Source organism: Physeter macrocephalus, chromosome 11, assembly GCF_002837175.3.
Source record: "Physeter macrocephalus isolate SW-GA chromosome 11, ASM283717v5, whole genome shotgun sequence".
Classification (NCBI taxonomy): domain Eukaryota; kingdom Metazoa; phylum Chordata; class Mammalia; order Artiodactyla; family Physeteridae; genus Physeter; species Physeter macrocephalus.
Window position 1 is genome coordinate 161,152,331 of NC_041224.1, and position 144,179 is coordinate 161,296,509.

At 41.1% G+C, this 144,179-nt stretch overlaps 2 protein-coding genes across 6 annotated transcripts in view; both read right to left on the bottom strand.

The window, feature by feature from the left end:
• Nucleotides 1-6,683, bottom strand: part of STON2 (stonin 2) — a 153,063-nt gene extending 146,380 nt beyond the window's left edge. For all 3 annotated transcript variants that reach the window (XM_024133173.3, XM_028496254.1, XM_028496255.1), the window contains exon 1: nt 6,577-6,683. The gene's annotated coding sequence lies outside the window, so the exon portion shown is untranslated. The remainder of the gene's footprint in view (nt 1-6,576) is intronic.
• A 29,145-nt stretch (nt 6,684-35,828) lies between these two features.
• On the bottom strand, nt 35,829-93,834 carry SEL1L (SEL1L adaptor subunit of SYVN1 ubiquitin ligase). 3 transcript variants are annotated; one of them, XM_028496261.2, is made up of 22 exons: nt 93,660-93,834; nt 92,619-92,666; nt 88,235-88,272; nt 87,136-87,367; nt 70,722-70,889; nt 69,235-69,340; nt 68,264-68,426; nt 65,450-65,503; nt 65,300-65,359; nt 62,940-63,021; nt 62,423-62,577; nt 59,188-59,244; nt 56,823-56,891; nt 54,058-54,135; nt 52,945-53,007; nt 51,345-51,432; nt 50,873-51,021; nt 49,868-50,033; nt 49,264-49,338; nt 47,749-47,921; nt 44,098-44,226; nt 35,829-40,928 (listed from the first exon to the last, which is right to left on the bottom strand). In XM_028496261.2, the coding sequence occupies exons 1-22, from the start codon at nt 93,727-93,729 to the stop codon at nt 40,719-40,721; spliced, it is 2,433 nt and encodes an 810-aa protein (XP_028352062.1). In that variant the 5' UTR covers nt 93,730-93,834; the 3' UTR covers nt 35,829-40,718. The 3 variants fall into 3 exon arrangements, with proteins under 3 accessions (XP_028352062.1, XP_028352063.1, XP_007117653.1); XM_028496262.2 differs by lacking the exon at nt 93,660-93,834 and adding an exon at nt 92,803-92,842; XM_007117591.4 differs by lacking the exon at nt 92,619-92,666 and having other exon boundaries at nt 93,660-93,833.
• Nucleotides 93,835-144,179: the final 50,345 nt, after the last annotated feature.

Genomic DNA, 144,179 nt, shown 5'->3' on the forward strand with positions numbered 1-144,179 from the left:
ATGGGCTACAATAATAGATGGAGAAAATCTTAACTAAATGTCAAGGACCCAAGTACTCAGAGCCACCATCCCTACGGAGATCTGCAAAGCAAATGACACTGGGCATCACCAAATGTCAAGGAGGTGGGATCTGGGGATGTGGACGTGCCAGGGTATTCCTGCATGACTTGAAACAAGTCACTTGACTTTCCCAAGTCATTTTGCAAGCGGAGAGAGACCAACCACCTGCCAGTTTGACAGAGTTTATGATAGGATTAGATTGTATTGATCAAGTGGTGTGTCCTCCTTAGCTCCAAAGTGCTTTCCTGTTAATAAAATGAAATGTTAAGAAGGTCAAATGAAAGTCCAGTGTTACTCATCTTCTAATGAATCAATGAATGGCTTCATTTGTCAGGAGGTGCAAGCCGTCAGAATATTTGGATTAGATGGTCAGATGGCGGTCAAGAAAGGAAGACCTCAAGAAGCTCAGGCTTCCCTTCTCCTCTCTTACTTGACCCCTTCACTCCAGATACAGAAGTCGCATCACGGTCCTAAACAAGCCTGTGCTGACCATCAGAGCCACAGATCACTTAGGTCCATTCCCTAAACCCCAATGCTCCACCCAAATGCGACTTCTACCTCCGATCCAGTGCGACTGCTCCTCCGTGAGCCTTCCCGTCCAGGACAACCTCAGAAAGATCCCGTCTCTGGATTCACAGCATGCGTACCCCCTTTTATTATATGGCTACTCTTGGCCTCACTGTTATGTACTTATTATTAATTTTGCATAAATATTATGCCTTTTCTCTCTCAGATTAGAGGCCGTGTCAGAGGACTAAGTATTACACTTTTCTGAATTCCTCATAATGTCTTCCTCGGAGCCTTGCACCTAGAAGGTGCTCAATGCCATTCACATGAAGCCACCTTCCAAAGATTTTACTGGGCCATTAGCAACCTGCCAAGTAGCTTCACACTCCTCATTGCGACTAAATGTTGCAAAGAACATTGACCATCTGTTACCTGTTGGTGAGGCCACCTCAGTGCACACTGGATTGGTGTAGGGCCAGCTGAAGTGACAGAGGTGTACACAATGGACAAAAGATTCACGGGACTTTGAGTTTTCAATCCTGCCCTTCTTTAATCTGTCTATAGAATTTTGGTTGTTTCTATCTATGTTATTGTATTTCAGAAAGACAACAATAGCACTGGAAATCCACCACCTGAAATTGCTAGACGCTGAATATATATATGGTATACATTATAGCATTTATTCAATATAAACATACAGAGAGTATACTAGTTATCTAGTTATTTAATATGTATGTTACTTAAACATCAAATTTCTGGATAAATGTTAAGCAACAGTGAATAGTAACACTTTCTAATGACTATGTTCAGTGTTTTTAAGTCCCTCCTGGCTAGTTTAAGTGTCCCTTTCCTCACTGGCTCTCACTCATGTCTAGGGTTTCGTTTGCTACATCTTTTGAAACTTTAGACCAAGTTTCCTGAAGACCTGAGATTGAGGGAACTGCAGGAGTTCACCGTAGAGTTGACCAAGAGAAGGTAGCACTAAGGCCAACCCTGCAGGAAGAGGGGAAACAGCTGGCCTTCCAAAATTACCTGGACAGGGAAAACAGACAGATCTGACCAACAGAGTTGGCCTCAGGCCTGCTGGACAGAGGTTATGGTTCCAAGCTTTCACATCCCCCCTCTGGAGGGAATCCTGGGGAGTTCTCCCGTCTCTAAGAGCACACCGTTAAGGTGTCATTTGTCTGTCAAATCTCTATTGGGGCTTCCCTGGTGGCGCAGTGGTTAAGAAACCGCCTGCCAATGCAAGGGACACGAGTTCGAGCCCTGGTCTGGGAAGATCCCACATGCCGCAGAGCAACTAAACCCGTGCGCCACAACTACCGAGCCTGCACTCTAGAGACCGCGAGCCACAACTACTGAGCCCGCGTGCTACAACTACTGAAGCCCGTGAGTCTAGAGCCTGTGCTCCGCAACAGGAGAAGCCACCGCAATAAGAAGCCCGCACACCTCAATGAAGAGTAGCCCTCACTCACCGCAACTAGAGAAAGCCCGCAGGCAGCAATGAAGACCCAATGCAGCCAAAAAATAAATAAATAAAATAAATAAATTTATTTTTTTTTAAATCTGTATTAGGAAAAGGATCTTTTCAAATCTCACTCACTTCGCATTATAGCTTAGGCCCACCATGACATTTCTTACCTTATACAAATTTAATAGGCATAGAATTTCCAGTATATTCAACACCCCAATGGACCATTTTACATTCATGCCACCTTGAAACAGATACTGTAACCTGCTAGCTAGCACTCAAAATGTTGACCCTGAAAGTATTTCATTCATTCACATGGTGTGTTGGGCAGGCATATCACTGATTATCTAGACCCCAGTAGAGTTCAAACTTTTGTCACATCCAAGATTGAGAAAAATACAGTAAAACGAAAACAAACCCTCACTATGCTTTATTTCTTGTGTCATGTTGTACATGCCAACATATTTTCTCCTTAACGTCTGATCTTGGAATGCTCTCTCATTACAGGAGCAGTGAGTCACAGCTAAGGGAACTGTCACAACTTGCTCCAACCATTAGTATAAGCCAAACCATGGATGACTTTGGGTTCTCAGGGGGTTATTTATCTAGGGGGGGTTGATCACAGTTTGCATGATCATATGATACAGATGTTTATTCATGAACGTGACCTCAAGAGAAGAGAGCAATTTCTTGGTCTGACTACTTTAAAATTCAGCCAAATGTCCACCCAGAGGGCCAACCCAGCTCCAAAAGATATCAAAACTGGGATGACAAGAAGTGTGATGGATCAGGATGGGAAATACATTGGCAGACTTGAGTGCAAGGTCTGGAACCAGGCAATGTGCTCGTTGACAGGAAGTCAGGGCAGAATTACAAGGGAGGGGATAAAGCAGCACTTGTACACTTCTTACCTCTCAGAATCTGAGCTTTTTTCGTTTCCTCACTGCGAGAATTGTATCTGCAATTCAATAGAAACCTAGAGACTCAGTCACTCTTACAGACCCCACTGTTTGTGGCCAGAGCCAGCCTTCAGCAAAACTGCCACAGGGATTATGCTGGGACCTTCCAGATTTTTTTCCTCCTTCCACTAGGCCCTTTTATTCTGGCCTTTCCCTCAACTATGTCTTAATTTCTCCCTTTAATTCAGTGGTTTTCAAAGTGTGGTCTCTGGACCAGCAGCATCAATATCACCTGAGCACCCCTCAGAAATGCTCGTTCCCAGGCCCACCAAGACCTACTGGTTCAGAGACTCTGAGGGTGGGGCCCAGAAATCTGTGTTTTTTCAAGCCCTTTAGGTGATTCTAATGCACCCTAAACTTTGAGAACAGCTGCTTTAGGTGACAATTATAAAATAAGGACTTTAAGATGAGAGAGACATCCATTTTAGGAGAAGACTTGTTAAGAAGACAAGCCACACAAGTGCCAAATGAGCCACTTCTAGGAGTGGACTCAAGTCATGTGACAGATAGTGAGAGATTTGAGGCTGCTGTGTTAGTCTGAGCCCTCATCATCTCTTACCTGTAAGTCTCACCTATTTCATTCTTCCCACTTTGCTACGAGAGATGTGTGCTCGGCCTGAACATTTGATCATACCAAACCCCAACTTAAAACCCTTCAGCATAACACAACATTGTAAATCTACTATACTTCAATTAAACAATTAAAAAAAAAAAAAAAAAAACCTTCAGCGGCTGTTCCCTGACCATAGGATAAAGTCCCAAACCCCTGGCACACAACCCAGGGCCCTGCATCATCTCCCTCTAGGACACCTTGCTGGCCTTGTTTCCTTCTGCACTTTCCCTCCTAATCAGCTCTGCCTCACGGGTTTGCAGGAGGCTTACGAGTCCCCATACCACTGACATCAATTTTGGCCACGTGACTTACCTTGGCCAACAGCATGAGAACTACTACTTCTAAGCAGACATTAAGTACTATGATAGTTTTGTTCTGTCATGTTCTCTTTTTCTCTCTTTCCCATAAACAAGATTAGTATTGTCCCAGAAACAGGCTGTTTCTTAAGCCTTAATAGACCCCCAAATGAAGACAGATGAGGAACAGAACCAAGATTGACCGACCCTGGACATGCAGCGTATGTGAGAAATAAACTTTGGTGGTTGTAAGCCACTGAGATTTGGGGGATATTTGTTTATTTTGCCTAAGATGACTATTATAGCACTTCTGATATCCCATATCCTCTCTATCTGGACTTCTCCCCTCTGCCCTACCCTTCCTTCTAATCCCACCTCAACTCTGTCTGCACAAGAGAACTGCTCATTCGTCTACACTCAGCTCAAGTGTATCCCCTCAGTAAAGTCCTTTCTTTTTTTTTTTCTTTCCCAGGTACAGCTGATCATTCTCACCTTGCGGACCTCCTCTGCATGCTACATATCTATAACTACATGCCTGGAACAGTGCTAGGAGCTTTCTATTCATTAGCATCATCCTTAGAACTCGTCCAAAAAAAATGTTTTTTTGAGTCCTCATTTTACAACGTGAGAGACTTTGGCTCAGATAAACAAAGCAACTTGTCCAAGTTTCCCAGCCATCAGCCACAGAGACAGAGTTCTCACCAGGGGTGGGTCTGGCTCTGAACTCGCAATCTTTCCCCTGCCCCACGGTCTCTCTCCCTCCTCCAGCACGGAGCTTTCAAACCCTCCCACTCAGGTGAAGAGAGTAGGTCTCCTCATCAACACCCGAAAAGGCTGGTGAATTAATTTGACACTTGAAAGATTTGCATCTGGAAGTGGGCTTCTTACCCTCTGAGAAGATAATCACTATCTCTAAGTGGATGTATTTATTCCAAGCCTGCTGGCAAATGCGCTGGAGACCCTAGGAGAACTGGGGCCCTTTGTCTGTGCCCTTCCCCCAGGTCCCCGGTTATGGTGGTAATGTGGTGGAAGAGACAGGTTCCCACTAACACCACCCTAGAGAATTTTTGGTAAGGTCCTTTTGGGTTTGTTAGAGGGTAGGAAGCAAGTAGCAGAGGGCTCAGAAATCCAGCAAGTCTGATACACATTGATACTTTAGTTTTTAAAAAGACAAATTCATGGAGTGAAACGTTTATTTGACTTTTCAAATTAAACAAGGAAAGTGACACAGTGGCAAAGAACTGAACCCGACCACCCAGGTAGGAAACAGGAAAAAAAAATCGCCTAACGTGGGAAGTGCAACTTTGGGTTTCTCTGAGCTGCTGGCATTTTGTTGTGTGGTTGGGCTGTTTGTTTGTTCTTTTCTTCTCTCTCTTTTTAAACTTTACTTGTTTAAGGGAGGAGTGGGAAGTATAAGAACCTTCACAGTTTCCCCCCAAATCAGCGATATTAATGAAAGATTAACAAAGTACCATGATATTCTTTTCACAGAACATTCATACCATTTATTTTCGAATGATACAAAGTTTTCTGTTACTAATTGGAATCCATTTATCTCTCTCACCATTCCAATGAAGCAGGGTTTTGGTTTTTTTTTTAATCCCTCAAAGGATACAGGACCTTTAAATGATACCATCCTTAACATTATTAACAGTATTTTTCCCCTTCAAGTGTAAAAAGCTGTTCGGAGCTCCAATAGTCACTGGGCCGGTTTGGACACGTCTGATTTACTCTTTAAAAGACCATCCACTCCGTGTAATAAATACTAAGAGCCAGCGTTTATTGAGTACTTAGCGCTGTCCTGAGTGTTTTTCAGCATTGGCTCATTTACTCCTCAAAACAACGCTATCAGGCAGGTAAAAGCACTGTCGTGCTTTACAGATTAGAAGAGTGAGGCACACAGAGCACGAAGGACCTGCCTAAGAGAAAAAGAGACAGGCAGAAGCCACTAGCTGCACAAGAGCACAGTTAATGATTCACTCACAGCCCTCGGGCAGCTCCTTTTAGTAGAGGCTGCAACACACGGACACACACACACACCACATCAACTCTCTTCATCTCAGCGAGAGGCGGGTGTCCTGCAAATTGCTTGGCAACGCGAGGAGGAAACTCCATCCAAAGCCCGGGTCCGCCAGGTCCAGGCCGCCTCTGGGCGCTGTCCAGCGGGCAGCGCGCCTGAGAGGCCAGGCTGGGGTCCTGTCTCCGGACAGCCCGAAGGTGGGGCAGAATGCCAAACCGGGATTTCTGGCGCAGGGGGGCGGGGTGGGGGGTTGGGGGAGAAAAGCACCGTCCGCAAGGACACCTGTTGTCGCCTCCCTTATACTCAAGCCAATGAAGACATCCCGGGGACCCAGATCCCGGGGAAGACGCCCACTGGCAAACAGCGTCTGTGTATGAGTGTGGGTGTCGCAGGTGTCTTGTCTTCCCCCACTCCACCCCCGCCCGCCTTAGGCCGACTCACCTCACTCCCTCTCACCCCTGGACGCCGGCGACTGGTGGAAACGCGTCTCCCGGGGGCTCCGGCCGAGGTAGGCGCCGGCGCGCTAGGGGCTCGGGCAGCGCCAGCGGCGCTAGGACCTAGCGGCCAGCTCGCCCCCCGCCCGCTCCACCTGCGGGGCCCCTCTCCCCGGGCACGCTCGCCCTCCCCGTGCGGGGCGCGGGCTCGGTTACCTGTGACGCCGCCCGCAGGGTCCAGAGAGTGGGCCGTGGGCTGGCCCGGGACTCCCGGTCCGCAGTGCTGCTCTCGCCGCCCTCCCTCCCAGGCAGCTCTGCCGCCCGCTCCGCAGTCGGAGCTCGCTCTGCGCCCGCCAGCTCCCGGCGCTGCTCCCGCCGCTCCTGATTGGCCGCAGCGCGCGCCCGAGCTGCGCCCTGATTGGGCATCCAGGAGCCGGGGCGGTGGGGCGGGCCGGGGCCTGACTGGACCTGCTCCCGGCGACCCTCGCACAGCTGCCTCGCGTCTCCGGTGCAGCCAGATACCCCAATCCAGACGCTGAAACCGGGATCCTTCCCCTCCACGCGAGTGGAGTCCAGGCACGGGGCGGAGCAGAAAGCGTTGTTGCGAAGTAGCAGGGGGATGGCAGGGAGTGGAGATCCCCTAGGAGTCTCTCCCACACCGTGTGTCAAGGCAGGACAGTAGGGATCATTGCTTCTCCGGTGTCGCTCCTACATGGGGTTTTGACTTCACGTTCATTTAATACTTTTACTATAAAAAAGGGCGTAGGACGCAGGGCAGTAGCTTATAAACAGTGGGCGCCAAATTATGTTCGTGGACTCACATCGTACTTGACACGCAATCTTTTGTGGTGCAACCAGAGCTTGCAAAGAGTAAGCGACTTGTCCAAGGTCCTAATCACGTTAACAAATTATTAAGGACGAGAAGGACGACTAGATCTTCCTTTACAAGGAATTTATACCTAGCTAGGGAGATGAGCCTGAATAATAATAATAATAACAACAACAACATCAACCCTAACGTTTCCGTGACGCATATTATTTGCCAGTCACTTTTCCAAGTATTTTACATATATTAATTCAGAAATACAGGAAACATCTGTCATAAGGATGTCCACATGTCCCGTGTGGATAAGTGACATCAGCTCTGAGTATGGAGAGATTTTCATCTGGAAGTCACACTCAGTAACTCCACGCTGCGATGGAGAGGCACAAGTTAGAATGGAGAGGGATTGTTGGGAATAAAATTATTCTCATCTTCATTTCTTCTTACATTTCATAGTCTTTAGTCCTCCCAACATTTTCTCCCACCTGCAATGGACCTTTCTAAAGACTAAAAACAACCACTGTAAATCAGGGTGCTCCCAGAACTTTGTTCTACCACTCATAAAAGGACGCCCCCCAAAACACCCAGATAGACAATGAGTAGAAACAAATAGTAGTTTCTGTTTCAGGAACTTTGACTTTGGTTGCAGTAATGTCTTCTTGACAGCAAGTATGTAACCATTTTCCTGCAGGTATTTCCCCCAGTTCTAGCTTCCTATGTTGCCAGAACCCTTGAGTGAGAAATTTAGTTTGACAAAGAAGATAAAAGACCCTAGTGAAAACCAGCTTGACCCATTCTAAACAGCCTGATTTTTGCCCTTGCGTGAGCTGAAAGACATTTACTTTGAGGAGTCGAAGACCCCTGGAGGAAATTAACTCCGTTTTCTCCAGTTTATATCAACGGACAATCAATTCACTTTATATTGAAAAGATGTACTGGGCATAGGTGAAGCCTAAGCCTCACGTGGTAAAAACCTGAGGGCACAACAGACTGTACGAGGAAGTTTCTTTCACCAGCATCCCTCCCCAAGCATCAGTTCCTCACTTTCCATGGCTGTGGTTTTTGCCAAAGCAGAAATTCCATTTGGATTGGTCATACTGTCACTCCAAAGAAGAAAGGCTACTTCAGGCAAAGAACTAGGCTGACCCAAGATGATTTCTTAAATGGATCAGCCCTGGTATCATCACACTAAACTCAGCCCTCTGGAAGGATAAGTGGAAGAAGAATCTGGATTCCATCACATTCACTCTGGAGTCTTCCTGTGGGCAGGAACTCTTTATGTATCCATCTATGCCCTGTGTCATCTAGCAGAATGCTTTGCTTAGTTCTAATTCCTGTGTGGCATTTCTTCCCTGGCGACTTCTACTTAGCACTCGAGACTCAACTAATGTAGCTCTTCCTCCATGAGGCCTTCGCTAACTCTCCCAGGCAAAGGTAGTCATCCCCTTACCTGTGTTATATCCTCACTACAGCATTCTAGTTCCCATGGCTGTCAGGCAATGGGAAGTAATAGGTATTCAATAAACATGAACTGATTGACTAAAATCCCTGACAGGTTAATAGGGTGGTATTAAGGAGACTGGGGCCACATCCCTATCCTCCAGTTCCAAACTGAATGGATATTTAGTGTGGGGTCAAAGTGATCATCCATCCAACCCAACAGTGAGTAGGGAGTTTCTGTATGTCAAGCACTATCAGGTAAAGAAAATAATAGTTCTCTCTTAAATGTATGCAAAATAAAATGGTGCAGCTGATTTAGAAAACAATTTGACAGTTCCTCAAAGAATTAAACACAGAGTTACCATATGACCCATTAATTTTGCTCCTAGGTATATACTCAAGAGAATTTAAAACATATGTGCACACAAAAATGTGTACACAGGGCTTCCTTGGTGGTGCAGTGGTTGAGAGTCTGCCTGCCAATGCAGGGGACACGAGTTTGTGCCCCGGTCCGGGAGGATCCCACATGCCGCAGAGCGGCTGGGCCCGTGAGCCATGGCCGCTGAGCCTGCGTGTCCGGAGCCTATGCTCCGCAACGGGAGAGGCCACAGCAGTGAGCAAAAAAAAAAAAAAAAAAAAAAAATGTGTACACAGATGTTCATGGCAGCATTATTCATAATAGCTGAAAAGTGCAAACACCCCAAAGTTTATAAACTGATGAATAGATAAACAAAATGTGGTGCATCCATATGATGGAATATTATACAGCTATAAAAAGGAATGACTACTGATACAGTACATGTTACAATATGGATGAACCTTGGAAACACTGTGCTAAGTGAAATAAGCCAGACACAAAAGCCCACATACTGTATGATCCCATTTAGATGACATTTCCAGAATGGGCAAATTTATAGAGACACAAAGCAGATTAGTTGTTGCCAAGGAGCCGGGGGAAGGAGAAATGAGGAGTGACTGCTTCATGGATCTGGGGTTTCCTTTTGTGGTGATGAAAATATTCTGGAATTAGATAATGGTTATGGTTGCACAACTTTGTGAATATACTAAAAATCACTGAATTGTTAATTTTTTTTTTTTTATGTTTGGCTGCGTTGGATCTTCGTTGCGGCGCACGGGCTTCTCATTGTGGTGGCTTCTCTTGTTGCAGAGCATGGACTCTAGGCGCGCGGGCTTCAGTAGTTGTGACACACGGGCTTAGTTGCTCCGCGGCATGTGGGATCTTCCCGGACCAGGGCTCGAACCCGTGTCCCCTGCATTGGCAGGAGGATTCTTAACCACTGCGCCACCAAAGAAGTCCCTGAATTGTTTTTTTTTTAAAAAGTCCACACCATGCATTCTGAGAGTGCAGGAACTGTCAGTGAAGGAAATGTCAGTCAAATCCTAAAGTGTAGTAGCTAAAAGTACAAAAGTGTGGAGAAACAGAAAAGCCTGTGAAAAACAGCTAAAAGTCAGATTGTCTTCTCCTCACGCTCTAGCTTTCCACAACCCAGGGGAGATTTACTCCTTAGATCCGTATTGTCCAACTGAACATTCTATGGTAATGGACATGTTCTCCATCTGAGCTATTTATTATGAAAGCCACTAGGCACATGTGGCTATTGGATACTTGCAATGTGGTTAGTGCGACTGAAGAACTGAATTTTAAATTGTGTTTACATAGCTACCTGTGTCTAGTGGCTACTTTACTGACAGGGTAGCGTTTGCTGGTTTAGAGGGCTAGAGCCATCTTCACTGGCAGTTTGGAACAACACTGGAAGGCATGGGAGGGGGAGAGTCTATGTCTTTATGTCCCAAAGCCCAGCTCAACACCATACCCACTAGAAATCCTTCTATACCATCTCACTCCTCCCAACCTCCTCCCTTCTATGAACTCAATGAACTTCAGTCAAAATACAGTGTTTAGTTTTGTCTTTATGGCAAGGTGCTTCCGTTCCATAAATATTTATGGACCAAGCGCCCTGTGGAATTCTGGGAAGAGAAAGGTATGTAGACAATGTCAGCCAAATTCCCAAGGGTTGGTCTTGACAAGGCTGAAAGGATGAAGGGATAAGAGAAATCCCTTACAAGGACCTGGTTCCTTTCCTCCTTCCCTCCAACATCTCCTACTCATACATACACATACTCTTCCAAGTGGGAAATCTTGCTATTAAGACGCTGAAGTGATGCTGAAGAATCTTTATTTAGATTTCCTGTTTCCCACTCAAGCCTTTCAACGTCCTTTACTCCCTCAATACACCTTCCAGATCATGTCGCTCTTTCCCTTCTGTGAACTTTCATTGAATTTGAAATCAATAGAACGTAATGACTTTCTAAGTGTTCTTCTGTAATGTGGTGTCCCCACCGCAAGATTCATTTGTTACACAAATGTTTATTGAACTCCTGCTTATTTCCGTGCCAGAATAGTCCTAGGGGCCACGGATGAAAAGAAAGACAGGGTCACTGGGCAGCTTAGAGCCTAGTGAAAAGACACGCAAAGAAACTGTTCTGCAGAGTTTGGCTTAGATGTGTAAGAAGGTTTACTGAAAGCACAGGGCAAGGAACAAATGAGTATACATAGAGAAATCAGGGAAAGTTTCTCAAAGGAGGTGACATTTGAACTGAAGGAATTTGAAAGATGAATAAGAGTTTTTAAAACATTTTTTTAAAGCAAGATGTTATTTTTTTTAATTGAGGTATAATTGACATATATTATATTAGTCTCAGGTGCACAACATAATGATCCAATGTTTGTATATATTGTGAAATGATTATCACTTTTTAAATGTAAGATGCTATTTTTTTCTTTACAACTTAAAAAAATTTTTAACTTATTTATACTGTCCACCTCTCAAAGTTGGATTTGAGGCAGTATGTCAAGGAAAGTTCTGGGGACCAATGTTTGAAAGAATGCATTAACATCAAAGTCCAGCTCAACATCTGTGACAACGGTTGGCATTGTTAACAAGGGTATTAACTGGACAGTCACTCTGGCTGCCCTCAAGGCTTAATCCTGAGAGCAAAACAAAATAAATATGTCTCTCTGATCTCAAGAAGTTTAAAATATCTCACCTGTACTATTGCAATACCCTTCTCTTTGGTCTCTTGTGTTTAATCCTATTTTCTTCTATTCCAATGTATCCTAAATTTCAGTCATCTGTGTCCCACTGTCTCTCACCATTCTTGCAGATGTACCTGATTCTCCATGTATCAGCTGCAATATTATATACTTAACTGTTTCTTTAAACTGGCTCTCATTTCGCTCAACTTTACTGAAAGGAAATTTTTATATCATTGTCATCAGTGGAATACCAGTATCAGTTGCCATAAATAGAACATTGACCACAAAAATAGTACAATGAAAATAAAACCATGTTATCTAATCTTAGCTGGATACTGTTGGCTGCTGAAAGTTCTGAGTTTGAGGCCCTGCTTTTTCTTTGCTAAACACTGCTCTGGGGGCTTCCCTGGTGGCACAGTGGTTGAGAATCTGCCTGCCAATGCAGGGGACACGGGTTCGAGCCCTGGTCTGGGAAGATCCCACATGCCGCAGAGCAACTGGGCCCGTGAGCCACAATTACTGAGCCTGCGCATCTGGAGCCTGTGCTCCGCAGCAAGAGAGGCCGCGATAGTGAGAGGCCCGCGCACCGCGATGAAGAGTGGGCCCCGCTTGCCACCACTGGAGAAAGCCCTCGCACAGAAACGAAGACCCAACACAGCCATAAATAAATAAATAAATAAATTTTAAAAACAAACAAACCAAAAAAAAAAAAAAAAACAAACAACACTGCTCTGATCCATTCCTCTCAGAGCTATCAGAATGATCTAACATGTAAATGCTATCATTTCTCTCTCTCTTATCCAAAATCCTTCAATGGCTCTTCATTGCCAGGTCTTCTCTTGAACTCCAGGTTCTAATCACTACATTCCTAGAATGCGATCTCTTTCAACGTCAACCACACCCCTGCCTGCCACATACTGCCCAGAGGGGAGGACAGAATGGATGAGAAGAAAAATCTCATTCACACGATGAATGTCCATCCCTCATCTATACAGCTGAAGATTGATCAGGGAGAGCACGATGTCACCACATTGATCAGAGACAAGAGAGGACCTCAACCAGAGAAGCCTGTTGGCATTGAGGAGCAATGGGCTGGAAAGCCCTGGAAGGAAATAGGGATGGTCACCCTGGAGGACTGGTGGGGAACCCATGGAGAGGAGGGGGTCACTGCCCTGGGTGCCCACACAGAGTAGAGATTGCCTCAGATAGACCAGAGGCAGCACCATAGTTGGAATATTGCCAGTCAAGACCAATGCAGGGGCCCACACATGCAGCTCAAGTCAAAATTCGGCAGTGAACTGTCAGGAGCCCAGAGCCCTGAACTTATCCTGCGTATGATTTGAATGAGACATCCAAAATCAGTAGGACCATTCTGGCCGCCCATCTTGGGCAATCCTGCAAAAGAAATAGTGCACAGGCCATTGAAGCAATCTGTGCTCCAGGCCAGCCTCCTGGATGGAGCATCCAGCCACAGCGTACCAAAAAATCCCAGCAGTATGAATCTAAAGCTCCTTGGGGCTCTGATCAATTCCATGTGCACGTAGGGAGTCCACGAGTGCTTACAAGGGGAGAAGTGGGAACAGGTGAGGACTGACCCAGGCTCAGGGTACCCCGCCCAAGATAGCACTTTCAGCCCCAACCAGTCTCGGGCACAAACCTGAAAAATTGTGAGGAAGGCATTCCAAAACACAGGACCCTGAGGCCTGGAGCCTAGGTCAGCACCCCATTTGCCTGGTCTAAGGATGGTACTGCCAGTAGTACACCTACATTTCACTGCTGAGGTTGAAAAAGTCATATACTGGACTAGTTTCTCCAGCCTCACCTGTAGCTAGGGATGGCCATGTGGCTTAGTTCTAGCCAATGAGATATAAGGGGAAGTTTACCAGATGGGGAGGAGGGAATGTTTGGAAAGATTTTCCTCCCTGATATAAATGAAAGCCTCTTTTTCAGCCCAGTCTACTTTCTTCCTTCTTTTACTATGCTTTTCTAAAGATGAGATACCTGGAGCTGTGGCAACCGCCTTGTGTTCACAAGGCAACAAACCTAAAATAAAGCCAAAAAGCCAAGGACTAAAAAGCAGAAAGAAAGAGCCTATCTCCTTTTGCTGTCATGGAGCATCATACCTTGGGACTTCCAAGACCTGGTTGGAAGATGTGTCATTCTACCATGATCAGGTTGCTGAGACTCAAATGAGACTATACACCTGGGAATCCTTCATAATCTACACGATTGCGTAGAGATATTAGTTATTTTTATTAGTCCCATTTGACAGATAGGAAAGCTAAAAAAGAGGAAAATTAAATGACCCCCCAAGATAAAGAGACACGATGGGATTTTCGTTGAGAGGGAGAACTGATTTCAGACAGCGTGACATCCAGTTCTGCCACGTCCTTGGTGTCATCCTGGGTTGGTTCCTGAGCCTCAGTTCCATATTTATAAAGTGGGGATAATAATATACCTACATCAGAGGGTTTAGGGGAACATTAAATGAGGAGATGCCTATAAAGAATTTAGCACTGTGCCTGGCACATAGTAGGTACTTGACAAATACTTAATCTTATTATTATTTTACTACACAGATACTTGTAGCAGAGCTACAGATCTCCTGGATCTCAGCCTTGCTCTGTATTAAAAGTGAGTTATGAGAAAACATTGTTAAAGGGAGATTGCCAGAGGCTGCAGTGGTCTGTCAGAATATCCGGCATTTGAGAGGCAATACAGCAGGTAGGCAAGAGCACAGAGTTGGGAGCCAGGAAGCTTGGGTGTGAATCTTGGCTAGGTCACTTAATAGTCATAAGACCCTTGACAAGTTATTTAGCCTCTCTGTGCCACAGTTTCTTCACCTCTAAAATGGGTTCTTGGGAGGAGTGAATGAGTTAATGTGTATCAAGTGTTTAGTGTGGTGGCTGGCACATAGTTTTAGGAATTACTGTATACTATTCATATTATTATTTTGAATGATTTTAAAAATTCAAAATAAAGTTTGTTCTTGAAAATCCCAATGGGCTTTTATTTCAAGACGATTGGGGGGGAGGAAAGAGCACAGAGATACATCTGATGTCTTTGTGGCTTTACCTGTGCTGGCCCCTTTGCCTAAAATCCTCCGTTTTTTTTTGTTTTTTTTTTTTGGCCCATAAAACCACTACATATTCTCCACTCCCCCAGGGCCAAGGCTTACTCTCTCATGCTTCTGTCCCTCAAATAGGACTCATCTCTCCTTTTTACTCATCTGTGTATTTCCCGATGTCCTCAGTAAATGTTTCTTCAATGGAAAAGTGAAAGAGAGTACGGGGGATGATTTTAAACTCTTGTAGTTTGCAGACAAATACAGAACCATAGTTCGTACTGGAACTCGTGTCTCCCTCTCAAAAGATGAAGGGATTGTCAGAGGACTTAGGCAGGTGGGCCCTCTCAACACTAGGAGGAAAAAACACCAAGAATAACAATCTAATCTTTAATGGGAAAGAGCTCCAGCCCCCATAGCCACATCCTCCAGGGTTGAGGAGAAGCCGTATGGTAGGGAGAGTGAGCCAGAGTGGGCTGTGGACCCCGGACAGCCTCTGTCTGAATCCCAATTTTGTCATTCAACAGCTATTTGACCTTCAAACCAAACATCTCTGAGCCTATTTTCTCACCTATAAAATGAGAGTAGTACCAGCCTCCAGGGGTAATTTTGATGATGAAATGAGACAATAGTGCAATGCCTGGAACTTAGAAAATGCTTACTGTGTGTTAAGCGAATGAAAAGGGCTATAAAAAGCCAGTACCATTGTTGGATGAAGCCGTGCTGTCTCTGAAAGCACAGCATTGCTTAATATTGTCCACTACTTGTCTTTATGATGTACCATTCCCCAAATCGTCCTGGAGGCCTTCACACAGCTTCTCATACTCTCCATCTGAGGTTGATCTGCTATTGAGAAGTCCAGGCAGGCGGAGATTTGGCAACCCCCTTCCCCAAACCCTTCTCCTCTCCAGCTGGCACAGAAACGCTCCACATTTGCAGCTTGCATGGCAATTACGAGAACCTACTCCCTTATATTGTTTTTCTTTTCTTAACGATGGAGCAATCACATGATTTCAACAGGAAAAACAACTCTGGAATTGGACACTGTCTGGATTGAACCATGGACTTTCTGGTCCCCATGTCTGAGCCCCTGGAAAGAAAAGACATTCAGTGCTGGTGGGATGGGGCAGAGCTGGACAAGAAGCATGGCCAGCACATGCTCATAGCAGGCTGGCCAACTGAGCAGGTTGCATTTCAGGACGAAAATCAGTATGATCCTAACAAACTCGGAGCTCATATTTACTGGTGCTAAGGACCAGCACTTTATAGGCATCGTCAAGCTTAATCATCACAACAATCCAAGAGGAACATTTCTTATCTTCATTGTATCCATAAGGAGAATGTGGCTCAGAGAGGTTAAGGAGGTCTCTCAGGGGCACACAGGAGGCAGGGGCTTTGCTAGTATTCCATTCCTTTTGCAAGGCCCCAGAGCCTGTTTATCTTTTAGCCCCTGCCTGCAGCAAAACTTCCAAACCCTCAGGTGCACACAAGTCTCCCGGGACCTTGTGGAAATGCAGATTCTGATTCACTAGGTCTGGGGTGAAGCCTGGGACTCTGCATTTCTAACAAAATTCCCAGGGATGCTGTAGATCCAGGGACTTTTGTTGCAAGCGTTAGACCAGTGGTCTCAACCTTGGCTGCATATTGGATCACCTGGGAGCCTTCAAAATGCTGATGCCCAGACCTCATGCTAGAGTTTCAGATTTTGTAGATCTGGGGTGCAGCCCTGGCAGAGGAGTTCTAAATCTTCGCAGTGAATGAATGTGTCACCAGGGCTGAGGCCGCAGCTCTGGAGGGAAGACGCCAGGTCACCCTGTGCTCCCCTTTCTCAACCGCAGAGGCGTCTAGGGCTGGGCTTTGAGGTCGCCCTTGAAGAGGCCTCTCACAGCAAACTCCCAGCCTAGGAAGAGGCCAGAGCCACCACCTGTTTCCTTGAAATAGTTCGCAGCTGTGCCGGGTGACCTCACAGGCTCGGCTCTGCCACGGGCCAAGCTGCGAACTGGAAAGGTCTCTTCCTAAGTCATTGATTCAAGTCCCCTTCGGGCTCCCCGCTGCGTCCGGGCAGCCGAGGGGGAAGAGCCGGGCGGAGCCCGGGCTGGGGATCCTGGGAAGGACCTGCCTCACCCAGGGACCCCACGAAGGGCCGCCCCCAGAGCTGCCTCGCCTGGGCTGTGAGCGCGCCTGACAGCCCCTGTCAGCCTCCCTCCCCAACGCTTGGGAACGATGATGAAATGACAAGTCCTCCTCCTCCCTTTAAATGATGTATAAACAAACAACTACTGAAGTATAAAAGTAAAAATGGAAAATCCATCTCTTCCTCTTCCGCTTCCCCGAGGCAACCACAGGTAACGGTCTGGGGGCTTATCCTTCCAAATCTTTTTCTATGCATAAATATGTCTTTGTACACACATACACACATGTAAATACTATTTTATAAACAAAAGTCATCATGTAATATTATTCCAAGCATTGTCATGGATATCTTTTCCATGTAGTTATATATACTTATAAATTATTTTAGTGTGTCTCAATGTTTCAAACATCTGAAGTCAGAATCTCTGGAGGGCATTATTTAAGCATAGAGATTGAGAGGTCTCACCCCAGACCAGCTGAATCAGAATAAGTGTCTCAGATGGCTTTTTTTTTTTAATTTTTGAAAAATTGAGATATAATTGCCATATAACATTGTGTTCATTTTAGGTATATATCTCCAGTGGTTCTTATGGAAAATGTCCTGCTTTTTAGCAGTCGCACATGTCTTATATAAGAATGTATCATCATTTATTAGCCAGACCCCAGTTACTGAACATCTAGGTTGTTTTCAGCTCTTTTCTTCATGTTATTAACAATACTACAAACATACACACATTGTACAGGTACCTACGTGTGTATTTCTGTAGGATAGTTTGTGGAAGAGCTAAGTCCCAGGTGTACTTGGAACTTCTTTTCCCTCTAAGAGGAAATGGAAATATAATGTGAGTCAGAGACATCATTTAAATTTTTCAGTAGTCAGATTCATTTTAGTAATATATTTTTATTCAAGCTGATATATCAAAAATATTATCATCTCAACATATAATAAAAAATTATTAATGAAATATTTTACAGCTTTTTAATGCTAAATCTTGAAAACTGGTGTAAAATTTTATACTTTACAGCACACCTCACCTCGGACTAGCCACATTTCAAGTGTTCAATAGTCACGTGGGGCAAATGGCATTATATTGGACAGCGCAGATCTAGAATCTTTCTTCTTTTCTTCCTCCCTCCCTCCCTCCCTCCCTTCCTCTCTCTCTCTCTCTTTCTCTCTTTCTTTCAAACTTTTCTTTTACTTGGAAGATATTTATAGGAGACAAGGAGAAAACAATTGTGGAGCAGTTACAATCTATTTGTACCTAAAGGAGCACTTAATATCCGTTATTGTTAACTGCTCACAAAGAAGCGCGGTGGAGAGAGAGGTGAGAGTTTTGCAGAGGATTAAGCTGAATGATACTTTAGGTTAAAGACATTTTCTCTTCAGAACAACTCTATGAGGAAGACAGGGTATGGGTTATTTCAATTTGAGGTTAATAATTTGCAAAAATCACACAACCAACAGACAGAAAGGCAGAACTAGAATCATGTCTTTTCTTTTATCCCACAGATGTCTCCAACACAGTTAAAGTCCATCCTTACATTAGTGGTGCATAGAGAGCTGTCAACAAATTAGTTGAATTATTAGAAGTCACATGGTCAGTCTAATCTAAACGGTTTGCCATTTTGTACTCTGGTTAAAAACATGTGCGCTGATGCCTCCTGGTGGAAATTAGAGTTATTGCAAGCTGCAGGTAAATGCATTTGTGCATTCCTAGTTCATTAACTGTATTTGTACACAAAAGTATGAGAATTACATGGAGGTCCTTGAAATTAAAAAAAAAAAAAATCATACTGAGAAAAAGCTGGAAACCACTGCAGGAGATTCTTGCATCTCAGACTGTCAGAGGGAGAGTCACAAACAGATCCTAGTTTCAGGTTCCGCTTCAGGTGTCTTTTTCTTAATTGAGGTATAGTTGAAATAACATTGTATATGTTTCAGGTGTACAAAATAGTGATTTGATATTTTTATATATTGTGAAATGATTACCACAATATGCCTAGTTAATATCCATCACCATATACAGTGATCCTTTTCTCTTTCTCCCCCAAACTACACAGCCTTAGTGAGGCTGTCAGTCAAGTGCCCTGCCCTACCCTGGCTGAGGGGTCAGCTTAGAGATCTGAATCATCTCCAACAGTTGTGCTAACAGTTTCAATCAGCTGGACTGCTAGAGCTGCCTGCATCTTCAGCTTTTGTGTGATTCTGAGACCTACCCCATACCCTCATGATAAATTCCTTATTTTTATTATTTCCAGAAAAAATCTAAAAGATAACATATACATTTTAATTTAATTCTGCTTCAGTTTGGAAATTTGAGCAAGTTCTCATAAGCATCAAAGGAATGGAAGACTTTCACTTGCTAAATGTACAACTAGCTCTTTTTCCCTGGAAGGCAAAATGACGACCAACAGCTAATCTGATCAAAATTGAGGTATAATTACCATATAATATCGTATTCATTTTAGGTATATGATATCTCCAGTAGTTCTTATGGCAAATGTCTTGCTTTTTAGTAGTCTCGCATGTCTCATATAAGAATGTATCATCATTTATTAGCCAGACTCCAGTTATTGAACAAAATTGTCTTTGGAAGAAGTTTGACTACACTTTGGTAATGTCTAAATGTTTGGGGCACCAGCTGTTAGGTGAGGATGTAGAGAGGCCCTTCGTGAAGAAAGTGAAACAGCTTCAAACTGGTGTCTGTTCAAGCTGGGAGACTAGAAGTTCAGCCTCCTGGTGGTGAAGCCCCACATCGAAAGCCCTTCAGTCATTAATCATGACTGCAGCAGGCTGGCCTGGGTGACTGGGTCCTCCATCACCCAAGAGAGACCCACAGAAGTCTGCTGCCCCTCTAACTCTGTAGGCCCTCAACACCGCTATGATCCCTCCCTTCTTATCAGCCCTATGCTTCTGACCCACCACAAAGCCCACTGACCCCAACACCTCAACAGGAAGGGCCACATCCCATCCTTCACCCACAGATCTTCAGATTTCATCCCCACTCTTGGCCAGGCTACATCAACCAGAGTGCTTTAACAAAACCTAAGGTGGCAGCGCTGAGTTATCACTGAAGATCATATTTGTAAGCATTGAAAAACTGAATATTGATGAACTAATGGTGAAAATATAATTATCAGCACAATGACATCACCACTGTTGACTGCTAACTGCTGTGAACATGCTACCATTCTCACAGTGCTTCCACAGCTGATGAAAAGTATGTCAGTGATCCTCCGTGGTTTTTTAATTTTTGTCGATGATTCAGTGCACGTTAATCATCACCAGAATGCCCTGGCAGTGACTTTTGGACTAAAGCCACGGGTTCTATCAGGAGTGGAACCGGTGCTGAGTCCATGAGTCCGTAGTGAGCGCTCACTTAACACTTGTCGGTGGCAACCTGATGACTAAATTTAGACAAGAGCTTAATGAAGCATCGTCCAACTGGGTAACAACCTTAATGATAGAAAGGGAAGGACCCAGGAAACTGAATATGTAAAGGGCTCCTTATTGGCATATGCTTCTCCATTTCCAGAAAATGAGTCATTGAAGGCAGGAATGTTTGGGGGAAGTTTTGGCCACAGGATATTCACCAAACTGGACAAGGACACTTTGCCCGAGGACAGAAGTTACTGTGGCAGGTGTGAAAAGGCATTACAGAAACCACAGTGGGGGTGATCAACCCATAGCTGTGCGGGAGTTACCTGAGTGCTTGAGTAGACAGACGAAAACGGGGAGTCTGGGAAGTTCCATTTTCGAGGTCCACCAGAATTTTCTTCCAATTATGGAGGTGTTATGGAAAACCCTGTGGTGATAAAACCTCAGTCCAATGTTGTCGAAACAGAACATGGAGGCAAAAGCCACTTGCTCGTCTATCGGGTGCTTAAATCCTGCTTCTGAGAGACTCCTTCAGTTGGTGATATGAAAGTGAAGCACGACTGATTTGACCAGCACCAATATTTTAAGAAGATGCACCAGAAAGCATAAGCACTAACTTTACAGTCAGATTTTTTTGCTCTTAATTTAACATTTGAACAGGCAACACGATGACATGGTTCAGGGTACACAGTCAAAAGTTTATCGCCCATCTCTGTCACTCAGTTTTCTTCCCTTTAAGCCCACCAGTGTCACTAGTGCAACATATATCTTTTCTGTCATAATTTAGGCGCATACAGATACGTATTCTTCCTCTCTGCTTTTAAAAGAATGACACCATTTTGTTAATGTTCTTCCGATCCTTGCATTTTTTCACTTAATATGTTTTGGAGATCTTATATTAGTACATAGAAGGACTCCTGTGTGTGTGTGTGTGTGTGTCTACATAGCATCATATTCTTTGGGTGTAGCATAATCCTTACTGATGGACATTAGGTGATTTCCAGTCTTCTGCTATGATTATCAACAGTGTTGAAATCCCTTCCGCTGTGCATTCTCAGTGAGAATCATATTGCCTTCAAAAGGGGTGAAAATGGGTTCTTGGCAGGGGCAAAGAAATCTTTCTCTTTTTATTTATAAAGCACAGCTATACATACAGTACATAAACACATATTCATTATACAGTCGGATATGGAGGGTGGGCCATGAAAGACTTGAGCATCCACAAATTTTGGTATCAGTGGTGGGTCCTGGAACCAATGTCGCGTAGATACCAAGGGATGACTGTATCAGTGGTATTAAAATTGCATGAGGGCAGGAGTGTGCAATTAGGGAAAAAATACCTAAAATGATTCCTTAGGAAGCCAGCAATGGAAAAAATGTGGAGAAACCCTAACACTGCATTAGTTCAATCCCCACTGTCAACAGGATACAGGATGCAAGACTGGCTCAGATCTGGCACTTCCCCTGGAAATGTGCACATTAATGTCAGAGCAAAGTCGTGATGCTGGGAGCAAGAGGAAAGGGTGACTGTCAGAGATCCCCCAGGGCTTGTCGTCTTGAGACTCCGGCTTCTGGTGGGGCGGTGGTGGGCATCTTACCAGGAGCATAGGGACCCTGAGAGCCTCCCTCAGACTCTGCTGTCCTCTGTGACCTAGGACAGAGGTTGAATGAGTGAACGTAGCCTTCCAGTGACGATCTTGCCTTTTTCTTGACTTACTCAGAAAGGCTTGAAATATTAACAAAGTTTTCTCTTGATTTTAGAGCCTCTATCTACATTTTAAAAAACCCTCCCAAACGTCTTCACTCAATAAAAGTCCATTCCTTCCTCCCCACTCATTTACTCGTTTGGCAGCAATGATGGTTTATTTTTATTTATTTATTTATTTATTTACTGGCCATGTCACGTGGCTTGTGGAAATCTCAGTTCCCCGACCAGGGATTGAACCCTGGACGTGGCAGTGAAAGCACCGAATTCTAACCACTAGAGGACCAGGAGACTCCCAGCAATGATGGTTATTCTAAATCATCGTTATTATTCTTCATTATTCATCATTATTACTCTTAACCTCCCTTGAATGTAAATAATTACAGTTGACAATCTTTAAGGAAAAGAGGCATGAGGGAGTAATGCATTTTCTAAGAGAGTAGAACCACATGCCCTCCACCACTACCCCACACCCCGCCCCGAAAAACAAAGATACATTTGTGAGGTGATGTGTGTGCTAAGTAACTCGGTGGGGGGGCGATCCTTTGCCCCTTGTGTACGTATAACAAATCATCATGATATACACTTTAAATATGTATTTATGTATGACTTTCCTTAATACATAAAAGCTCATAGACATCAGTAAGAATCAACAATCTGATAGGAAAAGTGAGCAAACAACGTGACTGACAGTTCACAGAAAAAGAACCGCACGTGACTTCTCGTACACGGAGGATAATCAACCGCACTCACAGAAGAAATGCAAACTAAAGCAACGCTGGAGGCTCCTGTTGGAAAAATGGGATCGCTGTATACGGCAGGTATTCCCGTGGCTCATTTCTGCAGCAGAGACTCTTCCTATGCACACCATCGGTTTCCCACATCAAGTGCCTGCTTCTCTCTGCTTTTCATGGGTGTGCAAGAGCGAGACTGCAAGATGAGAGACCAGGAGGTCTGGGGAAGCATCTCATGGATGGACCTATGGGGGCAGAGCTTTGTTTCTCAGGTCTTTGCACTCAACAACCCGGGAGACAGGATGACTTCTCAGGTTGCTGTCAGACAACCTCTGTCCTCCTCTCTCAGTGCTTTAAACAAACAGACAGACAGACAAACACTATGTACCAGCAGTGCACAGAGGCAGCATTGATGAGGCCCATAAATAGAGGCCCAGATGATAAACACAATGATTTTGGAGGCTGGAAAAATGACTGGGTTGGAGGGTCAAGGAACACTTTCAGTGTGCCCCAAGAACCAGATATATGGATGCAAGGGGGCCTCAGTTTGAGAACCTAAACTGGATTTACTGAGAATCAGCCTTGTCTCAGGATCTTCAGAGGAAAGACCGCACTGTGGGTTAGCGGTCAAAGTATAGAGATATGTCCCAAAGACAACAGGCTAGGGATGGACGAGGGGACAAGTTTAAGTACAGCCCTTGGGTCTGGACCTCAGTCTGTGTTCCTATGACGCAGCTTCCTGCAAGAGTTGAGGGGCCATGGTGAGGCGAAGCAGCTGCTCCATGAACATCTCTCTCCAGTGTGGGCTCACTGGCAAGGGGGATGCTTCTTTGGGACGAGGCGGAGGGACACATTCTCCACCGGGGCACCTCAAGGCTCGTCGGCACAGGGGCCCACGTCACACAAAAGAAATCTCACCCACGGGTGATGTTACTCTAGTTAGCAGAGGATCCTAAGGCCACGTCGGAGCCTGCTTGGGGACTCTAGGAACTAACTGGAAGGAATTTGAGATGGTCCAAGGTTCTCACAGAAAGGGTGGAGCTGGAGCCAAAGAAATAGCCTTTTTGTTACTGTCAACACGATCAAATTTTTAGCTCAAGTGTGACAGTGTCTGGGGAAACGCAGCACTCGCTAGATGAGAGAGAGGGAGAGAAGAAGAAAGAAGCGCCAGGTTGTGGAACTCCTGGGCAGCAAGCTTGGGGAAGGCTTTAGCCTGTAATGGGGAGCCATGGACGGTTCTTGATCATGTTTGTTGCAGATTGTTTAGGGAAGACTAGTTTGGGGTACAGGAGATCGTGGGGGAGGGGCGCAGAGATGGCATGGAGACTGCTACTGATGGGACTGGAAGATCTTAAGCAACGTGGTAACAGCAGAAATGAAGAGGCTGGATGACCTGAGACAGAGCACGGAGGAAGCGTCTGTTTTCATATGGGGGTATTCTCTCTGCCTCTAGCCCCTGCCTCTCCTTTCCTGGCCGAGTCCAACTTGTCCCATGCACTCCAACTCCTCTTTCAGGAAGTCCGCCCTGACTACTACCTCCCTTCCCCAGCCGGGAGGGTTGGGGTCCCTTGTGTGCCCCACCTGGCCTCCCCTCCACCATCCCCCTCAGCCATTGGGTTGTAAGTGTGGCCTGGTCCATCCCATCTCTAGGCTGTGTGTCTCTTAAGAGCAGTGAGCTTGAATATTTATTGGTATATTGGGTGCCCAGCACACAGGTTCTTTGTACTTATGGAGCTAGAAAAGAGGGAGGAGTCTAAAATGCATTTCTCTGAGGAAAAAACTTTCATCGTTTCCACTTGTCTTTTACTTCTGTCTTTTTTGTTACATCTTAATTTTTCCTCATGTCATCTTAAAATTTAAAGGTAGCACTGATGTGTATGCAGCATAAGTGTAGGGCAGTGATTCTCAACTTAAAAAAAAATGGCTATTCCCATAAGGAACCTTGTTTAGATTTTGTTTTTTCCTTGGTTGTCTTTTCCCTCCCTGCCCCTCCACGAATAAAAGTTTAGTACCACAGATATACTGCATCTCTCTTTATGTACTTGTGGTCTTTTGGAGGGTGACAAATCATTGCAGCATCTCAGATTTTTTCAGGAATTCCCTGCCCCCCTCTAAAAACCAATTTTGTCCTCCTTGGGGGCCATATAAGCCCCTTTGAGAATGTGTGGTATAGGCGGACTGTATTCATTTTCTAGGACTGTTGCAACAAATTAACACAGCTTGGTGGTTTAAAACAACAGAAATTTGGGGCTTCCCTGGTGGCGCAGTGGTTGAGAGTCCGCCTGCCGATGCAGGGGATGGCTGGTTATATTAAACCTTTCTACAAAATAAGGAAACAGTAACAATAATGACTAACAGTGACGGTGTGCTAACCATGCATCCTGTGAGGTAAGGCTGAGGAATAAGGCTTAAGAAGGGCTAAGAAGTGGATTCGAAGGCAAGCAGTCTGGCTTCAGAACTCACTCTCTTAATCGCAATACACTTAGTGCTTTTCCTTGAAAACTCTGCTAAATGGAAGATAAAACAGCTGACTTCAATGTTTTTGTAATATTATGACTCTCAACAGAGCAGGAGAGAAATTTCAATGGTTTTTATCATAGTTTTGTGTTTAACGGTGGACTTGGGACAAGATTATGAGGGAGCATATGTACCTAGAGACTCCTCCAAAAGGACCACGAACTTATGTGTTAGGAGGCCTTAACAAATAAATGCACGTCAAGTTTGGGGTTTTCTTTCGGCATATGTAGTCCTGATCTTTCTTCAGTCCCATTTTGGAATGTATCTAGTGCTTATAAATGAAGCCAGCTAGTTCCCACTTAGAAATATAAATTCCCTCTAGTTTTTCAAGCCCAGTGATCACCTCAGAGTACATACTCAGGTCTCAAATTCAAGTCTATGATTTTTATACCAGACTTGTGATTTCTATATTCTGAACAACAGTTTTTGGTAAATCATCATATTTTTATTGCCCAGTTAAATGACTTCCAATTCTCTGGAAAGTTTTATTTTCCTTGGCTACAAATTTTCAATTAAAAAAATGTCTAGGGCTTCCCTGTTGGCGCAGTGGTTGAGAATCCGCCTGCCGATGCAGGGAACACGGGTTCGTGCCCCGGTCCGGGAAGATCCCACATGCCGCGGAGAGGTTGGGTCCGTGAGCCATGGCCGCCGAGCCTGCGCGTCCGGAGCCTGTGCTCCGCAACGGAAGAGGCCACAACGGTGAGAGGCCCGCGTACTGCAAAAAAAATAAAAAATAAAAAAAAATATATAGAACAACAGAAATTTATTCTCTCACAGTCCTGGGGCCCAAGGTCCAAAATCAAGGGGTGCTCCCTCCAGAGGCTCTGGGGGAGAATCCTTCCTTGCCTCTTCCGGCCTCTGGCGGCACCAGATGTGCGTTGGCTTGTGGCTGCATCCTCACACGGACTCTTCTCTGTGTCTTCCCTCCTTCTGTCTGAGTCAAATTTCCCTCTACCTTTCTCTTACAAGGACAGCTGTCGTTGGATTTAGGGCCTGCCCCAGTAATCCAGAATATCTCATCTCAATAATCCAGAATATCTATCTCTTAACTTTTTCCAGACAAAGCCACATTCACAGGTGCCAGGGTTAAGACATGAAAATGTCGTTGGGGGCGCCACCATTGGACCCCCTACGATGACTAAAATATTTGGGGTGGCAGGGGACATCATTTGTGTCAGGGACACAACAAGAAAGCTTGGTGTGCATTTCACAACTCACACTGCTGGTCCAGTGTACTTATTAAAGTTCTGTGATGCTTCTAGCAGTTACAGTGATGTTACTGTGGAAAGCCAGGGAGCAGACCCCTCTCAGATCTGGCCTAGTCCCAGAAAAGACTTTTTTTCTCCTTCATCTTCCCTCAGATGTAGCTATTTGGCGCCCTCTAGTGGAATCTGTGGGAACTTGCGGTAACTACAAAGTTAATTTTCAGAGGAAACTATTCACAGATTCAAAATGGTTAGCTAGGTGAGACATATATGATAGAAGTGAAACAACAACAAACATAACTTGGAGCGTCTATATTATAACCCAGTACAATTTACCGTCCACCCTCGAGAGAAGTGATACCAGGCAGAGTCGGAGGAGATGCCTGCGTGTGGATTAGGGTTCGCCTCGGTCCTGCCGGGCCCTTCACGCAAAGAAAACGAATCGAGGGAGGCTACCTGCAGGAAGGAAATAGAATGAAAATGGCCGGGTATGTCCCCCGTCAATATCCCAAGAAAGGAGCGAGGCACTTTCAGTCATAAAGAGATATTTGAAAACATCTTCGTCCTCAGTTTTTCGTAACGATATTACTTGCAAAGACTTCTGCAAAAACCCTAAGTGAATCCCCTAGCTATACTCTTTGCCAGTTTTTCATCACAGTGTTCTCATGACGGTATCCATCTATTGGATGAAGAAAGATTTGTGTGGAAAGGCCCATTTCCCGGGTAACTGTATACACGCGGACACTTCGATACAGCACCAGCCGTCCAGGCATCCTCACGGCCCGGCCCCCTGCAGTCTGAGTGCTTCTCCTTCCCGGCACAGGGTCATGGACATAATAAGCATCCAGGCAGTACTGAGTGGAACTGCCACTCAGAGGTTTTCTTGGTTTCTTTTCAGTGGTGGCTCATGTACTAATGTTTCCTGCTTTTCGATCTGCAAAGGGTTTTGTCACTTCCGCGAGCTGCCTCTGGTGTAGAGCTTTCCTGCCCCCGTTTCTGGGGAACAGCCGCTCCTCTGTGGCGTGGGAGTTGTTATTCCCGGGCCCTCCGTGAGCCACGCACGAAAGCGACTTCCAGACGTACTTTCCTCTTGCTCGCCTTAGAGCTGTTTCCCAGCAGGGATTTCTCCTCCCTGCGTGGGGATAGGAAGAATAGGTCAGGGAGATCAGGGAGATCTTACACCAAGCGGGTATATCACACAGTAATAAACCCTTCAAGTACATCTGCATTTAGGCAGGTTTTCTCAAGAGCTGACTCTGGAGCTTAACTGTTTTTATAATGTTACTATTAAGTCCATCCACTAATTCAAACATCAATCAAATCGACTGGTGTGTCAGGCATCATGCCAAGCTCTGGGTGTACACTGGTGAATAGGACAGAAATGGTGTCTGTCCTCCAGGGATTTACCAACAGGGAGACCAAGATTAAACAAATAGTGTAAATAATCAATGATAAGAAGTGGTATAAAGGAAAAATACCGAGGGCTGCCTAACAGGTGCACCTGATTTAATGCAGGGACAGGCAAGTCTGAGCAGAGATGGGAGGAAGGTGGGCAGGGCCAAGGGGCAGAGGGGAGGCAGGAAGGCAGTTTGGAGACTTGAACAGAGCCGGTATGATGAATGCAGCACATGCACATAATCCTCCATTAGCTCTAATTAATCTTTTCACTAGCTCAGCTGTTTCAGGTAAATGGATGAGGGAGGTCTTGTTCTAAATTTATAGACAGATTGGGTTGGCAGCAGTTGGGGTTAACTTGGAAGCACTGAAATCATGGAGACAGCTTTGGTCTTCAAAAGCTCCTGGAGGGGCTTCCCTGGTGGCACAATGGTTAAGAATCTTCCTGCCAATGCAGGGGACACGTGTTCGAGCCCTGGTCCAGGAAGATCCCACATGCCGCAGAGCAACTAAGCCTGTGTGCCACAGCTACTGAGCCTGCACTCTAGAGCCCATGAGACACCACTGCTGAGCTCATGTGCCACAACTGCTGAAGCCCGTGAGCCTAGAGCCTGTGCTCCACAACAAGAGAAGCCACCACAATGAGAAGCCCGTGCACCACAAGAAAGAGTAGCCTCCGTTCTCAGCAACTAGAGAAAACCCGTGTGCAGCAGCAAAGACCCAATGCAGCCAAAAATTAAATCAATGAATAAATAAATTAATTTTTTTTAAAAAAGCTCCTGGAGGCCATTTTAAAATTTTTTTCTTTTTTTGTTGAGGCCTTTTTTCTTTTTTTTTTTTTTTGCGGTACGCGGGCCTCTCACTGTTGTGGCCTCTCCCGTTGCAGAACACAGGCTCCGGACGCGCAGGCTCAGCGGCCATGGTTCACGGGCCCAGCCGCTCCGCGGCACGCGGGACCCTCCCGGACCGGGGCACGAACCCGTGTCCCCTGCATCGGCAGGCAGACTCTCAACCACTGCGCCACCAGGGAAGCCCTAGGTCATTTTTTAATGAAGTCCTTGAGGATGGGGCTGATGTCTGATTCATTGTGTCGCCCTTGGATTCTCACAATTTATAGCAGCAGTTGTATACGGAGGAGTTATCTAGAAGCAAGTCAAACACTGATGATTTTCATAACCAATGGGCTGTTTATTAACTTCTGAGGTTGCTGATGCCAGAAGGAAAACGAACTGTGATTGTGGCAGCCTGTCTCCAAGATGGACACTGTTGGTTCCTTCCCTCCCAGTCTACCCATCCTATCCTCCACCGGAAGAATTCCTCTGCCCACACCGCTTGAATCTGGGCTGGCCTAAGTGACTTGGTGACTCATAGGAGGCAGTGCAGATGACGTTTGGGACTTCCAAGGCCAGGTCCCAAGAAGCCTTGCAGCAACACCAGGGCTCTTGGAATTCTTACTCTGGGGCAATTTTATGGACCCTGAGAGGGCGAGTGCCCAGCTGTTTTGGACATCTCAGCCCAGGCACCAGACATGAGTTGAAGGAGCTGTCTTGGATTTTCTGGCCCTGGAAGACATCAAACAGGAAAAGGCTTAGGCCCCAGCCATATGGCTTCTCAAGCCAGCCCAGCAGAGGCCCTAGACGTGGTGGAGCAGAGATGAGCCAACATTGGTGTGCTCTAGGTGGTCTTCATGCCTTTGTAAAAAGTTAATAAACCGAAGCCTCAATTAAATAGGAGACCAGAAGGGGACACTCTCATGGCCTGAAACAATAGGGGAGCCCAGTGGGAAGAAGAAAGACTTCTTTCCTGGCAAGGATTTTGCCAATGAAAAAACGATGGACTCTATGTTTACTATAGCCTCCCTGACTTCCTTTCCCCTCTATAGGAGAGTTCTCCTCCCCTCGCTGTTCAGGGGACTTGCACTTGCCTTGCCATGGTTGCAGAACCCCAAATTACAACTCTCTCCTGATCCCAAATAAACCCATTTTTGCTGCAGAAATAACTGGCAGTCATTTGTTTTAGGTTAACATTTTTTTTTTTTAAAGAAGATGTTGGGGGTAGGAGTTTATTAATTAATTTATTTATTTTTGCTGTGTTGGGTCTTCGTTTCTGTGCGAGGGCTTTCTCTAGCTGTGGCAAGCGGGGGCCACTCTTCATCGCGGTGCGCGGGCCTCTCATATCGCGGCCTCTCTTGTTGCGGAGCACAGGCTCCAGACGTGCAGGCTCAGTAGTTGTGGCTCACGGGCCTAGTTGCTCCGCGGCATGTGGGATCCTCCCAGACTAGGGCTCGAACCCGTGTCCCCTGCATTGGCAGGCAGATTCTCAACCACTGCGCCACCAGGGAAGCCCTAGGTTAACATTTTGGTGGCCCATATGGGGACCAGAGAAGACCCCTGAAGACCATATGGCCCCAGGGCTGGTGAGCGAACAGGTGTGGTACCCACAATTGAACCCATTGTGCTCACTGCTTCTCTTGCCAACCTCGGCATTTGAAGGTCTTTCTTTCTCCTGGATGTGAGTTTCTGCCCGCTTTGTGTTTGAAGCTGTCCAGGCTTTATTCGGGATCTATTTTAAGGTTTTGTCCTTTCTGGTTAAGGCCTGGTTTTTTTGTTTGTTTGTTTGTTTGTTTGTTTTTGCGGTACGCGGGCCTCTCACTGTTGTGGCCTCTCCCGTTGCGGAGCACAGGCTCCGGACGCGTAGGCTCAGCGGCCATGGCTCACGGGCCCAGCCGCTCCGCGGCACGCGGGACCCTCCCGGACCGGGACACGAACCCGCTCCCCCTGCATCGGCAGGCGGACTCCCAACCACTGCGCCACCAGGGAAGCCCAAAGGCCTGGTTTTGTATGCGAATACTCATTGGCACTTCGGTCTGATTTTGAGATCAGACTGTTTCAACAGAAACTGGCTGAGAAGTGTCAGCCCCATCCTGTGAAACAGGGGCTGTTCTATGGCAACCGGCTGAAAAACCTTTGGCCTGGTTCCTCTGGGACCAACCTGTTCCTTAGAACTGGCTGGTATTAGGCCTGCAAGCTATTCAAGCTGCAAGATGTTTGAGATACTTGAACTGTTTAAGCTGTTTGAATTGAGTTATCTGAGCTGTTTAAGCTGTTTGAAAATTATTCTGGAGAAAAACCTCTGAGAAATGGGATCCCAGTTACGTAGATATTTTGAAAGCGCCCCTGACCCCAAGAACTCTGACTGATTTTATGTTTAAAAAACCCACAGTTCATCCTCACGTGCATTTCTAACTAAATGGACCAACCTGACCAAAGGCAATTTAAAATATCAACGGCCATTATGGGGAACTTTTGACATCCCCAAACTTAAATTTCTTAAAAACAAACTAGACCACAATAGCTCTAAAATTTCTGAACTGAGTAGAGCACATATTTTTATTGGTATTTTGAGACTTCCCAAGTGTTATCAGGAGCCTAAAATTGCCTCTCTGCAAAATAAGATTTTAAGATTAACTGAGGCAAACAGACTTAAAGAAAGATAAGATGGCTCCCGAAGCCTCAGGCTCTTCCTTGGTTCCACCTCTGGTCCATCTTCCTCCGCCCTTCCTAGGCTGCCTCCCCACCCCCCCCCACCCCGCTCTAGGCCCTGAGGTTCCCCGTACTAATTCTCTCGCCAAACTTCCCTGTTTCTCCAAAACTCTGCCTGATCCCTTTTCGTCGGAACATATCAGAACCTTTCCCTTTAAAATGAAGACTTCTGAGGACCCAGAGGCTAAACCTTTAATTTCTATGTTCCCTGGACTAAAGCTGAACTGTGCCATAGTCAAAAGATTTTCCCGAAGTAGCTGAAATCCTCACAGATTTGCTGAGGAATTTAATATAGCCATTCAAACTTATCAACCTGGCTTTTTTGACTTATATACCAGCTAGCTCATATGCTTGTCAGTGAAGGCCAGGCCCAGCATTAGATGAAAAGTGCTCATTGGGAACATCCTGAAAGGTCTCTAGAATTACAACCAGGAGACCAGCCCACTTACATGATCAGGCTCGGCCAATCCCTAAGTGACTTCATCGAGCAATTCATAGGGCTTTTCCAAAGCCTGTTGATTGGAACAAAACTCAGGCTTGCACAAAAAAATCTGAACATGTTCATGATTATTACAATTGGCTTTGCATTTGTTAATTAATTAATTAATTAATTAATTAATTTTTGGCTGCATTGGATCGTCGCTGGGGTGCACGGGCTTCTCATTGCGGAGGCCTCTCCTGCCGCGGAGCACGGGCTCTAGGCGTGCTGGCTTCAGTAGTTGTGGCTCGCGGGCTCCAGAGTGCAGGCTCAGTAGTTGTGGCCCACGGGCTTAGTTGCTCCATGGCATGTGGGATCCTCCCGGATCAGGGCTCGAACCTGTGTCCCCTGCATTGGCAGGCAGACTCTCAACCACTGCGCCACCAGGGAACAATTGGCTTTGCATTATTTTTAAAGAAAATTCTAGTCTTCCTTCAGATGCTGATTCCATCCTGGTAGCTTTTAACTCTAACTTTATTAATGGGCTGAACCAGGATCTTTCCCTTCTAGTAAAAAGGACCAAGATGGAATGGGAAATGATGTCTACTCTAGACTTGGTTACTCTGCCAAACCAGCTCTCTCCCGCTCTCCCACCTGAAAGGGAGACTGACAAAATTCTTAATCTTCATCTCCAACAAATGAAGGCTCCTAAATGAAACCCAAAGACTCCTAAGTTTTTGCTATTATTGCAAAGAGCCTAGGCATTGGAAAAGAGATTGTTACAAATTTAAGTACTTAGGCACCTTCAGCCCGTTAACTAGCATTTGTGACATCCTCCCGATTCTCAGTGACAGGGCTCCACAGAACTACAGGAACTCTTCCCAATCCTCCCTCTTAATCAGCTTGAAGAAACATTTCCCCTGATTGGGAATGAAGTTTTTCCAGTCCTGACACTGGAGCCACACTCTCAGTGCTCAGCCCTACTACTATATGGGATTGTTTCCTTAATTTCTCTTTCTGATCTTTCGTTGTTAGTGTATAGGAATGCAAGAGATTTCTGTGCATTAATTTTGTATCCTGCAACTTTACCAGATTCATTGATGAGCTCTAGTAGTTTTCTGGTAGCATCTTTAGGATTTTCTATGTGTAGTGTCATGTCATCTGCAAACAGTGACAGTTTTACTTCTTTTCCAGCATGGATTACTTTTCAACCCCACTACTATAAAGCAGCCCTCTCCTTGGAGTACTAAAATGGTTCAGGGAATTCCCTGGCAGTCCAGTGATTAGGAATCGGCACTTTCACTGCCGTGGCCCCGGGTTCAATCCCTGGCCAGAGAATTAAGATCCCACAAGCTGCATGGTGTGGCAAAAAAAAAAAAACCCAACAACAAAAACCTAGTTCAAATACTGGGGATCTCTAATGAACCTTAAGAGGTTTCAGTCTCTAAAGCTATTCTCTTTCGTTTAGGCCCTTTGAGAGGTACACACCCTTTTCTTCTTAGTTTCTCTGCCCCTATCCATTTACTACACTGAGATTTGTTAGGGAAGCATCATGCTGGAATTTCTTTCTCCCAGAAGGATAAAATAATTCTAGAACTTGATAATAGACATCAAAGCAGCCAACCAGTGAACTCAATGACCCTTTGACATCTCTGGACCCTTGCTCCATCTCTGACGCTACTAGACTGATTCTGGAAACACTGATAATTTGTCCTTATTGAATCAGCTACCACACTCCTTGTGGGCAAAATCTCCAGCTGATATGGGCAAATTTCGCAGCCCACCTCCCATCAAGATTGAAATAGATCCTTCAAAACTTCTTCCCAGAATTAATCAATATCCTATAAAGAAAGAAGCCCTTCAAGGCATAAACCCTGTAACAGAAGATTACAAGGCTCAAGGCCTCATAATCCATTGTACTACCCCCTGTAATACTCTGCTCTCCTTCTCAAGTCTCTTCACAGGAAGACAGCCTCCACTTCCTAAAGCTTTTAGCCTGAAAGGGATATAAGGTCACCAAAGAAAAATGGCAGTTTGCTCAAACCCAGGTTTGATATTTAGGGCATCTGATATCAGAACAGGAAGTATACCTAGATCCAGATGGACTTCATGGTGACCTAAGTTTTCCAAAACCCAAAACTGAGTGCCAACTGCGAGGTTCTCTCAGGCTAGCTGGTAATTGAAAAAAATGTCTACTCAGTTGCTTTTGGCATTTAAAACCTCCAAGGGCTGGCAAGACCTTAATGACCATCCAGTGCAAGCAGCCTCTTGATAAAATGAGCGGTTTGCCCAAGACCATCCACTCACTGTGAGGACTAGAGCCCAGTCCAGAGCTTTTCTCCCCTTGCTATGGCATCCTTCCTTTCTTCCTTTGCATTTCAGCGCCATTCACTGGGGGCAGGACTGACCCCTGATCTCTTTTATGAAGGGATTAGGCAACTCAGGAGGGTCAACGGGAGAACCTGTTGGGAATGCAAGACCCAACTATAGGCCATGGAGGTTGTGTATGGGTCCATCCCCGTGCATCTGTCCAATTTGTCATCATGACTCTGGCACTGGAATAGTGACTCGTAATTAAAAAGCCCCTTTCGTTAGTGGCAATAGGTCTACTGGGATGCAGTGTAGTTTTTCTGTAGCTAAGGGTGGGGTTTCATCCCAGTTCATAGGCCTTTCTTCTACTTCACTGCTTTAACGTATAAATGTCCAGTTCCTAGCTTACTTCACTGTGCCCGGTGAGACCTAACAGGTTCCTTCTTTGGTTTAGTGAACTTGAGTACAAAAAGCATTAGTTATGCAGTTTTAATTACTTTTAAGCCTTAAATGAGTGATGAAATATAAATACCAATTAACACATCTAAGGCTTCTTCAATTACTTTTTTCCTTGCCTTTGAAATAATAAAGGCTGTTGTTCACAGCTCCAGTGTGGACAGTTCCATTTACAGCATTTATTTCATCTAGAGTCAAAATAGGAACTATAGGGAAACCAGTATGCTGTTCTCACCTCTGTCCTGGCAGTAAATTTCCATGCATCGTGTAAGATGCTACCAGCCAAACAACACTGTCCAAATAGTATGCAAAAGAAAATAGCATCTGTATAGGTTGAAGAAAATTCAAGTAAATTCTTTACTAGTACAAACAAGACCAGCTGGATGATTCCCTCCACTTCCTCCCCTTCCTCTCTTGCACAATCGGGATTAGTTTCTATTTGTTTCAAAAAAATTGCATTTAGAACAAAAAGATTCAATTAATCAAATTTTCCTAAGGAAAAAAAAAATTTAGGCAATGCACGGGTGAAGAGTGGGGAAACCCAGATGCACAAACTCTGAAACTCACAGCTGTGCTTTCACATCTTGAAATAAATGTTTCCAAGAACGGAGGTTTCCGTTGTTCACATTTAAATCTTGAATCATGTAAAACTCAGTGACAACTTCATTTTCAAAGTCAGAATCCTTGTTTAAGATACTTAAATCTCATATCTAATACTCAGAAGACTTATGAGACATTCTTTTCTATCCTGAAAGGCTAAATAAGAGAGTTCTATTGGGAGGTAGACAGAAGGCAAAAGGCAACTGGATTGAGCAAAACCAGAAAATATTTATATGAATGTTCTCAAGTCAATTAACTGACCATATTCTACTCAACTTACATAAGAAAAAAATCACGTGGGATTTTTGTAAGTGGGATTTAATACACAATTCAGCATTAACACTAGGTCATGTTTAAAATAAATTAATCCAGACTGAAAACATTTGGCCACTAGGAAAACCAGAGTTTTTGCTCAAGTTTGTTCAATCTGATGGCTTTCTAAGGAGTGGTGGAAATGACATGGGAAGAAGTATACAAGATCCGTTAATGCAGAAGCATCTCCTTTTGAACTGGTAGATCCTAAAGCTCATTTTATTTTTTGCTTGACTCTTCAAGTATTTGGGAAATATCCAAAGAGTAAAAAAAAACTTCCTTCTCCTGTTTTTCTTTTTGTAGTTTCTACTACAGAAACTATTTCTAATTTTTTACTTGCATATATTTATGTATATGTCGTGACACAGTGTAAGCAAATTTCAAGGTTAGTGTAGCCAATCAAAATTAGTGTCATAAAGGTAAAAGGGAGAGGCTGTTTCTCATCAAGTTGCATCCAGTGAAGACCAAGGACTCATTTTAATGACTTGTCAGAAAGGGGCTAACTGGTAAATAGGCATCACACCCAACATCAAACTGCTGATGTTACAGCTCCGATGTCCAACTTCCTCAAAACTTTTATTTTAGTCAAGGTCAAAGTCATCTTGGGTGACTATGCTCCCAGAAGTAAAATTTGAGACCCAATTTCTGCACTTGCCACAATCTGCATCATCCAAACTTTTTCAAGGATCTGATGCTTCTAAGACGAACATTTTAGCTTGATTTCTTTTGAGTTGGCTGCTAGGAAGTTAGGGCCAGATTTGTAGCCTGGTTCTAACATGCATTTTGTGTACAAAGTTCACTCCTGATTTAATACTGTTTTCTCCTTTGTTTCCCCTTTACTTACTTATCCTACGTAAATGTCATCGTGTTGCACTGTTATGTAGCTCTGTAAGCCCTCCTAAAAACTTTCTGGGAAAAGGCAATGCATAAACAAACTTTAGCTAAGTTTTACCACAATCAGGATAGAAGTGAATACGTATACTATATATCACAGGCTGATTCAGGTCAAAGATCTCAAGAGATTTAAAAAGGGAAACATTTCTTAGCAAATTCATATTCTGTAGGATAAAATTCAACTTATAGAAATCTGAATTTCAATAGTTAAAAGTAAATGTAAGATGGATTCAAACTGCCCCTAATGAATGCTTTCCAGAAGTTTCTGAATTTCCAAAAAGGTTCATGAAAAAACTGAATGATTCAGGTTTTAAAAAAAGTCTGCCTGGAGAGGTGCCTGGCCAGGGTACGTTATAGCATACAGGATAACCAGAGGTGGAATCTTTATTTCACAGGTTTCAAGATACAGTACAAAACGAATCTGTACATCTCTCTATTAACAGGATTTGTTTACACAATTATATTACACTTCACCAGCCTTTATACTGAATTTAATTAAATACAAAATAAATTTACAAAAAGTCTACCATGGTGTTCTTTCCAATGCCAGCTTACGGTCTTTTAAAACGTCTCCTAAATATTGATAGTGGTTACACCTTGATCGTATCAATATTATGATTTTTTTTTTTTTAATCAAAGAGAATAGTGTCATCTTGTTATTCCAAACAGGAAAGCCGGTGCATGCGAGGTGACTGACTCCCTGCACACAACCGAGACATCCTTCTCACGCACGCGTCAGGTTTTTACTTGTGCAAATAGTCACTTTAAAAATACAAATCATTTTTACTTGGAATGTTTTCAATTTTCTTGAAATACCAAGTGGAAGGAGAAATTCAGCTTCTTTTCGAGGACTACTACACATTGAAAAATCAGGTAGTGCCTCTGACAATATGATATTCAGAAATTGTGTATTTTCATTTATATTTGAGAGCAATGACTGATGAAAAGTATTGTCGTGAAAATAGAAGATTCTTTTGCTTTATTTCTTGCACAGTTGTAGTCATAATATTGTATAACATAATTAAATTCACTTTCAAAACAAACACTAGCTGTTATTGGGACAAATGTAGCCCACGTTGCTCTTCTTGGTAGGTAAAGGGGCTGTTTCTCTGAAGCATTTTTTGTTTTGAAATGTGCATGTGAAATGTTAGTCCAAACCTCTGAAAAAGGTTTTTTGCAGATGTAGCTAGACAATATAATACACATGCTGCACACATGAAGAGCTGTGGTCTTCATTTACAGGCTTGCATGCATACTTCCAAAACACTGGTTTGAAGAACAAACATGAGGAGCAAAGAAAGGGAGAAAAAAAAAAGCTTAAACAAAATACTTAAGTTTCCTGGAGGCAACAGCAGCTCCTTAATTAAATAAAGCAACAGATCATGGCCAGATCACCAGCAGAAGTTTCTACAACTTCCCAATGGTACAGAGATAAAATGGCTTAGCAGTAAAACTCTCACAAATTAACCTTATATGCAGAAGGGTAACACATCCTCAACAGTATTAAGATTAATGACTTACAAGTTCATCTAAATGCTAAATAATAATGAATTTTGAAAAAAAGAAACCTTTTGGTTTATTTTTCTGTGCCATTGGATATTAACCAAAAATAAGATAAGCCTTACCCAGAATACAGAAACAAAAGCTCCAAAAACAAAAAGGAAAAAAAAAAACCACCAAACCCCAAACCCCAGTGCTACCTTTGTTAACATAAAGCAAAAAGCAGAACAGATAGTCTCAAGACTCTGGAACAGTTGACTAACCAAGAAACCAAATGCACAAGAGAATAGAAGCTAAGTAGAGTACTACTGTCATCACCTTGGAAGGCAGGAAGACAGACTATAAAAGGGATCGGGAGAGAAGGGCTACCACGGAGAAATGAAGCCGTACTCTATCTGCTAGCTCTAAATTCTAACATTAAAACTCCTGAATCCTGGAGTTAGTTTAATGTCACTGACATTAACTAGCTTTAGTTACTGTCATTTTATTCAAATGGATGCCATTTGATTAGGTAGGTATTGAGCATTATTTTAGGAGAAACACCAAACCCAGTTCCTATTTGCTTAGGTATCAGGTCCCTTGTACAGAATGAAAAAGGGAGCAAAGTATTTTTGAGACAGTCTTTAAATGAAGCCATAGGAACGAAGTTATTTTAAATTTACCATTCAAATTTCCAGTAGCAAATGACCCAGGGTAAAACAGGAGGTGGACAAAAGCCAAGAAAAAGATCTATTTGGGAGATTAATAAAAAGGACATGGCTAGTGGTACACTAACGGGAAGTTATTGCCTGGAGAACAAGACCACACTTTCCCATCTGCCTCTGGGTAGTGCACACTGCTTTAAGAAATGTTTTCTCAAAGTACTAACAGAGGGAAGTAAAGATAGAGATAAGAATGCTGCTAAAGGAAAAATTAGGTGGATGGTAGAAAAACATGGAAGTTTAGTTGTTAAAAGTTTTAAATAAATTAAAACAGTTCCTTCGAAACGAAGCGTGGCTGCTACTGTGGATCATACTTATCTTGAAGGTTGGGGGAGAACAGGCAGGGGTGAAGACACCAACATACTGTACCGACTGTACTCAAATCTCTAATGTAAGAGATCAAACAAGTCTTAATATTTACATGAGCTGCCCAAAGCAACATTACACTTCCGAGGGTAAAATTTCCTACCTTTCAGATCTGCATTTATACATATGGTTCTCGCTGTCACCACCTCTTCCTATTTAGAAGCAAATATCTAGGAGGAAAGTTGGTTTACCAGGTTTCTCATAATACTCTAAACACCAAAAAAGCACACTACTTCACATTTAGAGCCTTCATGTTCATTACAGACTAATTCACTGTAGTTCTAAATACAATCTCTACTTCAAAAACCAAAGTCTTACAACTCTTCAAGTTTTCTGGCAGATGAGGGGTTACGGAAAAAGAATATAAAGACTAATATAAACAGATGAGGTCAGCAGGCACAGAAAGCCTGCTCACACACTAAGAGAGCCTCAGACCAGATACAGGCTGGTGAACGCTGCCATCCGACAACAAAAAGGAATACAAATTTGGTTGAAGTTTTAATTTTTTCATTTGTGGTATGTGACCTTCTCTGTTTTCTTTGTTGTTGCTGTCGTTGTTGTTTTCCGTAGTACTTAACCAGACAATTCTGAAGTGTAATAGCCTTGATTTTCCTGATGTTAACAGTGGAAGGGTGGTGAATACGAAAGCTAAGCAAGTGGTTGATCTTCTAATGTAACATCAAACTGCAGAAATAAAAATCTCCCTGAACGGTATAAACAGGCTTTGGCTTTCCTCAACCACTGATTTTAATACATCTCAGATTCTCTGAGTGTTAGTATTGTAATGGTAGTCACTGTATGCCATAGCTTGGCAACAATATTTCATATTTAAAAAATTCAGGAGGGTGGTCTGTTCTTTTGCAATAAGAAATGCAAAGTAAAATAAATCCTGGGAACAAATGCTTCAACTTTTGGGAAAGTGTGTCTGTGATCCTGGTACCCCACCCAGAGTTCTTCAATATTGTTTTCTAATCTCTCCCCTTTAGTCCATCCTCTGGCTTCCAGATGAAGGCTCTGTATACTCAAAACAAGCAAATTACATTGAGTAATTTGGGGCAAGTTCACGTATTAGCTCAAGAAGTCAGTTCACAATGTTTTCTATATATTCCATTCCAAGGAAATGAAGTTCACATAAAACTCTTTAACATGGCCTTTCAGTCTTTGAAGGAGAGAAGTATGGTATAAAGTATGACAATCACCAACAGTAAGAAACCTCCCAACCTTGCCTTTTAAAGTAACAAATATGCTGAATATGTATACTTGCATGTGGCCTGGTAAAAGTTCCTTGGTTATTGCAGTTCTGAAACACTTTGAAGACTTTTTTTTTTTAACTTAAAAGGCAAGTTCTATTTTCAGACTTTCAAACATGTTAAGGTTAAATCTGCAACTAACTGGGTTTTCCTTTTTACATCGATCAGTTTTTAGTGTCGACGCATGAGACCTTAAAGATGGCTGACAGAACTTATGCACATTGAAAGAATGACCAAAAGGACCCAAGAAAGATAGCTGCACACAGCAGACATTACCTTGAGTGTCTCGCATGTTTCCAGGAAAAAAAAGGGGGGGCAGGGGAGCCACTGAGAGTTGTTATTCCATACGGCACTGAAACGGACATTCAACTCAGTTTAGGTAAGAGTTACTTATCCCTGAAAATAAAGGCATCAGATTCTAAGCAGCTTTAGGAATTCAATGCTTCCTTGTGCCTCTTCCAGGAGGTGGCCACTGATCCAAAGTCCTAAATCAAATGCAAGCGTTCTTGGTAAACGATTTCCTTGTTTGTCACTGGTCAAGGCTGGCCGCCGTGGGTCACTGTGGTGGCTGCTGCTCAGGCGGCCCCTCCTGCTGTGGTGGTGCTGGCCGTGGCCCAGGAGGCCTGGGGACAGGCATGTCCTGGTGCTGCCTTTGCCTGTAAGCGATAACTGTCCCCAACAGCAATGCGATGATGGTCATGAGGTAAAGGTCCCACTCAGGTCCCAAAAGCTGGTCCATATCAAGCTGGGTGAACAGATCTCGAAGCTTAATGAGAAAAGTATAAAAATCATTATGATCATTAAAATGTAATAGAAGGAGCTAGGAAAGTTACATCACAGATTAGAGATAAATACAGAATTTATTAAATCAATTGGTTTTAGTAACATTTTGCAATGTGTTCCAAAAAAAAAGGGTTTTACTGAACACAGAACTACCATATGACCCAGCAATTCCACTCCTGGGTATATATCTGAAAAAACAGAAACACTAATTCTAAAAGATACATGCACCCCAATGTTCATAGCAGCATTATTCATAATTGCCAAGATGTGAAAGCAACCTAAGTGTCCATCAACAGATGAATGGATAAAGAAGATGTGGTACATATATACACAATGGAACATTACTCAGCCATAAAAAAGAATGAAATTTTGCCATCTGCAGCAAAATGGATGGACTTGGAGGGCATTATGTTAAGTGAAATAAGTCAGACAGAGAAAGACAAATAGTGTATGATATCACTTACATGTGGAATCTAAAATATGACACAGTTAAGTGAAATAAGTCAGACAGAGAAAGACAAATAGTGTACGATATCACTTATATGCAGAATCTAAAAAATACAACAAACTAGTGAATATAACAAAAAAGAAGCAGGCTCAGATATAGAGAACAAACTAGTGGTCATCAGTGGGGAAAGGGAAGAGGCGGAGGGGCAATATAGGGGTAGGAGACTAAGAGATACAAACTATTAAGTATAAAATAAGCTACAAGGATATATCATACAACATGGGAATTACAGCCACTATTTTATAACTATAAATGGAGTATAACCTATATAAATTGTGAATCACTATATTGTACACCTGTAACTCTATAGTATTATATATCAACTATACTTCAATTAAAAAAAATAAAAATAAAACCCACCAGACTTTAACAAAGGATCCAATCTAATAAAATTAAGGACAAAACAAGACAAAAAAATAAAAGACAATGAGTTCAACTGAAAAAAAAAGAAAGTTTTAAAAGCCTTCAACTGAAACTCAAAATAATGTCTGAGGACCAGAGCTATGGTTCCTTTCCATCAGTAACCTAATGCACTGATTTCCAACCATTTTTCACAGGAAGTATTAGAAACAAACACTGGGGACAATGGAGGACCAAGGGCGGGGCAGAAATCAGTATCTTGGCACACCTCACCTATAACCTATTTTTAGTGATGACACACTAGCTAAAAAGCTCTCTTCTAATGAAAGCAAGGCTATTTTACTACTTCTCTCATGTAACTGAAGATGACAGGAATTCAGAAGTTTAATAGCTGAACAAATAATGCTTTTTAGTTAGGATTTAACTAAATATTTAACAACTGAAATTGAACTTAAAAGTTATTTTCTTCATCTATGATATTTTAATTGTTTTAATGTCACTTAAGTTATTCCTGGTATTTTCTGACTGCTACTTACCCACAAAGAAAGTAAATATGGGGCATAATCCTTTATGTTTAAATAAAATTACATTTAAAAGGTCCCCATAATATCATATTTGTAGGTACAGGTGCTAAAATTTTTCTGGAAAAAAAATTATAACAAACTATTAACTGTGTTCCCTGGGGTGGGACCCGCAATAGGAGACTTTGTTTTTCTGTATTTTTTGACTTTCTTACCATCAATACTTATTACCCTTTTTTTTTTTTTAAAGTTGGAATATCTAGGTGGTAGGATTATGGGGCATTTTATTGTTTTCTTGAAACTTCTGTATAAAACACAACAACTTAACATGGTGTATTACATGACCAAATCCTAGACTGTAATCAGTAGTTGATTAGTAATAAAAACTGTGCGAGACAAGGGTCTGAAATAGTCCTGAGAGAGAAAGAGCAGGCAGCCACACCGTCAGCTTTTCAGTTAAAGGAACAAAGATCCTTTGAGTTAACAGAGCGTGCAGCATACCCTGGCTCACGCTACTGAACAATCATAAATTTGACATTACAAATGTATAAGCAATCAAGAGGACAGAGGCCAACATCTCCAGCCCTCTGGAGCCCTATACGTGGAGGACCTCAGTGCACGGGCTAGGGTTGCAAAAGGGAGAAGTTGTCGAATTTCTCTTTATAGATGCTGAAGCAGCATGGACTAAATTTACATCTGTGTAACAAAGAGGGAAAGCCCCTTCCGGAATCTAGTGCTGAAATGGTGCATCAACTTGTTCTGGAAGATATTAACAAAAGGTTGAAACATCATCTTTTTCTGGTCTGGCGTGAATTAAAGTTAAATAGCCCTTCTTTCTGCATACATTTTAGGACTTTCAGAGTTAAATGCTGCACCAGTGAATCCATTAGGAGGAACGATAGGTACTGTAAACAAAACAGCAAACTGGAGAACCCAAGAGTACCAACATTGTGTTGGTAACTAGAGTTGGCAGTTTTTTCGTTTGTTTGTTTTTGTTTTTTTGCGGTATGCGGGCCTCTCACTGTTGTGGCCTCTCCCGTTGTGGAGCACAGGCTCCGGACGCGCAGGCTCAGCGGCCATGGCTCACGGGCCCAGCCGCTCCGCAGCATGTGGGATCCTCCCGGACCTGGGCACGAACCCGTGTCCCCTGCATCGGCAGGCGGACTTTCAACCACTGCGCCACCAGGGAAGCCCGAGTTGGCAGTTTTGAAGAGAATGGGTAACCCACCCATCTCCTAGCAAAGTTCTACCATTAAGCATATTTAAATAATTCAAGGTATTTTTAGAAAATACAGTTCCAGTAGTATTTTTAACATGTTCCACTATCAGAAGAATCTGAAGTACAAGAGCCTGGGCAGGTTCTCAGGTTCTACTTCTTCTTCCCATGTCTTAAATTCTCTTTTTAAGGGGCTGGTCTGAGTCACTGCTAGGCAGTCATCTGATTTAATGTTTACTGGATTTAGTTAACTACTATTTCAAATTGCCACGGTTTAGTCTCAGTTTTCCCTAAACCAGAAAACATCTGCACCAATGAAAAATGCTTTAGCACTGGGAACCACTGTCAAATGTTAACCTGGGAACTGTTAAGTGCTTTGTGGCTACACTCATCCCTCACCTGATGAGGTCCCTTCATCTGGGAAGAAGGAAAGAGACCAGACACTTGCAGGTCCTTCCTCCCCTCCCCCAACTTTGCAAAAACAAAACTGTGGACTGAGAAGGTTACATCATTTGTATTTTAGTTAAAAGAGACATGGACCACTTACATTTGTTTCCCGTATGTACTGCAAGAAATAGACAATACCCAATTTGCAGAGTGCTAGGAAGACTGGTACTTGTGCATCTGGGCTGGCTTCGGCTGCCATGTCATAAAAACGTTTTGCAAGGTGAATATCCTACAATACAGGTAGTAAACCAAAGTTCATTTCTTGTTAAACTAAGTAAAAATAATTACTATTTATATATTAGGAAAGTTTATTTTACCTTTCAAGTTTCATTTTAAAATTTCCCTTACCTAAAGAAAAAAACCCAAGCTTTAATTAGGTAAAATCTGTTTAATTATCTAACTGCTTAATTTTGAAAAACTTAGTTGAAAAATTTAAAAGTTAACTTGTGTTCCCCTGATCTGACATCCCACTTGCTGTGCAGATACGGTGGACACAGCTATACACCTATGCATAACACTGTTAACCTGGAGACTTCCAGGGGTGACCTGTAAGTCTCAAGTTAATATTTTCCTACTTATAACCAGTCAGTGTAAGCAATTCCTGGTTTCAGTCTGCAACAGTGATCTTCAAACTGGGGTACACATACATACTCAAAGTTTTCCAAGGTGTGCATGCATGGACAGTGTTAAGGGACTTGCATCCTGTGTCTTCCTGTCTTAGATGTATTTCTATAAAGGGCGAAACAAGTCATTACTAATTTTGGCCCAGGTTGGAGTGCTCTGCATTCAGATAAGTGGTAGAATGGGATGGTGGGAGGTGCAAAATTCTCATTTAACAACCTCACTTCTCCCATCCCCTGACTACTGTCAAAGAATGCCAAACTCATAGGTAAGAATTCCATGAGACATGGGAAAAAAAAGGCTAAACATTAAGACTGACTTTTTCTACATATTTAAATATAAGCAGTTACTGTCAGCTATTCTCTATACTTGTCCCTAAGGTGAATCTTTTTAGTTAAAAAGAAGAGCACCTTCAAATAAAAGTAACAGTATGGTCAGTGTCTTTGATTTTTTAAAAAATGTAACAAATTTTATTTGTAGTCATATTTTTCAAGATCATGAATCAAACTTTATGTGATCCACAGACTCTGTGTGGATGATTCAATAGGGTAATTAAATCTTATCTATCAATCAAATCCTGAATTATTTATTCCAATTTTAACCAATCCTCATCTTGTTTACTACTTAATATTTTTCTATCTATACTGGATGCTGGACTGATTAGCTTTTAGAGTATGAGTATCTCTTTTATTTAAAAAAAAACAGAAAACGAATAAGAAAAGGTGATAATGTCTTATAAAAACTAATGAAATTATTCTGATTTTTATACATGATTAATTATTCTTAAAAGCTGAATCCCAGGGTTCCCTCCCCTAATGCTAATCAAAGGAATTCTATGCCTTTTATCATAGTCTTTATTCATAAGAATTTGTATAAGCTTTACATTACAAATTAAATTATGATGGGAAAAGCACACTGATTAATTTTCTTGTTTCACAGCCTATTATAAAAACAGACTGTTAGAGTTATATTACTTTAATTCTGATTGTCTTTAGCAAATTATTACTAAGTGTATAAAAACCATAACTTGTGTGTAATCTTTACATTCGGCATCAAACCCATATTACTTTTACTTGAATTAACAAAGTCAGACTTTCTGACAGAAACTAAGTCCGATTTGGCTGACTGATCTGACAATGCAGGGAGGCGTCAACAACCACGTCACACGGCAGAGATCGTCCGTGAACTGAACGCACTCAGCCTGCAGCTCCAGATTCTTGATAAAACTATATTCAAGTATCTAATACTAATATAAATGTAAAAGATCAAAACTTACATACTGGAATTAGAATACGCAAGTGAATAAAATAAAAAAGCACTTTGACAAAAAACAGTGCATTAACAAAATGAAATGAACAACCTTCTAGATTTAAAAGCACATAAGGTCACAAAGTGTCTCTAAGTGACTGAATGAGCAAGGAGTATCATTAGCTATTGATAAGCCTTGGGAAAGCCTTTTAGACATTACTGCCAGAAACTGAGAAAGTATGAGTCCAGTGATCAGGGAACACCTCCTTTTGCAAGTCTCTAGTTTCCAAATCTTTGCTTTCAACAGAACTGAACAGAGGCTTAACCAAGTTATCAAGTGACAGATCATTAGAAATAATTTTAATGAAAGATCAGTCTGATTTTTGGCATATGTTATGGACTAAGTGTTTGTGTCTCCCCAAAATTCATATGTGAAACCCCACTCCCTAATGTGATGGTATGAGGAAGTGAGGCCTTTGAGAGGTAATTAGGATTGGATGAGGTCATAAGGGTAGAGCTCTCATGAACGGAATTAGTGTCCTTATCAGAATCCCTAAAGAGCTTGCTGCTTCTCTCTCGCTCTTTTCTCTTGAGAGGACACAGAGAGAAGAGGGCCTTCACCGGACACCAAATCTGCCGGCACCTTGATCTTCAACTTCCCAGTCTCCAGAACTGTGAGAAATAAATGTCTGTTGTTCAAGCCACTGCGCTATAGTATTGTCACTGCAGCCCAAACTACCAAGACAGCATATAACTCTAAAGCAGTTTAAAGAATTAAGTGACCTTACTATAATAAAGTTCTTCCCATTCCCATATACTTATTTATGTGAACAAGGTTCCAGTCATATATTTATAAAATGAAAACAAGAATTAATGGTAAACCTGTTCAATGATACTTAGGCTAATTTTTAAAAATGCTCTATTCATCTCATTAAAAGATACATTTTCAATAACTACCACAAAAAGTAAAATTTTATCAGATTTTATAATATCATGAGGTTGATGAGAACAATAGTATATTAATAACTGACCAACTATGGCTAATAATATCTCAAGAATTTTTCTTAATACTTAAGAGCCTATAATCACAGGAAATAAAATTCAAATTTGAATTTATACACTTTTTTGTTTCAGATAAGCATGATCAGTGATCAGTACATTACACTGGTATACAATTCTGTGGGAATAATGGACTAAAATATAAATTCAGGGAGAAAAGGAAAAGATACTCTTTTCATTTAATGAATTTGCTGTGTATTTTAAAAAAATTAATAATGGGGTTATCAAATTATTTTGGTATTTAAAGTAATTTAGTCATTTTATTTATAAAAATGTTAGTGGTTAAAATAGCTAGGACTTAGACCCTTTGAAACTTATGATGAGATATTTTAAATGTCAAATTAAAAATGTGCAAGAGGATACACAGTTTTTCAAAATTATTTTAAGGGTACACAGGCAAAAGCTTAAGACCGTGGGTCTAAAGAATGTTAGACTTCATTAGGAAGGTAAAAGAATGAAGATAAGTTCATCAGTAGCAAACATTAAATTCATTTCAAAATAATCTAGAAATGATAGAATTTGGCTATTGATGGACAGTTTCTCAAACAGCAGTTATCAACAGAGGCAGCACTGCTTTTCCGTCTTCATGAATCTGTCTTTGGCTTAATATCCTAAATATAACAGTGTAGATATCAATATGTGTGTGTGCTCGAGGATGAGAGAGATGCAGGGCAGTCTTCTGAAATATTACAAAACTGTCTCCTAACTTAGCACCTAAAATCTGAGCACATTCTAAAGCAAACCTATTTCCTATAAAAATGAAGATGTTTCCCCCCAAATCACAATTACATTATTCATACATCTGTTTCAAAGTCCCCCTCACCTGTTTAATGCCTAGTCCTTTCTCATGCATATATCCCAGGTTAAACATGGCTTGTGCACTGTGCTGCTGCTCAGATGCTAGGCGATAATGAATAAACGCCGTCTCATAGTCTACGTCAGTGCCAAATCCATAGAAATGGTAGTCGCCAAGCTTAATTCTAGCCACAGTATAGCCTGAAACAAAAGGTAAATGCAAAACTGCCAATAAATAAGGTGTGTTGAAAACAGAGCAAACTCTTATTTCTCCTCCTGCTAACATGTTTATATAAAATAAATGTTAATTTGTAACACACAAACTTTGTGACAAATTCTTCAGCCAACAGAGAAATTCAGTAAAAATTTAACTAGAAGGGTTGCTCTTCTGAAGAAGGCTTTTGTAATAGTCAGGGAGACATAAAACAAAGTCTATTTGTTTTATTTCACTAATAATACTACTAATAATACTCTATTTCACTAATAATACTCCTCAGATGATCACTCTATTCTGTCATTTAACATTTTAAAATAATTCAACTGGGGACTTCCCTGGTGGCGCAGTGGTTAGGAGTCCGCCTGCCGGTGCAGGGGACATAGGCTTGATCCCTGGTCTAGGAAGATCCCACATGCCGCAGAGCAACTAAGCCCGTGCGCCACAACTACTGAAGCCTGTGTGCCTAGAGCCCTCAAACCACAACAAGAGAAGCCACCGCAATGAGAAGCCAGTGCACCGCCAAGATGAGAAGCCCCTGCTCACAGCAACTAGAGAAAGCCCACACGCAGTAACAAAGACCCAACGCAGCCAAAAGTAAATAAATAAAATAAACAGGGCTTCCCTGGTGGCGCAGTGGTTGAGAGTCCGCCTGCTGATGCAGGGGACACGGGTTCGTGCCCCGGTCTGGGAAGATCCCACATGCCGCAGAGCGGCTGGGCCCGTGAGCCATGGCCGCTGAGCCTGTGCTCCGCAACGGGAGAGGCCACAACAGTGAGAGGCCCGCGTACCGCAAAAAATAAATAAATAAATAAATAAATAAATAAATAAATATAAATTTATTTAAAAAATAATAAAATAAAATAATTCAACTGGACCATTGTTCAGGCTTGGAGAAAGGGACAGGCAGACGATGTTGAGAGTAGTATGTGTGAGAAAGAACTATTCAAATAAAAAGGAGTGGGGAAAGGCTGAAATCTTAGGTTTTACACCTGTAGTCTATTACACATTCTATTCAGTTCTCATTTAATACAACATACTAGCCTCCAACTAAAAACCAAAGAGTAAAGCATAGCATGATATAAATGTCTAGTACGATTAAGACCTTGCAGTTCAACTCAGAAACCCTGGGACCAGAACTTCCATTGTAAGAATGAATACCAATCATGAATGCAAACAAGTTAAGCTATAGTTAGTATCTCTGCTTAATTTTAAAGTGGTGAATGACATGATTTAATCTTTATGTGAGATTAAAAACAAACAAACAAAAAAACAATAAAGAAAGGTCCCTGGGTGAAATTCTTATCCTAGAATTAACCAACCACTCACCTTGTGAGGCGGCCCGGTTCCAGTGTAGCAAAGCTCTGGGATAAGTTTCATTCTCACCTACGATGGTTGCTTCTCCTACAAGGAAAGTTGAAATACAAATCAGGTGTTTAAGGAAAGGCCCTAGACTTTTAGGCTTTATCTGCAAACCAGGGTGGATACATGGAGCATAATCTAAATAAGAACTGGGATATAACAAATATTAAATGAAAAAACTATTGAAATTAAACAAGTATGGGAATAAAATACTGAGTTCAAAGGAATCATTGCATTCAGGGCAACACTACTTCCTGAGACACATTTTCACCACAGAACTAATAACGAGACTACTGAAACACTGGAGATCTACATCCCACTGGAAAAACAATGCTTCTGCATCTGCTGTAGTTTGAAAAATGTTATTTACTGAAAGCAGTTAATTTTATGATGGACGTCAAATCCATTTCTACTGTCAACTGTATAAAACTAACTTTGATGGCTTAGAGATCTTAGGTAAAATAACTTGAGCATGTGTGCTATTATGTTCTAGTTATAATAATACAGAAGTATCTTTGTGGCTTTCCTTTTTAAACAGGTTAACCCAAGGCAGGACTAAAATGAACCTTACTCTGATCGAGAATGAAGGCTGCGTTGCTTTGTGCCACTTCATAGCCTTGCTCCGCCAGCAGGAGGTACTGGATCACTGCAGCATTGTAGTCACCATCTTTATAGCTGTTATAGGCAGTCATGAGCCTCTCAGACCACCGGCCCCGTTCACATACATTCTTAAACAACTATGAAAACAGGAAAAAAAAAATCAATACAAAATTAAGAAAGATATGTTGGAAAATCATTTTTGCACTTTGGCTATAAGCAATTGTTAAGCTTGCTCTCTCAATCTCTGGCAGTTTTACTAAGTATATATATAAAAGTCTGGGATATTTATTTGAAGCTTTCACCCAATCTTTAGAACAGGTTTATAAAAATAATAGCAAACAATTATATACCATTTACTCTGGCCAGGCACTGCCCTAGTGATTTATGCATAGTACGTATATTGACTCACTTACTCCTCCCATGAGGGACCACTCTCTTATGAGGTAAGTCCTAGTAAGAAACAGCTCCATTTTATAAGCGAGGAAACTGAAGCATAGAGTGGTTTAGAAACTTTGCTAAGCATTTAACAATGTCCCTCTAAAGTGTCAATTATGAGAAAGCTAACAACGTTCATTTAACATACACTTTTTGATGCTGACTATGTCTCAGATACCGTCTCAGGTGTTAGAGAGACTGCAGACAATAATATCTGCCCTTATAAACGCTGTTCCAGGAAGGAGAGACAAATGGAACTAATAAGTGTGATTCTAACACACAGACCCTCAGAGCCTTCCCTCAGTATACCAGTGCTAGTTGGCTAAGTCTGTTTATACTCCAGAAGAAATCATGCAAAGAAAACCAGAATTAAAACAGTAGGAGTGGTATGTATACATATAGCTGATTCACTTTGTTATACAGCCGAAACTAACACAACATTGTAAAGCAATGATACTCCAATAAAAAAATAAATAAAACAGTAGACTTTCCTATGGGGCAAATTAATTTCCTACATACAGGTTGGTAGAAAAGCCCTTACCTCCACTGCGGTGTGACACGATCGCATTACACCTGTGCCGCTGGCATGCATCTGAGCTAGGTTATAGAAAGCCAAGATATGGCCTCCCTGAGAAGCTAAATTAAAATACTTCAAGGCCTGTTTATAATCCCTCTTGACTCCAATGCCATCTGTAAGGAAAATTACACGAGAGGTTAGGAATAGTCTTAAATAAGATTTAGCTGAAGTGTCAGAGAAGCCTTACATAGGAATAAAACTAAATGAAATTCAGAATTCTTACTCTGGAAAGATGTGAATCTTATTAATATAGATTTGTACATCAATACAGATTAATATACTCTACAATGAAACACAAGATGCACACATCATTGAATTGGGAGGACATTAATCAGCTAGAAATTCGATAGCTCTCACTTCCATATTATAGTGGCATCTAGAGGAAAATAGGTAATTTAGATTTGGTGTGTCCATCATTAATTCCAGCGTAACTTACTATAGTACATGGAGCCAAGCTGTAGCTGCCCATCCACCCAGCCTTGTTCAGCAGCTTTCTGGAAATACTTCAGTGCCAGATCATAATTCTGTAGAAAAAGAGGTCATATGATCACACGGTAAGAAAGCTCAAAAGGCTGATATACTCAGAAGTCAGGAGATTCATTCATAAAAAGAATTAACAAAGCATACAGAAAATACTCTTAAAATCATTAAAAGGATGCCTTCTAATTTTTTTTTTTTTGCGATACGTGGGCCTCTCACTGTTGTGGCCTCTCCCATTGAGGAGCACAGGCTCAGTGGCCATGGCTCACGGACCTAGCCGCTCCGCGGCATGTGGGATCTTCCCAGACCGGGGCACGAACCCGTGTCCCCTGCATCGGCAGGTGGACTCTCAACCACTGCGCCACCAGGGAAGCCCCTAATTTTTTATAATACAAAGACGGTAATATTTTTTAAGTCATGGGGGATTAACATTTAGGACTGTTAAAAAAAAGCAAATATACTATTTTGTGAAACAATTTGCATGTCTGCTCTCAGAAAGCATAAACAACACTAGTAGAACAGCAGGCCAGAAATTAAGAAACAGTCATCGTATCTTTTCGATTAACCAACTAACCCTTTTAAACCTCAATATTTCTAATATTAAATAAGAAAAATTCTCTCCTTATTTGTTCTTCCCTGGGTAGCTTATCAAACATTATATGATTATTAGATTTCAAATATCAGATATATCCCCAAAGAAAAATTAAAACAAAGGTCACTACTGGATTTTAGTACCCTAAAACGACTAGAAGGAATCAAAATGAGACCACATTACTGTCTTTTGTGCTAGGAAATACCTACAGATTAGAATTCTACACCTAGCTCTTAGTTTTGGGCCCAAATTAAAAGAACATATTGTTTGCAGAGATCACACAGAGATGAGGACAGCGATGAGGACACAGGAGCATCCAACATGAACAAGTGGCACAGAAGAATGAAGAGCAATGGCCCAGGAAAACCAAGACAGCCCCCGGGAAGAAAGAGTTCAAGTAAGGTAGAACCAAAAAATGTCCCGTGGGGTTGACATTGAGGAGGTTACTGGTGAGCTATGTAGAGCAGTTACATGATAGCCTGACTGTTGAGAACTGAGAAGTGAATGGTAGCAGCTCACACAGTTCATTCTTTGGGGAAACCTGGCTTTGCAGGAAAGGCCTGGAGAGAGGAGAGGTGGTAGCTAGAAGGGCAAGGGGTAGAACAGAAAGCTTTTCTCCCTCTACATGGGAGGACTTAAGAATTTTCTTAGGCTTGGGTGAAGAAATAGCAGGGAGATATTTAAGTCTGGGAGAGATGGCAGAGTAGGTGGGGTACAGAGCATAGATGGAACAATGAGAAACAGCTTCATACCTTGAGGAGAAGGTACCAGAGACACAGCCATTCTAAGAAGGCAGTTGCTATGGTGGGATGGGGTAAGGGGTGGTAGGGAACCAAACTCAGAGTTTCAGCTCTGGTTATAATGAAACGGCCTCACCTGGGCTGACTGGGAGCTAGTTACGGAATACTTCCCTATCTCACCAGCTGACTGCTCATTAAAGTCAGACGTCAGATTGAAGACTTACAACTTGAACTCCTCTCCCATAGAGGTAAGCCATTCCAAGCCCACTCTGTCCAACTGGGTTGCCCTGCCAACCAGAGACAAAGTGAAAGATTCATTACAAAACAGGCAAGAATAAATGACTGCAAAAGAAATAATTTACAAGCATATTCAAAACATGTTTTAGTACTTTTCAATTTAAAACAAAATTTTCTCCTTCCCATCAGACTAAACATGATACTGAGTTTTAGAGATTTGACTTTCAATAATTGCTGAAAAAGAGTAAATAGTAAATTCACTTAGAATTAAATTTTGGTGACTTACCTTATGACTATCTGTTTCATGAATTTATGATATAAAACATGACATGTATTTAATCTTTTCAAAATTAAAAGTAGGTCATTTTTTATTGGTAGTTTTTCACTGGTAACCTCCCACCCCAATAAAGAAGATGTTGCCACAGGGCAGAATCAACAAATTAATATTGGGATCAGGTGGCAAGGATATGCTTAAGATTGTTGGACTGTTGTGGAGCAAAGACAACCGTTGTTTTGAGACCAAAAGAGAAAAATCTAGTATTCACCTAAACTCAGAAGGACAGAGGCATCTTTAAAAAAGTGTCACAGTGCCCCTGTGGGAAACGCTCCACTGACATCTGGGACCACAGTAACAATGTACTCGTTGACAAAGAGGTCAGTGTACACACTGGAGCCAGAGGGTCTTAAATATTCACAGGCAGCTTTCTCTGGGCCAAAGAAAGCCTAACTTATGTATCATGGTTATCAAAACTACCCAGTCATGTAAGCTTTAAACCTCAAGTTGCAACACAAATAGGATAAATTATATAACACCTAATTCCATTACTAAAATCATTATTTCCCTGATCAGGAAACTTCTCAATGAAATTGAAACAGAGAATTAATATTCAATAATCTGGTCCCTAAAAAAAATACATACTGTTTTTTACCGAGTAGGTTTTTTCTAGCCAATTCATCCATATGAATCATACTTACATAAGCGCTTCCAATAATTTATGGAGTAAGTCGATTATGACTAATCCCCTTAACACAATAAACTTTCCTATTAAAATAATAGTAATATGGTACACATTTCAATATACTGAGTCATGAAGTCTTACCATGTCAGCAGCTTTTTTAAAGTAGTGAAGAGCTGTCTCATTACTCTGAGGTACAATATCGCTTCCCTCTGAATACATCTGGAAAACAGACCCCAATTTCAATATGAGCTGTAACCTTCTCTCCAATTACATTTTTCCCCTATCTCAGCTCATTCTGGGTTTTGTTAGACTTCATGGAATCTTTCAAAAAAGTTTAAAATTCCCCACAGGATATTTTAGAATTAAAAGCAAAACCTTAAAAGTAGACACTTTTTATATATTCTATGTCATGTCAAATTAATGACATATCTATAAACATGAATATATAAAATCAGTTCACTGATCAATCTCAAAAGAAAAAAATCTTTTTATTAACTACAGTTATTTTATTTTTTAAACATCTTTATTGGCGTATAATTGCTCTACAAGGTTGTGTTAGTTTCTGCTGTATGACAAAGTGAATCAGCTATATGTACACATATATCCCCATATCTCCTCCCTCTTGCGTCTCCCTCCCGCCCACCCTCCCTATCCCACCCCTCTAGGTGGTCACAAAGCACTGAGCTAATCCCTGTGCTATGCAGCTGCTTCCCACTAGCTATTTTACATCTGGTAGTGTATGTATGTCCATGCCACTCTCTCACTTCGTCCCAGCTTACCCTTCCCCCTCCCCATGTCCTCAAGTCCATTCTCTACGTCTGCATCTTTATTCCTGTCCGGGCCCTAGGTTCATCAGAACCATTTTTTTTTCTTAGATTCCATATATATGTGTTGTATGACAGACTCTAGGTCCATCCACCTCGCTACAAATAACTCAATTTCATTTCTTTTTATGGCTGAGTAATATTCCATTGCATATATGTGCTACATCTTCTTTATCCATTCATCTGTCGATGGACACTTAGGTTGCTTCCATGTCCTGGCTATTGTAAACAGCACTGCAATGAACACTGTGGTACATGTCTCTTTTTGAATTATGGTTTTCTCAGGGTGTATGCCCAGTAGTGGGATTGCGGGGTCATATGGTAGTTCTATTTACAGTTTTTTAAGGAACCTCCATACTGTTCTCCATAGCGGCTGTATCAATTTACATTCCCACCAACAGTTCAAAAGGGTTCCCTTTACTCCACACCCTCTCCAGCATTTATTGTTTGTAGATTTTTTGATGATGGCCATTCTGACTGGTGTGAGGTGATACCTCATTGTAGTTTTGATTTGCATTTCTCTAACGATTAGTGATGTTGAGCATCCTTTCATGTGTCAAAAGAAGAAATCTTAAACCCTGAGACAAATCTTTCTTCCACTCTGTCCCAGCGCAAATGGTTGAACAAGTGCTTGGGATAAGAGATTAAACGAGGAAAAGAAGAGCCGATAGCAATGTCCACCTTCCTTTCTCCTCTACCACTGCTTTCCCCATGATAAGATGCAGGGTATGTCTTAAATTCAGGAAAAGAAATAACTAAAAGGTTATCTTAAAAGGTTTCAAGCACTGAATGTCTATATAGTACCAGGTATGGGAACTGATAAAAGGGCCAGGAGAAAAGAAAGCGGAATGACCAGTAGTACTGTTTTTATCAATCTAAGTATTAAGGAAATAAGTAAAGAAAATCTTTTTTTGAGATAAGGAAAATTAGTAAATCAGAGCAAGAATCGAGAGGGCTGAAATGAAAAGTTGTTAAATGCTAACAAAAATAGATAGGCAGGGACTTCCCTGGTGGCGCAGTGGTTAAGAATCCACCTGCCAATGCAGGGGACAGGGGTTCGAGCCCTGGACTGGGAAGATCCCACATGCCGCAGAGCAACTAAGCCCGTGCACCACAACAACTGAGCCTGTGCTCTAGGGCCCGTGAGCCACAACTACTGAGCCCACGTGCCACAACTACTGAAGTCCACATGCCTAGAGCCCATGCTCCACAACAAGAGAAGCCACTGCAACGAGAAGCCCACGCACCGTAAGGAAGAGAAGCCCCCGCTCGCCACAACTAGAGAAAGCCCACGCACAGCAACGAAGACCCAACACAGCCAAAAATAAATAAATAAATAAATAAATGGGGGGAAAAAAAAAGATAGGCAATACCAATTTCTATGCTGTAATAGAAAGTCTAAATGTAAAGTTCTCAGGTCCCAAATGACTAGCTGTGGCAAATACTGGTCAGATCTTCTCTTTGTAAAAGCTTTTGGGATATAGTCTATCTGAGCCTCCTAACCTCAGGACTTGGCTATAGATGAAAATATCCACTGGTTTATAATGTGTTTTCAAAATAATGAAAAAAGGAAGTTTTGAGATTATGCCATGACATATGGAATCTATTCATTAAGTCTCTAGAGTTAAAGGTTCCCTTGCTTGAGAAAAGAACTGCATTGAGAGGTGGGTGATGGCTATCATATTTAAGACAATTAAAAAGGTCTGCAGACACATTTCAACACTCTAAATGTCTCTTATTCAGCATGAAAGTAAACAGGTAATTATGACAGACTTAGCAAAAAACTGCACAGCATAAAGAATAAATCCCTTATTACTGTGTATAATACACAGAAAGTAGGGGTGCAGACAGTGATAGTTAACTTCAATGGAGAATTAACATACTGACAAGCAAATGCTATGTTACCTTTAAGTTACTTAAGAAAATGCCTCAGAATAGCACTTAAGACAAGATATAATATGCTTGTATTGGAAGTTTTATTTCCAGCTTATATTTGGTAAATTGTAGATGATGATTACAATACGTGCTTACTATGTGAACACCTCTTGCTATTACAGAAAATGTTCACAGGATGTACAGTACCTTTCCCAAGAAGGCCATGGCATGAGAATTGCCAGCATTAGCTGCTAAATTGAAGTAGTCAAATGCTCTCTGTGAGAAAGGAATTTATGAAAATTATTAGTTGTTAATAGAACCTGCCCTTGGCTTTTAACCAAAATAATTACTTCAGGAACATTAAAAAAAATCTTGTTATACTGCAGTATCTCAGTTTAAGTAAATGGCAACACAATGTCTCCTGGTTGTCTGAGGTACCCACCCCACTTCCCTCTCATATCCAATCCATCACTAAGTCCTATTTCTTTCACCACCAAATAATGATACATCTTGAATCCATCTACTATCCTCCATTCCCATAATTCTAGTGTAAGCTGCATTATCTCTCAGCAGAACTTCTGGAACGCTCCCCTCCCTGATCTTCCTGCTTTTATTCTTGGGGTCATCCAAAGCGACTGTTCTTAAATCTCAACATGCTGGTCTTTCCAGCCCCTTGAAGTGCTGCAGGGAATAATACAATGACGTGACCAGACACTGTTTATCTCAGTACTGTTTCACCTTGCTCCCTGCACTCTGGGTACACCAGCCATGCTCCTTCCTGCCTCAGGACCTATACACATGCTGTTCTTTTTGTCCTGGAATGATCTTACCTCCAAAGTTCAACTTAAATGTCATCCACGTCTCTTCAGAGACAAGTGCCACCTCCCCCTCATTAACCTATCATTGGACTCAATAATTCTCCTTTGTAACAATAATCACAATTTATTACATATTTGTTGGTGTGATCATTTAAAAATTATCTAATGCTTCTATTAAACTTGAAGCTCTGTAAAGGTAAGGACCAACGGTAAGGTCCAGCATTGTATCCTGAATGCCTTGCAGTGAATGGGAAAGGTGGTACTCAAATATTGGTTGAATTCATGCAATTATATATTGGGAACTCCTTTTCTTCTGTGAAAATTTATCACTGTGTAACTGTTTCACAGGTAGGCAGCATACACCACCAAGAATATCCCAAAACTTGTTGTGTAATGGTATGTAGCAAATTCTTAACCAGAATTCTGTTCTCTCACCTGACATTTTTACTAACCAGTTCATCTGATGCTTCACTGGCCTAATGACATGCAATTTTAATGACCTAAAGACACTTAAAGTTGTCAAAATGCTGTTTGAATAATAATTTTAAAAAGCATCAATATTTGGTATAGTTTTAGCGATAAATGTATTTTGTCACAAACTAATTCTTAAAGTTGATGCAATATGGTGCTTGAAATAACCTTAATTAGAATACTTAACTGGTATAGTAGAAAAACAGTTTTATTAGTTTGAAGAACATTTATTGAGAACTTAATATTATACATGCTAGGCACTGCCAGGTACTGGGAATGAAGTGGCAAACAAGGCAGACATAGTTCATGCTGTTTTGGACCTTATATTCTAGCAGGGGAAACAATTACATAAGTAACTAATTTATACAGATTTTCAGAAGTCATAACTGTGGTCCATGACCTATTCTTGGAGTGGGGTTGTGGTCAGTGGAGACATTCAAGGGAAGAGATCCTGGAATTGAGTTCTGGAGAACGAGTAGGTTTGTTATGTGAAGAAAGGAGGTGGGATAGTAATATTCACTCTAGTCAGAGGGACTGGCCTTCCAGAAGTCCTGAGACAGGGAGGTTCTTAATATTTTCAAAGACCTGAGAAAAGGTCCGTGTGCCTGTGACTCAGAAAACAAGGGGCTGGTGAGGTAAATAGAGACTGGTACAAGGCCTTGGAGGTCATGTTAAAGGTTCTGGTTTCCAAGCTACTAGAAATCACAGACCACTCAAGAGAGTTTTAAGCAATGCAACTGCACGATCAGATGCACAATTTACAAAGACAGGCTACTGCTTAGGAAATGCAGGCAGGTAATTATTCACACAAGTGATAGGTATACTGAGGGCAAGAAGGGAAGAGACGAGCGATACACAGGACAAAAAGCAGACTAAAGTTGGTGAGTGGATATGGATCTGACTGCTGCAGTTGTACACTCTTAATTTCTCACAAACTCAACACTGAATTTTCCTCAGTTCTAGGAAATATTTTCCAATAGGAGTTTTTAAAGACATACTTCTATCACAATACCTATAGAAAAACACGACATTGTTTATGCATTTTCGGCCGTATTGAGAACTAGGTTTTGGAATTAATAAAACCTTTCCCATCATTACAAGGTATGATCACATTTTTGTTCCTCAGTTTCCTCAGGGGTTAGATCTTGAAAGCTCATTTGTGATGTTATCAACATCCATTAATCACAAAGCTTGATATTGTCACTGACTTAGCAAGAAATATATCTGGAGCATCATTTCTTGCTACAATATGAAATGTAAAGCCCTAAGAACAGGAAGTTTACCTGATGGTTTTGTTCTACTCCACGGCCTCCGTGCAGATGCAGCTGTCCCAGACCAACCTGAAAATGAACAAAAAGGAGGCAAGAGTAAATGGCAGCACCTGCCTCTGGCATGTAATGAAATTAGACCAACAAGAAACCATCTGGTCACAAAAAGGTTTCTGTTCATAACACAGAAAATTAAACATTTAGTCTTAATTCCCTAAGATATTACTCTTACATCTTTTTTTAAAGACTCTTTTGATGTGGACAATTTTTAAAGTCTTTACTGAATTTGTTATAATATCGCTTCTGTTTTATATTTTGGTTTTTTGGCTGAGAAGCATGTGGGATCCTAGCTCCCCGACCAAGGACTGAACCCACACCCCTTGCATTGGAAGGCGAAGTCTTAACCACTGGACTGCCAGGGAAGTACATATCCTACATTTAAAAAAAAACTAAAAATGTCTGCTTTTAGTTGCAAAGTATCCTGAAATAGAGGTGAAATAAAGGCATTTCCACACAAACTAAAGAAAAGTTCAAATCTTTTGAACTAAACAGTATTCTTTAGGAAGAGGGAAAATTATCCTGGGAAGCTTGGAGATGCAGTAAGAAATAAAGAACAAGAGAAAGGTAAATTTGTGAGTAAATCTAAATTGGATGGACTATATAAAAGAATAGTATCTTGTGGGGTTCAAAAACATATAGGATTAAAACACAGACAAACTCAAACCAAAAGAGGGTAAGAAACGAGAGAAAAAGGAACTTGGAAAAGCAAAATAAAAGTGAGATAGAAAATTGAAACTCAAATATATCACTAATTACTCTACTTAAAAGACTGAATGGATTAAGAAAAATGAACAAAACTAGTCATATGATGCTTGCAAGAGACATACCTTAAACATTAGAAGGTTGAAAGTACAAGATAGAAAAGATATTCCGGGTAAATACTAACCAAAAAAAAGTAGTGTAGCTATGCCAGTATCAGGCAAAATACAACTAAGGTAAAAAATATTTCTGGAGATAAAAGAGGTCATTTCATGATACAGAAGTTAGCTCAACAGAAAGATAACAATATTAAGTTATGCATTCGACATGGCTTAAAATATATAAATCAAAACTGATGAAACTAAAAGGAGAAAGAGACAAATCCACAATCAGAGTGGAAAATTTCAGCAATATTGTCTCAGCATTTGACAGAAAAAGCTCCAAATTCAGTAGGGATTCAAAAGATCTGAACAGTAGGATTAAGAAACACGACAATTGACACATATCAAACACTACACCCAACGACTGTAGAAATTCACATTCTCTTTAGCGCACAGAATATTTGCCCAAACTGACCAAGATGGGGCATCAAGTAAGTTTCAAGAACTCTCAAACAACTGAAGTCATACAGAGCATATTCTGACTACAGTGGATTAAGCCAGATATCAACAACAAAAAAGGTAAGCAGAAAATTCCCATGTACAGTTGACCCTTGGCATCCATGGAGGACTGGTTCCAGGAACCTCACAGATACCAAAATCTGCAGACGCCAAGTCCCTTATATAAAATGGCACAGTATGTGCATGTAACCCATGTACAACCTCCCATACACTTTAAATCATTTCTAGATTACTTATAATACTTAATGTAAATGCTAGGTAAATAGGTGTAAATACAATGTAAATACTATGTAAATAGCTGCCAGTGTGTGACAAAGTTTGCTTTTTGGAACATTCTGAAAAAAAAAATTTGTTTTCAGATTTTTTGATCCACAGTTAGTTGAAACTTTGGATGCAGAACCTGCTGTTACAAAGGGCTGACTGTATGTGGGAAACTAAGCAATTCATTTCTAAATTACACACGGGTCAAAAGAAATCACTATGAAAATTAGAGCTAAAAATAATGAAAATATGATAATGGGAGAATGTATTATACTAGCTATCAAATTCTATAAAGCTATGAAAATTTGAGACAGTATTTGCACAAGACATGTACAAGAAAATGCAGAGCATTATTTGTAACAGCCCAAATCTGAATAAAGAATAAAATGGATAAATTGTGGTAGTTTCATACAGTGAAATACATGCAAATGAATGAATTACAGCTATGTGAAAACACATGGATTGATTTCACAAAAACATAATGCTGAGTAAAAGAAGCTGATACCAAAAAAATGCTGTATGATTTATTTTTACATAAGACTCCTTCAAAAACAGGCCAAACCAATCTATGGTGTTAGACGCCAGCTCAGCGGTTACCTACAGGGAAGAGTTAGGGAAGAAGAGTTCCAAAGAGGGGCTTCTAGGGTCCTAGTTACACCACACAAGAGGCTCCCTTGCTGATAATTCATTGAGCTGTACTTCAGTTTTGTGTACTTTTCTGTATTCATGTCATAACTCAGTAATTAAAAAAAAAAAAAGAAAATGATATACTATACCACACACTTTTTTCTTTAACTTGAGATTTTCATTTAATACACTGAAATCAGCTTTCTACATTAAGTAGTAGTCTACATAATTTTTAATGACCACATAGAATTCCATTATATTGGAGCGTCATATTTGAGCCAAATAATTCCCTATTGTTAAACATTTAGAGCGTTTTGAATTTTAATTGGTGTCATATAAAAGAATCAGAAGAGACACCTTTATTTTAATTTCCATGAGCTAAGATATGGCTTAAGTTTTTCTTTTCTTTTTATTTTTAATATTCCCTTCTGTTAGTCTGAAAATTAACTGTTCTTAAAATGGACAGCGAAGTTCTTTTTATTTTAATATCATCAAAACAACCCATGAAACAGCATATTATACATGATACTTTGATGTACTGAATATATCATACAGTTTACATTAAACAAGCCTACTTCTGTCCTTGACCTTGAGAAAATTATAGTCTAAGATAAGGAAAGGAAACATGGATAGCTCTGAAGAGCATATGAAATTCCAAATGTGCCAGAGACTTTTTGTTTGCGGGGGAGAAAGTTTCCATCCTGGGTGACCCCCAGAAGAGCCTTCATCACCACCGCAACGCTGCTCCATTTAAGCAGCAGTTTCCAACTGGGGTGCACAGAGGAGTCACCCCGGCCAGCTTTCACGGAACCATCAATATGCCTGGGCCACGTGCCAGGTGAGTCCAAAGGGAAGGTCGTGAGAGTGTGGTAATCATGTAGCTAATAATAGCTCCGTGAAAATGTTATAGATATAAGTGCTTGCCCCCAGAGGCTGTCACATACAAGGCAGTAAGATCTCGCGGGAGACGTTTAAACACATACCTGTGCTTGCACATCACCTTTTTCAGCTAAGAACTGGTAATACTGAATCAAATCTTCTTCAAGCATTCCACTGTTCATCCCTGGATTTTCCACCTCGTCAGGCAGCCGTATTCTCTGTACTACCGAGCCTCCCGTCAGTGAGATATCACTAGCAACTGAAATGCGGACAAAGTAATGATGGGGATGAAACTCAGAGGGACTGTCCCACAGAGGGAAGTACCATTCCAGCTGCCAAATGCTGACAGACACTATGTTAAAGGAAATTGTTTCCATAGTGGTCTACAGAGTACAAAATCGTAATCTAAATTCAGGTTTTTTTCCCCACATAATATTAAGAAATGGAACCCAAAGCAAATTTTTGAAAAGTACTTCTTAATCAACTAGTATAAAGATGATTCTACTTGAGAGAAACAGTCACAGTATTTCAAGTAGTACAATGAAAATAGATGTATTTAAAATTAATTCTGTTTGGATTTTTCTTTGGTTTTGGTAAGGTGAAAGGCAAAAAGGTAGATACCATGATTAGCAACAAGACGATAATGAGTCAGTGCAGATTCACAGCTCTGGAGGACCCCAATGCCAGCCCAGTATCGGTAACCCTGTAATACAACTTCAGGTGAGAAGAAGGCAGTTTCACATGCTTCAGTGGCATTCTTGTGGGAACAAATAAAGCTAACTATATGCAGAATGCAATTTTGCTGTCCTTTGATCCAAGTACTTGGCTACATCATTTGTCCTGAGTTTTACATTGAGGTAACTTATTCAGCAACTTCAACAACCAGGCTAAGAACTAGGAAATAAATAATAAAGTTCCAAGAGCAATCAAAATAGATGCCATCAACTTTATGTATGCAGTGTGCCCGTCTACCTATAATAGAAAATTGCTTGGGCTCTTGCTTAGAATAGATTTCAATCTTACTTCAGATACAATTTTAACAAAAACAGGTTAATCTTCCAAAGTAGCTCTTAAAGAAGGAACAAATTAGCAAAATAGGGAAGACAAGAGACTACTAGAACAGGCACAGTAATACCAGCAATAAATGACTTCAGAATAAGAGGGAAGATAGCTAATTATAAAGAGCAGAAGACAGAGCTCTCTGGAGCCATTTAGCACAGACTCAAATAGCTTTACCAATTTTAACAATCCTTAGGGAATGACTGTATAATAACATGTATAATATATTTTTTTAACTTTAAAAAAAATAAATTTATTTATTTATTTTCGGCTGCGTTGGGTCTTCGTTGCTGCGCACAGGCTTTCTCTAGTTGTGGCGAGCAGGGGCTATTCTTTGTTGCAGTGCGCGGGCTTCTCATTGCAGTGGCTTCTCTTGTTGCGCAGCATGAGTTCTAGGTGCGTGGGCTTCAGTAGTTGTGGCTCGCGGGCTCTAGAGCGCAGGCTCAGTAGCTGTGGCGCTAGGGCTTAGTTGCTCCGTGGCATGTGGGATCTTCCCGGGCCAGGGCTCGAACCTGTGTCCCCTGCATTGGCAGGTGGATTCTTAACCACTGCAGCACCAGGGAAGACCCATAACATGTATAATATTGATACTTAATGTTCTTGTTTTGTAGCCACCATTTAAGGAGACTGATAAGTAGTTTGAAAAGATTTGTGTCAAAAATATCTAATATTTCTTGAAAATTCATCTAAAAATAACTTTTCAATTACTGTTTGAGGAATAAACGTTCCTGGAGATTAAACGAACAAGTGAAAAAGACTTCAAAATTAGTAAGGAGTGTTTCAGAAACCTAGAGCAATGCCCTGTTTTTCACTTACTGAAACTCCTTCAGCAGTTTACCTCTGTTAACAGGACTAAGCCCAAGCTCCCTAGTGTGACATACAGCTGTTTACATGATTCCTGTCTACCTGTCCCGTTGAAAGACTACCTGGCATTCTATTTTCCAACGCTTTAGCTGCTCCTTTCTTCAGAAATATCTCCTTAAAGCCCTCTCCTTCCAATGCCAGTATGGGTGAGGTGCCTTTTAGGTGATTCCCTGACATTCTCATGCTATATTGTAACGACCTCCTTACTCATGTCTCCCTTTCTACATTAAAAGCTTGTTGTGCGATGGTATTATATCTAACTGATCTTTGGAATTCTAATGACAAGTATTCAGTAAATACTTTTGGAATACACATAGGGAAAATTATCCAGGATCTACCCAATTGGCCAGAAAACTAGATTTTCCTTCTTTGTTAAGTTTCATAATCCCATCAATGACCAGGCCTATAGACCCCTCCAGATTTTGGACTGGTTTCTCTGCTTTCAGTCTCATTTCTGCTCAATCTATTCTTTACATTCCTGCAAGAACTTACATATTCATTTGGAACACAGTAATATGGGTCAGAGGTCATGTGGACTCACCCAAAGTCAATTTATAAAGTAGAAGGCAGATTAAACACCTCAGCAAAAAAGAACGCGGTGGAAAGATTCTATATTTTAACACTAAGCCATTTAAGTGATCAACATTATCAGGTAATACATAAGAGATCCTCTGTAATGAACTTTATAGGACACTGGTTATTTGTATTCTTAGTCCTTCATCTATTTAAATGTAAAATCTGTCATAACCCAATCTAAAAAATGATTCTGACAAACAATTCCAACTTACAGAAAACTGAAAAAGAACCATTTATCAGATTTCTATTTTAAGGGAAATCAGCCAAACTAATCATTTTAAAGACAAACTGTGGACTCTACCAATTTTCATCCATACGTAGATTCAATTGCTGTATCCATTAACAAGAAGCTGAAGGACATTCAATTGAATATTGGGTCTTAATGAATATAAGTTAATTCCAATCATGAAATCTAGAAAAGTTGTGGCCACTTGTAAACCAACTATTCAATGTTATTAGCCTTCCATTTAAGTCTTACTTACCAAAACCATGTGGGATATTAGGTTGCCCCCAAGAGCTCCGAAAGTATAATAAACGAGGGCCTGTGAAAGAACAAAAGATGCTTAACTCAACATAGTTACATATTTACCCAATTTAAATTGTAATATACAATAAAGTTTTAATAATATTACCTTTGCCTGACTTGAATTAACACCAAGTCCAGAAGCATACAGAAAGCCAAGAGCCTGAAACAAAATGATAAAAGGCAGACAGTTTTATGAACCATGAAAAGATGCAAGAATCTTTAAGTGCTAAAAGATTTGAACAGTTGCAAATATGCACAACTGTGGAATTAAAAATCCTCAGAAATGCATTCAAGGTTTTACAAATTACACAATGAAATATAATTTTAAGCAACTAAAAAAGCTTAGCTTGAAGATTAAAGACAATTTAATAAAACATCAACTAGAAAACCGAAGCTGAATACATTTAAATATGACTTTTACTTGATTCTTGATGAACAGCTATTATGAAAACAAAATGTCTCCTATATCATTACATCAACATATTATCTATCTATATGAAGGGTGATACACAATGATAGTGGGTAAGAGATTACTAAATAAGCTATCGCAGGAATAAAAAGAGGCAGCAAGGGGCTAAGTTGAAGGGGTCAAGGGAGAAAGGTCACTTTACAACACTAGAGCATACACAGTTTTCTTAAAAAAACCTAACCAACCAAACAATGTATTGGTAAGGTTCTACCCTTTGCCCTCTGAGGATCATCCCTGATGACATGAAAGCATAAGGCTAAAGTTGTAAACGCAGGTGCTATTCTCACCAAAAGCCACGAGCGCTTCTACATTTCCCAGCCTCCCTTGAAGTTAGGTAGGGCCACTGCCTGGGATGTGACCAGAGGGGATGCAAGCCATTTTCAGACCTGGCCCTTAAAAACATCCCACAGAATCCTCCAGTCCTCCCTTCGTGATGGCTTGGAAGCCCCGTGTTCCAGATGGTATATAGCTACATAACGGAAGCAGCCCCTGACCCTGAGTCATCATATGAAGAGTAACTCAGGCAGGAGAGCTGCATGGGACCTGGCATGAACAAGAAATAACTCCTTGCTGTGTGAAGCCACTGTGATTCTGGTGCTTTGCTTCATCAGCTAGAATTAATTATGCTGGAGAGAGTGCTCTGCAGTGTATAAAGCACTGTGGCATTGTAAGGTTCTATTATTAGAGGGAAAAGATGCCTTAAAAGTAAAACCATTCCTCAGAACAGAATGTGTCTGAAGATAAAGAATATATGTGTGAATTTTACATAACCTGATTTATGTAAAAAGGGAAAAAAAGCTTTGAAAACAAAGGGGAGCAATTAAGATATAACCTGTTTATAAACCAAAACCAAGACTACATAAGAGTTGCATACTAATCAGGTTATCAGTCCTGTGAAAAACAATGGTCCAAATGCCTTTACTGTTTACAGTCTGAAAACAGACTTCCTCTGTGACTAGAAATTTTGTTTTATCTTTAAGCAAATCCCGCACCACTGATAAATCTTTATTATTGAAGGCATTTTTTTTTAAGTGGGCAAAACACCTTTATAAGTAGGACACAAAACCCAGAAACCATAAAAGAAAAGATGAATAAATTCAACTAAAGTTGTTTATTTTACATGAAAAAACTTATAAACAAAATTAAAAGACAATATAAAGAATATAGATAAACAGCCAGATGCAGAGGTACACAGGGTGAGGTTCGTAAGAGTCCTGAGTGCAGGAGCTTCTGTCCCCATGGAGTAGGAGTGTACCACCTCCTGCCACATGGATGTACTCACCAAACTGGAGGCTCTCCAAACCCCCAGAGTTGAGGGATTTTTATGGAGGCTTCTTCACATAGGTATAATCGATTAGTAACTCAATCCCCAGCCCCTTTCCCTTCCCTCTGTTGAGGGCATTTTAAATAAATGTGGTGGCCCCTAAATCCAGGCATCAACCCTACCATTACTAGTGGGGAGTCAAGCAGATATTATGTATCAACTGGCTCAAAGGGCAATATGGAATCAGAACATCCGCTACACAGTAGCCTAACTAAAAACATTTTCCTTGAGTTCATCAGCCTTTAGCTGTGCCATTCAGTTTTAGGAAACATAGATGATGAACAAACAACTAAAGGACACCATGAAGAAGCAAACAGACAAACTGAGGTAGAACATTCTGTAGAAAAACTGGCCCTATCTCTAACACAGAAAAAAAAAGAAAGGTGCAGGCTATGCTAGAAGTAGCAACCAAATATAAGTATAGTCCTGGACCAAATACTGACTTGGACAAAACAGATATAAAGAAAATGTTTTGGCTCAACACTGTACGAATATGGTATGGGTGTTACATGATGTAAAAGTTTACTGGAATTGGAAGGGCTACAAGCTATTGATTGAAAAGAGCAAGTTATGGAATAGTAGGCAATGACATTTTATTTTAATAAAGAATTTACATGAAGAGAAAGGTCTAGAAGGGTATGCATGGACTAACATATTACCAGTGCTTATGTCTGGGAGGTACATATGTGATGTTTACTTTCTTAGCTTTTTTAGTTTGTATTTCTAGTTTCCTTATAAAGGACATGTACTGCTTCTGTAGCAAAATATCTTTTTACAAAAATACCGAGATTAACAGGAGCTGGAGCACCTGACCTTAGGAAAAAAAAATACAATGGTGAGTAATTTCAGATAAAAAACCATTACCTTCGTTTAATTCTCTGAAGATTTAAGTTGGAAAACTACAAATATAATTTTGGCAAGATGCAATTGCAAAAATGCCTTAAGTAACTATAAATGTTCTCAAACTAAGGAAAAAGACTGTCCAAGAAGACTGGGAAAATGATCTGCCACAAAATTAATATTTACAGTTTTACTTGTTAAAGGAAGTCAGGGCAACGAAGAGTACCACGCTGTTAAAATAAACCAGTGCTGTATGCGGAGAGATCCTCCACGGAAAGTATACTTACAGTTTGTCCCTTGGGAGAACCTTCCTCAGTCAGTTTCTCAAACATCTCTTTAGCTGCCTGGATATTCTGTGTCAGGTAATCACCAAACAAAAGAGCATAGGATACTCTCTCCAGGGCCTTGGTATGGTTCATGCTTGCTGCCTTTTGAAGATACCGATATGCTCTTTAAACATAAGTAATGAAACACAAATTAGCAATATTTTGGAGCTGCCATTAAAATTTTTTTCAAGATCTCCTAAAATGCAGCTTCATTTCCTTATTCTATAGAATCCCTCTGATATTTTATTTTTACTAAAGTAGTGTTACTTACAAAACTTACTTCTGTTTTTACATAAGGTACCAGTTCTGTTATTGCAATATCTTGGAATTCTAATTACACTAATAGTAATCCTAAAAAATTCGATTAAAAAAGTTAACTAAATTTGCAATGTGAGAACGGTAATAATACGGTGTCAGGTAAATAATCTAATGAATGATAACCACCACAACTGTCTTCTTTGCACAGACTGTAACAAAAATCAGCTGAAATTAAAGGGACATAAAATGTTACAGGACAATCACTTGTTTTATGTTCTTTCATTCCTAAATTCTAGACTTTGCAAGAAAATTACAAAGCAAAACTAAAAAAATAGAAAACACCCGACAACAATTCCTTTTGTTTGTTTTATGTCACTTTGAATTCTGGATACTATATGTATTCCTGGCTCTGAGAAATTACTATAACTTAATCAAATATTGCCATTTGCTCACTGTTCATTCTTGTGACTGATACTTAGGACCTTTTTACCCCAACAAGCTAAAATCTGATAAAAGTAATGCCCCTAATGTTCATATATTATATTAAGTTTTCTTGTAATGCAACTTAAGAAATCCTTTGTCTCTGGCAGTACATTAATTTTAAAAAGTACTTATCCATTTATCTCAGTAATGGCCTATCTCAGGGTAAGAATGGAGTTGGCCGTGCTACCTACTCTCTTTTTTGGCTTTTCTTATTGCTTCCATTGAGGATTTTCATCCCGGTCTGGTACATCATTTCCGCTTCCTGCATTTGCCGTCTTTTGGCAGCCTCTTCCTCAGCTAAAAATAAAATTTACATTTTGCATTTACATGGATAATTTTGCACCAATTATTTATCAAACATCAGTATGTATTCTTTCTTTTGGGTGGTCATGCAAACACAATCCATGATCTTTCACCATTTCCAAGTCTGACTCTAAAGACACATGGTTTTCAGTATGGCCTTTATCTGACAAAAGATAAGACTTAGAAAAAAAAAACCCTCATTGAAATCACTTTCTTTCAGAGAAAGCAATATCAACCTGCTTTAGGAGGGTACTTTTCTGCTAGTAATTCTAACATTTTATGTAATTCAACTAAAATTTCAGTACGAGCTTATGATTATATATGCCAAGGTCAGCTAAAATCAAGACAGTAAAAAACAGAAAAATACTATTGTAGTCAAAGAATACTTCAGTCTCACCTGGAATGCTGTATATTTAACAAGGAGAAAGTATTTGATTAATTACATAACAAAAATTAGTAAAAAAACTGATTTTTATTAACTACAGATCCTGATTTAATGTTCAAGTTCTCTACTTTTTTCCTATGCACTAATACAACCCTGAAAATCACAGAATTATTGCAGATTTCTCAAAAATTATTTTGTTACTGTAATACAGCATTTAGCAGAAATATAGACTCACCAAGAGACACTTGAGTATTTCATGAGGACTAATATTTACAGAAACAGAAGTGAGCTGTTCTTGCAATATAAAAACAAAACCTGATGTGTCAAACTGGAGTAGTAATTAATCATACTGGCCTACATCCAAAGACGGACTGTATGACATATTCTAGGAAAGCCTAAATAGTCTATCAGAGGCATTATTCTGAAAATGTCATTTGGTATCGAATGAGGTATATTCAAGGTTTTCCGTTGTTTTTTATTAGTTAGAAAGTTTTTCCCAAAACCACAGCCTGCATTTAGAAGTCAGTCCCTTCGTACTGACATGAACACTTAGGACAGTTAAATATACTATATTTGTCAAATGTTACCTTAGCACAGTGCATTTTGCTCAAGTATGTAGGAAAGGTATGATCTATCTTTCTTTTAACCACTATTAATTAACCTTCGCCGTAATGTTCTATTTCCTTTATTGCCAAAAAATGTTTCACGTTAATTTAGCAGCCTGCCTGAGAGTTTCAGAACAACCCGTGCACACCAATGGAAAACCACCTCTAAATAAGGCACAAGTGTGATAAGCCGCCTGAGTGACGGCCTGGAAGTAAGTACACTGCGTGCTTCCTGCACTGACGTCCAGGCTTTAAGGCAACAACCGTGTCATTGACGTTGACCATTTCTCACAAAGGTGGAAAATGGACGGCTACAAATAGGCCTTTAAACTGTTGCCCGAGACACAAAACAATGTGGACATGCCGCCTACTGAGCAATACTTACTTTCACAAAAGCCCCACTTTTCATCTGCCCTGTAGTCATAGGTTGTAGCACACCACAGTCTGCCATCTTCCCTCCCATCTGAGGTACACTCATCATATTCCTTATCCAGGAACAGAAAAGGGAAGTGGCAGGGCTCCCCGTGTGCTGTGCCTTCAATGGCGGTCAAAGCTGGAAAGAAAAAAAAAAAAAAATCTAAACATGAACAGCACCTCTGCTATTCATGGATTTAACACTGTCAATTTCAACTATGAGAATCCAAAGACACAGATACATGATTTGTAATGGGGAACATAAAAGACCCAGCACTGATTTTGTTCAGGGACGACGTGAAGGTGAGTCAACTTAGTGAGCATGGCTAGCTGACTACCCAGCTCTATATCTAGGTTAGAATTTTGGAAGGTCTTGAGATAATAACCTTAGAATATTGAAAGTCTACTGAAAACAGCTGCCCAACCAGTGAGCAAAAAATAAGGCAAATGCAACTGAATCAATTCCACTGCTCAGCACAACTCTCTTTTTTTTTCCTATCTGAATGCTGTAAGTCAATTTCTTCAATAATATAAAGTTACACAGGGAAAATGCTCCCCCAGGTAAAGTTAATCACTCACATACTCCTCTGTGATCCCCCAGCATTTTATTAGAGTACTGATCACACTCACTGAGCTTCTTTCTTTACCATACTCTAGCTCCCACTAGACTTTGAGCTTAAGGGTAAAAACCATATCTCTCATTTGTCCTGTAAGTTCTTTCCAAGTATCTTCTAGGTGCTGGGAATTATGCCAGGTGCTGGACATGAGGTGGAGCGGTCTCTGCTACATGGAACTTACTGCCTAGCAAGGACATTAAACAAAAGTATGATTGATGTTATGGAAAGAAAAGCTCCCCATCAGGAACTGCAGTTTACACTGAACCTCATGGATGTCTATGAAGAGGTGGTGGATGAAATGCTTTGGGGTGGGGTAGGGGGACAAGCATTGTAGACAAAGGGAAAAGTATGTGTTAAGAATCAAATGAAGGACAGCATGGCATATCAGAGAAAGTAAAGTTCATTATCTCAGAACACGTAGTGTGAGTGTCAAAGTGGACAAGAGAAGAAGCTAAAGAAGCACCAAGAAGCCAGACTAGGGAGGTCCTGACAAGTCTTACTAACTCAATTTGGATTTTATCCTGAGAACAATGGAAACTCAAGAGTTTAAAGTAGGAGTGACATGTGCATACTTATACTTTACTTAGAGAGGGGACAATGGAATGCAAGGCTGGATGCAAGGTGACCGGTTTAAAGGTTGTGACAGTGGTCTAATCGAGAGGTAATGGTAGCCTGAAGAGGACAATGAAATGAAAAAAGTGGATGTACTCAAGTGATGCTAAGGAAGTAGACATGGTACTACTTACTGACTAGATGTGCAGATGAGAGGAGAGAGGAATCAAGGAAGGCTCCCAGGTATTAGGCTTCAGGAAGTGAGTAGGTGGTTGTCCTTATTAAGATAGAGAACACTAAAGGAGGAGTAGGTTACTGGGTAGGGATGAAATGGATCAGGAGAGAGACAAGTTAAGCTTTGCTCCTGCTACATTCAAGGTAGCTAACAAAAAACAAAACAAGTGAAATGTCTTAGACATCTTTTCAGCTGTAGCCAAAAAGAAAGTTCTCCAGTTTACAGATATATGTGAAGGCAAGAGTATGCATAAGAATGCCAATTAAGAGGTATATGAGAATACCAAAGGGCCAGGCCTGAGCCTAGGCCCCAACCATACGGTAAGTATGAGTACGTATATGCCAACGTTCATTGGTTGCTTTTACATGGAGAATTTAATTAGGCAGCAGAGCTTAGTAAGTAACAGTATAGGTTCTGGAGTCAGAACACCTGACTCAAACCCTACTGATTATTAGCTGTGAACTTTAAGTAAGTTATTTAATCTCTCTCCTTACCCATAAAATTATTTGGAGATAACCTCCTTATCTACAAATAGGGATAACAGTCCTTGCTGCATAGAGTTACTCACAAAGATGAACTGAAATAATACATGTAAGGGACTCATCATGGTGCCTGCCACGTAAGGTGGTAAGAGTCTAGGAGATGGCAATTGCTATTTTATTCCTGGCACTTCTGCTCTGAAAGGCTAGAAAATGTATGCTCTTTCTTTCCTGTGTAAAGAAGAATACATTCTAAGACTAAATTGAAAATTATTTTCAGTAAGTTATGAAAGGCAAACGAATTCAAAATGGTTTACCACCAGATAAATGCCATTCACCATCCTGGTAATCACTGACCAGAGGCAAATAACTTTTTCACCTTTGATCTGTCCACTTTTTAAGAAATGATCTTTAATGCAACATATAAGCGAAGCATCCTTTATCAACAACCTCAAAGGCATCACTTTGACTGTAGAATCTGAAAAAGGCGCTCCCATGCACTGCTACTAGATTCAAATTTGCTTTGAAAAGGTAGTATCTGTACAACTGCAGTTTGTAAACTTGAATTTCAACTTAAATAACATACAATGGTTTTAAAGTATATTTGATTTTTCCCTATGATAACAAATTTCTGTTTTAAAAGCAAATAAGAATTGTCATAAGAATTCTAGTTTGCCAGAACTTATATTTTCTAAGTGGTTCAAGTACCTGAAAGCATTCGTTTTCATGTGATGGAACAATACAGCAGAAAAGAAACTGGAGAGAACCCAAAGGTTTTTGGCAACAAAAGGTTTTAACCTACTACTGAGTCAGCACTAACTTAAGCAGGAAGAACTCCTAGGGTACACCTGCTTTATCAATTTAGTAAAACTGAAATATCTTGGTCAAAATAATGTGTTTATTATTAAGTTAGTAGAAAGAAAATTTGTATCTCTCAGCTATCTTCTCCAAGCAAAATCACCACAGGGAAACTGCTATTACCTTTTAAACTTATTTTAAAGTCTTCCAAAAGGTACTGACTGGGACTTGCTGGTTTCAAGTCAATAATCTCAAGTTGATATTCCTCACAATAGCGTTGATTTCAGTTAATTTTCTTCCATGGAGAAATTCTCTAAGAATTTCGAAGCTATTATTTTAAAAACAGCCATGAAAACAGTACCAGTTTTACAAACAATGGTAATCACTGCTCTGGCATAATGAGGCTGACTGAATATGCAATTTGAGTTAATGATAGCCAGTAATCAAATGTGACACTTAAAATGAAAGGGAAAAAACGTGTTAAGTCAACTCTGCACCTTCATATAAAAATGACATAGTATCACAATCTATTTAGACCTTGAGAGTAAGATATTTAACTTACAGTATTTGAGAACTTATAATAATGAACAGACTGCTCTATATTTAAACTAGGAGAAATTTGCTCTTGCAAAGTCAATTAGAATCATTTAGGAAAGCTAGAAAGGTTTTTAACAACCCCCCCCCAACACCCGCTCCCACCCCAAACCCCACCTGAACCTGTAATCCTTCAGCGCTGGCCAGAATATAGGTAAATGGGAACTTCCATGCTGTTGGCAGGAGTGTAGAGGGGTTCAATAATATCTGTTAGAATTGAAAAGCTCCATACACCTTTCGATCCCATTTTTTCACTTCTGGGATGTTTACTTAATAGAAGTGCTCCCACGAGGATACAGAGAGGTATGTCCAAGAGAGCATTTGTGCATCATCATAATTTTAAAAACATAAAGCCATACAGAACTCAAAGGTTTATGACAAGTAGGTTGGTTAAATCAACTACAGTGCAGGAGTTACAGAGAAACCTGGGCATCAACACAGATGGAATCAAAGGTCGCTAGAGAATGGTGTAGACAGAGCAGAAGATAAAGGCTGAGTCTTGGGGGCAACCTTACGTTTCAACATCAGGCAGGTTCCGAGGAACCACAGCCAAGTGAAGAAAGCATCTTCAGAGAAAGGAAAAAAATACATGAGGGGTCGGTAAGGTAAGGACCAAGAACTGACCAGGTATTCAGCAATTAGAATGCGCCTGGAGGAGAGTGGCCTTTGTGGTCTGGAGGGGACCAGGGCCTTGTCACACTCAGATTAGAGAATGGAAAGAGAGGAAGCAAAATCAGTGAATAGAGACAACTCTTCCAAAGAATAATGCTATGAAGGGGAGTAGAGGAGTAAGGTGGTTGTCGGAGGGGCACTGGGGGCCAAGTCTCGGTTTTTCTAACATTCAGATATTACAGCATGTTTGAACGTTGGTGGAAAGAATTCAAGAGTGTGGGCAAAGACTGTCGCTTGCCATTCAGTAAACAAAGAATGTTGTCTGCCACAGAGCCACCAGCCACTGCAGCTGCGTCCCCAACAGTGCACCCTGAGGGGAATTCAGGATGAAGAAAAACAGGATACCGGCTCTATATAGTTAAGATGCATAACTAAGGAATAATTTCAATGAGCCCAGACTCTTGCATCTTCCCAAACACAGAAAAGCACTAAAATCATTAACTTGAGATGTCTGATTTTTGTGATTAGCAGTAATATTTTGAGGTCTGACTACATGCATTTTTTTCTTCCCAGCAAAAACTACATATCCTGGCTCCTCCCTTACCTCTTAGGAGCAGGTCCTCAGAGCTATCTGAGAGGCTGTCTCCCACCATACAGTCCTCAGTAAGGCCCCCGAATAAAACATAATTTGCAACTTCTAGGTTGTATGTTTTTCTTCAGTTGCCAAGAGAAAACAATGTAAATGTGGCTAGAATGTTGCTATTGGTGCTGAATAAATGTCCTGGAATACAAATACTCATATCTTTTCCTCATTTTTAATTGTAAAATCAAAACAAAACAAAAACATCCACCTCTTGATCCATACAGATAAAGGCAAGGGATTTAGCTCTGCAAATTCCTCATTTTAAGAGCATTTATACTCTATTAAAGACTGATATTATTTCTATAAGTTTAGATGGGTATTCTGTTAATAAGACGACTATTTAATCATGCTGCTTGTTTGAAGCTATTTTGTACTTCCAAACATACAACAGTAAGTAGCATTTTAGTCAAATATATTTAGAGTCAAAAAAATACTGGGCTTCCCTGGTGGCGCAGTGGTTGAGAGTCTGCCTGCGGATGCAGGGGACACGGGTTCGTGCACCGGTCTAGGAGGATCCCACGTGCCACGGAGTGGCTGGGCCCGTGGGCCGTGGCCGCTGGGCCTGTGCGTCCGGAGCCTGTGCTCCGCAGCGGGAGAGGCCACAGCAGTGGGAGGCCCGCGTACCACCAAAAAAAAAAAAAAAAAAAAAAAAAAAAAAAAATATATATATATATATATATATATATATACTTATAGTCAAAAATTGAAACACAATCATTTAATGTTAAAAAGGTACCAACCTCAAGATAACTGTCATATAGTGTTCAGCAATTTTAGTAAACACAAAGATAACTCAATCAACCAACCAATCAACATCAAACTTCCTAAAGTACTACAAACGGAACACAAATAACAGATGATTTGAAGCAAACCATACTTGAGATCAAGCAAATGGTATAGGCCAAATAAAGAGGTATTTACCGCTGACTGAGAAATATGGTATAGTAATCTTCTAGGGAAAATAAGAATTTTATGTTATTTGCTACAAGAAGACTGTTTTCACCCAAGGTTGAGAATTGCTAACTAGAGTTGAGAAATTACATTAATGAAAGACAGACAGACACGCACACTATACTAAGGAAGGCACTGCTTTAAGGATTAAGACGTATTTTTCAGAAAAATAATGAAATGTAGTCACCTAGAGAATGAACAAAAACATTAAGATCAGAGTTCATATAAGCTCAGTTCTCTCTGTGAAAATAATCATTCAAAAGAAGAAAAAGAAGTAAGCACTGGCCCATGTGCCCAGAAGAAAGTGACAAAAGCTTCACGACACTTAGGTGACAGACAGTCAGAAACCAGAGTGAAACTTGCTCAGGGAAACTGCTGCTTAAGAACAGTGAGTTTGGGCTTCCCTGGTGGTGCAGTGGTTGAGTCCGCCTGCCGATGCAGGGGACACGGGTTCGTGCCCCGGTCTGGGAAGATCCCACATGGCGCGGAGCGGCTGGGCCCGTGAGCCATGGCCACTGAGCCTGCGCATCCGGAGCCTGTGCTCCACAACGGGAGAGGCCACAGCAGTGAGAGGCCTGCGTACCGCAAAAAAAAAAAAAAACAAAACAAAAAAAACAGTGAGTTTGGGGACTTCCTGGTGGTCCAGTGAGTAAGACTCCATGCTCCCAATGCAGGGGGCCAGGGTTCGATGCCTAATCCCACATGCATGCCACAACTAATAAGTCTGCATGCCGCAATTAAAGATCCTGTGTGCCACAACTAAGATTCTGAGTGCCACAACTAAGACCCGACGCAGCAAAAATAAATAAATAAATATTAAAACAAAACAAAACAGTGAGTTTCACTAAATAATGGCTGTAAAGGCATTCTGAGTTCAAAAACCCTGGTGGGGTGGTTTTCCACAAGGATGGTCTCCCAAAGGCGTTTCCTTCCACAAATAATTTCTTGTACAACCAAACAAAAGAAACAACGATAAAAGAAAGCTCTACATTAAAGTTAGACCTGTTGTAGGTTATGGCCTATGTTTCCTTAACCATTTATCTTCTGTTTAGTCAGAGTACTAAGGTTTGTTTATTCCTTTCCACCCCCTCCTTGCATGTGACAACGAAGTGAAAATGCTATCCTATTACTCAACCAACTTTCTTACTTCAGAACCCAATTTTAAGCATGTTTAGTTAAGTTTAAGCTCAGTGCCATTCAAAACAGACCAATATGCTGGTTATTTGATTTTTTTTTTAAGACTATTAGGGTAATGTGTTTATTGTAGAAAAGACAATTCAAGCAATGGGAAAGTATACAAAATTAAAGAAAAATCACTGTCATCTTTAGTTACCACTGAAAATTATCTTTCTCCAAAGGTAATGACTGTTCCTAGAAAAGAGGTTCATTTTTCTTTTCAAGTGCAAATGTGGGGGAACAAATGGCTTTCTTTCCCATAAGGGACCTGTGATGGTTAACGCTGTGTATAAACTTAGCTGGGCCACAGTGTCCAGATGTTTGGTCAAACACAACGTTGGGTTTCTGTGATGGTGTTTTTTGGATGAGATTAACATTTAAATCATGGACTCTGAGTAAAGCACATTATCCTCCACAATGTGGGTAGGCCTCAATCAATCAGTTAAAGGCCTAACAGAACAAGAGCAAGAAGGAATTCTACCAGCAGAGGGCCTTCAGTTCTATTGCTATTTCTCTGGAGCACCCTGAGCAATAGAGGATCAATGGGCCGTGAGCTGGTTCCTTATAGGGGGTGAGGGTAGGGGTGTGTCCAGGGGCTGGGCCGGAGCGGTGGCTTAGGTGGTCTGCCCACCCCTTTATGGTGGTGTGTGCAGGGGGCATGTGCAGTGCCCTGCTTTTGCTCCCAACCCCCTGCTTTTGCTCCAGGCTCTTCAAAAGTAGCAGTTGGGTTTTTTGGTCTCTGTTATCTTTTGTCCATAATTTTGCCCCACTGTCGCATGCAGGCAGTTAGTTTTAGTCCCATACAGTTTCTATATACTTGTTGCTCGAGGAGAGGTGTGTCCAGGGGCAAGCACTGCAGCACTGCAGCAAAGGGTCCCGGGTCCCAGGCTTCTCTCAATACTAAGTGAATTATTTACAATGTGACATTTTCACTTATCACTGACATTCCTTCAGGTGGCAGCCAGTGTAGATTGGCTAACAATTCGTAACCCCTTCCTCACCTCTGCAGGGCTAGGGATGGTCAAGTGATAGTTTTGGCGGTTCTACTAGTGACTTCTGAGGGAGGCTCCTGCTCCTCTGATGCAGGCACCACTTCTTCCTGAGGACCTAGGACCTGGAGATACAGCTACCACCAGGTGTGACCGCCTGGGACAAACATGACGATGAAGTCAATTTACTAAGGAGACTGAACAGGAGAGAGAGAAGGAGCTGGAATCCTTGACGGCACAAGCCCTGAACCACCTTATCTATGGAGTTCTGGTTATGTGAGCCAAATAAACCTCTGCTTCTACCACTGTTTGATGGATTTTCTGTTATTTGCCAACAAACCATGTTCCTTTTAAAATGACTACTGAGTATTCTGTAACAGGGGAATACCACAGTGTAATCATTCCCCTCTTGGTGGCCTTTCATTCATTCATTTTCAACAAATGTTTACTGAGGTGATATGCAGAAAACAGTTAACACAACAGACATGACTGCTATCCTTTGAAAGGTTGGCCCTTGGCTGGCATCTGGGAACTCAGACTTTGGTAGGGTTCCTGCCACCCTAACCCTAGTGGCTCACTGTACCTAAACTACTTGTACACACAATGTGGTTTATGCTCAACATCTGCTTTCCTTCTGGGAGTCTGCCATTTTGGTAGATTCCAGGCGGACAGTGATTACATGACTAGTCCCCGCTAAAAACTCCAGGCACTGGGTCACTAATGAGCTTCCCTGGAAGACAACATTTCACATGTGTTGTCACTTGTGCTAGGGGAATTAAGTGCATCCTGTGTGACTCCACTGGGAGAGGGCCCTTGGGAAACTTGCACCTTGTTTCCTTTGGACCTCATCCCATGCTGATTTTGCTTTGTATCCTTTCGCTACAATAAATCATAGCTGTGAGTACAACTATATCCTGAGTCCTCCCAGCAAATCACTGAACCCAGGGGTGGTCTATGGGGTCTCCCAATAGCAACTGACATCAGAAGTGGGGTTCCCTAAACCAACCCTGACTCACTGATAGATGGTGAAATTTTGGGAAAAGAAGAATAGGGGGCCCGGTGTGATGTATCTTTGGTGCCCAGCTGATTATGGGGTTATCCATGGTATGCAGCAGTAGCTGATATGCTGTATGTTATGAGAGGTAAAAGTTACCTGTGGAATCTGAAAATGATAGACCCAACTCCTGGAGAGTAGGCTTGCTGCATCCCACACTGCTTCTGGCCATGCTGGCTAAAGTGATGCCTTTGGGTTTTGCTCTCTCCTCCATGGGAGGAAAAAGGGGCCCCAAATGCCCGAAGATGAAAAGGCCAAAAATGTTAAAGTCTGCATTGTTCTCTTCTCCAGGTGGGCTGGGGGTGGGGTTTAAATCAGGTCCCAGGGCTGGAGCTACATTTTAGATAAAACAAAACAAAACAACAACAAAAAAAGGGAGGGAGGTAACACCACAGCAGTTTTTTCAGCCTGGCTGCTGCTGCAGTACCTCCTCCACTCCCTTTCCTCCCCTGCATTCCAGCCTGGATCTTCCCTGGCAGCTGCAATGCTAACACCGCAAACACTAAATTTATTGCTAGGAGTTTAAGTAAATTTGCAATGAGGAAAAAAAAAAAAAAAAAGGAAAATTTTTTTAGTGACTTTATATTTTGTGGTTATGACATCTGGATGTATGGTAAAAATGGATATAAAATGTTAAATGCTTGTAACTGCATACATGCCAGAGGAATCATCCTGATCAAGGGAAGCTGCAAAAAAAGAAATGTGTTAGTGGGACACAACTTCCTTGCTTTTTGCCGCCAGTGGGCGGGTTGGAATTTAAACTCTCTGAGTATTGGAAACAGAACAAGTCTCTGTAACTGATGAGTTTTGCTACGGAAGATATGGATTTTTGCTTGTTGGAGCCTCTGGAAAAAGGGAGACAATAAGAAAGAAAGGTGACCTACAGATGGAGATCTACTTTTAGAGTTCTAAAAAGCAGGTTTTAGTTGGCTAATGAGAGCTTGTGAAAGTGGAGGTCTGTCCCTTAGAGACCGATGTGCATATTTGTGAAGGGGTCGATTTGGACTTGAAGAATGACAAAACCAGAAGGTCACAGGAAAGCCTTATCTGCCACTTGGCCTTTCTGGCCTGTAGCAGCTAGTCTTTGCTGCTGAAGAAAAGCCTCTGACTTTTTTTAAAATCCTGAATTCACAGATCCTAATTGCCTGTATCTGATTCTAAGCTGAGGCCTGATACTGTCTGGTATAAGCTTCCAGCCTAAGCGGGAGCTGTGTTGAACTGAAAGCAGGCACAGGCTCATAAAGAGAACTCATACTCTGCGACCTCTGCACATGAGGCCACCTTGCTGTGGGGTCTACCCTGTGAGGACATCATAGCTGCTCGGCTGCACTGTCTGGGTCCCATACAAATCCCAGCAGGAAAGGACTTGTTCTTTGATGGGACCATCTGAAATCAAGCTGCTGACTGCCTGTATAGTGCTGACACAGAGCCTGACCACATTCTTAACTTGTGGCTATAGCTGAAAGCTGCAATGTGGGAGAGGGTACATCACAGCAACTGTGACCTCTGATCACTCCTGACAGGCTGAGCCGACTCCAACCCCCTCTAGAGCATGTCTAACTGAGGTCAACTCCCTGTGCCTGCGTCTCCTGAAGAGCTGCCATTCGCAACAATGGACTGACACCTCTGACTCTGCTTCCCTCACCTCTCTCCTGCTGCACACACCTGAGTGCCAGCTGATTAGTCATGCAGCCATCCTCAGAAAGGGGCTGATCTTTTCTAGGCTGTTCACCAGATAAAGTCACCAGAGTGAAAGGGGTGGGAGGTTATGTAAAACTATTTTGAAATTTTTTGAAAATTCAGGAGTTTTGTCCTGACCGATTCGTGAATATGATGTTTTTCTGGTTCGGCTGTATAAAGGGGTTTTTCTATGAAGATGTTTTGCACCTCTTTCACAGAACCCCTCCAGACGAAAGGTCTGGATGAGAGTAGGGGATGACTGTAAAAACATAAAATTATGAATGTTGAGTGGAAAACACTGATTTTAGAACAACCAAGGGAAATAAACCAAAACCCCTGCAGCTGGAAAGGCACAAGGGAGGGGAGAGGGCATTACGATCTTTGTTCTTCGAAATTACTTCTGGAAGCTTCTTCCTTTTCCTGAAGGAAAACTCTCTGCGCACCTCTCCAAGATGTTGAGAGTGTTCTGAGTTCAGACAGCTGAGCTACGATCATACCCAGCAGGGCTGACTGAGGCGGCAGGAGCTGACCCAACCCCTGCACTTTCCATGCAGAAAACCTCCAGATGTTGACCACACTCACGAGAGGTGGATGAACTGTTGTCACAGGCAACAAAACTGTTTGGAACTGATTGGCAGTTCCCCTGAAACCAAGCACTGAACTAAAATTTCTGGACTGGACTGGGATCCCCAGGACAAGATACCCATGGTGGGCAGCCACATCACGCTGCCTAATTTACGTCTTGCTCGGGGTGCCCAACGATTGTCAACCTTCCGTTTCTAGGGATTCCCTGGGAACCCCCAACAATTCCTTCTGGGATTGTACTTCTGTATGCGTACCCTGACTATCAGGACACTGCCTCAGCCCCGGAAGGCTTTCAACTCAGCTTCAACTTACCGGCCAGACTTGTACTGGGCCTGAACTGATGCTTAGAGCCAGGTAAAAAAGGTTAAAACAAAAACTTAAGGAGGAAGCTACCTGTCTTTCTAAGATAGACCTTCATGATTAATGGGATTTCTCATTTGGCTAAGACACGTGAAGAGCACAACTGAAATCAATACTGCAGGTTGGTCTCACTCTGCTGTCTGGGTCATATTGATAATAATTTTGCTGTGAAGACAACCTGGCCAATGACCAAAGGGGCATGCCACGTAGAGTAGAGTGAACATAGCAGGCCTAAACGTCTATCCTTGAAAAGGCCTGCTTACACGGCTGGCCCTTGGCTTGTGTCTGGGAACTTAAGATTTTGGAAGGGTTCCCACAACCCTAACTGTTATGAGTGACTCACCCCACCTGTACAAAAACTATGATTTATGCTGAACACTTGCTTTCCTTCTGGGAGTCTGCAATTTTGGTATGTGCTAGGCACAGAGAACCTATGTGACTAGCCGTCTATAAACACTCCGGTACTAGGTCTCTAAGGAGTTTCCCTGGTAGACAACATTTAACACGTGTTGTCACAACTTTTTGCTGGGTAAATTAAACACATACCGTGTGACTCCTCTGGGAGAAGACCCTTGCAAGCTTGCATCTGGTGTCCCCCAGACTCACCCCATGCACCATTCCCTTTGCTGATTTTGCTTTGTACTCTTTTTCTGTAATAAATCAGAGCTGTAAATACGACTATATGCTGAGTCCTGTGAGTCTTTCCAGAGAATCACTGAGCCCGGGGGTGTGGTCTTGGGGACTGGGAATAAGTGTGAAATGTTCCAACGAACAGCAGAAAGCAAGTGAGACTGGAGTCGTGTGAGTGACAGATGAGGTCAGAGAGGAGAGGCTTGATCACATAAAGCCTTGTTTGGATTTTATTCTGAACGTGACAGGAAGCCATTGGTGGCTTGTGAACAGGAAGTAGGATCAGTCTGCCTGCTATTAGATAACTGGCATCAGGGGAAAGGGTGAAAACAGGGACACTAGATAAGAAGTCCTTACATACAAGAGATTCGTTAACTACCCTTGGGTGGTTCAGGAACTACTTTAGAAAAGAGAAACCTAAGTTTATTTTTAAGGATGAGCAGAAATGTGATACATGGATTTGGACAAGGGGGTGAGGAAGGTATCCTAAGCAGTGGGGTGAGCTTGTATATGCCTCTGAAGAAGGGTGATGGGTTTAGCTCTGGAAAAGGGCAAATGGGGGGAAGCTTTGGGAGATGAAGTCACAGAAGATGGTGGCCACGTGCACACGGAAGGCTTTGTGAATCTTGCTAAGGAGCAAGCACTTCATCTCATAGGAAAATAGAAGATAATGGGGGTTGTAAATAGGGGAGCTATAGGATCAAATTTGGGTTTTAGGAAGATCAATATGCAGAGACATGGATAAGAGGCTGACAAAGGAAGCAAGTCTAGAAGTAACTGTCATATAACCCAGGTCTAATGTAGCTGGGAGTACACAAAAAGTCATGCATATGCAACTTATATGTACGTACATAAGCCTTTTCATGTATTAATAATACATTAAAAACAAGTTTGAATGAAAAAAGAAGCAATTATTGAAAAACTAAAACAAGTGAATCCGAATGTTTATAAAGTTGTTGGTATGACCACACAGAACATTACTGAAATGATTTTAAAACACATCATATTATTGATACAAATCACTAGTAAAATATATACTAAGAACAAAAAGAATCACAAAGAAACCTTAAACTGCATTCGGTGGTTAGTGGTAAGGTTGCCAGTGTTATTTTGAAATGATATATACTTTACTTATTTGTTTGATTAAAGTAATATAACATTAATGTTGTTAGGTACCATGATTTTCAGCATCAGGGCAAGGAGACCCAAACATAAAAGAAAGAAGCAAAAATCCTGGTGGGTGGAAAGGACTAACAGCAGACTTGAAATCCACTCTCTCTTTTTACTGCCCAAGAAACAGAGAGACAGAGAGGTGACGTGATCAAATCACCTGAGACACATGCTAACAAGAGGCCTTCTGGCAAATGCACTCAAGGTATTTACCACCAGGAGAGTCCTTACTTGTGCACTGCTTTACCAGGTTGGACCTGGTTTGTCCAGACTGATCACTGTACATAAACCTAGGATGTAAGTATTTATCAGGCATGACTTCCTAGAAAATACCACACAAGCCATGCAGTTATCAGGGAATAAACTGGAGATGTTTCATAACCGAAATAGCTCCCTTTTGTGGAAGTGACACTCCATATGAATCACTCAAAGGCCTCATATATTAAAAACATATGTTAAAATAAGCCAGAGCGCATTTTAATTGAGATAAGACAGGACCTGGGAGCAGCTCTGGCAGCCACAGATCTGTGACTTGTGTCTTGTGATAATTATATCTTTGAAAATATTAGTCAAGTTTGATAGTGGGTAGGATCTCTGATTCTTGTGAGTCTGTCACTCTGACCCTCTGTGTTATCTCACCTGTAATATTTAATTTGAACTGGAATAATCAATACCAATGTTACATTTCCTAACCCTACCCACCAAAAAGGCCTATTAGTAATGACAATTCAGTTGCAATGCATATCCTTGGTGTCTAGGTTACAGTATCTAAAATAAATACAATTTCCCACTAAAAGGAATATGGATTCCCTGGAGAAATGGCTGAGATTCATTCTGGGGTAAGGAAAAGTATAAGATGAATTTGGGACATTTTGCCCTGCTTAAAAAGGAAGAAGTTTAAAAGTTACCTACGATTAGTCAAAAGGACAAAGGAATGAACTTAAAGGGACTCTCAAGAGCCGAAAATGGAATAATGTGAGCAATAAAAAAGAATGATTGCTAAAGAGTAAAGCATAGCTGTATAAAACCCATGGTTTGTAATGATGCTCAAAAGCAAAGCAAAACAAAACAGAAAACATATTCACTGGTCTCTTTTGGAGGTTGCTAGGGCACCAAATCATTATTTGAAAATATTTCAAGGGAAAGAATCAAGCATTTATCTTGCTGTGTGGATTATATTTCTGGGTAACCAAATAGTTGATGAGGGAAAGTTCTTCTTTAGAAAAGAACTCCAGATAACAAATGCAGGAGGAATGATAAGTTAACAAGTCATAATTTTGAAACTCCTAATGAAATAATGCATCCAGACAACAAACGAAATGGTTCCCAAAACCTCTGGGTGAAAGGTCAATGAGGAACTTTCGAATGGCTGGGTCACGCTGACACCACCCAACCTTGCTAACCAATCACTAGGAGTGGGACAATCAGATACTATATAACTCCCAGGTAATGCAATGGGAAGCATACAACACTAACTATAAATATTATCAATTAAAAAATAGAACTAAATCTACCCAGGCCTTTAGAGCCAACTTCCAGTTCACAGACTAGACAGCAGATAGTGGAACAAGTTCAATTACATTACTAGCATATGACCAGCTAGATCTAGAATGAGGGAAATGCTATGGCACAAAGGATATTCTTTCTTTAACAAATAAAATGACACTTAAAAACAAGGAAGGGAAAATTGTTACAGATTAAGAGAAACCTAACATCTTAGTGTGGACACTGACTGACAGAAACCAATTCCAAAACAGACACATGTGAAACAAGTGGGAAAACTAAACGGAATCTGGGTACTGGGTGATAACGGAATAATAGCTAATTGTGTGGGTGTTATAATACTATTGTATTTTTCATTTTGTTGGAAAAAACTGCTTCCTTTTAGAGATATGTACGCAGGCAAAACAATGTGGAATTTGCTTAATACTCTAGGGAAAAAAAAAGAGTAAATGGATATGGAGTGGCAAAGATGAAACAAGAACAAGAGTGTTGATGGCTGTTGAAGCTGGGTGACAGTGGGTACATGGGGGTCATTACACCCTCTACTTTTGTACTTGTTTGGAAGTCTCCCTAACGAAAAAGAAAGGAATGAAAATAAATATTTGGCAAAAATTTAAAAATGGTAATATACACTTGGCTGAGGTACAGAAAAAGGAACAGACTTACTTTTCTGCAGAACAGTTTATCAATATGACTCAAATGTCTTTTCAAATTTTATACTTTACTTTTAAGGTTTACTTTTAAGAACTAACTCTAAGGAAATTTTCATAGATGTGTACAAAGGTATACTTAAAATGGTCTCCCAGCAAAAAAAAAAAATATTGTTATGGTATATTTACATGTAAAATTTTTTATAGCCATTAACCATGAAATTGTAAAAGAATATTAAATAATATGGGAAAATGTTGAAGACAAACTGTTAAGTGCAAAACGCAGGCTGTAAAATAGTATATACATTTTGAACCAGTTTAGTCTTCTTGAAACCAAACATCTAGAAAAAAGCCTGAAAGAGTATTCTCCACTGTGTTGACAGCTGTTATTTCTACTTGATGGGATTAAGGTACTTTTAATCAAAGAAAAAAATGGTTTCTCTTTTTGTATAAAATATTTGTAATAAAAATTATATTTTTAAAAGGTAAAACCTGGATCAATTCTCAAGATTGGCTAATAACAGAATAAGCAGATATGGCGGTGATCTCTGAAATAATAAGCTAAACGACAGATGGGTGGTGGGACAGGGCAGAGTGGATACATTAATAACTAATTTTTAAAAGAACAGGTATTTAGCACACTCTACTCTGAGAAAGATCAAGCTGTAAATTTAAAAATTACAGAGTGTCAAGAAAGCAAAAGTTAGAAGAGTATTAAAGTTTTTACGTAACTTTAGGATAAACAACTAAATCAAATTACCTAGGATGACTGAAAAGATTATTGTAGTAAAAATCCTAACACAGTTCTGAAAATAACCAAAGCAGCAAGCTAGACAACCCTTCCTGTCTGAGTTTCTATTTTGTGTACCACTCTGACAGATTGTTATATACTGGAGTCCAAAAAGAAATGTTCGAATACTAATATAATACAAATGCAATTATGACTATCAAATTCAGCTTCTGTAACTTATCCTGTAAAATTATACACTATACGTTATATGTGGTGAATATCAGTAAAATAGGACTACTGCACCTTCTATACTAGCTTTAAAATTTCAGTTGCCTCCTTCCTAAATAAGTCAAAAGTAAACAAAATGTCCAGACTACCTGGTTTCCATACTTTCATTGGCTCTTCATAGTCCTTGTTTTCTGGATTTGGAGATTCTAGAAAGCTGATTTCTTCTGTGACACTTTCCCCTTCTTGGCTTCTGAGGCCGTCTTCCTCTTCTTGAATAGGTGATTCCAATTCTGATTCTTCTGAATCAAGGAATATCTGACCAGCGACTACTCTGCCTGCTGGGCTATGGTCCTCTACCGACTCATCTGACGGCAAAGAAGTCTGACAATATAAAGTATTTTTAGTTTCCACTACTAACAATACTCCCTCCAACCTAATTTGACCATTTCTTTCACTAATCCAGATACACCTCCTTCAGTTCCTTGAATGTGTCATACTCATTCGCCTCTATACACTTTGGCACGTGTCCATCACATGCCTTCACCACCTGCCTAAACCCGACTCTTCGGATTTCGACTTAGATGTTACCTCCCCGCAAGAAGCCTTCCTTAAATTCCCCAAGTCTAGGTTAGGGTCTCCCCCTACTTGCTCCCAATATATCTTATACTTCCCCGTATGACAGCCCTGTACTATAACTTCCTGTTTCTTACCTACATTCCTTCCAATCTAGAGATCAGGGATCATAACTGATTGGTCTCTTTGAAGATGTAATAATCAGCCTTATTCATTCAATCAACCAAGTTAAGTGCATTAACAGATTTTTTTTAAAATTGGTAAGTGTAAACAAACGGCAGAGGTTAAATCTTCAAATTAAAAAACTAAAAAAAAAGAATAAAATCATTCTCTCATTAGGCAGTAAAAAATGTAACTGCCTTCAGGCTCTTCAATACACACACACACACACACACACACACACACACACACACACACACACACAGAGCACATTTAAGTTGGAATTAAATCTAGGAACCAACACTCTTAGAAATATTTATTATTCTCTCTCCTATAGGTCAGTGATTTTTCCTCCCAGAAGAACTAATATTGGCACTAGCTATCTTTCTTTTCCTTTTTTTAAAAAATACAGTTCTGTTGCTCAAAAGATGCAGATTTCACATTCTGTTGAAGATACATCATTCATGCTTTTAAACTGGGCAGCAAATACTGGTCAATGTAAATTTGAGTACACACCTTGGAATCTAAGGATTCATCTTGGTTGCCTTCTTCATCTGTAAAGAAATTTTAAGACAATTTAGTCATCTTTCTTGTTTGGAAATTGCAGGTATGTTCAATGAAAGCATTTGATAATATAACAAATAATAAAACACTAGATAAATAAATCTATAATTACCTAAAAATTGGTTGTATTCAACAACTGCTCAGAAAAGACTAAGTGAAAGGAAAAAAGGGCGTTGGGGGTGGTATTTTTTTCCTCTTTATTTAGAAAAGACATTAGCTTCATCTGGTACACAGGTAGGAAGACCAAGACCACCACCACCAAAACCAGACATTTCTTCAGATGCCATCCAGTTCTTTTGTATATAGTTAGTCCACTACTGAGAATGAGTTGCTAAATTTATAAAAATAGAGCCCTGATTTTGTGGTTCGGGATTCCACCCATTCTTCTCCTCAGCTCAGAATCTGGAGTTACTCTAGCTTATTTTAGTGATAACTAGCATTTTATTGTTCACAAAGACTGCTAAAGATGGACATTACGAATTATTATTATCTGACAGCAGAGTTGCCAAAGATAGTTAGAATTTGTGTTTGACCTTACTGAAGACATAACCAGATATGCATAAAAAGTAGCATCACACTATCATGTATTTACTCACATGAGATCTATTTATTAAGAAATCAATAGCTTATATCAAATAAATAATAAATCCAGCCACTATTTACATCTTTCTTCCAAATTCATATTGGCTGTTTTGGTTTTGTCCAATTACATTAAGTTTCCTTCTATTATTCTTTCTGCATTTCTCTGCTACTTCTATTCTGGCTGCTTGCTATTCTTTTTCCTGCTCTTATATAAACACATTCAACAACCCAACGGCCATTCACAAATATTTGATCTTTGTATTCCCAGCCAGTTAAAAAAACAACTGTCAGATGATCTCTAAGTTTCCTTCTTACTATTAAAATTACCTGATTTTATCCAGGTGTGAGCTTCAGTATTGCCAGCTCCGTAAATTATGTGAGAAATTAACCAGTAGACAAAATGCTACAAGACCATGTGATTTTTTACTAGAAAATTTGGTGTTATGGTTGCCATTTATATTTACTTCATATGGTTACATCCTAAATATGATTGGTAACTTGTAACTCTCCAAAATACAACAAAAACATGTTTTGGAGTTTGTGTTACCAAAGTACTGAGCCAACTTTAAGAAGTATAACCAACTCATTATGTACCAAATACCCAACTCTATTTCACAGTATTTGTTTCTTTTGAATATTTGAGAAAAATCAGTCTACTGGTGAGGTTGTGCCATATATAAAGTGCTGTAAATTCAAAGAAAACTTAAATTATAGCTATTTCACATTCACTACTTTTAGATTACCTTCCAAATATTTTATTTCTGGTGGGTGGGGAAGAGAAGGGTATAGCATGTATTAGTCCCACAGTGCCTATAACATTTAGGTAGTGATGTCAATTAATGAACAATCATCCTTCATGCTCACTTCTTCACAAGTATTACCCAAAGCCCAAGTTCTAACATATGGTTCAAAGTCCATTCTCAGCAGATCTTTGGATAAAGGAAAAAAAATTCATCTCTAATAACAAAGTTGTATGTGTGAATGTATTTAATTAGTCATAAACATTAGCTAGTTAATAAATCAAGAGCAGACATTAAATGTGAAATGTAGAGGGTATATCCCAATACTGAAACTTTAGATTAGTTGGAACTCAAATCACTAATCACTCAATTGAGTACCTTGTCACAATAGTTCACATATGTAGCTAATAAATAAATAATATAGATGCCTATAAATAAATTTTAAGACATGTACATTTGAGACACTACAAGCTGTTAGGCATTAGAGTAGCAAAATGTGTTTCTGAACTCCCAGAGACATGGGAACTTGTGACATTAGGGTTATTTCATATGAATTGCATCATGCTTCTCTTTCTTTTCTCTCCACAAACTAGGAATATATACTCAGGTTACTGGTAAATAAGAGCTTTCCTTTTCATTTACTAAACTGGGAAAGCCTACTCCAGATGGTAATCTTAAAGCAAAGGTATTTTCTCTTTCAAACTAATATGTCCATTCACATAACACTTTAAAGAAGTTTTATAACCTAGAGACTTCTGATAGGCAGTCAGGTAAGGATTAAAAATACTTGAGTTACACATAAATAAAAAGAATATAGTAATGCTTTTATCAGAACACATACATCAAGCAACAAGAAAAATGCAAAAGGATTCAATGAAGAGCTATGGTTTCTCTCAAGAGTATCATATCCAAAATACCATGGTTTACATTACTTTGGTAATCATACTCCTTCCTTTGAAAAAGACCAATTTTCATTTTTATTATATCAGCTAACAAAACGGCAAAATACCGGGGATACTCTTTCAGGGAAAAGTGGTCACTACAAATTCATTTTCCAACTTGTCATGTAAATTAAACAGACTAATATATCTTCAAACACAGAAAGTCTTACAAGTTTAGTGAAAAGAGACCAGATATCCTGTCTTTGGCTTTGCCATTGAATCTGTGCAGATCCTAGGATACTGCTGATTCCCAATTACTCCAAATCCAAGGCCTGGAGAGCTAGGCTCAAAACCTGGCTTCATTACATGTTAACATTACACACATGGTTCAATATAGCAAGTTTGCTCAGCCTCCTCTTCCTCAAGTGTCAAAAGGGAATAATATCATCTGCCTTGTTGACTCTCAACAAAGTTTTAAGGAACAAAATAAGAGTGAAATGAAACATATTCTGCAATCTGAAATCTACTCCTTAAATACATGGTGTTAATTAATATAACTGTTACCTGAAATACCTAGCAATGGACCTAATTTACAAGACTCTGTAATATTATTTGGCATAAAGAAAAAAAAGTAAACCATTTTAACCAGTAAGCTACTTCCTGTCAAAAACAAGAAAACATGTGAGAAAAGTTAAAGCATTTTTCATTATTATCTTGAGAAAATGAGAATAGTATCTTTTAAATCTCCTCCTTTAAATTTATTTATTCACAAGGAAAAGAAAACATTTCTAATAAAAGTATTATACTTTGGGCTTCCCTGGTGGTGCAGTGGTTGAGAGTCCGCCTGCCGATGCAGGGGACACGGGTTCGTGCCCCGGTCCGGGAGGATCCCACATGCCGCGGAGTGGCTGGGCCCGTGAGCCATGGCCGCTGAGCCTGCGCGTCCAGAGCCTGTGCTCCGCAACGGGAGAGGCCACAACAGTGAGAGGCCCGCGCACCGCAACAACAAAAAAAGTTTTACATGCCTTTAAGACAAGATATTAGATAACAGCTAGTAACAATGATAGGCTCAAGATTCCCTTTGTTGGCTGATCAAATTCTACCTGGCAATAAATGCAACTTGCTCTGGGTAACCACCAACACTCAAACATTATGTCAACACAAAATTATGACCCAAAATTTGATTTTTAAATAGGAGCAAATCTTTAAAATAAAAATGAGGCTGATATTCCGTATAAATAAGCAATTTAATGAATTAAAAAGTCAACTGAAAATCCATGTACTCAACTTACAAAACTTTATCTCACTTAAGCGTTTTATGATATTTGCACTTCATGTGAGAACAGTAGTGCCTTTATTACTGGTCAGCATGCCCATCTATATAGTTTTAGCTCCGGCTGAGTAAGATTTTTGCCTCTACCAGAGAAATGTTTTGGCAGTTTAACTATGATGGAAATCAGAACAGATGTCTTGTGAACATAGTCCTTTGCGTACATCAACACAACCCAAAGATTTAACACTTCAGTATTAACAGTCTTCTATTATAATATATGGAGAATCCCAACTGTTGATTAAAAAACTTCTTCAAGCATCATCTCCACTGACATGATGCTTTAGATATGTGCAATCTAGTCAAAGGAAGATGCAGGAAAATGTTTACATGCTTTAATTTTCTTTAAGTTCTGCAAACTGAATTCAGAGGGATATGTGCCATATTCTTTAACTAGTAGTTCTTACACTTTAGGATGAAGAATCACTTGTGGAGCTTTTTAAACTACAGATACACCAAACTGTTCCAGACCTAAAACTGCGTTTTTAACAAACCCTTAAGAGGAATTCTGATGCAGGTGGTTCATGGTCCATCAGGTACTCTACAGTACTGATTTCATACTTCCTCTGATCAAATAACTGCTAGCAGTGGCTTCAGGAGTTACACAGAGTTTTAAAGATTTGGTCATGAACACAAATCAACACTAGACGGCGGGGGGCGGACCTCAGAGCATGATGTTGGCAGTAAAGTAACTGGCATATGCTTGTTGCTTTTGAAATGGTATCTTAAACCACACTATGGATAGAATTTTAGGTTTAGACCTCTTATTTTAGAAGCAGAATGACGTTACAGCATTGACTTACAACTAGGACGGATACTTTGAGGATTCAGATAACCATCTGGGAAATTTTCTGTTGGGGGAAGAAAAAGAGTTGACATTTATACCCTGCCTTGTTCCAAAAAAAATTTAAAGCCACAGAACTGCTGTTTTGTTAACTGAAACTGATTAAAATTCAAAAGCTTTATTGTAATGATTGTTTTATTTACCAATACTCAGAAACACTAAATGCTTCTTTACCAACACTCTCAAAATAGACGTTTTCAGATGTAGGTAAACTATTAAAAAAGAGAAATGATAATTTTCAGAGCCAGGGTATAAATCAGCTAACTGGAAAATCAAATCAAAAGCATATGAATTTCTCTATGTAAAAAGTTAAATCTAGATGCTATCCATTTTACATTTATAAGAACCAAGATTTTTTTTCAAAAATCATAAAATTACTGTCAGCAAACATGGGGCGGCTCAGAAACACTGTGACACAGTAAAAAACTTTCTTAAGAATATTTCTTTAAAGGGGGTACGGAGTAGGCACATTTACATCAAAAGTGTTCATTTCTTAAACAAAGAGACAGGGCAATCTCAGGTGCTAAGCAAACCCACCAAACCACTGTCAACATCTTGGTTTTGCTGGACCTGGCTCTGCCCAGACAACCCCCAGGTGTGCCAATTACTTAACTTACAAATCCCAAAGCCAAAGTTTCAAAACCGATGCAGCACATAATCTACATGAAGAGTCGTGGAAGCTCCGGAAGGGCTCCTGTGTCACTGTGGGTCTAAGCCAGCTGTCAGGATTCATTCCCATGGAGTCACTGCTCATTCGGGAAGAGTCGTGTAAAGTTTGTGAAGTGAGAAGAGGTGTAAGCAGGGGGACCGCCCCTTCTTTTCCTCCCCTCTCAAGCTCCCCTAAACACCCGCTCTGACCCAGGCCAACCGAAGCCCAAGAAATGACAGCGAGTGACAGGCTACTGCGAGGTGTAAGCTGGAGCCCCCACGGCCCTGCCCCGGGATGGAGGCCGGGGGGGCGGTGGCTCCTGGCCTCCAGTCCGAGGGGGCGGATACTGACCCGAGGACGCGGAGGCCGAGCCCAGCAGCACCGCACAGAGCAGGAGCGTCAGCCCAACCCAGACCCGCATCCTGCTCTCAGGGCCGCTACCACCCGCTGGAGCTGTCGCTTTCTCCTCTGCCACCACCAACTCAGCCGCCGCCGCCGCCTCGCCGCTGCTCTTCCTGCTCTGGTTTCCTTCCTCCGCCCCTTCCCAGACCTCCCTGCCCTAGCGTGCAGCCAATCCCCGCCCGCCGTCGTACGCTCCTCGCCCAATCGCCGCGCCCTTCCCGCCCACCTTATTGCCCCGCCCCTGGGGTCAAGAATTGGCCAATCATTACGCGAGATTCTCACACCGACTTTCCCGGTTGGACCACGGCCTCACCGACATGGCCCCAGCTAATTGGTAGCTCCTGGGTTTAATCATCCCGGAATCAGAGCATGAGTCCAGGGTTGGACGAGAAGTCACCCAGGACTACAATTCCCACAATGCACTTCATGGGCCTCTTTCTGTGTGTGCTCTTGGGAAACGTAGTCCATCGTGGGGCAATATTTAAAAGTGCAGGTGGTTGTAGAAGTTAAGAGAACTTAGCTAACACCTGGGCTAGATACCAACTCCAGGCCGTGAACTCACAGGTTTTTTTTTTTTTTTTTTGAGCCAAATAAATATCAAGAAACACACATTATAAGGTTAAGAGTTTGTAATATGTTAAGCTCTTCCTCTTCGTTTTATTTAGAAAATTTGAATTGGGCATAGTGGTATCAGCACTGAGGAAAAATACAACAGCTAGACTGAATTCGAGGTATTTTTTTTTTAACGTAAACGAAACAGTACCGTATATACGGAAACCAGGATGAAACTCACTACCGGTCCCCCTTTACCCTACAAAACAAGAGGAAATAAACCCCACCCAGTACAGACTATGTCAATGCTAGTATTCATTTTTACGACATCCACCAGATAATAATAATCTGGAAAAAGGGGCCAAGAGTCTTTGCAAAACCCTTTCAAACATTTGTCCTCATCCCTCTCCTTTTGTAAGTTACATTGTTTTCTTCTTCATTGACTACCTAGGTCTTACATTGACTAGGTTCAAGAGTCTAGGTTGGTGTATTTGGAGATAAAGGTGACGGATTGCATTGCAGAAGTGGAAATAGTCTTGTGTATTAAGTACCAACTCCAGGCATGCTCCAACTAGGTAGCAGAGCAGTGGCTTAGTGTTCCTGGCCTTTCATCAAATTGTCATTCTGCTTTCCCTAGTATTCACCCACAGTCAGCTCTTAAGTCTACAACCTAGACATTCTGAGTTCAGGATTTTGGCAAAGTCCACACTGGCCACATATCTTCATACCATCTGTGTTCCATATTCTTTGCAGAAGAGTCCTCTTTTCCAGGAAGAAGATAAAAAACTATTGTCAACATTCACATTGAAGAGGATGAAGGAAAAATACTGTCCCATGAAAAAGAGTTCTCTTTTCTACTACTACCACACTCATCTCTATTTTTGTCACTAACAATGCTTCCTCAGAGTTCCTCTCATTTTAAATCATAGAGTAAAATCTAGTATACTATGTGACCATTTTTCTCTTTCTCATTGAAAACTTCCCTACTGACCCTCATTTTCCCTTACCTTCTTGATGCACCTGAGTTCTAGCCATACTCACCAACACCATTCTCTCTTCACTGTAACCTAAACTGCATACTATGGCCAGATGAATTTTCCTTAAACGCTGCTTTCATCTTCTTTTTCAAAATTTTTTAATGGCTGCCTTAAAACTGACAGTTCTACTTTCTTGTGGGAAGTATTGGGGAAGAAACTTCTGCCCTCCATAAGAGAAACAGTGATTATCTGACTGATAAGATTGGGGAAAGTTCACTGTTTGCTTGAGACCCAACTTCTTTTTTCATCTTTTTCTTTACTGAGTGCTTCTTATATTCAAAGCCCTGTGCTAGGTGCTGCAATGACAAATTTTCAGCTTCTCTTTTACTACTTTCCCAATTTCCACATTCACACACTCTTGCCTTCTCATGGGCTCCCCTACCCTCTCCCCACTGCCCTTGCTTCTTCTTCTTAGCCACAACCCTGGCATCTTCCCAACTTCACTTCCATTTCATCTTGGCTGAGTCTTCTCTGTCCAGGCCAGTCCTCATTAATCCTCATTTCTCTGAGTGTCTACAGAACAGTCACAAACTTGCCTTTTAAATGGGTGGTAGCTTGCTGAGGCCAAAGACAACTATGGAATTCAATGCATAGGAATATAGCATTGGACTTGTCACCTACTAGCACTAGATAATTATTTGTTGATTAATAAATACACCTTACCAATAAAGTGTTTTAAAACTATTTTCAAAGCACATGCTGTCTACCATAGTTTAATCTTAAAAAAATCTACCATACTTTTATCTTAGAGGAAATATTAAGGAACACTTGCACTCCTATTATACAGGAAATTTACTTCATTCCTCTTACCTCATCTGAAAAATGGGTATGTTAATAATACCCTCTTCACCAGGACACCAGGTCTGCTGTGAAGTTCGAGATATACGGGAGGAAAAAGTGCTTTCTTCGTTATAGAATGGTCTACAGACATTCTTTCTTTTTTTTTTTTCCACATTTCAATTGACAAGTTTTATTTTATTTTTGAGAAAAAATCAGTATTTCCTAAATTGGTCCTGTTACAAACATTACAGGAATGCTTGTTAAAAGACAGACTCCCAGCCCTCTTATTCTGATATGGTGGGTCTGGGGCCTAGGTTTAATCATATCCCCATGTGATTCTTTTTTTTTTTTTTTTAACATCTTTACTAAAGTATAATTGCTTTACATTGTTGTGTTAGTTTCTGCTGTATAACAAAGTGAATCAGCTATATGTATACTTATTCCCCATATCCCCTCCCTCTTGCGTCTCCCTCCCACCCTCCCTATCCCACCCCTCTGGTGGTCACAAAGCACCGAGCTGATCTCCCTGTGCTATGGCGGCTGCTTCCCACTATCTACCTATTTTACATTTGGTAGTGTACATATGTCAATGCCACTCTCTCACTTTGTCCCAGCTTGCCCTTCCCCCTTCCGGTGTCCTCAAGTCCATTCTCTACATCTGCATCTTTATTCCTGTCCTGCCCCTAGGTTCTTCAGAACCACATTTTTTTTTTTTTAGATTCCATATATGTGTGTTAGCATACAGTATTTGTTTTTCTCTTTCTGACTTACTTCACTCTGTACGACAGACTACAAACATTATTTCTTATTGATTCTTTGTTTGAAGCAAAGGAGCTAAGCAAATTAAAAATTAATTTTTATTACGACTAATAAAGTTAGCTTTATTCCCTTAATTTGAAAAAGATTTAGAGCTGCTAAAGCTATTGTCTTTAGCCAGCAATGAGTAATTGACATGTTCTGAGACCTTGACTCCCTGGGGGAAATTCCAAGTCTCCAGAGCAGATCTAGAATATGGTGTGGGAAAGCCAGGTTTATTTTGTCAGCCTGCTACATTGCATTTTGATTAATTAGTGAAAAGGTTGTGAATTCTCCATGGCCTTATCCAGTCTGAGCATACACTCCTCAAGGTTTCCTGCCAACATTCCCAGTTAAAGTTGTGTACTCATTCAATTTATACAAAATGTTAGTATTATTTAATTCATAGACTTTTTTTTTACTGTTTGCTCAGCTGTCTGTACTCTGTTCTACTTGTTCATATCAGTGTTCTAGGTCATTGTCACAGATTTCCAAGTTGCAGAAAACCTGTTTGCTCTGCATTACAACACAGCATAGGACCCAATAGAGGTAGCTAATAAGCGTCTTTTTATGCAGTTGACATTGATGTGACCTTATTCCATTGAAATGAATCAAACAATCAGCACATATTGAGAACCTCCCGAAAGTCCTGAGGACGTGAATCCAGCTTGTTCTTTGTTTAAGGATGGTGAGATAACCCTGAGCCTTTTCCCGAGAATGGAGTGATTGTCACCAACTCTAGTTGAGTATCCTTGCCTGTGCTATTCTTAGAGATCGATCTGAGTTGGCAATGTGTGAAGGCTGCCAGCACTTGCATGAACATATCTGCCAGGGCAGGATAAGGGAGAGACAGGGAGCAGGATATTTTCCCCTCGGGACTTGGAGAAGAATGTACAGTCCTTTCTTTGAGGTAGATGAGGTGAATTAAAGTCATTATTTTTAGGTTTCTTTTTCATGGATAACTGAAAATATAAAACCTTGCACCATATTGTGAGATAGAACCTGGCATCTCTTTGTGTACATTCTGTGCTCCTTGAGTAAACAGACAATGTTTTTATATCTTATTGTATACCTAGAATTCCATGATTGTATATGGCAGGTAGATAATTTAGTAATCAAAATAAACAAGCTTTGAATATTCCAGTCACTTCCTATGATTATAATTAAGTCTTGTAAAAGTCAGGATGTAGATCCCAGATTGCGGAGAAGTGTATTTGATATACTACCTAAGTTTGCAGTAATAGAATGAATGGGGTCAGGTGTATGAGTGTAAGGCTCTATTTACCAAGTGTCATCCTGAAGTGACATTTACTTTGGAGATGTGTATTCTTTCTGAGCAGTGTTGACTCGTACCAGATAAAGGAAAAGCCAGGATACCTTTATACCCTGAACAAATGGACAGGTATCTGTTGACCTGACTTTTTCATAGATTTAACTACCAGTTCTGGAGAAAGACTGGATTAAAACTAAATTTCAATAAGAATTTGATTAAGTGAATCTTAGAAAATGGAGATAAACTGCTGGGAGCTCCCATTAGATTCAGAATACTTAACTCCTGTGTAGATGGCAGTGTGTTTTCATTTGTGAATGTTGGATTAGGGACATTTTATTCACAGGATAATCCTTCCTTTCTTCCTTCATTGATTCAACACATATTTTGGGGGCACAGTCAATGTCTTCCAGCCAAAGACTACCAGGAATACACCAGTAGTTGAACACTTTAGGTTTAGTACTTCTGGCAATGAGGAAGAACACGCACACTGTAGGGTGTTTCAGGAAGGGGGCTTTAAATAGAACCTGTTATAGGATTTGGGCTTTGGTTGTGTTATTTGTGGGAGGATCCAGGGAAGCCAGTTTTGCTCTGGATTGGATGCTATTAGAAATACCCCTGATTTCTATGATTTCGTAGAAATCAATCAATAAACCTTACCTTAAGGGAGAGGAGACTAGAAGGAGGATAAAACTGTCATGGGTGAAGCAGTAGCCATTGCTCATTTCGGCCAAGAGAGGAAGTGTTGTGTTTTGTGAGTGGTACAGGAAACTTGTTTTGTCTGTGCTTAAGTAAAATTATGAAACGGCCTTGCTTTGTCTCATTTTATCTTGGTCTCAGAGTAACCTGTCTGTAGTTGGTATTCTGTGACATTGTTTATGTCCAATAGGAGAATAACATGGCCTGGCTGTGGATGCCAGGCCAGCTTCTGGATGAAACGGGCTGCTCTTTGTTTACCTTTCTCAGCACCTCCTGTGAGGCTCTTGTTGCTTGGGATTTAGCAATCCACAAAACACGCAAAAGTCATGGAGTTTACATTCTAGCCAGGGGGAGAAAAAAAGAATAAAATAAATAAGTAAATTATAATATATTAGAAGCTGATAAGTGCTCTAGAGAAAAAACATAAAGCCAGGGAAGAGAATAAGGATACTAACGGGAAGGTTGGGACCATTTAAATTTTTTTTTTTTAAGAAGATGTTGGGGGTATGAGTTTATTAATGAATTTATTTTTGCTGTGTTGGGTCTTCGTTTCTGTGCGAGGGCTTTTCTCTAGTTGCGGTGAGTGGGGGCCACTCTTCATTGCGGTGCCCGGGCCTCTTACTGTCGCGGCCTTTCTTGTTGCGGAGCTCAGGCTCCAGACGCGCAGGCTCGGTAGTTGTGGCTCATGGGCCCAGTTGCTCCGCGGCATGTGGGATCCTCCCAGACCAGGGGTCGAACCCGTTGTCCCCTGCATTAGCAGGGAAGCCCGGGACCATTTAAATTTTTTTTTTTTTTTTTTTTTTGAGTTACGCGGGCCTCTCACTGTTGTGGCCTCTCCCGTTGCGGAGCACAGGCTCCGGACGCGCAGGCTCAGCGGCCATGGCTCACGGGCCCAGCCGCTCCGCGGCATGCGGGATCCTCCCGGACCGGGGCACGAACCCATGTCCCCTGCATCGGCAGGTGGACTCTCAACCACTGTGCCACCAGGGAAGCCCGGGACCATTTAAATTTAAACTAGGGAAGTCAGGAAAGGCTTCCCTGTAATGCACACATTTGAACAAAGACTTAAATTGATGAGGGAGTGAACCATGAAGATGTGAGAGTGAAGGGTCTTCCAGGAATAAGGAGCAGGAACCAAATGAAGGTTCCAAGGGAAAACCTTACCTGTTAGGATCTAAGAACAGCAAGGAGGACTGTGGCTGCAGAAGAGGGTGAAGGAAGGAATAGCAGGAGAGGAGGAGCAGGGGATGTCAGAGAAGAGATTGGGGCCAAAAGGTTTAGGGATTTGGGGGCAATATTAAATGGTAATCAGAATGCGATTTTTTAATATTCTGAGACTGGCTATCTTGAAGTGTGGCTTGAGCAATGGCCTGGAGATTTCCCCTCTGCTGCATCGGAATGACCCAATTAATTACACAAACCTGTTTATTAATTGTTTGGACATAATGCTAAAGTAATCAATTAAAATAATTGTACTCAAAAGTTTGATTCAGAGGAAGTTTATACACTGGTTAGGAATTGAGATGGATAAGTGCAAAATAGACATTATCAAGAGAAGGATCTTCAAGTAAGGATTTTCAAAATATTCAAATAATATTGTAAATGAAAATCCCTTGGAAGTAAAATAGGGTTTTTCATCATTTCCTATACTTGAATAGGCTTCCACCTATACCGGATTGACTTCGTGTAAATCCAACTCAAAGGGGTGCATTGACAAAAAAGAAATATGAGTTATATATATTAAAATATACATTAATAAATATATATCTATATATACATGAAAAATGTGTGTATACACAGGCACACATGTATGTGATTAAAACAACTGAGAATAAATTGCAGACATGATGCCTCTTTATCCCCTAAATACGTTAGTGTGTATTTTCTGAAAACAAAGAATTCTCTAACATAATCACAGAACTGTTACCAAAGTTAGGAATTTAGCACTGATTCAAATACTGTTATCTAATCTACCAACGTTATTCGGGTTGCCCCAATTTGTCACAATGATGTCTTTTTTAACAATGGAAAATCCAAGATCGTGAGGTGTATCCAGTTTGTCATGTCTCATTAGTATCCTTTAACCTGGAACAGTTCCTGAGGCTGTGTGTGTGTGTGTGTGTTTGTGTGTGTGTGTGTGTGTGTGTGTGTGTGTGTTCCTGAACCTCACTATATTGACATTTTTAAAGTGTATAACATGTTATTTCATAGAATGTGCCCTAATTTCAGTTTGTGTCATGATTAGATTCAGGTTATGCACGTTTGGCAAGAACACCTCAGAAGTGATGTTAAATACTTCTCAATGCATCACATCAGGAGCCAAATGCTATTGGTTAGTCCAAATCCTGGAAATGATCATTTTAATCCGTTGTTAAGGAGGGATGTTTCCACTATATTTACCTTTTATAATTAATATGTATCTTGTAGAGGATACTTTGAGACTATGTAAATATCTCATCATCCCTCAAACATTCACCCACTAGTTTTACCATGTGTATTCATGATTCTTGCCTGAACCTATAATGACCATGATGGTTGCCAAATGGTTGTTTTCTAATTCCATCATTATTTCTATATTTCTTATTAGCTTTCTCGTGTAGGCAGAGCTTTCTCTTCTTCTTTATTTATTTATTTAATTTACCTTGGTGCAAATTCATAGATTCTTTATTCAATAGTTTATAGTCTCCACTATCATTATTATTTTGAGGTTCAGATCATCTCATATTTGGCTAGTGGGTGCTCCTTCAAACTGAGTCCTGTATCTTTTTGACATGTCCCCATCATTATTTGAGCATCTCCTTACATTTTGAACTATTTATATATTTTCTGCTTTTCCTAACCCAGTCCTGGAATCAGCCATTTCTCCAAGGAAGCCTGCTTTCTTTCAGTGGAGAATGGTGTTTACATTCCAGGAATACTCATTGCTACTGTGGGTTTAATGCTTCCAAAATCTCTTAGTGGATTGAGTTGGGGAGTGTGTGTGTGTGTGTGTGTGTGTGTGTGTGTGTGTGTGTGTGTCTACCTATGCATATAAGCATGTGCATACATATGAATGCATACACATACCCATAATATACATGTGCACAGCCACACACATCTATACCCATTTCTATATCTATTTATCTCTTTCTCTATATTAAAACCTCTGAGGAAATGAATGAATGAGCCATAGAAAAAATAGAAGAAAATATTCGCAGTACATATATTTTAAAGAGAATACAACTGGTGGGGCTGTAAAGGCTTTCAACTGTTGAGTAAAATTTTTCTTAGGCATTGAAACATACACCTACTGTATAACTCAGGAGTTTCAATCTTAAGTATGTACTCAAGAGAGATGAGATCATGTCCACAAAATGTCTTGTGCAAAAATGTTCAGAGTAGCTATATTCACAATAGGGAAGATCTTAGAATAACTTAAAATGTCCACCTTCTGGTGAATGGATAAACAAGCGGTAGTATATTTATACAATGGAATATTACTCAGAAAAAAAAAAAGGAAAGATGACTGGTTTGTACATCATGGATGAATCACAAAAACATTGTGGTGAGTGAAAGAAACCAGACACAAAAGAGAGTACCTTGTTTATGATTCCATTCCTATGCAGCTTGAGAACAGGTGAAACTAATTTATAGTGACAGCACTCAGAATAGCAGTTGCTTCCGGTGAGGGTAGGTAGGGCCACTGGAAAGAGGCAAGAGGGAAATTTTGGATAATGGCAATCTTCAGTAGTCTGTGGATTAGTGTGTGGTTCACATGAGTATATCTATTTGTCAGAATTCATAGAACCATGCCCTTAACATCCATGCATTTTACTGTATGGAATGATACCTTGGGGCAGGCAAAATAATGACCCCCGCCAAAGGTGTTCATGTCCTAATCCCCAAACCAGTGAATATGTCACCTTGTAAGGCAGCGGTTCCCAACATTTTTGGCACCAGGGACCAGTTTTGTGGCAGACAGTTTCTCCACGGGGGGTGGGGGGATGGTGCAGGCAGTAATGCAAGTGATGGGGAGCGATGAGGAGCCATGGGGTGCGGCACTTGAAGCTTCCGCTCGCTCGCCTGCCGTGCAGCCCCGTTCCTAACAGGCCACAGACTGGTATTGGTCCACTGCCCAGGGGCTGGGGACCCCCGTTATAAGGCATAGGACTTTGCTGATGTGGTTAAGGGTCTTGAGATGGGGAGATTCTCCTGGATTATCCAGATGGTCCTAAATATAATCACGAGTATCCTTACAAGAGGGAGGCAGGAGGCTCCAAGTCAGAAAGAGAAGAAGTGATGATGGAGGCAGAGGTTGGAGGGTTGCTGTTGCTGAAAGGGGGTCATGAGGAATGCAGACAGCCTCTAGAAGCCTCTAGAAGCTGGAAGAGGCAAGGAATGGGTTATCCCTTAGAACCTCCAGAAGGAACACAGCCCTGCCAACTTGGCGATTTTAGCCTTCGAAGGCCTATTTTTGGATTTCTGACATCCAGAACTGTAAGAGAATAAATCTGTGTTCTAAGCCACTAAATTTGCGGTAATTCGTGATAGCAGTAATAGGAAACTAATATACGCCTCATTTTAAAATATATTTTAAAAATACACTTCTTAAAAAGCAGTCTCATGTGCTACTAAGAAAAAAGCCATGTTGTAGAACAGACCTGGGTCCTACTCTGTATTGTGTCATCTGCCAGCTCAGCCAGGGAACTTTTGTCAATTTATGCAACCTCCCTGAGGCTCAGTTTCTTAATCTACAAAGTCAGAATCATTAAACTTGCCTTACTTCTCAGACCTGTCCTGAAAATGAAAAGCAATAAAATAAGAAAGGATCCTGTCAACAGAATACCAAAGAGTAAGGCCTTATTATTGTCAGACTTTTATCCAGCACAAATGCATGAATGACCAATTGCGGTCGGGCAGTTTGAATTCTACCCCTTGTGTGAAAGATAACTAGAGTAGAGGGGCAAAGGTCGTGGGGAGAACTTCTTATCAGGCTGTCCTTGTTCATGTTTTTAAAAATAACTTTTTATTTTGAAATACTTTGACTCATAAGACATTGCAAAATATGTACCTATTCATTTTCAAAGGGTGCTTATTATTTCTCTCTACTTATTCCACTCCTACTGGCAATCTGGACAGATCCTAGGTTTGCTGAGTTCCTAATCGTAGTAACTAAGCTTTGCTGTGCACTCACAGTGTCCCTAGCACTGTGGTAGCACTTTACGTATGCAGTTGTCATTTAAGCTTGACGTTAATAGTAATATGAGGAAGGTACTTCAATTTTCCCTATTTTGTAGACAGAGAAACTGAGGCATAGAAATGTTCAGTAACTTCCCCAAGCTGAGTGTGGGCACCAGTATTTCAACCTGGAGGCTGATTTCAGACACCAAGAATGAAGAGGAAGAAGGCGTCCAACCTTGTATCACAGAATCATTTAGAGACATTTCTATAGTTTGTACACAAATATACGTGCAAAAGGAGTGCATGTACACATACGAGGGAGTGGTTTTTGTGCTAAGTCAAGGAATAAACAAAGAAAAGGATTTATGACAAAGAAAGAGAGGGGAGGAGAAAGTTGGAGACCATCTGGAAACTGTAAGCATTTTTAGCAATTTTTTAAAAGCACCGATTAGGTGGCGACTAAGAAAGAGGGCGACCTGGGTATTCTGTCCTTGAGCAGTCTCACTAAAGGTACCAAAAACCATTTTTAGTTATTTATGGATTCTCCAGAAGACCCTGGGAGTTTAGCCAGGGAGTAGGCAGGACAGGTACCTCCAGTAATGAGGGCCAGGTCCCTATGTCAACTCTTCCACGCTAATTAGCCAGGCCTCCACCATTTTCCTCATCAGAATTTCTCACTTGTCAGGCTTAAGAACGGAGTTCATAGTTTAATAACAATTAAATTCATCTCCAAGTCCTGGCAATTCTTGTCCCCTAATGTTCCTTGAAAGTTCTACTTTCTTTTCTATTTCCATGGTCACCATCCTAGTCATAACCCTTATTACTTCATGTCACATAAACTTGCTGATGGGACCATCATCAGACTCATTTTCCTCAAACTCTCTCACTTAAAAACTTATAAAGATTTCCTATAACCATGGGTAATGAGTTAAAATTTCCCCATATGACCGCCAAGCACCATTTTTTCTCTCCTATCCTCTACAACTCCAATTTTATATTTTTTCCCCTAACATATATGTATTAGGGCAGCTTGGGCTGCCATAACAGAATACCATAGACTGGGTGGCTTAAAGAACAGAATTTATATCTCATAGTTCTGAAGGCTGGAAGTCTGAGATCAAGGTGCCAGCATGGTTGTATTCTGGTGAGAGCTTTCTTGCAAACAGATGTCTTTTTGCTGTGTCCTCACAAGGCACGGAGAGTGAGTGAGTGTGCCCTCAGATTCTGATGTCTCTTTTTATAAGGACACTAAATGTATCACAGGACCCCACCCTCATGACCTCATCTAATCACCTCCCAACGGCTCCATCTCCAAATACCAATACATTGGGGGTCTAAGGCTTCAACATATGATTTTGGGGGAGGGTGCATACAATTCAGTCCACAGCACATACATTCTGCTTCAGGTGCAATTATACTGCTTGGACACTCCCGCACTTTCCTGTATCTGTCCTCTAGCTAGACTGCTTGCACTTATTTCCTGATTGTCTTAAGACCTTTCCAAAAACCAATTCTAGATTCGAAGAAGCATACATCCAGCTCAATCCGTCTTTTGTTGGACTTTTTCCCTTTTCATAAAATATTCCTTTGTGCTATTTTAGTTTGTATGTATTTGATCTTAAGCATTTTGCTACATATTTTATTCCAAAATTATAATTGGGTTGTAGTGAGGCAAGTGCCATGTCTTGCAGAATAAATAGCGTTATAAAGAGAATCTCTTTATTATGAAAAGATTTTGACAACCTAACTAATGGGCTACTTATCTTTAGCACTACAAGACTCCATTACCAGCAGGACAGGAAAAAAAGCACAGTAACTGAGAGTTTATTGTGGCAAGATTTAGAATCATAGAATTTTCAAGCTTTTATGTCTCATGTTACATATTTTAAAAACCTCATGCCTTAAGAAGTGACCTGTTTAAGATCATATAGTGGGTTAATGATGGTGATATAGACCCTGATCGCTTTGTTTCCAGTCTAAAGTTTATTTATTAAAATGTATGTTTTTCATTGGCTCTTGTATTAGTTTTCTATTGCTGACCAACAAATTATAACAAATTTAGCAGCTTAAAAACACATTTATCATCTCATAGTGTCCATGGGTCAGGAGTCCTGGCACAGTTTAAATGAGTTCTCTGGTTAGGGTCTCACAAGGTTGCAACTGAGGGGTCTCAGACCTGGGTTCCTTCTCTGAGCTCATGTGGATATTGGCAGAGTTCATCTCTTTGAAGCGATAAAACCCATGGCAGCAAACTCACTGCTTCTTCAAGGCCAGCAGAAGAGAGAGTCTGTTGCTTCAAATCTTTGGACGGTAAACTGTCTTTTGAAGGGCTCATCTGATTAGGTCAGGCCCTCCCTGGATAACCTGTCTTTTGATTATCTCAAAGTCAACAGATTAGGGACCTTATGTTTGTAAAAATCCCTTCACTTCTGCCATATAATGTAACCTAATAATGGGAGTGACATCCGTCAAAATTAAAGGTCTGTCCCCCACTCTAAGTCAGGGTATGTACACTGTGTTAATTTTTAAAAATTAGGAAAAACACCTACAGAGGAAACAAAATCACTTCTTGTTTGATTTCCTAAACAAAACATCATATTAATGTATCAATATTTCTTTCTAGTCATTTGTTCTTATTGCTGTTCCCTGTGCCTTTTAGGGTTTTTTGTGGTTTTTTTTCCACTTTAAAAATAAAGTCATACAGTGTATACAACTAAATTTGATACTTTATTCATTTGGTATTACTTTGTAAGAATTTTTACGTGTTGTTATATATTTCCCCTCCCCCCCAAAGACATACTGTTTTCCTCTACTAAAAATATCTTTTCAGCGGGGGAAAAATGAGAAATATAGATAAGTAAAAAAGGAAAACAAATCAACTGAAATTGCGAGATTTAGAAGTCGCATTGTTTAGGAAAAATATTTTGATAACTCTTTGAGGTGTAAGATGGAATCCTGAGTTTCAGGATGTTGGAGGATGTCAAGATTGTAGAGAAGGGGAAAACTACTCTGAAGCTAGAGGGGAAGAATATGGAGCTCCTGGGATTGTGGGAGGGGGGAGTGAAGAGCAAAGAGAGGAAAAAAGGAGAAGCAGAAGAGATGACGGTGTGCCAGGCACTGGGCAGCCTGACTGTCCACGCCCCTCTCCCCAGCTCAGTCTGCATTGCGTCTGCTAAGACTTAGAAATCTTGGTAGGGGGCTTGCCTGGTGGCGCAGTGGTTAAGAATCCTCCTGCCAATGCAGGGGACACGGGTTCGAGCCCTGGTCCTGGAAGATCCCACATGCCACGGAGCAACTAAGCCCACGAGCCACAACTACTGAGCCTACATGCCACAACTACTGAAGCCCGCACACCTAGAGCCCGTGCTCCGCAACAAGAGAAGCCACCGCAATGAGAAGCCCGTGCACCGCAACGAAGAGCAGCTCCCGCCCGCCGCAACTCGAGAAAGCCCGCACGCAGCAACAAAGACCCGACGCGGCCAAAAGTAAATAAATTTAAAAAAATAATAAATTTTTAAAATGCAGTAAAAAAGAATCGTATTTTTTTTTGTAAGTAATAGGAAATGATGGATAGGTACTTAAAGAAAAAAAAAGAATTCTTGGTACGAAGGACTTGTTGCAAGGCAGGGTTTCTCAACCTTGGGATGATTGGCATTTGGGGACTGGATAATTCTTTGTCGTGAGGGCTCCAGGTATGGAAGAGAGTTTAGGAGCATCGCTGACGTCTACCCACTAGATACTAGTAAGAGCCCCACCTCTCAGTTGTGACAGCTGAAAGTATATGTAGACGTTGCCAAATATCCCACCATGGGGCGAAATCAGCCCAGCTGAGGACCATTGTTGTAATGGAAATGGTACAAGGGGCTAAGTTTCATGTTGGGTGATTATGTTGACTTTGTGATACGCCAACTTGCTTAGGCTGAACTGCCTTCCCCAGAATTCCTCTTCCTGTACGTTTCTGGTTAGGGTGGGTCACAAGACTTTTGTGGGGGATTCAGAGGGCAGAAGGGAAGCAGCAGCTCACACAGGCTGTAGAGCCCACACACATCCTTGCTGATCTGCTGACTCACCCCATTGGTGTGACGGGGCAGCTGGACCTGCAGCTGCTCTACTTTATTGACTCCTCCTTCAGCATCTCCGGCTCCGGGTAGGTTAGGCTGCATGGAGAAGGGCTCTGGCTTCTGTAGGACACTGATGTCACTGTATTAGTCTGCTAGGGCTGCCATAACAAAGTACCACAGATGGGTGGCTTAAACAACAGAGATATAATTTCTCACAATTCTGAAGGTTAGAAGTCTGAGATCAAGGAGCTGGCAGGGTTCGTTTCCTCTGAGGCCTGTTGATGGAATCTTCTCTCCATGTCTTCACATCATCACCCCTCTGGGTGTGTCTGTGTTCTAATTTCTTCTTCTTATGAGGACATCAGCTGTATTGGATTAGGGCCCACCGTAACGACCTAATTTTAACTTACTTAACTCTTTAAAGATTTTATCTTTAAATACAGTTATATTCTGAGATACTGGGGTATATTAGGGTTTTGTAGAAAAACATAAACAGTAGGTCTCTCTATCTATCTTCCCTATTTATATTTATAATACATATTTATGTGATCTATCTATCTATCTATCATAACAAATTAGAGGCTAAGAAGTCCCAGGATCTACCATCTGCAAGCTGGAGACCCAGGAAAGTCAGTGGTGTAATCCCAGTCGGAGTCTGAAGGTCTGAGAACTTGGGGAGCTGAGTCCAAGGAAGGGAAGGAGAAGACTGATGTTCCAGCTAATGCAGACAGGGGAAGGGAATAAATCCTCCTTTCCTCTACTATTTGTTTTATTTAGCCCCCCAGCAGATTGGGTGATGCTCACCCATGTTGGGGAGGGCAATCTGCTTTACTGACTCCATCCATCCAAATGTTAATCTTATGCAGAAACACCCTTACCGACACACCCAGAAATAATGTATAATCTGGGCACCTCGTGGTCCACTCAAGTTTATAAAATTAAAAAATTAAATGATAAAAATAAAATGAAACATTAAAAAATTAAAATTAAAAATTAAAATAAAATTAATCACCACATGGAAGTTAGGACATGGGACATACATATATATAACACCACATGGGAGTTATACATGTATACATGGAGTATCACTCAGCCATAAAAAAGCATGAAATTCTGCCATTTGCAGCAACATGGATAGACCTAGAAAATATCATGCTTTGTGAAATGTCAGACAGAGAAAGACAAACACTGTATGATATCAGTTACATGTGGAATCCAAAAGATAATACAAATGAATGTATATGCAAAGCAGAAACAGACTCACAGATAGAGCAAACAAATTAGTGGATACCAGTGGGGAGAGGGGAGGGGGGGCAAAGTAGGGGTATGGGATTAAGAGATACAAATTACTACATATAAAATAGGTAAGCAACAAGGATGTATTATATAGCATAGGGAATTTATAGCCATTATCTTGTAATAACTTTTAATGGAATATAATCTGTAAAAATACTGAATCATTATGCTGTACACCTGAAGCTAATATAATATTGTAAATCAACTCTACTTCAACAAAAATAGTCTTCTCTTCCATGGTTACCCACTCTGCCTCGTGATGTTCCGTGACAGACCCCAACCCAGGCCAAGATTTGGCAAAGCACAATTCAACCGTGCCATTTCTACCTATAACTAGAAAGGTCTGACTTGAGTGTCTTGAGTATAACATACGGGCACAATTTCTTTTCTTCCCCAGTCTTATTGAGAAATAACTGACATACATCACTGTATAAGTTTATAAGGCGTACAGCATGATGGTTTGATTTATATATATCATGAAATTGTTATCACAATAGGTTTAGTTAACATCTATCATCTCGTATAGATAGAATACAAAGAAAAGAAAGAAGCAATTTTTAAATTTATAAATGTTAAAAGAGATTAAGATTTAATACCTCACCTCTTCTTCTTCATCCTCTCCCCCAAATTTTATCATGCTTTTAATTATATCAGTAATTAGCGTTTGCATCATTGTAATGATGTAAACGTTGTTCACCGCAGAACCTATTAGAATACTGTGATTACATGTCCTTTCTTTCTTTTTAAATTGAAGTATAATTGACTTACAACACTATTTTAGTTCCAGGTGCACACTATAGTGAGTTGATATTTCCATACATTACAAAATGATCACCATGATAAGTCTGTTTACCATACAAAGTTATAATATTATGGACTGTACTTCCCATGCGGTACATTTCACCCCCGAAGGGCACAGTTTCTTAAATGTTTAAAGTAATTAAAGTTAAAGTAATTCTAAGCTCTTATCTGCCGTCATTAGCATAAACCATTTTCTTTTTCTGGCGTTCTTTTCTTCAAAGTCAGCGTGGATAGCTTTCTAAAGTACTCACTGATGTGCTATTTCTCAGCCGCCAGGAATAGCTGCCATCCTTCCTTATTTGAAAGCTAAAGGAAAGCGCATGCACAGCTGTGGAAACAATTCACACCGTGAAACAAAGGTGCCAGGTTCTTGATTCTGTCACTCTAAAGTGGAGCAGGATGGATTTTGATATGACACAAAGAGAAAGAGCTTATTGTTCTATTCCAGGAATAGGAAGGAAGAGAGAGAGGCAAGAGGATCCCTGGTCTGCAGCAGCAGAGCTGACGCACTGCAGTGAGGGGACGAAGAAGGGTGCTCTGCAAGACCCATCCCCTCCCCACTCAAGGACCCGTCGTGGGGTGTGTGTGTGTGTGTGTGTGTGTGTGTGTGTGTGTGTGTGTGTGTGTGTGTGTGTGTGTGTGTGTACGCACTGACAGCAGTCATGAGGAATGTCCAAGACAGGAGGAAAATTCCTTTCTTGAATTTGAAATTCCTCGGGTGTGAAATAAAGAGATTTTGTATCTCACTTTCTGCCCGGTCCTTTGGAGACATTGTCTTACTCTATTTGGGATGCTATAACAAAATACCACAAACTGGGTGGCTTATAACCAACAGAAATTTATTTCTCACAGTTGATTCTGATGAGGACCTTCTTCCAGGTTGCAGACTACAGACTTCTTGTGGTAGCCACACATGGCAGAGAGCAAAGAGAAAGTAAGCTCTCTGGGGACTCTTAATGGGGCACCAATCCCATTCATGAGGGCTCTATCCTCATGACCTCATCCAAACCTAATCACCTCCCTAAGGCTTCACCTCCTCATACCATAACATTGGGAGTAGGGTTTCAACAAATGAATTTTGGGGGGACACAAACATTGTCCATAAGAGATGTTAACCTTATAGTGTCTCCTCATGTCACCAGGCATAGAGAAGCTGTGAAAATGGGAACATGGAATGTCTACTCACAGGAGGGTCAAGAGTGTGTTTGGAGGGGCTCTGAATGTTCTTAGGTACCTGAGGAGAGAGTGGAACATGAGAGCCAGTAGGTCTGTCGCTGGGAACCGGGAGGGTGGCTGAAGTCCCATCGAATCTTCTACGTCACAGGGCCAAGCTGTGAGCCAGGTCAGCAGGGGGAGGTCAGAGGCAGTGCTGGGCTGAGAGAACAGTGGGGGAAGATCAGGGACCAGGAATCCTGCCTCGCCTTGATGTCACTTTGTGATTTAAACTTTCCCTAATGTAAGATGTCCCCCTGGGATGGGGGTTGTGTGCGGGTCAATAGATCTTGGATTGGTTCAATTTTAAAGTGAAGGTGAAAAAACCTAAACCAAAGCAACAAAAAACATTTGCTTTATGAGACTGAAGAAAACTTAACCCCGAAAAGACTAAATTAAGTTGTCTGCCATCAGAGAGGTGCCTGGAACAAAGATCAGACATTAAAATGAGTAGTATTGCATTTTATTCACTGCTGTGACTCTGGAAATACACACCTGGTACAACCTCAGTCACCCTTACAATCCTCACAGCGACCTGAAAATCATATGTGTGGTTCTTTTGTTGCCTGCTCCTTTCTAGGGGAGCAGGAACTCAGACCTGCCCTCCCAGGTCAGAGTCCAAACTGCCCACCTGCGGACTGCGCTGCCTGCCTGCTGCTCTTGATGGTCTCATGCGCCCCCTTGTGGCCAACACTTGATATGGTGCCTGCTCAGGGTCGGAGGCTGGAAGGTCCTTCCCTCAGTGTCTGTAAGGTCAGAGGCTGCTCGGAGGGAAAATGGTCTTAGGCTCCAGGAGTTACAGATCTTGGTGACATACACACGACTGTTTCCCACAAAGCATGTCCATGGCATCAGGATGGCGGAGGCAGGACGGTTCCAGAATCAATACCCTGCTCTTCCCAGACTAGGCGTCTCCTAGGACTACCTGAGCCCTGGCTGACTGTCGCAAGCCTATCTTCCTCTCTCTCTGCGGTGTCTTCTTAGGTTCTCCTTTCCAGCTAAGAGGGCTCATTTGAGGCCATTTTGTCCTTCAGACGTGTTCTATTATATTTTTTTAAAAATAAACTTTTAACCTTAGAATGGTTTTAGATTTACAGAAAAGTTGCAAATATAGTACAGAGTTCCCATGTGCTCCACACCCGGTTTTCCCTATTGTTAATGCGTTCTTACATTGATGTAGTACCCTTGTCACAATGAATGAACCAGCACTGATACATTATTATTAACTAAAGTTCATACTCTATTCAGCTTTCCCTAGTTTCTACCTCATGTCCTTCTGTTCCAGGATCCCATCCAGGACACCATACTGCATTTAATCATATCTCTTTAGGTTCTTCCTGGCTAGGAGAGTTTCTCAGATCTTGTTTTTTGTTTGTTTATTTATTTATTTTTTTGAGATTGACAATTTTGAGGGATCCCGGCAGGGTATTTTGTAGAATGTCTCTAAATTAGGATTTGTCTGACGGTTTTCTCATGATTAGACTGGGATTATGGGTTTTGTGAGAAAGATCACAGAGGTGAAGGGCTCCTCTTACCACATCAGGTCAAGGGTACATACAATCAATAGACTTATCACTGTCGAGGCTGACCTTGATCACCTGGCTGAGGTAATGTTTGCCAGAGTGCCCCACTGTAAGGTTACTCTTTTTTTCTCCCTTCTGTACTGTACTCTTAGGAAGAAAATCTCTGTATGAAGACTTTTTGTTACTTTCGAATCTCAATGAAAACATCCTGTGTCTCCAGCAGTGATTCTGTTTTTCAGGGTCCTTCCATAAGCAATTCATTATTTGTGGTTCAAGGAACATTAAAAAATAATATTTGGACCCATTTTCATGTAGAACTATTCTCTGAAGGCTATTGTCTTGCAAAGACAAGATACTACGCTGGATACCACAGTAGTGGGGGAGGAAGCCTTCACCTGCGATGCTGAGCTGGTGTCACGCTTGTGTTCCTCCAATGACGGACGCAAATGGACACGTCTGCCAGGCCTGTGCCCGGCAGAGCTCAGGGGTGAGTAGAAATGGAGGCCTATACTCTGTGTTTCCAATGAACTAAAAGTTATAAATTAAGCAAACCAACTGTTGTATCCTCTTGCCAAAACAAATGCTCCCCACAAAAAATGTGCAAAGCTACAGATTTAAATAACTGCGACTCGGCAAATATCAGACAGCTGAATTTAATTACTATCACTCATGCCTGGGTGTTCTGTTGATGGTCATGTAGGGGTGAGTCATAAAGACATACGTAAGTTACAAATTACACATTTATTCCAAAATTTTAATTGTCCTTGCCTTAATTTCAGCGATATCTCTACTTAGGTTGTTTAATCAAGATTTTTCACAAAATTTCTGCTCTATTAAGGAGTGCCAAATTACGTAATCTTTCTGGAGGCATTGAAGTTCTTGGATAGCTTTTTACTCCAAATTGGAGAAACCACTTTGCTGAGGCTATAGCAATTTGAATGGCCAATAAAGTTTTTAAAGCACTACTTAAATTCAGAAACATACAGCAAATATTATATAACATGTTCAAATATTGTGATAGGGTTGCATGTGGTAAATTGTATTTATATTACAGAAAATATTACATATTTTAATTCATTATAAAATTGCTATTTTTATATCATAATTTATTGTTTTTTAAAAAAATTTTATTTGTTTTTGGCTTCGTTGCTGTGCACGGGCTTTCTCTAGTTGCGGCGAGCGGGGGCTACTCTTTATTGCAGTGTGTGGGCTTCCCATTGAGGTGGCTTCTCTTGTTGCAGAGCACAGGCTCTAGGTGCGCAGCCTTCAGTAGTTGTGGCGTGTGGGCTCAGTAGTTGTGGCTCACGGGCTTAGTTGCTCTGCGGCATGTGGGATCTTCCTGGACCAGGGCTCGAACCCGTGTCCCCTGCATTGGCAGGTGGATTCTTAACCACTGTGCCACCAGGGAAGTCCCATGTATCATAATTTAAATTGTTCCCTAGAGTAGTATCTAGATCCATTCATGGATCTTCTTTCAAACTTTTCAATGCTGAGGTATTATAAAGAGAACTTAAAAATAGTAGTTAGATATTCAATTTGTTAAAAATCTCTCTTCAGTTAGCAATATACCCTGATCCATGATTTGCCAGAGATTGGCTTTCAAAAATTTGTTTGGGAAATATTTATACATAATCATGAAAACATTTTCATTTTTTCTAAATTCTTTATATTTTATTAGAATATCACTTTGTTGCATATTTTACATCAGTTTCTTCCAATTTGGAAAAATATTCTCAAAAATTAAAAATATATAGTTTAATAGCTTTTAAAAAATATTTATTTATATATTTGGCTGCACCGGGTCTTAGTTGTGGCACGTGGGATCTTCGTTGCGGCCCTCGGGATCTTTAGTTGCGGCATGTCGGATCTAGTTCCCTGACCAGGGATCAAAGCTGGGCACTGGGCCACCAGGGAAGTCCCTTAACACAGGGGTCCCCAACCCCCGGGTCATGGACTGTATCCGTGGCCTGTTAGGAACCAGGCCGCACAGCAGGAGGTGAGTGGCGGGCGAGCAAGCCAAGCTCCCCATCGCTCCCCATCGCTCCCCATTGCTCCCATTACTGCGTGAACTTCCACGAAACCGGTCCCTGCTGCCAAGAAGGTTGGGGACCGCTGCCTTAATAGCTTTTGAAGTGGAATATTATGGTAGATCTGTTTTGTTTCTTCTTTAAAATTAAAAGTAAGCAATGGATCATGCCAAATAAATACAGATAGCACAAATTCAAAATTAATTTTATTTTTGATGATTATTCACTTTTTATTTATACGATTTTGCTGAACTCTCCTAGTACATCTCAGATCTTCTCTAAGTGGAATCTAGTTGCTTTAACAGAATGTAGCACACATCTCATTACGAGTCAAATTTTGGTATAGGGTCAAATATCATGTTCCATCACGGTAGTCCATCTTTGGGCAGATCCAGAAACCCTGCATTTCATCTCTGGAACTTTTCCAAAGAATAGCATTCCTGGGCTTCCCTGGTGGCGCAGTGGTTGGGAGTCCGCCTGCCGATGCAGGGGACGCGGGTTCGTGCTCCGGTCCGGGAGGATCCCACATGCCGCGGAGCAGCTGGGCCCGTGAGCCATGGCCGCTGAGCCTGCGCGCCAAAAAAAAAAAAAAAAAAAAAAAAAAAAAAAAAAAGAATAGCATTCCTCTTGGTGCAGATAAGTCCATTTCACCCAGCAATAAATTCCAACTATGTTCCACACACAGCACAAACAAATGCTTCTGGACTTTTGGTAAAAATTCTGGCTTACTCATCTTCTTGTTTGCCAGCCGTGTCAGTGAGATTCGGCAAGCCTTTAAGCTTTTCTCATCAATCTCTTAAGTCACTACCTAAAATTGAAAGTTATTTTCTCAGTTTTTCAGTAAAGTCTAAACGTATTTTCACAACTGCTGTAAAACCAGTGAGATACATACATTTTGACTTGCTTTCCTTTTCTGGTAGTTCAACAATACATGTAATGAATATACATTTTTTTAATATGAATTCTGATGCTTGTACAACCTGACTGAACTGAGTAATAATAACTTTTTAAATTTTATGTATGTTTTCTTTCTTCACCTTATTACTCATGAAATAAGTGGCCTCATTTTGAATTTTCTGTCCTTGAGAGTGATCATTTACTTCATTATGTTTATCTGCATTATATTTTTGCTTATTTTAGCACCAAAAATTGAAACCATCTGTACGAAACCTGAACATTTTCCACTGTTTTCTGTAAATACTATGCTTTTAGTGAGCCAAAAAGCATCATTATGCTTGGCAAATTTTGGATACATAACATCATCCTTTTAAGAACATCACGGTAAGGGTCTCAACTGGCACCACTTATGTTTATTGAATATTATCGATTGCTCTTTATTCATCCCTTTTTTCAGTGCTATAATTGCATTTATTTTCTTTCTGTGTGCACATTATGTTTTGTGATATGTAATTATATCTTTATTTGATAAAGAATATGAGGTTGTAGGAACTTCATCTGACCTATCCATATTGTGAATTGATGAGAAAAATCTGCTAATTAAAAAAAAATAGCAATTAAATTTTCATTAGAGAATATATAATAAATTGGTCAGGAATTTTATGTGAGTCCTGCTTGACAGAAATTTGCCCTTTTTTTTTGGTTTCCAGTTTTTAAATATTTACGTAATGTGTTGAGTTCCACTTTCATATATTTTATTAATATTTCTATCATGATCTCAATGACCTAAAGCATTAGGCAATAGAACTCAAAGTGTGTATAATTCAGACATATTTTCATCTAAAATATGCATGTAAATAAATTTAAAAATAAAAATTTTATGTATATTTTCAAAAATTACTTTTCTTTTGAAGTATTCAAAATTATGTTAAAATTAAAGGTGATGTATAAATTATAATTAATGAATATGAACTTTTAATAAAAATGAAAGTTAAAACATTTTAATATAATTTTTCTTAAAATTTAATTAAATTACATTAAATATTTTATAAAAATAAAACTATTTGCAATTCCAGCATTCAGTGTCCATATAGTTGCCAATGTAAAGAGTCATACGTGTTATATCTAAACCTATTTCTACAAAATTTAAGAGGAATTGCAAAATGTCCCTTCATTACCATTTGCAACTGCTATGAACATCATGAAGTTTTTGAGACTCTTCAGAAATGTGAATTGGGGGCTTCCCTGGTGGCGCAGTGGTTGCGCGTTCGCCTGCCGATGCAGGGGAACCGGGTTCGCGCCCCGGTCTGGGAGGATCCCACATGCTGCGGAGCGGCTGGGCCCGTGAGCCATGGCCGCTGAGCCTGCGCGTCCGGAGCCTGTGCTCCGCAACGGGAGAGGCCACGGCAGAGGGAGGCCCGCATACCACAAAAAAAAAAAAAAAAGAACAGAAATGTGAATTGGAATAGGAAATGCATCAGGAAAAACAAATGCTTGGCACTAGATGATTTTAAATTCTTAAAAGGGAATGGCCCAAAACATACAAACAAAACTAAACAATCCCTGCAAAAACCCCACCAGAGAACTCCAAAGCATTATGTGAATTTTTGTCGAGATGATCACATTTTTTCCGCAGACCACCTATTGTTTTTTACAGCCCAAAGTGCACATGTAATCCAAAAACCATTCATCCAAAAATGAAAAAGAGCTTGTGCATAATATCAACAGGTTGTGGTTTCCCTGTGTGAGATAATAAGAAATAGATATATGCGTCTTTGCCTCTGGTTTCTGACGCAGGGCTCCTGAAACCCTTGTAATTTCCTGGGTGATAGGACAGTCTTTTGTTCTAATGAGGTGACTCTGGGGCTCCTGGATGGGGTCTGGTCACCAGAAAGATAAAGCCATGATTAGGAGCTTGGAATTTTCAGCCTCAATCCCCGCCCACTCCATTCTTTAGAGAGGGGAGAGGGGCTAGAAATTGAGTTACTGATTGATTAGGCCTACCTGATGAAGCCTCCATAAAAATCCCCAAAGTACAGGGTTGGGGAGCTTCCATGTGGGTGAACTCACGGAGGTGCTGGGACAGTGATGCCTGGAGAGGGCATGGAAGCCCTGCCCCTTCCCCACATTCCTTGCCCTGTGCATCTCCTCCATCTGGATGTTCATGTGTCCTTTATCATATCCTTTTATAATAAACTGGTGGACAGTAAGTAAACAGTTTTGTTGAGTTCTGTGAACTGCTCTAGCGAATTAATCAAACCCGAGGAGGGGGTCCCTGGAACCTCCAATATGTAGCTGATTGGTCAGAAGCACAAGTGACCACCTCGACTTGAGATTGGCATCTGAAGTTGAGGGGGAGGCAGTCTTGTGGGACTGAGCCCTTAACCTGTGGGATCTGATGCTATCTCCACGTAGATAGTGTCCGAATTGAGTTAAATTGTAGGACACCCAGCTGAGGTCGGGGAAAAACGCCGCACATCTGGTGTCAGAAGGGCTGTGAGCATGGTCATGTGAGAGTAAAGAAGAAACACAGGAGGACTGAGGTACTTTTTATACACTCTGTTATTCTCCATGGCGCTTATCCCAATGTGTAATTAGTTTTAAATTTTTATGTTCTCTGTTTAACATTTGTTTTCCTTGTTGGGGTTTGAGGAAGATAATAAATCCTACCTCATTCCTCCTCTGGGTTCAGAATCAATTAAGAAATAAAACACAGAAGTCAGGGATAAAAACATCAGTGTTGTTACCAATGACACTGCCTTGACAACTCCACTTGCTGCCGATGTTTATGAATCATTCAAAGGGAGATGCCTGAGTTTTTGCAAGTTCAACTGTGTCCTTGGAGGATACATGCAATACTCACAATCCCCCACTCCCCACTTCTTTCAGGAGATACTGTAAACATTTCCAGAGATTAAAACAATTAATTTCAATCTCTTTTAACAACAACAACAACAACAAAAAAGGCCATATGGCTTGCTGGGAGCAGAACTGCAAGAGGAATGGGGTGCGGGGGAAGGGATAAATTGGGAGATTGGGATTGACATATACGCACTACTATATATAAAATAGATAGCTAATAAGAACCTACTGTATAGCACTGGGAACTCTATTCAGTACTCTGTAATGACCTGTGTGGGAACAGAATCTAAAAAAGAGTGGATACATGTATAGGTATAACTGACTCACTTTGCTGTACACCTGAAACTAACACAACATTGTAAATCAACTATACTCCAATTAGAAAAAAATTTAAAAAAAACGGTACTCTAAATTCAAATCGTGTGATTATCCAATACACAGTACAGTCTTAAGGACAAATGCTATTTCAGTTTCTAGCTCTGTTACTTACTCAGTCTGAGTTTGGGGTCATGTTCTCAAGCACGCAGACTCAAGTTCTTCATACGCACAATTAGAATATTAACATCTAGAAGAAAAAAATGAAATAGGAATATGACATAAGCAAGTTGTCCACTAAGCAGACTGTGGTGTGCAGAGACAACTCAGGAAGCATGTATCAGTCTAGAAACATGTTTAGAAACCCATCTCCTACTATTAAATGTATATGAATGTCTTTATAAGTAGACTATTTCATGTCCGAACAATATGAATTCTGTTTCCACAGATGGTTAATCTGTGTAAGGCATAATTGTTTATTCAATATATGTGACATATTATATTTACTGAAAAGAAAAAAGGATTGCAACAGGAAGGACTTAAACGGTGGCAGCACCAACATCAGGACTGGGTCGCGGAGCGGAACGCGCGCGCCTGCGTGTGCAGGGCGCCTGCGTGTGCAGGGCGGCTGCGTGCGCAGACATGAAGGCGGGGAATGAGGACTCTTTCCGGCGTGTTCGCTGGTGTTGGTTGGTTCATAGCCTGCTGAGTTCTTCGGATGAAGTCTGAAACTGGCTCCTGTACGTGGAGGGCAAGGAGAGACTGAAGAAAGAGGCAGGCACTCCAGATTGGTAGGTGGCAGGCTTAATAAGCAAGGACACTTACATACGAGGCTTGTCTTGGGCGGCCCCAAGACGAGTAGATTCTGCCCCCGCCGGCCAGAATCGGAAAAGTTAATATAGAGGCCTTAACAAGGTTCAGTGGTGTATTCTGTCCAGATGGCCAACACAGCACCTTACTCTCTCAGGGCTGCATCCTTGAAAACAGCTCCCACTGTGGGACCAGAGGGCAGAAGGTACAGAGGAGGGCTGGGAATCTCTTATTGCCCCAGTCCAACTGGTGGGTCATCCGGTGGTCACGTCCTCTCAATAACCTCCTCCAAACCGGGTCCTTCTTTCTATCATGTTGGGCTGGGGGTGATGGAGATGGATATTTAAGGTAGGTGTCGGGGTTGGGGGGGGAATCACCAAGATTCCAGAGTTCTGAGCTTGCTGTCATCCTAGGATCTCTGGTTTAAATGAGAGATGCCAATTTTCCCTCCTCTGGAAAAGGTGGCTTGCTTGAGAGAGGTAGGTAGGTAGGTAGGTAGTGAGGTTGTGTGAGGTCACCAGGGGTCTTGAACTGGGAGGGAGAGAAGAAGGGAGCGAATTCATTGAAATTGGGGTAGCTCAGAATGAATGTTCAGACAGAGTAGAAACTTTATTATGTTCTTGGAAGGTGGGTAAGCAAAGCCAGGTTGATGTTTAGAGTGAGACGGATGGACGGGGAAGGATCAGCCCTGTCTGGGCCCTGGAGGTGACCAGGTGGAGGTGAACCTGGTTGTGGAAGATAAAGTGAGGAGGTATAGGAAGACACAGGGGCTTGCCTGGCATACAGATTTCAGCTCCCCGCCACCCCCACCCCCCACCAATAAAAACGCTGTTACCTCTAATGAAATTGAAATTGGAGAAGCTCAGGATCCTACAGCTCATTTGAAGGGTTGCTGCTAGTGGCAAAAACTAACAAGTTTGTGCTCAAAGGGGAGCTGAGTAAAAAGCCATGGCTAAAGGATTGTAAAGAAACTTGCCAGTTAGGCCTGGAGGCCAGGCCACCTTGCAGAAGAGCATTGCATGTGTTTGAATTTTAAGAAACACTGGTTTGAATTCAAGGTTATGTGGAGTTTTGAGTGAATGCTCAGTATGGTGTACTTAAAAGAGGACATCTCTGCACACAAACCACGATGACCTGTATAAGGCTAAGGCAGTGACTATATATGTATGCTAGTCTGTACACATCGGGCACCCCAGCCATTCCTTATTTATTCATCCAGTTTTACATTAGATGCCATTTTTACTAGGGCTACCATAGGAAATGGAATAAATCTAAGCACAGGGACAAAGTGGCCTTCAAAAATGTAGGTAGTAGCCAAGCAAATTTTACATGTCTTGTGCAATTTTGCAAGGAAGTAGGCAAGAAGGTGGAAATGTGTTTTGCAAATCTGCAGCTGCTGAAGCGTTTGATTTTAAAGACTAAGGGAGTGACCTAGGATGGCAAGTTTCTTTCACTGTTTTTAAAGGAAAGTTTAGGGCTATATTGGTCCTGTGGTATCATCGAATTCAGCCTTCTCTTTTAGAAAAGATAACAGACCCACAGAGAGTCCGAGTTTTGCTAAAGATAATAAGACCTTGCTAGCAGTCAAGCAGGATCTGGTCACCTGAAGGCATCGTGCTCTGATAAGACTGGAATCTGTCTGTGGGATTTATGTGACTTGCTGGGCAGCAGGGTCTCCTGAGGGTGCCCTCAAATCCCTCTCTGACCACTTGTCCCCAAGCAGAGGCCTTGTGGAAGTCTCCTGTTCCCCTGACACCCCCAGGGATGACTTCAGAGAGCCTCTAGGAGGATGAATGAATCCTGCGTGTGTACTTCCTGCCCCCACCGTGTGACCTCTGGCTGCCTGCCGTGGCGAGCTAGCTAAGAGAACACAGAGGCTTTAGTGCTATTTTCTTTTTCTTTTTTACATCTTCATTGGAGTATAATTGCTTTACAATGGTGTGTTAGTTTCTGCTTTATAACAAAGTGAATCAGCTATACATATACATACACCCCATATCCCCTCCCTCTTGCATCTCCCTCCCACCTTTCCTATCCCACCCCTCTAGGTGGTCACAAAGCACTGAGCTGATCTCCCTGTGCTACGCGGCTGCTTCGCACTAGCTATCTATTTTACATTTGGTAGTGGATATATGTCCGTGCCGCTCTCTCACTTTGTCATTTTCTTTCCTTAGTAATCTCTCAGGAAGCTTCATTTGTATGCAATCTCTCAGGAAGTGTCGTTTGTATGCAGTGACACTGGAGGAAAGGGAGGATTCAGCTTTGGAAGCTGGGACATCGGATTTGAGGAGGGGAAGGTCAGTGCATCCTGCAGTTGCTCAGCTGAGTCTGCAAGACTGACCTCCTTGCCTGTCCCCTTCTCATGACCACTCCTCAAGCAGGAATATCCTCTTCAGGGTTTAACTCACTACCAAAGCCACCTCTTCACTCCTCCTCTGCCACACTTTGGAGGCCTTTCAGCCTTGGGAAAGATGCTTACCTACTGTGCACCCCCTCCCCTTAAATAGGAGAGAAAGACACAGCCAGGGAGGTCAAAGGAGTGATGCTGAAGAGAGAGTGTAAATCAGTGATGTTAGCTTTACTTCCCTGTCAAACCCAACCCCGGAGCTATGTTCAGCTAGTGCACATAGCATTAGTCAACAGATCTTGGCAGATTGAAAATAAATTTGCGGGTAAAAAAAAGGAGATTGAGATTTCAGAACACCGTGGGAGTATGTTTAACATTGATTCTCTGATCTCAGAGAAAAGAAAACAGAAAGGCAGTTTTCCTCTGACTTTTTTTTTTTAAATTAATTAATCTAATTTATTTATTTTTGGCTGCATTGGGTCTTTGTTGCTGCGCGTGGGCTTTCTCTAGTTGTGGTGAGCGGGGGCTACTCTCCGTTGTGGTGCACGTGCCTCTCATTGCAGTGGCTTCTCTTGTTGCGGAGCACCAGCTCTAGGCGCACAGGCTTCGGTAGTTGTGGCTTGCAGGCTCAGTAGTTGTGGCACATGGGCTTAGCTGCTCTGTGGCATGTGGGATCTTCCCAGATCAGGGCTCGAACCCGTATCCCCTGCATTGACAGGCAGATTCTTAACCACTGCGCCACCAGGGAAGCCCCAATTTTCTTCTAATTGCAATCAGAATATCTTGGAGATGAAAAGAATCTTAGTGATTATTCAGTTTCCTTGTTGTTTTACAAATAGGGATTTAATGACTTGCATTTCTCTCTGTCTGAACCTCGCTTAAATAACCTGTACTCATATATTTTCATTTTTGAATTGAATAGCATATCAGTTGGATAGATACCCAAACACTTCTTCCCTCACATTTTCCGTTCTGTGCTCATGCTTCCTGAATGTCTGGCTGTCGAGTGGCTCATTAAGCTGGGAAACAGGCAGTGGCTTTGGGGTCTTGATGCTTTAATCCTGAGTCTTGCCATGGGCTCATGACTTCTGAAGCAGGCGCCTTGACAGTTACAAAAACTGCCTGAGGTTCAGATTTACAAACACTGACAATTTTACCAGGGCTGTTTTGATGAGTGCAGTTAAAAAACACAATGCAAGTTCCCCCACCCCTACCCTTCCCCTTTTAAAGTGCTATTACATGCTACAAACTGTTAAGTAATTTAGATAATCTAGGATGTTAATAACCAAGGTTCGTCCTCCAGAACTACACAGCAAATAGGTGCAGGATTGTGGTCCAGTTCCAGCTCATAGCGATGTGAAGTGAAGGCAGCAAACTGGCTATGAGGCTTGAGACACATCCCCCAAGCCTCACCAAAGGCTGAACTGTATTTGGCACATAGTAGTTTCTTAATGAATGCTTGTTGAATGATAAATTTGTGTGTTTATAAAAAGAGGGGGCTTAAATGCTTTAAAATAATGAGCTAAAAAATATATCAGAACATGTCAACTTTGCCCTGCTTGAGCGTACTCAGATGATATGTGTGCATGGCAGCAGTCAACACGTGATATATATATATATTAATTATATACATGTATATATATGTGTATGTGTGTGTATATACATATAAAATATTGCTGTTGCAAAGCTACAACTGCTGCTACTGTTATTCATCCACCCAACAGATATTTTGTGAGTATCCACTATCTGTAGGATGCTGGAGCTACAACTATGAACAACAGTCATTGGTATGATATAGTGGAAAGCGTATGGGCTTTGGAATCAGACACACCTGGGTCTGAATCCCAGCTCTTTCACTTACTACCTCCAGAGCGAACTTGGGCTTGCTAACTTCTCTGAGCCTTAGTTTTCTCATCTGTAATGTGGGGATATTAGTAGCATCCTTGAAAGTAGGGTGGCTATGGAGACTAAATGAAGTAAATAACATCTGTTAAGTTTACAGAGTCACAGAATGTGGTCAGTATAGGAAGTTTTTCCACGGAAATGTTTCAGATGCTGTGGCCTTTCGCCACGAGAGGGCGGCATAACCACAGTGTTTGGAACTCGCCTTTCTCCCCACACAGATGGTTTTCAGCCTTGAAAACAGCGTTACCCTCGTACTGTGAGTTTAATGCAACATTTAAAGGCCTAAACAGCTTAGTATAATATTTTAAAAGTGGCAGGTGCTAACCTCCAGGCTTCTATTCAACTGGGTATCGATAGGAATGATCACTTAAGTGTTCCACATTCCAGATGTTGAGAATATTTTTGCAGTTAGGACTCGGCTGATCTGACTTTTTGAGTCTTAAAAATTAGGCCAAGTTATCTGAAAGCATCAGGCTGTCTGTGGGTATATCCAGAATTTCATGGGGAGTTGGCCCAGCTGTTCAACCTGGGCCTCCTGGCAGTCATTTGAAGTTTGTACAAATTCTTTACTCTGTATAAGACAATCTTTTGTTCAACAGATACTGATTGAATACCTACTATGTACCAGACGCTGTTCTAGGTGTTGAATATTCAGCAGGAGGTTAAAAAAAAGGACAAATCAAGGCGTCATCACTGTTAGTAAGCAATATATGAGATTTTTCCAATTCCTAAATGAAAGTAACAGATAGGAAAGAAGCGGCACAATGTGCTGAAATAATAGGGCAGGGCTGCCCGTTCTCACCCCTGGATCTGGAACTATTGTAGGTCCCTAGGAATGGCCCAGCGCTGGCCCTTGCCCGTGGCTGAGGCTGGACTTTGCCAATGTGATGTCCCAGCAGGGAACATTTGTATCAGTGATTCTAAACCTTTGTGCCATGACACACAGGTGTGTTACTAAGAACTATAAAGAGTACACAAGAGGAAATTTGCTATTACCATGAATCTCAGCCTGGAAATCAGGGAGCAAAAGCTGTAGCTTGCTTTATCCTCCTATGAGTCATTCTAAGTTTATTTTGTTCCCTGATTCTGTTAGGAGGGCGGAAACTTCATCTTAGTCAGTTCATGGCTCTATTTCTGCGTTGGGTGGTGCAGCAGGGGGTGATGTGAAGGCACTGGTGAGTCGCTGGGGGCGGTCCTTCAAGTCCTTGATGTCATCTGGGCCGAAGGCATCTGTTCAGAAGTCCATGACTCATCTGGTCCTTGGTTATCGGTTCGCTCAGGTTGACAAGGAGACATCCATCCTCTCTCCCATAAGTTTCAGACTCATTAGCTCATTCTACTACCTCCTGTGCCTCTAGCGGCACAGGAATTACTCTGTCACACTCTGTGAGGCCACAGTAGCCCTGTCTAGCTGTCCCGGAAACACCAGGTAGCCTTTTCTTCTTTGCATCTTGCTGCCTCCTCCAAAGTTTCTTCCCTGAGAATGGGGATCCTCTTTTCTGCTCCCAGATGCCTCGTCTCACACCTCCCTGGGATTTTAATGCCTCCCTGGGGTTAAAGTGCCCCTTTCTCAGAATTCCTGGCTTCTAGGATCTCATTGCTTCCCCGTACACTATTTCAAGCTTAAAAATTCTTTTAAGTCTAGGATTGGGAGAAATCCTTGCTCTCTTATCCATGATTTCTCTCTAAAAACTGATATCCCAAATTCTCTGTTTCAGCTAAATTCCTAGTCTTATGGAAAAACCCAAATCTAGAATGAATCTTAAAGGCTATAGGATTTTCCCCTTGCTGTGTCTCTCTACCTCCCTTCTTACTCCAAAATAAGCACAGGCTAAACTTGCTGCTTGGGTGTGGGGAGAAGGATAGAAAGGTGAAAGGAAATACAGGGAAAAAATATTGGTTAATATTTCAAATACATTATCCTGCCACACCAATAATAAAGCACCCACATTTGTGAATGATTTATCCTTTTTATAAATTGGAGTAGTTTCAAGGTTATCCTATAACAACTTCCTTCCTATTGTTCCTTTGAATTTCAGCTCAATCATTTCTTCCTCAGGGAAGGGTCTTCTGACCTGCTCTCATCTATGCTTTCACAGCACGATTTTTCTCCCTCTCATAATACTTACTCTCATTTTAAAAAATTATGGCAAAGTACACATGACAGAATTTGCCATCTTAACAATTTTTTAGTGTACAGTTCAGGGGCATTAAGGACATTCACATCGTTGCATCACCATCACCACCAATCTGTCCACAGAATTCCTTTCATTTTATAAGATTGAGATAGTTTTAAGTTATTTGTGTGATTCTTTGATTAGTGTCTTTGTACTCCACTAGGCTCTAAGCTCCATGAGGGCTCAGACTATACCCCGTTGTCCTCATTGCTATTTTAGTCTCTGGTACAGTGTATACCACAGAGTAGTTGCTCAACTGGTACTTACTAAATGAGTGGGTGGCTCTCACTTGCTCTCCTTATATGCATTCTTGAATAGGAAAGGAGGGAGGTACAGCTAGTGTGCCAGAAATTTCTCTCAACTCTGAGTGCATGTGGGCATGTTGTACGATTTCACATCTTCTAGAAAAATTTGAGGACTTTGGGTTAACATGGCAGACTCAAACTGCATCTTTTCCCTAAAACCTAATGAAATAAGAAAAAATAATAAAAGCAAAAAAAAATCATAAACAATAACCAAAGGAGGAAAGAGATATAGTTATAAGATTATAGATATATAGTATCTATCTCTCTCTATATAGATAGATAACATTTATCTATCTATATAATTATCTATCTAGTTATAGACTTATAGATATAAGATACAGTAACTTTAAAAAACTAGCCTTTATGGAAAGACTCATAAGATGCAGGAACAGTGTAGAATCCTAGCCATGCCCAGACTCTCCAGAAGCTAGACTGGTGAGACAACAAAATTCTGAGAATTCTCACTGATAGCTCAAAATTTGAAGAGAAGCCAACTGAGCACACTGACCTTTATTTTTCTTCATCTGACTGAGGAATAGTGGGAATGGATACTGAAAGAAAGCAATGAGTGGGGGTAGCTCCATGGCCAGGCATGGAACTGGAGAAGCCTGCTGAAGCCCAAGGTCACCTGCTGAAACCCAAGGTCACCCAGCAATGGGAGTGAGATGCACACGTTGCCATGTGCGTGAAATCAGGTAAGGTGGCCCTTTGTGCAGTACAGATATCAAATAGTGGAAGAGAGAGCAGGATTAGGTTTTCCAACCAAATCTGCCCTGCTCACCATCTCAGGTGAGTTCTTCCATCTGAGTCTTGGACAGGAAATGAAAAGTCTCACATACAGTGCAAAGAGAGTCAAGCAGTGAGCCCACTGCATCAGGTCAGATAGGAAGTCTGCTCAGGGCTGTCAAGCATGAGCAAAATATAAATAGCACAGCAGCAATGCAAACCTACTACTACTACAAAAGAAACAACAAGCAAACCACAAACCAAAGCAAGCAAGCAAGAAGTATAATACAGAGACTTCATTTTAGAAGAAAACGTAACTCAAGAAAAAAGAAAATTCTTTGCAGTCACTTTATGTTATAGAACAGTTTGTTAGAACAAATATAATCAGTCAAGAACTTAAAGATAATAAAACAATAGAGTAAAATCAGAGAGTTACAGAAGAGCTATGGAATTAAGTTCAAGAACTAAATGATGTCACTGTAGAACTAATAACTGGTAACAGCAAAGAAAAAAATTTAAACATTGTTGAAATTTGAATTATTAACCCAGAAGAAAGGCTTGAGACAATCTTGGTAAATGTAATTAAGAAAACGAACATTAAAGCAAGTGAATTGGGGACTTCACCGGTGGTCCAGTGGTTAAGACTTCGCCTTCCAGTGCAGGGGGTGCAGGTTCAACCCCTGGTCAGGGAGCTAAGATCCCACATGCCTCAGGGCCAAAAAACCAAAACATAAAGCAGAAGCAATATTGTAACAAATTCAGTAAAGACTAAAAATGTTCCACATCAAAAAAAAAAAATCTAAAAAAAAAGCAAGTAAATTGAAGCTAATAGATATAAAATGCAAAGAAATTAAACATAAAAGTATTGGGTATGTCTGAAGTGTTCAGGGAAATAATGAAGAAATTGTTCTCTAAATTGAAGACAAAACTGAGTCTGCAAATCCAAAGAGCATACTATATTCCAGGAAAATTAGAAGCATAAAGCTCAACACTAAGACATATTTTAGTTAAGAAGGTGAAATTCAATGATAAAGAAATAATTCTGTAGGAATCTAGAGAGAAAAAGCAAGTCCTCTACAAGGAGAAAAAAAACACCAGGTTGGTCTCAGATTTCTCCACGACAATATTTAATGGCAGAAGACAATGGAACCAGACCTCTAAAATCCTGATGGGGAAATATTTGACCTTGGACTCTTTTACCTGTCTAAGATGACATTCAGGTACAAAGGGATTTTGAAACATAAAAGAACTTAATAGCACCTGTAGGAACTTCTTGGAAAAAAACTACATGCAAGTGAAGCCAGTCATTTAATGTATGAATCAAAATACAGAATACAGGAATGTTAGAAGCCCTGGTAAATATTGGTGGTGAAAACTGAATTCATGTAAATGTAGAATTAATATTAAATAACTATGGGACATACAGGTAAAGAACAAATGTAAGTGTTATAAACATAGACCATGTAAAAATAATATAACTAGCAAATATCAAGAAGAGGGGGAAAGAAGAGGAAGAAATGTAGAAATAACAGAGTGAAGAGAAACTCTACCGAAATATGCAGCCTTAAAAAAGACTGCAATTCTCTGATGTTTTTAATAAATTCATTTCTTAACTTAAGAGAGACCTTTAAAAAAAATTTTTTTTGAGAAAGTGAGAAAACATTTGTTTGATGTTAAATAACTCCTTCTATTTCACCATAGTTTATTTTACTTTTGTAAAATGAAAGTAAATTTGAAACTAATACTTTTTAATGAAAAATTCATATATTAAAAATAAGCTCACTTTAATAAACACATTTCCCCTTTTTCTCTTTTTCATTCATCTATCTTTTCTTCTTTCTGTATTTATGCCTAGAAAGACATGTGTGATCATTTTAACTTAATACTAACAGTTATTCCTGGCTATGGAATTTGGATTTTTTTTTACCTTTGGCTTTGTGATTTTTCTGCATTCTTTCCATTTGTCTAATAGGTATGTACCATTTTTATCAAAATGAGTGATTTTTATTTAAAAACCAAAGAAAAGAGTGGAAATCAATATGATGTGTTAACAGTGGTTAACTCTGGGTGGGTGGAAATTGGATGATTATTAGGTTTTTCTTTGTACTTTTCTATATTTTTTTAACTTAAAAAAAATTTGACGAGAGAAAAATAAGAAGGATAAGTTGAGAATATCTGCTTTTTATCAACTGAATAGCAATCATGCGAGTGTCATTTGTGGCCTGCCATAAATTCAAGGACAGGTTGATAGGACTGGCTGGCCAGAATGGGTTGTAGGATCCGTCATAGTAAGCCACAGGATGACAGGCTGGCGTGGCAAACGGCCACTCTTGGGTGGTCCAGGAGAAAGGTGACAGCGTCTGGGAACTAGGAGTCTTTTTCAAGGCATTGGGAGAATCATAGAAATTTCAAGAGAACAGACAGACCTATTCATCATCGCATATACTTAAATATGCCATGACTCAATTTTCCCCTTGAAGTGTAACACCTAGTAAAGTCTGGGCACACTCATAGGTGTTAATTTTTTCATTGACTTTGTAACTGAATTTTATTCTACTTATTAAGTGTTCATCACAGGGGGAAATATATCAATGAAAACTGGTGAAACAATAAAAGTTTTATACCAAATATAAGAGCAGATTGATTTTGTTTTATTAATAGGAAGAGGATAGGATGCCCAGACAATAGGTAAAACATAAAACTAGTGTGACTAAAAAATAGCTGCACATTATAATGTCTGTAACCACGCTGGTCTGACCCTTCTCTTGATGCTCTTAGACGGGCAGGCACAGTAAAGTTGAAAGAGCATGAAGTTTAAAGTCAAATTCCTGCTCTTCTACCTACAGTTTCCTTCTCTAGGAAGTGGAGATCCTATGGCCAGCTTTGTTGGGTTTGATTCGGATGACCTATGTGTAAAGAGCAATGAACAGTTCAAGGGAGGTAATTGCTATTGGAGCACATGATGATCAGGGCAAACCTCTTCCTCTTGTCTGGAATGACCACCGACTGACTAGCTGTTGCCTGAAAAGTGTGCTCTCTTTTCCTTACTGCTGTCTTTATTTCAAATTGACCAATTACCGACCCACACAGGGAGTCCACTGGGGCACCTTCAAACTTAAACATGAATTAAACTTTATTTAGAGGGAGAGGTGGGATATCCTAGCCCTGATGCTGTAAGAGAAGAACATGTGCATGAGGCCCACGTGTTATCTTGAGTACCGGAGAGCTGGAGGGAGCGCAGAGATGAGCTGGTCCAGCATTCCTCACTTTCTAGGTGAAGACAGTGCGACCCAGAGGGGAGAAGGCTTGCTTCACATATTGCTAATTGGTAGTGATGCTGTGATAAAAGGACTCAGCATCCTGACTTAGCATAAGCACCTCTACTTTGGACCAACAGGGGAGTTTGAATGGAAGGACTGGCTTATAAAGAAGTGCGGAAGCTTAGAAACTAGACTGGGGAAAAAGAGTTGACCCTCAACACCCCTGGCCTAGCCTATGGGCCATCCATGAGGATGCTGTAATTCCAGCAGCCTGTGTGTCCCTGTGGGAAAACGGTCATTTCCTTGTTGCCAGGAAGCATTGCTGTCTTTTCCCCTCTCCTCGGTTCACCTGCCGATCAGCACATTGTCCAATTCCAGAAGCACAGCTGGTCAATAATTGTTCTCTGTGATGTGTCAATGGAATAGACTTCAACGTGGGCATTCCTGAACCTTGAGAAGACCACGTGGAGGATCAAAGCCAGAGATGGCACCTGGAGTGCTCCTGGACACAGAAGCAAGGAGCCAAGGGCAGGGTGTGATCAGCAGTGAGGGAGTTGAGAGCAGTACAGTCAGAAACAAGGTGGGTCCCTGACATAAGTGTTGAGGTCTCACCTGTGGGTTTATTTCAAGACCCTGGGAGTGAGAGCATTGGTGATGAGGTACTGCAGGGTATAAGCAGTTAGTTCATAGAGGCTCCAGGGCAGGCAGGTCTTTAGCCTGCATTTGGTGGATTTGACCGACCGCGATTCCCTCATGTGGGACTGAAAGTCTGTGTCTTGGAAGTTTGTGCTTCTTTTGAGACAAGCCCCTTGCAGACGCTCTGACAGGACTGGGCTGAGATTTGTGCTTTGCCGCATTTTTATCTTCAGGCCCACCTGCCCTCTTCTCTGCTCACTCTTTTCCTTTCTCCAGGGTCTTCCCATTTGCAAAATCGAGAAAGCACACATTTAGAAATTCCAGGAGAACGGAACAAAGATACTTTATGAAAAGGAGACATGATCTCATAGAAGAGGGATGTTTATTTACTCCAGCCCTGGAGTTCATTCTAAGGCCACAATTTTGAAGCCGATGACACCTGTGAGGGAGCTGGATGCTTAAAGTAAATTGGGAATAAAAAATGCTCATTGCCTCGAGGCCCTAAAATCTAAAGGAACTAGCACAAATTTAAAGACAGACTCAAAGTTACTCTTTCCTCCCCACTGGCTTTAATTTCTATTTTTGCTGTGTTTTTTTCTGAACTTCTTTTTATATTTGGAGAGAGGAGGAACATGTTTTTGGGGATTTGGGAGAATTGGGTTAAAGCTAATAACTCTAGACATCAGGTATTAGTAATGGCTCTCAGAGAAAGTTGGTCAAAGCAGAAGAAGGTGGGTATGGAGTTGGGTTTGCTCACCTCCAGGTCCATTTTCTCCAGAATTTCCCTTTTCCTTAACTTGTTCCCACTTTGTCCTCCTCCCAAGGCTGTGGCAAGTCCATCGGCCTCCCTGGCTTTTATATTCTGAGCCAGAGATTCCATAAACAAGATCACCCTGCTGCCCCTCCCACCTCCCCCCCAGCTCTGAAAGAAATGGACTGTTGTTAGGCTTGACACATAGTAGGTGCTCAGATATTCATTCAGGTAATAAGTGAGTATGTTCTAGGTTTAACACAAATGGAGGAGGTGAGGCTCAGAGACCTTCTCACTCTTTCCAAGGTTGCATCCTAGCAAGTAGCGGAACTTAAAGTCTGGTTGAAGTAAGGGAAAATGCATATAAAAGTAGTAAACCTAGGGGAAGCAGGGTCTCGTCGGTGTCCCAGGATTAGTATGGGGCGTTCACTGTTGGAGTTACAGGAGGAGGGCAATGTAGGCTGGAGTCATTGGTAAGACTTCCTGGAAAAGCTGGGGCTTGGATGGAATGAAAAAGAGTGAGAGGATGTGGGAGGAGCATTGGTATCCCAGGTGGGAGGCAACAGTGAGCCAAGGCTGAGAGGCAGCACAGTTTTATTATTTAGGGAGCATGTGGGAGGGAGACCAGTTGGCTGAAGAAGTCTGAGTAGAGGCGCTGCAGTGGATGAGGTTGGAGAAGCCAGCAAATGCCAGGCTGGGAAGCGCTGACCATCTTTATCATTTGCACCACCCCGGTTCTTCATCCCCAGGGATGAAGTGGACGCTGTGGTGTGTACACTGCCCGGATGCCCCCTTTGTGATCCAGCGTGTGTTCCCGCAGCTGCCAGGCGTATTGCCTGCTGAGAGCTCATGGCTGAGTCCATCCCTGGGAAGGGAGCTGCCTCATTCAGTGGTCTGCGCTCTAGTCAATGACTAGTTGAGATGGGGGTGCAAAGGCCTGGTCCTCTTGCCCCAAATGTGGGCCAACCGCTAAGAGCTGTGTCGGTTTTGGAGCTCCCGTGGGCGGGGCTGAAGTCTCTGCCCCAGTGCAATGCCTCCTTCCACCCAGTTCCGCCCCTCACTCCCCTGAAGGTGTGGTTCAGGAGCGTGCTCTCCAGTACACTTTCTGCATGAAAATCTACTATCTCAGTATCTGTTTTCTAGGGAAGCTGCCTTAAGCCAGTTGAGACAGCAGTTGTTCTAGAAAGCAGACTAAGAAAACCGCTTGCAGTGAAAACCCCATTGCTGGTGGCAGGTAGAGTAATGCTAGTCCTTGGCATGCAGTAATGGTGCAATCATTAGAACTTTCACCGGTGGTGAACTGGGATGGGACACCAGTAAAACAGATCAGACTGGTGGGTTCAATAGCTCAGGCACAGGGACAGTTTGGGGGAGTGGTCATTATAGGGACTACTAAGTGAATAGCTCTTGCTGGGGGCTGTCTACACACTGGTGAAAGACTGAGGGTGATCAGTGGCCCATTTAAGGCCACTGACTAGTGAAAGCTAGAGGTCCTCCTTGGTAGATATAAATATTCTTTTCTCTTGCAGCCAGAGGGCAAAAGAAGCTAAAGAGCAGGTTCAGTGTTTCATTACAGGAACTGCGATCTCCAGAGGGAGTTGAATTCACAGCCCAGCAGGTGCACCTCACCAGGTCATGATGCTGCTTGGGAGGAAAGAGGACCCTGAGACTTGGGCTGGGGAGGTCTGAATTGATTCACTCAGAATTTTTTAATCCCCTGAACCCTCTGGACCCCATGGACCTGCAGAAGTAGCTACTCTGTCCTGCAGTAATCTGAGGCTTGAGCTGTTAAGTCTGGGACAAGGATGTTTATAGTAAGACTACAAGAAGGGAAGGACGTGGAGATGATAAGAAGAAATGAGGTTTGTGTTCCAGTGGTCACTAATGCTCCAGTGGTTACTGGAGTAGTAGGCAATTTAATACATTGATGAATAAGGTATTGTAATAGCAATAAATACGGTTTATCTATGTATAGATTAGGTATAGTAAATCTTACATGTCCTCAAGAGAGAATGTATTTTTCTCTTTCCTATTTTCCAATTTCCATTTTCAGTTTGAGGTCATGAAATAATAATAACAATTCTAACAACAGTGATTAAACTAATAAATAACATTGTGCACTAGTGCATGAGAATGAAGAATGTACATTATAAATAATGATAGTTTATTTACGATGCTGTCTCTACTCACCCTTTCTCCCAGCAAGGCTTGGGGATCTCAAAAAAGCTACCAAACAGGGCATCCCTGGTGGCGCAGTGGTTGAGAGTCCGCCTGCCGATGCAGGGGACACGGGTTCGTGCCCCGGCCCGGGAAGGTCCCACATGCCGCGGAGCGGCTGGGCCCGTGAACCATGGCCGCTGAGCCTGCGCATCCGGAGCCTGTGCTCCGCAACGGGAGAGGCCACAACAGTGAGAGGCCCACGTACCACAAAAAAACCCAAAAAAAAAACCCCAAAAAACAAAACAAAACCAAATACACCCGCACATATACCTAGGAGATACAGTATAGTATGTATTATATCACAAATAAGAAATTTTCCAAATGACAGTTCATGAAGAAAATGGTAATCCTAGAATAAAAATCATTAGAGATGGTGGACATTTATTACATTTATATACTACCAAAACTTGGTTTTATGAATCTCAAACTTAATTTAGATGTTTTTGGATACAAATAGATACAAATCTTAGTAAAACATTATTGACTCTCAGGTGGAAAAATACATTCCTATGGTTTTTTTTCCCCTGGCAAAGCTATGCATATCCTGTCAGTTTCAGTGGTTTACAGATGTCTGGGTTTTTGGACTAATGCATTAAAAAAAACCCAGAAAACCTTTTGAGGACCAACATAGGGCAGCAATCTATTTTGCCAATTAAATTTATTTGGAAAAAGTCATTGTTCTTTTACTACTATTATTCTATAAAAAGAATGAAGATTTAACAGTAAAAGGTAGGAAGGATATAATCTCATGAGAAAGGGCTTTCAATTTCTTTGATGAATAAAAAAAAATTGCTTCATGAAAAACTCTTGGCTTTTTTCACTTATTTCCTTGGGAAACAGTGAAAAGTTTTCAAGATGGGCATTGATGCTATACATGGACAGAAGATTAGGAACCAGTAATGTGATGCATTTCTATGCATTAGGTTTAAGAAAGTTTTCATTATTTCCACTGGTGAGATGCAGAAAGCACGTTACAGGTTGATTTGAAGTTACTTGCTCTGGGGCAGCTGTTCTCACACTTAAGCATCAGCATTCTCTGGAGAACATCTTAGAACACACTGCTGCCCCAGACCCAGAGTTTCTGAGTCAGAAGGTGGGGGCCAAGAATCTAACAGGTTCTCAGATGAGCTTCACGCTGCTGGCCTGGGGATCACTCTTTGAGAACCACTGTTCTAGAGTATTAAAAAAGGCAATTGCTAAAATGTATTTTCTTTTTTTCGGGAATGTTGTACTAGTTTTGCATTCTTTTTCTCATTACTCAAAGTACATTCAGACTGCAAGCTCTATTTTACGGAACAGAAAATGCAAATATCTTGCCCAAGTGTTCCCATGGCCTGGAACACCTTTATCACCTTGCCTTTTTTTTTTTTTTTTTTTGGCTGCGTTGGGGCTTTGTTGCTGCGTGTGGGCTTTCTCTAGTTGTGGCGAGCGGGGGCTGCTCTTCTTTGCAGTGCATGGTCTTCTCATTGCAGTGGCTTCTCTTGTTGTGGAGCACGGGCTCTAGGGTGTGCGGGCTCAGTAGTTGTGGCTCGCGGGCTCTAGAGCACAGGCTCAGTAGTTGTGGCATACAGGCTTAGTTGCTCCCCAGCATGTGGAATCTTCCTGGACCAGGGATTGAACCCGTGTCCCCTGCGTTGGCAGGTGGATTCATAACCACTGCGCCACCAGGGAAGTCCGTATCACCTTGCCTTTTGGATGAATGCTGACACATTTTTCTAGAACCTGTTTAAACATCATCTCCCCTTTCCTTAACCCCCATGTAGAATCGATCTCCCCCACTTTTATTTCTCTATCTCCCTCATTTCCTCCCTTTTCCCCTTCCCCTTTCCTTCTTCCCTCCCTTCCTTCCTTCCCTTTTCCCTTCCTTCCTTCCGGCCTTCCTTCTTTTCATGGTTGTCCCTATTAGGTTCTGACCTTGTGAAGAGCAGGTGCTAAACTTCGAAACCTAGAATCTAGCATCATGCCTGCTGTTGACTTTGTCCATCTGTTTGGCATATCACAGCAACAACCAAATTAGTGACTTGAGTAATCATCTAGTGCATTTGTTCTCTGTAGATGGTCTGAATTATCCAGGTTCAACATTTTGTCTTCTTCCCCTCACCTCCTGCCCCCTATAATCTGTAGCACAGTGTTATTTTTTTTTGAAGAAAATCATGTGATAGCTGCTTAAGCTGCCCACTTTAAGTGTCTACTGTGCCAGCCAACAAGTCAAATATTGAGGTAACTATATGGAGGTCCCCAGTCCCTGTATGTGTCAATTTCTAGCCTAACTGGCTTTCCTAGACTAGAATCCTATTCAGTATATCCCTGGCAAAAATTTGTGTACTATGCCTACCAGTTTTGGGGGACATCAAAGTGTGATGCTTTAGATATATAAATACCAAAACTCTTCAGGGTCCTTTCAAATATTAAAAAAAATATATAGAGTAATACATATGCTTTGGGTATTTTTCCAAATTCCATAGGTAGGAATAGAAAACTGGAGCCATCTGGAGCACTTGAATTTTCCAGTGGCTTAATGTCCTTTCTTTCCATTACTTACACACTGTATTTCTTTTGAAATCAGGGGACATTATAAAGGGGTAGCAAAAATATTGACAGGTAAAATGTATGCCAAATATAGATGACTTTTTATTTTTGATTTTATGGATTTGTTTTTGCCATTCTGGCCAAAATCTCAAGGCCAAAAACTCTTGATGGTGTGACCCAAGCACTCAAGTACTCAAGAAGAAGCTGAGTGAGTGTGGAAAAGACAGGTTCACAAGCTGCATTACATTTATCACTGTTTCCAAGTCCATGACGACAGAGATGAGGGAGCAAAACATATTTGGACTGTAGACCTGCACTAAGGAGCAGAAGCGGGGGCTGCTCTTCTTTGCAGTGCATGGTCTTCTCATTGCAGTGGCTTCTCTTGTTGTGGAGCACGGGCTCTAGGGTGTGCGGGCTCAGTAGTTGTGGCTCGCGGGCTCTAGAGCACAGGCTCAGTAGTTGTGGCATACAGGCTTAGTTGCTCCCCAGCATGTGGAATCTTCCTGGACCAGGGATTGAACCCGTGTCCCCTGCGTTGGCAGGTGGATTCATAACCACTGCGCCACCAGGGAAGTCCGTATCACCTTGCCTTTTGGATGAATGCTGACACATTTTTCTAGAACCTGTTTAAACATCATCTCCCCTTTCCTTAACCCCCATGTAGAATCGATCTCCCCCACTTTTATTTCTCTATCTCCCTCATTTCCTCCCTTTTCCCCTTCCCCTTTCCTTCTTCCCTCCCTTCCTTCCTTCCCTTTTCCCTTCCTTCCTTCCGGCCTTCCTTCTTTTCATGGTTGTCCCTATTAGGTTCTGACCTTGTGAAGAGCAGGTGCTAAACTTCGAAACCTAGAATCTAGCATCATGCCTGCTGTTGACTTTGTCCATCTGTTTGGCATATCACAGCAACAACCAAATTAGTGACTTGAGTAATCATCTAGTGCATTTGTTCTCTGTAGATGGTCTGAATTATCCAGGTTCAACATTTTGTCTTCTTCCCCTCACCTCCTGCCCCCTATAATCTGTAGCACAGTGTTATTTTTTTTTGAAGAAAATCATGTGATAGCTGCTTAAGCTGCCCACTTTAAGTGTCTACTGTGCCAGCCAACAAGTCAAATATTGAGGTAACTATATGGAGGTCCCCAGTCCCTGTATGTGTCAATTTCTAGCCTAACTGGCTTTCCTAGACTAGAATCCTATTCAGTATATCCCTGGCAAAAATTTGTGTACTATGCCTACCAGTTTTGGGGGACATCAAAGTGTGATGCTTTAGATATATAAATACCAAAACTCTTCAGGGTCCTTTCAAATATTAAAAAAAATATATAGAGTAATACATATGCTTTGGGTATTTTTCCAAATTCCATAGGTAGGAATAGAAAACTGGAGCCATCTGGAGCACTTGAATTTTCCAGTGGCTTAATGTCCTTTCTTTCCATTACTTACACACTGTATTTCTTTTGAAATCAGGGGACATTATAAAGGGGTAGCAAAAATATTGACAGGTAAAATGTATGCCAAATATAGATGACTTTTTATTTTTGATTTTATGGATTTGTTTTTGCCATTCTGGCCAAAATCTCAAGGCCAAAAACTCTTGATGGTGTGACCCAAGCACTCAAGTACTCAAGAAGAAGCTGAGTGAGTGTGGAAAAGACAGGTTCACAAGCTGCATTACATTTATCACTGTTTCCAAGTCCATGACGACAGAGATGAGGGAGCAAAACATATTTGGACTGTAGACCTGCACTAAGGAGCAGAAAGACATGCAAATAAAAGAATCGGATAGAGGGACTTCCCTGGTGGTCCAGTGGTAAAGAATCCACCTTCCAATGCAGGGGATGTGGGTTCAATCCCTGGTCGGGGAACTAAGATCCCATGTGCCACGGGGCAACTAAGCCCACACACCACAACTAGAGAGAGAAAACCCATGCACCACAACTAGAGAGGAGCCCACGCACTGCAATGAAAAAGATCTCGCACGCCTGAACGAAGATCCCGTGTGCCACAACTAAGACCCGACGCAGCCAAAAAATAAAAGGAAAAAAAAAAAAGAATGGGATAGAATAGATAAAGGGAGTTGGCGTCCCAGAAGTTTTAAGGCATATCCTCTAGCTAACATGAAATGTAATGTTTCTCTACATATATTAATTAAATAAAATAAAAAGAGAACATTTAAAAAATTAATTTTTGTCAAAGGATGACATTTTCCATACTATTTCATGAACAAGGATTACTCAGTACTTCTTAGGCGTGTTTAGATTGTTTGAACTCTTTCATTTAAGAAAGGTAGAATGTGTTGCCCTCAAAACTGCACAGCTAGTGAACATTGGTTTAAAGTGCTTTGTTACATTTCATTGGAAGGTGTCTACGAAATGCCACATGCTATTAGAAGCAGCCATCCTTGTTTTGTCTGCAAACAATTCAATTATGGAAAATACCCAGAAAGAAGTTGTGAAAAGAATTTCATTGAACAACCAAGTAGCTCCCATCTTGCATGTATGTTTTAAAGAAGGATCAGCTTGTGAACTTGCTGGTAATTGACTGCAGAATTGGGCTGTTCATTGAGCAAGTGTTTATTGAGATTGTAAGGGGTGAGAAATAGTACACAGCAGGCTCCCTTGTAAGAATGTGCAGGTTCTGGGGGAGAAGGGGAAGAGCAGGTTGGTCTCTGGCCTTCCTTGATGGGAGGAGCTCTTTTATGTTTAAGGCAGGAGCAGCTCTGTCAAGTAATATCTCATTACCTCTTTTATTGTTCTGGCTCAAAGTGAATTCACTCCTCTTTGAGTTTTATAGTGTTCTCTGTCTGCCATTTTCTTATCAATTAATGATGTATTGCTTCATATTAGCATAGGGGAAAGAGAGGTGAAATTTCTGTCCACCAATAGGGCCATGTTTACTAGGGTCAGGGCAACTGTGTGTTAAAAAGCCTCAGGTTGGGCTTCCCTGGTGGCGCAGTGGTTGAGAGTCCACCTGCCGATGCAGGGGACACGGGTTCGTGCGAGCCATGGCCGCTGAGCCTGCGCGTCCTGAGCCTGTGCTCCGCAACAGGAGAGGCCACAACAGTGAGAGGCCCACATACCGGAAAAACAAACAAACAAACAAACCAAAAAAACATAAGCAGCAAAATTCAAACTCTTTCCAGGTAACTAAATTGTGTCCCAAAACAAAGTTTAAAAACATTTATAAGAATACAAAAATATCCAGCATCCAATAAGATAAAATTCATGATGTCTGACATCCAATAAAAAACTATCAAACATGCAAAGAAACAAGGAAACCCAGCCGATAATGGAGATAAAAATCAATCAGTCAATAAACCAATAAAGACCGACACAGATGTTAAGAATTAGAAGAAAATGACATTAAAACATAACTGTATTGCATATGATATGTTTGAAAAAATATGTAAAGACATATAAGATATAAAAAGGACTCAGTTGAACTTGTAGGGATAAAAAAAAAAAAAAAAAACCTCAGGTACTGCTTCCCTTCAGTGACCTCAGTCACTGAACCAGAGCTTGGAGAGGTGGCCTCGATAGGTGCAGCCGCTTTACTCTCTCTCTTCCCCGCTCCCATGGGTGCTCAGGGTCCTTGCCCTGTACTATATGCCTCCAGCCAGAAAGTGGTGCAATCCCAAGATTTGGGTTTGGGTTTAGGAAGATGGCAAAGGCCCATTTGGCCTTTGGGTAGAACATGTGCACCCTTCAGGCTTTCAACCAACTCTTCACAGGAGTTTAGCGCATAATTCCAGGTAATTAAAGATAGCATAGATCTTCCATTCCTATTTGTCATTGTCCCTTGTGTGAGGGATCTCAAAGTGGGGAAGGGAGGCTGACAGGATTTGGGCATTGCTTGGTGCCTTTGACAAGAGCATCTTAAGCTTTATTAAAACCCTGGCAATAATTTTTAAACTTTTCGTTTATATGTCTGTTATTCATTTAACAAGCTGTTATTGAGAACCTAATAGGGTTCTCTGTACTAGAGACAACTAGATGTAAATTCCTGGAAGGACAAGTGGCTACATTTTAAACTTCTTAGTAGCTGTTCTCTTTTCTTCCTTATTTTAGAATCTAGCAAAGTGCTGTGCACTTCTTAGGCACTCAATTATTATTTCTAATTAACTGCAACACTGAATAAAGTCCCAGCTTCCTGAGAAGATTTCAGGTCAGTAGAAACGTATTAGGTACAAGAGAGGAAAACCTAGGGATGATTGAGTACTACATGCCAGAGACTTGCTGGATATATTATCTAACAGGGATAGGGAGCCCAGGGTCTAGTTCTAGGAGTTTGGAAAGAGACTGTCAGGGCCTTCCATAGAGATAATTCACGAGGGAGAACATTCTGAGGCCACACCAAGTCTTTATTCCTGGAATGACAGTCCATGAACGCCCAGTTTGAGAGCCAGACAGAAGAGAAAAGATGGAGTACAGGGGACTCCAGGGATTGCAAAAAGGCCGCAGTGGGAAGGCCTCGGGGAGAGGTGCGTGTGGAGCTTGATGGGAAGAAAGAAAGAGAAGAAAGAAAGGACAGGTGGTTTGGAACAAGTCTCCTGTTTTCTAATGCTCCCTGTGAATTGATGAAAGAAACTGTTGGGCAGATAGGAACCGGTATTCTCGTCACAATGGGTCAAGAGAGGTTTGGGATGCATTGAAGGTTGCTAGTGTACAAATGACTGAAGAAATACTGAAAAGTATATTAAAAAGTAGGTGGTTTTTTTTTAAACCTTAAAAAAATTTATCCACCTACAGATTTTATTTGAAGACAGTATAAACAATCTAAACGTAAGACTCTTTTAAATGTGGGCCAAATGTCCCTTATGCTCACTGTATGATAGGCCCCATCCTCATACTACTGATAGGGAAACTGAGGCTCAGAAAGAATGAGTGTTTGGAAGAATGTCACACTCGTTAAGTGGTGGAGACAGGATTGGACCTGGATCTTTTGGACTCTAAAGCCTTTTTTTTTTTTTTTTTTTAAACTATATCATACTATCAAAGCAGCATAGGATCAGACAGCAAGGGTTGTGTTGCAGGTCAGGGCATCCAGAACACCCTACTGCTGTACCTGCTGTTTGATGCATGTTCACAGAGCCCAGGGAATGGTGACTGTCCCCTACCACCACTGCTGCCCTGCTGGCTGTGACCGCTTTTTTTTTGCAGATCAGATGAGAAATGTGTTTGAGAGTCTTGTGCAGTTTGATTCTGTCAGGTCAAAGAACACTGCCATTGCCCCCAGGCAGAACAAAATGTTTCAAAGTGCCACATCGCTGTCCTTAATGACTTGATAATTAAGACAACACTACTTACATACAGTGTAAATGTAAGCAAATTACTTGGAAAGAAAAAAATAAGCAAACTCAAATGATTCACTGTTTAACTAGAGCAGAATCTTTTTTTTAAACATCTTTATTGGAGTATAATTGCTTTACAATGGTGTGTTAGTTTCTGCTGTATAACAAAGTGAATCAGCTATACTACAATCTTTTTTGTTTGTTTGTTTTTTAAAGCCATTAACGGTGGAATCCTAAATGAATTGATGGAAAACAATAGTAATTAGAGACTCTGATAATAGCGCAGGAAGAAGAGCTCAGTGTGCCATTATTAAGTCAAAGGATACTTGGCTTGGGTCCTAGAAGGAGGGATTGTGAAAACATTTGAATGGTTCTCTTGGTTTGATCCCCCTGAAGTAGAGCTGAGACAAACACTGGGGGGGTTCAGGGAGTTTATTTGGGAGGTGATCCCAGGAGACATGAGTGAGGGAAGGTAAGGTAGGAAAGGAGAAGAATCAAAATCTGTGTTAGTGAGCAAGCTATTGCTGTGGGCATTGGGGGCTCAATCCTGCTGGAGACCCCCTGAGAGACTGTAGAACACACTTCAGAACTGTTCCACAGAGGGACTGGTGAAGACAGTTTTTCCACCATCCCTTCTCGGTTGAGGGTCGCTCCTGGGAGCATTACGTCCTGGGCCCTTCTCAGCTGCCCTGACAAGCTCCTAGGCCCTCGAGCAGGCCTTCAGGCAGAGAAGCAGAAAGGCATCTCCTTGAGGGGGGGAGTTGGGAACCTGCTGGCATGCATGTAAGTGTCCTCGGAGGCTGCTGGTGAATTCAGAAATGTGCCACGGGGACATGGGGCAGGACATCAACAGCATCTGTTACAGATGGACTTTTGTAAGCTGTCATCCTTCTAGACCAGCACCGTATGATAAAAGTATAATGTAAGACCCAAATATGAGCCACATATGTAATTTTATATTTTCTGTTAGCTACATTACAAAATCAAAAAGAAACAGGGGATATTAATTTTAACAATGTTTTATTTAATTCCGTATGTCCAAACTGTTTATATTTCAACATGTATTCAATATAAGAAATTACTTATGAGATATCTTACCTTTTTTTTTTTTTCTTACCAAGTCTTTGAAATCTAGTATGCATTTTACACCTACAGCACGTCTCAGTTTGGACCAGCCACATTTCAAGCGCTCAAGAGCCATGTGTGGCTCATGGCTGCTGTGCCACACAGTTCTAGATGACTCTAAGAAGGTCTCTCCATGAGTATCCTTTCCCATTTTGTTGAAGCAGCCGCTGGTTCTTTGTCCTGTGGGGAACTTGTTTCTCAAGGAGGGGAAGACCATGGCTTCTGTTCATTCAGCTCCCTTGTGCGTACTTTTATTAGGCAATAGGCTAGTTAAGAAGATTGTTTCTATGTGCTGTTTATTTTGCACCTGTTTACACTTCTAATATTGATATAACTGATATTTTGAAAAACAAATGAAGAGGAAACATCCTATTAAAATAAAACCTAACCAGCACCAAGGAAAAAAATAAAAGGACACTCATTTGGAAATGGCATAAAGCAAAAATCAGTGATTTTCTTCAAAGTAACATTTAAGTCATAGTCTCCCCCCAGTATTTTAGGGTTATCCTTTCTTATTTTGTGAACATTATTAAGTGATCTCTCTTTGTAATTTATAGACCTTTTCAGGAGCTTTCTCTGTCCTTTTGATTTCAGATGCCCTTCTTCTGGTTTATGTGGCAAAGACTGTCATGATGAATTTTTCTTGAGGACCTTGATTATTGTTTACAGCTTTTGAGGCCCTTAACCAGGGCTTGCCGTGGAGGTCTGGGGGAGCACTGGGAAGGCAGGGCATCATTTGGCCTGACCTCTCAAAGGCTGGTAGCACCAAATGAGATTCTACCTATAGTTACTACATTGAAAAAAACCTTTCTTGTTGGATAATAAAAATAATATATACATTTAAACTATACTACATTTCTTGCAACTTCCCTCTTTTTTCGTATTTCTTCCTTTAAAAAACATCTAGGAACCCTAAAAAATGGCCTCTCTTTATAGGTGAGAGGAGTGACAGATTCTTGTAACTGACTAGCGTTTCATTTCCAATCTCCTTCTCTTTTTTTTTTCTGACTCTATTAGAGAGGCTGTTGAGACAACAACATCAAACAAATATTAATTTTCTAGTCTTCCTTGAAGTCAGCGAGTGGCCAAGTGATAGTGTTG

What these genes read in the sequence shown, in the direction of transcription:
- SEL1L (XM_028496261.2), bottom strand. Translation starts at nt 93,729, where the DNA reads ATGCGGGTCTGGGTTGGGCTGACGCTCCTGCTCTGTGCGGTGCTGCTG. An exon ending in AATGAAAGTATGGAAACCAG is followed by an intron (nt 70,890 to 87,135) that starts GTAGTCTGGACA and finishes TTTTCTTTCCAG; the next exon opens with CTTTGACCGCCATTGAAGGC. An exon ending in AAGGTGATGTGCAAGCACAG is followed by an intron (nt 59,245 to 62,422) that starts GTATGTGTTTAA and finishes GTTCATTTTCAG; the next exon opens with GTTGGTCTGGGACAGCTGCA.